This window comes from Muntiacus reevesi, chromosome 2 (genome assembly GCF_963930625.1).
Source record: "Muntiacus reevesi chromosome 2, mMunRee1.1, whole genome shotgun sequence".
Taxonomy (NCBI): domain Eukaryota; kingdom Metazoa; phylum Chordata; class Mammalia; order Artiodactyla; family Cervidae; genus Muntiacus; species Muntiacus reevesi.
The window spans coordinates 27,390,010-27,534,188 of NC_089250.1; the positions used below are offsets into that span (position 1 = coordinate 27,390,010).

The window sequence follows — 144,179 nt, forward strand, 5'->3', positions numbered from 1 at the left end:
CACTGGGGATAATCATGGGGTTTCAAGGGGCCTTTGTGTGTCCCCGGCAGCACAACCAGACAGCCGTTGTTCCGGTCAATATGCTCCATGGCTGTCCAGGCACAAACGATGCTATTGCTGGGCCTGAACGGGAAATAGTGCAGATCCTGGTGCAAGGGATGACGGGATGTCTTCTTGCCTGAAACAGAATCTGTTGTTAAAATAAACTCGAGTCCCAGAATTCTTCTCCTCTGCCTGTAAAGCCAGAACAATGAACTATCCTCGCAAAAGCCAAACAGAAGAGACAATGCTGAAGGAAATCAGCCTCTACAGATGAGCACCAAATTAGAAGACTACTGCTGCTGCTGCTGCTGCTAAGTCGCTTCAGTCGTGTCCAACTCTGTGCGACCCCATAGACGGCAGCCCACTAGGCTCCCCCGTCCCTGGGATTCTCCAGGCAAGAACACTGGAGTGGGTTGCCATTTCCTTCTCCAATGCATGAAAGTGAAAAGTGAAAGTGAAGTCGCTCAGTCCTGTCTGACTCTTAGCAACCCCACAGACTGCAGCCTACCAGGCTCCTCCGTCCATGAGATTTTCCAGGCAAGATTACTGGAGTGGGGTGCCATTGGCTTCTCCAAATTAGAAGACTGAATAAGCACAAAGCCTCTGGATCCTGTAATTCTTTCTGGGTTTCTCGTAACCAAGGAATACTTACACTATTTTCTAGAAATCTGTGCATATGTCATCGTCTCCATTTTGCTTTATTCCTCCCTAACTCTGGTTTGGGCACAGAGTTTAGCATGCTCCAAGTCAGTTCAGTCGCTCAGTTGAGTCTAACTCTTTGCGAACCCTTGGACTGCAGCTCACCAGGCTTCCCTGTCCATCACCAACTCCCAGAGCTTGGTCAAACTCATGCCATCGAGTCGGTGATGCCATCCAACCATCTCGTCCTCTGTTGTCCCCTTCTCTTCCTGCCTTCAATCTTTCCCAGCGTCAGGGTCTTTTCTAATGAGTCAGTTCTTCCCATCAGGTGGCCAACACATTGGAGGGTATTCCCGAAAAAGGTTGACTAGTTAAAGAGAGTGGTCAAATCTGAGGCTGTCTGATAAACTAAGTGGCTGATATTTTAAAAGTATTCATTAGTTAACTAAATACATAAATAGTAGGACTCTCAGAGGCTTCACCACCAAACTAGAGCCATTTGGTGTACAGTCACTGTGGAGAATCAGAGATACTCCGCCCACACTCACAGTCCCCCCTAGAATTGCCCTCTGCACGTGGCTCCCCCAGGCCAGGGGGTTTCTCCAGCCAGGACACCCAGGGAGGGAACGGCCTGCTGGTGTTAGGCTACAGGCTTAGCGCATAAACCTCCCTTGGCCAGCAGGACAGAGGCAAAGCAGAAACGGATCAAAGATCTCTACTGGCTGATTTCCTGCCACTGATACAGCTGAATTTCTCAGTGTGGCCCAAGAGCCATCTGCATTAGCATCTCCGAGTACGGTTATAAAATCCAGGTTTCTAGGTTCTATTTTCTGAATCAGTCTCTCTAGCAGGGAGGGCTTAGAAGCCTCATTTTACCAAGTACAGGGACTTTTAAGAATAATTATGGTATGTCATAAATCAGTTTTAAATTTGTTACTAATAATACTGTCTTCAGATCAGGAAGGCAAAGTGCACACTCTCATGCATCGGTGAGAGTGGGTAACAATGCTTAGAGATGTTGAATATCAGGAGTCTGTGGGGTAGAGAGACAGTTATGTTTTATTAAACTGCATCTTTCAGAAGCCACTTGTCTACAGTCCCAGCAATAACCCTATAGTTAACATCGACATCACTATTATACTTCAGTGTTGTTATGGTGTAAGCTACTTTGAGCCTTAAGTGAAAGTATATATATTCATTTATGTAAAAACTTAGCAGTTGTGCACTTTGCTATTTTACTTTCTTTCTTTTTTTCTTCTTTCTTTCTTTGCTTTTCTTTTCCTTTATCAATAAGAGCTCTTTACCAGAATCTGGAGGTTTGTTTATCAGCATTGTATGCATGGCCATAATATTGGGTCCGGTGAAGCACTCCACATATTTCAGAATCTAAGGAAAAAGGAGGGAAATCAGATGCACAAGCATGCAGCACAGAATACATCTATCTATACTAGAAGCCAGTTGGCATTGTTTAAATCAGTCAACCAATATTTCACAGACTTGCAAACAAACCACGCAAAAGTGAGTAACTGGAAATCATCGGAAACACTCTCAAACAGGCTTTTTGGAACCAGCTGAAAATCTAAGTGCTTCTTCTACAAGAGAGACATGAGTTTTTCTGAGACACCAGCTACGAACGGCAGGAATTAAACCTCCAATGAAAAAGATGCCCAAATTGGCAGGGCCAATTGAAAGAAAAAGACGATGATGTTGTTCAGTCACTAAGTCCTGTCTGACTCTTTGAGACCCCACAGACTGCAGCACACCAGGCTTCCCTATCCTTCACTGTCTCTCAGAGTTTGCTCAAATTCACATCCATATTCAATCTCTACTTCTGTCTGACTCCAAAAAATGAAGCACATTCTATGGCTTTCACTTATATGATCTCTTCTGCATAAGGGATGTAGGCAATTTGAGTATAAAACACTTGAAATGTTACAAAAATCCCAGGAGTCCGGCCTAATCTTGTTTTTTTTAATAAAAAGTTTGTTTTTGTCATTTTGGGAGTATTCAAAAAATGGAAAAAGGGTTTTGTTTACTTTTTTTTAAAATTTTGCATGGGGTATAGTTGAATTATAATGTTGTGTTAGTTTCAGGTGTATACTGAAATGAGACTGTTATACATATACATATATACACTGAGATTCTTTTCCCATACAGGCCATTACTGAGCATTGAGTAGAGTTCCCTGTGCTATACAGCAATCATTATTAGTCGTCTGTTTTATATACAGTGTGTGTACGTGACAATCCCAGTCTTCCAATTTATCTCTCCTAGGCTGTGATTTTCTCAATGGTCATCATTCAAGAGCCATCCTCAGATTTTCTGTTCTGCATTGAAGAACTTCCCAATATATTTAGCGGATATTCTCTGTATGTCTTATCTTAGTCTTATCCTGATTAATACTATTCTTGAAATCATGGGTTTGAGGTGCTGGTTCATTTTCCAATACATATTAAAATAAATACCTAGCTATCAGAAGAATAACTACCTCCTAAAAGATCATTGCATGAACCACCAGACACATGGTTTGCAAGTTACAGACATAGGAACATCCTGACAAGACATTCTATCGCATGTTGCCGATAATTTCCAGCTTTTATCAAGATCCACCTTCACGATTTTCATTTCCAAAACAGGACATGAGGTTGGGAAGAATGCATGGTTCTGAGGGGCCACATCCCTCCTCGTCCCCAGCTCAAGAGGCCAGACTTCCCAGGTGCCTCAGCTGTGCAGTCTTCATGAATCAGACTTTCTAACAGCACTTGGGATATAAGTTCTAATAAGTATTTTGTGCAAAGTGTCCTTTGAAACCATTCTAAATGAATGGTCAGAAACCATAGTACAGGACTTCCTTATGCTACAGTGGATAAGAACCCCGCTGCCAGTGCAGGGGAAATGGATTTGATCTCTGCTCCAGGACGATTCCACACGCAAGGAGCACCTAAGCCCATGCACCACAACTGCCCAGCGCCAGCTCTGCAGCCTGTGAGCCACAGCAAGAGAAGCCACTGAAATCAGAAGCCCATGCACCTCAACTAGAGAGTAGCCCATGCGCAGCAACGAAGACACAGCATGAGCAAAAATAAATAAATGAGAAAAAAATAATAAAAAAGAAACTGCCAAACATTCATGCAAGGGAATACTATGCAATAGTTTACAAAGCATAAAGTAGATCCATAGACGCCAGCGGAATGGAGTCTCACATGTACCACCAGTGGGAAAAACAAGGTGACAACCAGGATGCTTCCTGTTACCCAATAGGTGGGGTTATACAAACACATATCTGCTTGACTGTACCTGAAACGATTCTAGATGAAGACGTAAGCTGAACAGCGAGTGGTGCTGGAGGTGGGAGAATTTACTTTTCACTCATGTCATTCCACACTGGACATTTTTGTAACTATGAACTACTCTTAAAGAATAATTTTTAAGAAACCTACTTTAAATTTAAAAACAGACACCTCTGCTGACTAGATTCATAAAACAAATTGAAAAACGATCTGCAATAGGTAAGCCTCAGCACTTTATTCCTCGTGGACATGCCTGTAAGGAGTGTGAGAATGCTCTCTCCTTACCACAGAATTCCTGCTCTTCTCCAGCAAAAATAGCAAAATTATGAGGATTTCTCAGTCTGGGCACTACTGACATTTTGGGGTGCATCATTCTTTGTTTGCTGCAACAGGCTGTGCTGTGCATTATAGCATCCCTGGACCCAGTAGCAGCATCCGGATCTCTACCCATTAAAACCCACCACCCTCCTGCCTGACAAGCAAACATGTCTCCAGACATTGCCAAATGTCTGCCTCTGATTAAGAACCACTGCTATAGGGCCCCAGTAGAAAACGGCAAGACCTGATTCTTTGCAACTCCATGGACTGTAGCTTCCAGGCTCCTCTGTCCAGGAGCTTCTCCAGACAAGAATACTGGAGTGGGCTCCTATTTCCTTCTCCAGGGGATCTCCTCAAACCAGGGATCAAACCCATGTCTCTTAAGTCTCCTGCAGTAGAGGGGGGTTCTTTAACACTAGTGCCACCTGGGAAGCCCAGTAGAAAAGGGCAAGGTAAAATGAAAAAAAACAAAAAAAGTTACAAAGATTTCAGAGGCAGGCATGCAGATGGGCTATTAGCTTAAAGAGAAAGAAAGCACAGGAAGATCTTGAACCTCAGGGAGGGTGCAGTATCTGAAGAGTTCCTCATCTTCTTGGAAATCCTGGACCTTGGAAACCACTTTCTCACTTGGCACATATTCTGATTTTGGGATGCTGACATCTCTCATCACCGACAATCCGAATGGTTTCACCTCCTCTCTGCAGATTCTTTCAAACTCATTCCTAGAAAATTCATTGGTAAATGATGTCAGTACTGAAGGCGCTAAGCACCTGCCTGGCCTTCCCCTTGTTCTGTGGAAAGACTCGAAGACTTGGGAGTGGTTTCTCTGCACTAAGTGATCCTCAATCCTATGCCGAATAGTTCTGATGACAGGAAGGAGAAAATGGCCAACTCAGAAGTGCCTGCCTCCTAACTGTGGAGTTGAAATTCGCCACCAGAATTAGAATATTCCTTAGCTTAGTGGACCAGTGGGGAAATATTTGTGATTTGGTTTCATCAGAACAAAACAGCAAACACTTCCCTAGCATCACCATGCACCAGGCCCTGTTCAAAGAACTCTGTATCCACTTTACCTGTTTAGTCCTAAAACCACTCTAGCACATAAGTACTTTTATTTTCCCCATTCTGCAGATATAGAAACAGGCATGGAAAAGTTAAGGAAATTGCCCTACACCTACAACACTAACTGAAGAGGCTGAGATTAAAGCCACTCTGGCTCAAACCCAGGTTCTAACAAGCCACTTCCTAACAAACCTGATCCCTGAAAAATATCTGAACACTCACAAGGTAATCCTACCCATAGTCCCACTGCACACACTGAATACACATTCCTCTTATATATCAAAGAGTGTTACTGTACCTAAAGCGTTGAATATCAGCATCAGACACCAAATTTTTAATGACAAGAAATCCATTTTCTTCATAGAATTTTCTCTGTTCTAGGCTTAGAACATTATTCTCCCGAGTATACCTAAAGGGAAAAAAAATCTCAAATAAGGCCAGTTTAAAAATCATAACCTAACAATATTTATCAAGAACCTCAGAAATGTTTGTACTGTTCCACTCAGCAAGTTTATTTCTAGAACTTTAAACAAACAATCTGAAGAAATTTTAAGTTTTAAATCTGAAACATTAATTACTGTCACCAAGAAATGAGAGAATAATTAACAGATATTATATCCTTTCAATGGGATATGACTTGACATTAAAAATGAAGAACATATAATAGCAAGGACAGTGCTTATTAAATTAAAATGTGATGACAGTGATGTAAAACCAAGACTCTATTTGTTTAAAACAAGAAGACTATAAAGAAATAAAGCCAAAACAAAAATGTTTCACAGTGAAACATTTATTGCTTTTATGTAATGGCATTATGAATGATTTTTTAAATTTACCCTATTTCTGTGATTTTAAAATATATCTGTAACAAATATGTATGGTATTTCAGAAAGGAAACAAATAATATATTTTATGTTTTTAACTGTCTGGTTCATGCATTTATGGAGGAAATCAAGTATGAAAATCGAAATAAGTGTACAGCACACACACAAACTCAAATCCCCCTGTCCATTCCTCTAGTTTGGAACTGTGACTCTATGAGAATATTCCATGGAGATCAATGTCTTCCACTTCAAAGATGACTTTAAGATAAACCAAAGATGCTAGCTGAGATATCAGAGTGACCAAAAAACTGGCTATTTAAATGAGATATACCATGCCTTAATTTTGCAAAATAAACTTATGCACTTTCTGACATTTTCCCTTCTTTCTAAATTTTAAAATACATACAAAAACTGTCTTCAAAATTTTCCATAATTGATCTAATGAGAACCAGTCCTGGACTCAGATGATTTGTATAATAAATCTTATCAGCCAATATGTATTTTATAACTGATTTATCAGTGGAAAAAAAACACCTTTATATACATTGTATGGTTAAGAATTAAAATTATATCTACTTACTGGAATTGTTGAGGATGGAAACTGGCAAGAGAACCAACCCCCGAAGTGTGGTGAGCTATCTAGGATGTGATTTAAGGCAAATCAAGTGAAGTGTAGGCATCACCCTTCTAGAATCAACCCACCCTGGATTGGTTTTCACAAGGGAAGACCAGCCCTACACAGTCATCAGGCACACTGACTACACACAAACGCTCCGAAGCACTACTGCTTAGATCGTCTCATTTCACAACAGCCTAAGGAGGTGCCTGGAAGCCAAGAGAGCTTTATTATTCCAACTGCACAGAGCAGAAACCCTAGGCTGGGGTCAGGGTTCAGTAACTGAACCCTGGATTATTATTATATATATATATATAATATATATATATATATATTATATATATATATATATATTATATAATATTATTATTATTATATTATTATTATTCCCCCTGGATATTTCTTCCACCAAACTACTGAGTGAATAAAAATGGAAATTTTTTATTCTAAAGAAGTTTTTCTCTTAGTGGGAGTTAGTCCAAAATATTAGAAACAGTTTGGCCGATCATTTAAAAAAGAAAAAAAGAACATCTTTATAAAAAATGTTTGCCAACTCTGACTCAAGAATAAGCACTTGTTAGTTTCATGGAGTACCTCTCTGTAAAGCAGTGTGTCTCAGATGAAGTGAGTATGAAGGGTATCAGATTCACCCAGAGAACTTTTTCAAACCCCTACTAGAGTTCAAGCTACAAGATGCTGCCCTCAGTTAAAAAAACACTCTGGCTTTGGATGGACACGTTCATACTGCTATATTTAAAATGGATAACCAACAAAGTCCTACTGTATAGCACAGGGAACTCTGTTCAATGTTATGTGGCAGCCTGGATGGGAGGGAGTTTGGGGGAGAATGGATACATGTATATGTATTGCTGAGTCCCTCTGCTGGTCTACCTGAGACTATCAAAATTGCTAATCCACAGACTCCAATATAAAATAAAATGTTTTTAAAATCACTCTGATAGAACTGAGTTGCATCTTTCAGTTGTATTAAGGCTGGAAAATACTTGGAGAATGAGTGGAATAAAGAAACATTAGTTGCCTTTAAGATCTGCATGCAGTATACCGCCTTTCACACGGCTCTGACCAACCTGTGGTTTCTCAAAAGAAAAAAAAATTCATGAAATAAACAATGACTCCAAGAAAAATATGATCCACATAGTAGAGTATCATTCTTAAATATCTTAAAACATCTAAAAGTTCCTTCTAGTTTTCTCTCCAGTCATCACCAGATGATTGACTTAGGATCTCATTTGTTTTGGTCATTTTTTTCATTGTTTCTTTAGCTGAAAGAGCTACTTTCTGAATGACACTTCACATAAACATGTGATCCTTTTTGAATGATGTTTGTATATAAGTGGGGACAATATAACAGTCAAGAAGATGGGACTTCCCTGGCAGTCCAGTGGTTAGGACCTGGGCCTTTCACTGCCCAGGGCCTGGGTTCAGGCCTTGGTCAGGAAATTAAGATCCCACAAGCCCCCAATGAGGAAAACGAAAAAAAGTCAAGGAGAGAGGGGGGCCAGGAGTCAGAATTACTAGCTACTGTCTGTTTTCCCCGAAGGAGAGAGTTAACCTCTTTGTCAGATGTTCTCAACAAAATGTGGCTGCCAGGACAGTCCAGACATCAGCCTTCCAGTCCTTTTCTCCTCTTTCCCACTCCTGCATTATGGTTTTTATTTTAGTTATTGTTGTTCTTGGAGAATTTTCTTAGTATGTGGAAATGTTTACAAAGCTAATAATCATTTACTATGTTTACTATACAAAGCTAGTAATCCTGGGAAAAAATGGATTCAAAAATCTGTACAGGACAGCATGGTCCTGAACATGTAATTATGCAGTTATGTAAATACATAGGAAAAAAAAAGACCATAGTGTTTACAAATAATAATCTGTGAGATGTCAAATTATGGGTTATATAGATTTTCTTCTTTGTGTTTATGTACATTTAAACACTGCACTGATACTTCAAAAATTATTCCTTATTTCTTAAAGGAATCATTAAGGTTGGGAGGAAATTGCCACATAATTTCTAGTAATTTCTTTAAGCCTAAACCACACACATATTCACTGAAAATTTAGGCAGAGACGCTCACCACTTCTGGCTATGTAGATTGAAATGAATTAAAATGAAAACTTCAGTTCCTTAAGTTGACTGTCACATTTCAAGTGCTCATAGCCACATGTAGCTACCACATTGAACAGTGCCGGCAAAAAAACATTTTTCCTCCATCATAGGAGCTTGTATTGGACAGTGCTGTTCTAGGAAATAGAGGTGAAAAAAAAACAAGCTCTGACCTTGACACGATTATAACTAAGTCCAGTGAGATCAGAATATTAAATTTTAGGAAATTTCCTGTCCGTGCTTCCACTGCAGTGGGCACAGACGGGTTTGATCACGGGTCGGGGAACTAAAAGCCTAGGTGCTGTGAGCATGCTCGCCCTCCTCCCACAACCTCACCCCCCACCACCCCCGCAAAAAAAAAAAAAACAAAAAACACACAATTAAAACTTAAAAATAGTAACAGACTGGAACCGGGAAACCTTAGTCTACTTCTAGTTATATCTAGGCCCATATGTTGGCACTTCTCAAAACTGAACTATTAATAGTATCACACCAAGTGAAAGCAGGTTGCTCGTCCCGCCCCCAGGCATTTGATACCACAGGTCTAAGAGGAGCCTGACTACCTGGATTTGTAGCAACTACCTAGGTAGTCCTGCGGGGGCTGTTCTGGGGACGCGCTTTGACACCCACTGCTTCCGTTAAATGACCTTGCTCCGGAATGGTAATTTCTCCTAACCTCAAATGCTTTCTCACCTGTAAAGTGAGATTACATAGTCACTTGGGTTCCCTTTCCCAGTTTGTGGGGGAGATTTTAAATTTATAGCGATTCGAATACGTCAAGGCTTGGAACACAGTTGGGAGAGCAACAATGGAAGTAAAAGAAATAGTATAATCGTTTTAGGAGAAATTTCAGAATCTAAATATAGCAGGGCAGAGTTGAATCCAATCACTTAAGGGGGAAAAAAAGAAAGAAAGAAAGAAATCCCAGCCCGTGTTGGCGCCCTGAATGAGATCACTGAACACGCAAAAACAATTCTGTAAAGCACGTTGATTTCTGAGTCACGCCGTGACCTCTCTCTGGATCCAACGCCGGTGGCGCACAGATTGACTTGGGATTAATTTCAGAAGGCCTGATCAGGAGCGGACACAGGACACGCAGCGCTTCTCCAGCAAACTGTGTAAGCTTCGCCGGGCTCGCCTGGAGAAGGAAGAGCTGGGGGGCAGCTCCAGCCCGAGAGGACCCCTCTGCTCCTCCAGGTGGCTCTGCACCCCGGGTTTCGTCTCTGTCTCTGGGCAGCCCTGTGATCAGGTGCGGTCCCGTACAGAAAGTGACAGGGCAGCAGAGAGCAGGCCTGCTCGGACTTCGACCCTCCCCTCCCAAAGCCGGGGAACAGAGGGCCCGGAAGGCTGCAGCGACGTCACTCCAGGAGCTGGAGCCAGCAGCCCCAGACCCACCGGGCGGACAAGTCCCCTCTTGGGCCTTCGGGACGCACCTGACCTGGCCCCCCAGCGCCCGAAAGAGATGTGACCATCACGAGGACAGGTGCTGCGGAGCCAGGAAGAGCCAGCGGGGAGGCTGAACAATGTGCTCTGAAAGCCGCCACACTTCCGGCTCAAACCCCGCGAACCCAAAGGATACAACGGTCCCCGCCGAGCGGCAACCGAGGTGTCGCAGCAAGACGCGCAAGCGAGCGGAAGCTCGGTCTGGATCCATTGCCGGAGTGCAATAGCCGGCGCCAGGCCTGGAGACACTTCACTCTGGTAGGGGGCCCCGCCTCCGCTTAGAGGGAGGGGCTTGGGGCGGACGAGGCTCGACGAGGAGGCGGGCCGTGGTAGCACCGCCTCCCGAGTTGGCCTGGGCGTTGCACGCAGATTCTCCAGCCCGGCCTCTGGGTGAGGGTGTTTCCTGCCAGAGCTCTTTGCTTTTGCAAGAGTCCAGAGATCAGCTCTGTCACATCCAGAGGAAGACTAATCCACAGGGGCTAATCTCCCGCGCGGAAATAGAACCAGAACAAAACTCACATACTTAACTGCATCGTTCCACGTATTTTATTCTACAGAGCTGATCCTTCCAAACTCTGAATGCAGAGTTCCAAAGAATAGCAAGGAGAGATAAGAAAGCCTTCCTCAATGATCATTGCAAAGAAATAGAGGAAAAGAATGGAATGTGAAAGTCTAGAGAGCTCTTCAAAAAAATTTGAGATATCAAGGAAACATTTCATGCTAAGTTGTGCACAATAAAGGACAGAACTGGTATGGACCTAACAGAAACAGAAGATATTAAGAAGAGGTGGCAGGAATACACAGAAGAACTATACAAAAAAGATCTTCACGACCCGGATAATCACGATGGTGTGATCGCTCACCTAGAGCCAGACATCCTGGAATGCGAAGTCAGGTGGGCCTTAGAAGCCTCACTACAAACAAAGCTAGTGGAGAGATGGAATTCCAGTTGAGGTATTTCAAATCCTAAAAGATGATGCTGTGAAAGTGCTGCACTCAATATGCCAGCAAATTTGGAAAACTCAACAGTGGCCACAGGACTGCCAAAGGTCAGTTTTCATTCCAATCCCAAGAAAGGCTTTGCCAAAAATGTTCAAATTACTACACAGTTACACTCATCTCACATACTACTAAAGTCATGCTCAAAATTCCCAAGCCAGGCTTCAACAGTACGTGAACCGTGAACATCCAGATGTTCACGCTGGATTAGAAAAGGCAGAGAAACCAGAGAGCAAATTGCCAACTTCCGTTGGATCATCAGAAAAGCAAGAGACTTTCAAAAAAACATCAACTTCTGCTTTATTGACACTGCCAAAGCCTTTGACTGTGTGGATCACAGCAAACTGTGGACAATTCTAAAAGAGATAGGAATACCAGACCACCTTATCTGCCTTCTGAGAAATCTGTATTCAGGTCAGGAAGAAACAGTTAGAACTGGACATGGAACAACAGACTGGTTCCAAATCAGGAATGGAATGCATCAAGGCTGTATATTGTCACCCTGCTTATTTAATGTATATGCAGAGTACATCATGCAAAATATCCAGTCTGATGAAGCACATGCTGAAATCAAGATTTCCGGGAGAAATATCAATAACGTCAGATACGCAGATGACACGACCCTTATGGAGGAAAGCGAAGAACTAAAGAGCCTCTGGATGAAAATGAAAGAAGAGAGTGAAAAAGTTGGTTAAAGCTCAACATTCAGGAACCTCAGATCATGGCATCCAGTCCCATCACGTCATGGCAAATAGATGGGGAAACAATAGAAACAGTGGGAGACTTTTTTTTTGAGGGGTCTCCAATATCACTGCAGATGGTGACTGCAGCCATGAAATTAAAAGACGGTTGCTCCTTGGGAGAAAAGCTATGACCAACCTAGACAACATATTAAAAAGCAGAGACATTCCTTTGTTGACGAAGGTCCGTCTAGTCAAAGCTATGGTTTTTCCAGTAGTCATGTACAAATGTGAGAGTTGGACCATAAAGAAACTGAGCACCGAAGAATTGATGCTTTTGGGTTTTTTTGTTTGTTTGTTTTTAGAATTGATGCTTTTGAACTGTGGTGTTGGAGAAGACTCTTGAGAGTCCCTTGAACTGCAAGGAGATCAAACCAGCCAATCCTAAAGGAAATCAGTCCTGAATATTCATTGGAAGGACTGATGCTGAAGCTGAAACTGCACTACTTTGGCCACCTGATGGGAAGAGCTGACTTATTGGAAAAGACCCTAATATTGGGTAAGAATGAAAGTGGGAGGAGTAGCAGATGACAGAGGATGAGATGGTTGGATGGCATCACTGACTGTATGGATATGAGTTTGAGCAAGCTCTGGGAGTTGGTGATGGACAAGGAAGCTTGGTGTGCTGCAGTCCATGGGGTTTCAAAATGGAGGAAATGACCTAGGGACTGAATTGAACTGAACTGATCCTTCTACTCATCTGCTGCAGGAATGAAAATTCTTGATGTTCAGCACTGGAAGTAACATGTGCTTTCCAAAAGTCCCCTTTAATTTAGCAGGAATCCTGTCTGAAATATTAGAAACAGTTTGGTTAATGTTTTTAAGGTTGTTTAGGAAATTAAATGATTTCTATGAAATGTCTAAACCATGGTATGATGTAATTTTAAATTTGCTGAAGAACTGGATTCTTTTTCTTCAATTCAGTGAGTTTGGTGAAGAGTATGGGTCATGGTGTTGACCCTTTAAATTCTACATACAAGTAGTATCAAGTAGCATATGTCCTTCTATGACTACCTTAATTTCACTTAGCATAATGCTCTCAAGATTTATTCCATGTTGTCCCCTATGCCAGGGTTACTTCTTTACTGAGGCTGAATAACTTTCCATGTGTATACATAATCTGTCTTCTGCACCCATTCATCCACTGATGGACACTTAGGTTGTTTCTGTATCTTGGTTATTGTAATACTGTGGCAGTGAATATGGGGTGTAGGTATTTCTTCAAGATCCTGGATTTCAAGTCATTTAGATAAATACCTAGAACTGGGATTGCTGAATCATATGGTAGTTCTACTTTAATTTTTTGAGGTACCGTTTACGTAGTGATTACCATAGTGGCTGTAAGAACTAGAAATTCTTCTCATAAGATCTCTTTCCCATGTCATACCTACAGATAGCTGACTTACCATGTCACTGGGTTTTTTCCTCTCACTTTTTGTTTCTTTATCTGAAAGAGTTACTATCAGAGTGCCTCACATCATAAACCTGTTTTCATTTCTTAATGATGCCTTTATATAATGTGGTGAAACTGCCATAGTCAAGGAAAGAAGCAGGACTCAGTTACTAGTTGCTGCCTGTTTTCTCAGAGGCAGAAAGAAGACAGGGCTGTCCTTGGGCTTCCACCTGAGTCCTTTATTCTTTTCCCATGATTCTTCCTTACCAAAACTCCTCAATTCTTCTACTTAACAGAAGGACCATGGGCCTATCCTTATCAACTCTTCATCTGATTCCCCTCAAACTTCTCATCACACAGCTGGAGCCTGATCCTGTATTTGTCAACTGGATCATCAAGCGTTTTCAAGGGGTACACTTATGTTTATCATAGTTTGAAATGAAGTGTCTGGCTTTTGATAGGTACAGAAAAGAGAATCTGCATCTCTGAAACGTTCTGAGAAAAAGCTCTGCCGGATTCTGCTTAGCTGGTCAGTCGTGTCCGACTCTTTGCGACCCCATGGACTGTAGCCCGCCAGGCTCCTCTGTCCATGGGGACATTCTCCAGGCAGGAATGCTGGAGTGGATTGCTATGCCCACCTCCAGGGTATCTTCCCTGCAGGCATGGTAATGGTCAAATGGGTGTCTCATACTGCCCTCGCCTGGTGAAATGTGGGGACTGTGGGGAGGAGGGGAAAATAAATGGGTCAATTTGGTTTGTATCTACTCAACGTTTTTGTTTTTTGTTGTTTTTTTAATGAAGTATAGTTGTATTGTGTAAGTTTCAGATGTACAATAAAGTGATTCAGTTATACATGAACATTTATGTGTATATAGTCTTTCTCAGATTCTTTTCCTTATAGGTAATTAGAAGATACTGAGTATTTCAGTAATTCTCTGTGCTGTACATTGCTTATTTCTGCCTATTTATATACAGTAGTGTGATCGGTTAATCCCAGACTCCTAATTTATCCTCCCTCCCCCTTAGTAACCATAAGTTTGTTTTCTATATCGTCAAGTCTTTCTGTTTTGTAAATTCACTTGTATCATCTTTTAGATTCCACATGTAACTGATATCATAGATTTGTCTTTCTTTGTCTAATTTGTGAAAACCAAGTGGATTTCTCTAGAACCATCCATGTTGCTGGAAATGGCAATATTTCTTTCTTTCTTATGGCTAAGTAACAGTCCCTTGTGTATATACATATATATGTGTGTGTGCATGTCCTCATATATATGAGAATATCCCCATGGACAGAGGAGCCTGGCGGGCTACAGTCCATTGGGTCACAAAGAGTCGGACACGAGTGAGCGACTAAGCACACACACACATTCTGGCAGGACTTTTTCTCAGAAAGTTTCAGAGAGATGCAGATTCTCTTTTCTGTACCTATCAAGTGTAAGTGTCCACCAGTGGATGAATGGGTAGAGAAGATAGAGTATGTATATACAATGGAAAGTTATTCAGCCTTAGTAAAGAAGTAAACCTGGCATATGGGACAACATGGAATAAATCTTGAGAGCATTATGCTAAGTGTAATAAGCTAGTCACAGAGGATATAGGCTACTTGATACTACTTGCATATAGAATTTAAAGGGTCAACACCATCATCTATACTCTTTCCCAAACTCACTGAATTGAAAAAAAAAATTTTGGCGGGGGTAGTGAGTTTGGGAAAGAGTATAGGTAAAAGAATCTAGTTCTTCAGCAAATTTAAAATTATACCTACATCATGGCTTAGACATTTCTTAGAATCATTTAAACTCTAGTTCCCCCAGTAATCTCCTTGAGAATCATGACATTAAGTTCGCTCTGTAAACTGGTGATCCCCACACTTCTATCTCTGGCCTAGGCTCTCCAATAAATTCCAGACCCTACATACCCTACTTCACATCTTTGCTAGGATTTCTAACAGACGCCTCAGAACAGAATTTCTGATCTTCTCTCACAAAAGCCACCCCTCCAAAAGATATGCCCATGTCCTAGCACCTGAAAGGGTAAATGTGACCTTGTTTAGAAAAAGGGCCTTTGCGGATGTCGATTAAAAAAAAAAGGAAGAAAAAAAAATGCAAAAAAAAAGCACAATCCAAAAGTGGAGAATTAAGTTTTATTCAGTGGACTTGCTGAGGACTTGAGCCCTGGGAGGCAGCTCTAAGATAGCTCTGAGAAACTGTTCTGAAGACGTAGAGGAGAAGCCAGAATATATAGTTTTGGGGACAACAGATAAAACAAAACCCCCAGGTAGTGGAATATTAAAAGATTACCATTTATTAAGGAAAAGTGAGACATCTCAAGTTACTGAATTTAGCGCTTTTCTTTTGTTTAGGAAGATGCAAGAGTCTGGGCTCATTGAAATCATTCCTTTTGTTGCAGAGGGGGGGGGCCTTACCAGGGCCGGAAGCTAGGTGAATTGTCCGACGAGACCCATGTGCTGACAAAGCAAGAGACTTTATTGGAAAGGGGCACCCGGGTGTAGAGCAGAAGGGTCAGGGAACCCAGAAGAACAGCTCTGCCATGTGGCTCGAAGTCTTGGGTTTTATGGTGATGGGATTAGTTTCTGGGTTGTCTTTAGCCAATCATTCTGACTCAGAGTCCTTCCTGGTGGTACATGCTTTATTCAGTCAAGATGGATGCCAGAGAAAAGGATTCTGGGAGGTGGTTGGACCTGTGGTGTCTCCTTTTGACCTTTCCTGAACTCTTCCCGTTGGTGGTGGCTTATTAGTTCCGAGTTCCTTACCAGGCCTCCTGTCATAAAGTAACTCATGCAAATGGTTACAATGGTGACTGGCCAGGGTGGGGGGTTTCAGTCAGTGTGCTTCCCCTAACGTTTTGATATGCACCTAAACTATCTAGGGCCAGTATCCTGTTTTCTTCTCAACACTGAATCCCCTCAGCCTGCATGGTAAGGGGGCGACTGCTGGCTAGGTGCCTACAACACTTTGGTTACTGATATGGCAGGTGACATTCTTTGTCCACATAGATGTGATCTTGTTAAGGACCTAGAGATGAGCTCATCCTGGGTGAGCCATAAACCCAAGGAAAAGCCTCTCCAGGTAACTTTGACATATAACCACCCCCACTCTCATCCTGTTGAGAACTGCTGATCTCTGGCATTTTGTGATGAAGGTAGTAGTGTAGGGAGGAAGGTAACAAGAAAAAAGAAACCACACACTACTTATTTCCATCCCTTTAGCTCTGAATTACATTTTCTGCCTCTATCCCATGAAGAGCATGGTCTTCTCTTATGGAAATAATTTAAGGAAAACAGGATAAAGACCTTTCTAAGGGTGAAGGAAGAAACAGACAGGACAGGCTCCATCTTGAAAGTGGGACTCCTCTTGGGGCCAGACTGTGGACTTTGAGCTATATGCCCAGTAGTTATAGAAGCAACAAACTGGCAAACCAGGCCCCTGGAAGGAAGACCCTCGGGGCTCGGGTACCTAGACTCTCCATCACCTAAAAGAATACCTGAATTATCTGTGTAACTGAATAGAATCATACATTCTATTATGCTTATTGGGGTATGATCACAGGACTTTGATAATTGTCCACTGTTAACTACCTAGGCTTAAGGCATATGAATCACAGGTTACCTTTCATTGCATTTTTCTTTTCCTTTGTTCAGACTCGTTTCAGGGAATTTGGGGAGGTGGGTTTGGGCACATGTATTTTGGGTATATAAGGTTTTCACAAAAACTGGTTGGGGTCCTTGGCTGAGAGGAGACTCTGCCTTGGGCCCACCAGTGTAATAAACTGCACTCCCCTATCTGCATTGTCCTTCTGAGTGAATTTGTTTCCTGGAATGCGTGGCTATAACATTTGGGGCACTGGCTGGGAAACTCCTCACATTTAGGAGACAAGTCCCATTTGGGACTACTCCGAAGGCTTGCAGCTCGAATCTTCTAGACGGGGGAAGGTGCCTTGACCTTCTGGAAGGATTCTGCTTCTCAACGCCCAGACCTTCCACGTTAACAGGTAGTAGACGGTGGCAGGGGAACTGAGCGCTCAGGTGAGGAGGAACCCACCCAGCAGGGTGGAAGAGGGGGCCTGATCACCCCTCTGGGAAGGACTAGAAGGGGCACGGACCCGCAGGAGATTGGAATAGGAAGGTGGCATCGATTTCTTGGTACACACGTTGATGAGTGTGTTAGGGCTTAGGAAGGAAATTTATGAATGTCATTTAGGAGGTGGTGTCCATGCATCTTGGGGAAAATGATTACCAAGCAATCAGCAAGAGATTGTTAGGAGACGAAACTTGGTCTTTGTGTTCTTGTATTCTGCCCTCCCCAAGGAGGTGTCCCATCTGCTGTGAAATTCCTTACCCCCTCGGAATTGTCTAGAAGGAGGGAGATACATAACTGAGAACGAATTGGCTTTTCCAGACACATCCTGGGACGTGGGATATTTAACCCATCTCTGTTTTCATCCGCACCCAATCAAGCCCACCAAGGCAGAATGGAATTTAAAAGTTAAGGGAGAAACAGTCTTGGACCATATGGAATTCTGGTTTGGCCATGCCGACCGGCAAATGAAGACACGCCGATCCCCCTTCTCCCTCTGGGATCTGGCAGGTAAGGTTCTTCTCACCCCAATTAGGAAGGAGGTGGACTGGCAGGTTAAGTGTTTCATTGAGTGGAAATATCAGAAGTGCCTAGGGTACCAAGAACTTCATAGACAGAACCAAAGGAAAAGTAGAAGAGGGTCCAAGAAAGTAAGCAAGATGGGAGGAAATGAATCTAAAGCAACTGTATCAGAGTACATGATTGAAAATTTTAAAAAGGGATTTGGAGAAGACTACGGGGTGAAGATGATGCCTAACTGCTTCCACATACTCTGTGAGGTTGAATGGCCCCCTTTGGGAGTAGGATGGCCACCAGAGGACACCATGAACTTAAAAATAGTGGAAGCAGTCTATACAGTGGTCACAGGAGAGCCGGTACACCCAGATCAATATCCGTATATTGATTCATGGCTAGAATTAGCTCAATACCATCCTGCTTGGACGAGGTTCTATATCCAGAAGGGAAATGGAAAAATATTAATGGCACAAAAATGGACTGATGATAAAAAAGAAATTCTACAGGATTTGGATGGGGATGACCTGCTCCCTCACACATACTGGATGATGATGCGCCCTCCGCCCAGTGCTCCACCAGGACCAGAGGCCACTGTAATGCCCGACCCAGGGCCAGGTGAAGTTCCTGCAGCAGCCGCTGCTCCTCCGCCACTCTCCTGGAGAACGTAGAGAGAGGCACTGTTTTGTTTTTGATCCCAGCGATGGAGACCTCTGGTCAACATCCCCAGGATTCCACCTCAGCCGGATCTCCTAGATTGTATCCACCTCTCCCCCCCCACCCCGCCCCCGTGAGTACTGATGGAAAGGGGGAAGAAAACACACGAATTAGACAGAGGCTGTACTCTGCCAAGGAGGAAGGGGAAAGTGTTCTGTCCGTAGTCCGAGTCCCCGGTCGGGAAAGAAGACTCCTCGAAACAATGCAACTCGCAATAGGGAATTTATTACTGACTCGAGCCAGGGCCTCCCGCCCTCACCAGGTGTGTGAGGACGAAAGGCCTCGAGCCCCAGTTCTCTCGGGTATTTATTAGGTCAAAACAAGCAGCAGGGAGCTGGCACAATCGGATTGGTTACACAGTGGGTAGTTGGCGTAAGCGGATTGGTTACACAGTTGCAAGGTAATTTTTGTTGGCCCTACCTGGGGCTTTCAGCTTTCCCCTGATAGGTTCCCTTTCTTCTGGCTAGGCATATGTTGATTGACTGGCTCCAGGAGGCCTGATAATTATGTTACCCTGGGAAACCAGGCCTACTCCTACTCTAGGCTGCCTGCCATGGCGTTAGCCGTGACAGCCTCACAGAAAGAACCCCACTACAGATGCCCCTCAGAGAGCTACAACAGCCTTTGGTTCAGGACACATGTGGGCACTACCATCAGCCCCCTGTAGCCTAATATTACCAGCCATTTTCCTCTAGGGATATATTAAACGGGCAGAGACAAACTCCACTGTACTTGGGGGAGCCACAAGCTATGATTAGGCTATTGGAGACTATTTTTTGAGCCCACCGCCCTACATGGGATGACATAATCCAATTACTAGTCTCCCTTTTCAGCACTGAGGACAGACACAGGATCATAACTGAGGCCAGAAAATGGTTAAGAGAAACGGTGCCTGAGGGCACTGCAAACCCGCAGCGGGCAGAACCAGCCACCCCCGATGAGAGGGAGGCCCGATTGGGACTGTAACCGAGAGGAAGGGCGGGGCCACCTGGAGAGATATCAGGTAGCTGTTTTACAAGGCTTCATTTCAAGGGGGGCCCCAAAAACCTATGAACATGGCAAAACCCTGCAAGGTGATTCAAAGGGAAATTGAATCACCCTCTGAATTCTACAAAAGACTGTGTGAGGCCTATAGACTTTATACGCCAGTAGATCCCAAGGCCGCTGGGTCTCAGATGGTGATAAATGCAGCCTTTGTGTCTCAAGCCAAAATGTCAGATGGGGAGATACCAAGTGACTCATGAATTTTCATACACCCCTGAATGCCCAGTACCTTTGTTAGGAAGAGGCTTGCTCTCTAAATTGGGGGCACAAATGACCCCCCCCCATGAAAGATTCCGTCTTTGAGTGGGCTCAACCACCTATTTACTCTCCCTCTCAGTAACCCCTCAAGATGAATGGAGGTTGCATGAGCTCCCAGAAGAGAAACCGGATGGGCTAAACCGTTGAGAGAGAGTTAACTCAACAATTCCCTGAGATCTGAGTGGAAGACAACCTCCCGGGCTTACAGAACAAGTCCCAGTGGTAACAGAACTCAAACCTGGTACAATTATGTCAGCATTCGCCTTGGGCCTGCTAGACTTTGCTAAGCTGTTTACTCTTTATGTGACTGAAAAGGACTAGGTGGCTATGGGTGTGTTGTCCCAGACCATGGGGACATGGGACAGACCCATGGCTTATCTCTCAAAACGGCTGGACAGTGTTGCCACTGGGTGGCCGGGATGCTTATGGGCAGTTGCTGCAGTTGCCCTACTGGTCCGGGAGGCAACCAAGCTGACTTCAGGCCAAGATATGATCGTGAAAGTCGTGCATGAGGTTAACACTCTCCTGCGAGGCGGACTCCCATAAATGGCTGTCGACATCCCAGATTGCTCAATACCAGAGACTGTTATGGGAGAACCCCATGTTACTATTGAGCCTTGTCAGGCTCTGAACCTGGCCACTCTCCTTCCTGTGAGAGAAGGTGGGCCCCCACATGATTGCAAGGAAATCCTAGAAGAAATTTATGGCAGCAGACCTGACTTGAGAGACCAGCCAATCCTGGACCCAGATTTGGTCCTGTACACCAAAGGCACCAGCCTGGTGAAAGAAGGACAACGACTGTCGGGATATGCAGTAGTTATGGAAGAATCCATCCTTGAGGCTAGCTCTCTGCCATCTCACTGGTCTGCTCAACGGGCCGAACTATATGCTCTAATCCGGACCCTCTAGCTGTCAAAAGGTAAGAAGACAAACATTTACAGACTCCAGGTATGCTTTTGCTACTTGACATGTTCATGGGACTTTATATAAAGAGAGAGGTCTTCTGACAGTCAACGGAAAGGACGTTAAAAACAAAGAAGAGATCTTGACTGGATTAGATGCTGTATGGGAACCTGAAAGGGTAGCAGTGATGCATTGTCAGGGTCACCAAAAGGATGATACCCCACAAGCACCAGGAAACGGACTAGGAGATAAAGCGGCAAAACATGCAGCCGAGAAATTTGGGGCTGCTGGTGGAGGATCTATCAGAACCTTTGTACTCTCAAAAATGCCTGAGTTAACTTTGACTTCTCACAGTATAATCTGGCCCAAGACCAGCTGTGTGAAGCAGAAGGGCCACCAAAAATGAAAAAGGTTGGTGGGAACTGCCAGATGGCAGATTACTGGTACCCGAGGCGTTAGCCCCCACTCGAGTATCTCAGGTTCACCAGACAACTCACTTGGAACATGACAAAATGGAAGAATTAATTCGAAAATAGTTCTTAATTCCAGGACTTTCCTCCTTATGTAGAATGGAATCCTTGAACTGTTCTGCTTGCTCACAGGTCAATGCTTCCCCTGGATATAAACCAAAACCTCCAGGAATACAGGTAAAAGGCACTATACCCTTTGAACATTTAGAAGTGGACTTTACCGAGATGAAACCCTGCTGACACTATCGTTATTTACTGGTCAGTGTATGTACACTCTCAGGATGGGTGAAGGGCTTCCCCACCTGAACTGAAAAAGCAAATGGTGGCTCGCTGTCTGCTTTGAGAAATAATTCCCAGATTTGGGTTCACAACCAGTATAGAATCAGACAACAGCACTGCCTTTGTAGCTGATTTAATTCAACAGGTATGTAACGCTCTAAATATCAAGTGGAAATTACATATAGCATATAGGCCCCAGAGTTCTGGGATGGTGGAACGAACCAACCAGACACTTAAGAGACACTTTCCAAGTGGATCATAGAGAATGACTGCTCCTGCGTGGACTTGCTTCCGATGGCTCTGCTCAGACTCAGGATGACCCCACGGTCCCACGGCTATTCTCCATATGAAATTGTGTATGGGAGGCCCCACCCATAATAAAACAGGTTTCAACAAATTTGCCCCAGGTAACGGGGGATGAGATTTCACAGCAGATAGAACAATTGGGTAAGGTAATAAATCAGGTAGCTAAGTCTGTACAAAAAACGGTGCCGTTCCTGCCGGGGTCCAGCCTCAGCAGGATCCAGGGGATACCCTCAGGATGAACGGCGTCGGCGAGAAAAGGAGAGAGAAGATACTTGAAACCAGCCTTGATAGGGCCAAGTCTGCAAGGGAGAGAGAGATAGAGAGAGAGAGAGAGTGAGAGAGAGAGAGAGAGAGAGAGAGAGAGAGAATGACCAGACGGGGGTGTTTGCAGGGTCTGGCAGAGTCTGGCAATGCTTTATTTTTTACCGTGGTTTTTATACCCTAAATTAGTACATTTCTAAGGGGAAGATAGTTTAACATTACATCAGCTTGTTCTTCATGAAACCAGGGTGCTTTCTGCATACTTCTTTGTTTATGAGGGTCTTGTACATTATCTTCTGGCCTTGGGGCCTATTGACATTTTATGACCTAGGTGAATGTAAAGCTGTTTTCCGTAATCTATTCTTTAATGAACACAAAGGTCAGTCCTTTTGCAGAAGTTATCAGTTAAATTTATCTAAAAGGTTTACCACACAAAGACTCTGCAGCTCCAGTGAGGCAGCCCCTGTTTAGCATTCCTGGTTAAAATTAACAGGTTTAAACTCTTATTTTTCTAAATCTTTAACCACTTTCAGAATAATACTTTTATGTTCTCTAATAGGGCTTCCTCACCCCCGAAGGGCTCTGTGTCTATTAGGGCCTTTATGTGATCGGGTTCTTTATGCTGTTTTATGATTAGGGCATTATAAGCAGTCATGCATATTAATACCAAGGGCATAAACACATTTGCCAAACAAACTAATACCAGCAAAGTAGTTTAAATTAAAACACTTCTTTCACCCTGGATAATCTCATAAAATACCACCACCTGGGAAACTTATTGATTAAAGTTCTAAATTGATTCTTATTAGGAAAGAGATCAGGGAAGGCCTTCTGCCTGTATTACAGAAATTAGGGAGTAGTCTATTGAAGCAAGCATCAGAAAGACAGATATCATCTTTAAGGTGAGCTCCAAGGGCAGCTTTTTGGACTCCCTGAAAACCTGATCCGCCTTGCCCGTCAGGTTTTCTCCCTCATGACCTTGTCATGGGTGGGATCTCGTGTGCCAGCTCCCGGCACGTTCCCCCTTGGGGAACAGATTCATGAATTTGTGCCTGGTGATCAGGTGTGGGTCAAGGACTGGAAACACGACTCCTTGACCCCAGATTGGAAGGGTCCGTATACTTATCTGTTGTTCTCACCACCCCTATGGCTGCCAAGTTGCCGGTGTCACTCCCTGGATGCACCACACAAGGGTGAAGAGAGCATACCATGCAAACCTGGAGGATGCTGAGTGGACTACACAAAAGGACCCCACTGATCCCTGTGAAACCAAGATCATCTGAAAGAAGAGGAAGAGATGAACCTCTACAATCAACTGCTGCTACAAGGACTTGCCGGGATCATCTTGAGACTAACCATAGATTCAGCACAAAGAGGGACCTGCAGTATAATTAAAGTTGAATGTTGTGTATATATTCCTGATTTATCTGGCAATATATCAGCTACCCTCGATGACATGAAAGGTCAGGTAAAAGCTATGTCTGATGATAATCTGCCTTTTTGGACTTCTCTTCTATCATGGGTAAAGGGTGATTGGTGAAAAACTATATTATCCATTGTTATAGTTGTTCTGTTGATTCTGTCAAGTGGACCTTGTATTCTCTAATGTGTTGGTGTGTTATCAACTTTGTATCACAGAGGCTAACTTCATTTACCCATATATATACCAGGAAACCTAAAATGCAGTACACCCCAATGAGTGATGCTCACACTGGAAGTATGAGAGCATCAAGAAGGGGGAATGAGGGAGGAAAGGAACAGGCTGAGCTGACTCCATCTTGAAAAAGAAGGAAACAACATCTTGCACTTTCAGTGAGCTTTGGACCATGTGCCTGGTAGTCATGGGGATAACATATCTATAGTCGAACTGGCCTCCCAGACTGATAAACACCAGACTCCATACCAAGATATCCCTTCACCAAAAAGAAGGTGATAATCGCCTATGTAGTCGGTCACCTTTGTAATCTTTACGGCCCCCCCGGTGTAGGCTAGTGTATAACCAGCTGACCTTCTGATGATGAATCATGGCTGTAACCTGACTGTATCTCCCTTTAACACTTTCCAGGCTAGGTTTAAGGACTCTGGGAATGTGGGCTTGAGCAGTATGCTTCAGGTATATAAGGTTTCCACAAAAGTCAATCAGGCTCCTTGGCTAAGAGGAGACTCTGCCTTGGGCCCACCAGTGTAATAAACTGCATGCACTCCACTATCTGCACTGTCCTTCTGCGTGAGTCTGTGTCCCAGAATGCGTGGCTATAACAGGACCGTCGACCTTCCATCTGGGAATGTGCCAGTGTCTGCTGGATGAACTTCTGACACCACAGGGCTGAACCCCACCCCACTCGGTCCCCGCTGTGCTTAGTTGCTCTGTTGTGTCCCACTCTTTGCAACCCCATGGACTAATACTGGAATGGGTTGCCATGCCCTCCTCCAGGGGATCTTCCCAACCCAGGATCGAACCCGGTCTCTCCCACATTGCAGGCCATTTCTTTATCACCTGAGCCATCAGGGAGCCCAAGAATACCAGAGTGGGTAGCCTATCCCTTTGAGAGGGTAACAGGTAGGAAGGCCAGGGGTTTCCAAACGGAGGAAATAGGCTGCAAGTGTCAGACTTTTTTTTTTTTCCTCTCTCCCTTAAGTGGCAGGAGGAAACAAACTAGTGTTATATTTTTTCCCCTTCTCTATACAAATTTAAAAAGAGGTTTCTCTTAAAATTCTGTGTTGCCATAATGACACCTAGTTCCACCTGAACTTTTCTCAAACATTGAGCTAACCAATGCATTTTCCTTATGGAAACATTTGTCTTAAGCTATGTTAATGTACTATGCATTTACCCTAGACTCTGTCTTCAAGTCCATTTTGACTTAAGGCTCAGAACTGACTTAACAAGCCAGTATGTTATACTCATATATTGTTCTCCTAATCTATGTTCAGTTCAGTTGAGTCGTGTCCAGCTATTTGCAACCTCATGAACTGCAGCAAGCCAGGCCTCCTTGTCCATCACTAACTCTCAGAGTTTACTCAAACTCATGTCCATTGAGTGAGTGATGCCATCCAACCATCTCACCCTCTGTCGTCCCCTTCTCGTCTTCAATCTTTCCCAGCATCAGGGTCTTTTCAAATGAATCAGCTCTTCGCATTAGGTGGTCAAAGTATTGGAGTTTCAGCTTCAACATCAACCCTTCCAATGAATATTCAGGGCTGATTTCCTTTAGGATTGACTGGTTTGATCTCTTTCCAGTCCAAGGGACTCTCAAGTCTTCTCCAACACCATAGTTCAAAAGCATCAATTCTTTGGTTCTCAGCTTTCTTTATAATCCAACTCTCACATCCATACATGACTACTGGAAAAACCATAGCCTTGACTAGACAGAGCTTTGTTGGCAAAGTAACGTCTCTGCTTTTTAATATGCTATTTATGTTAATGAAACTATATATTTGTATGGAAATCTGTGTTTCTTCAAGATTCATGTCAATCATTTTATGACTCACCTCTGAGATGACTCAACTCATTCTCTGAGTTTTGAGACATTTCCTTTCTTTAATTAGCAAACTGCTAGTAGTTGTGCAACATCCAGTTAAAGACTAGCAGGGAGGTACTCTTTCTGCCCCCTTCTGATATCTATGTCAGAAGCTTTCTCTATCTCTTTCATACTTTAATAAAACTTTATTACACAAAAACTATGAGCAATCAAGCCTCGTCTGTGGCCCTGGATTGAATTCTTTTCCTCCGGAGGCCAAGAATCCCAGAGTCTCTCACGGTTCAGCAACAACCTTCCACCTCCTCCACGGAAACTTCCTGACCCAGCAAAGTAACGGAAGCCTCTTTCATTGTAGGTGGATTCTTTACTAGCTGAGCTACCTTGGGAAGTCCCAGTCTCTGCCAAGCACCTCTACTTCTGAGCTTTCAGAGGCCTGAGGCTTACTCACACCTGCGCACAATAATCAAGACGATACCTAACTGCACTCTCCCGGTCCCCTTTCCCCTGTGCTTCCATGCGCTTCCACATGGAGCGCTCCCCTACTCCTTGGAGGAGGCACACCTGAGACTGTTCTGTCTCTTCTCTTGGCTGCAAATCTCTGGTCAGAGCATTTCCTCTTGAAAAACATTTCTAGAAACTAGTGCAAAAAGAACCTCATTCAGTAACAGATGCTTGGGTATTTGTTAGATGAACTAGTTGAAACAAGGGACACAAAAGAGGGGAAATGTTTCCTGACTGACTAGCTGCAGTTCACTCAAAATTGCACCAAGAAGATGACACATTCTGCTGTCTGATTTTCCTCTTGAAGCTTTCAAATGTATTTTAAACTTACTTTGAACAGTTTCTTGCAAACAGTGCCCCATACATGCTGTTTATGCTGACTTTCCACATACACATTTATTTCCAGTTATTCCATAGTCCTGAGAGCATTGCAGGGATTCTCATGTTTCCCAAGCTTCCACCTGAACCTGAGCTTAAACTGGGTGTCCTTACAGAGAAAGTGACAGAAACAGTGAATCGACACTTAGGAAAACACGTTTTACTTAAAGAAAGGGACTCTTCCTTATTATGTTTTTCTTATTAAAGCTTCAACTAGAATTTTTAAAAATAAGAATTATGACTCCTTGCTGCCCTCAGCTGATGGAGAAATACAATGTTCTATTTAAATAATTTTCTGTAGCTCATGTCACTTGATATCCAAACCAAAGCTATTTTAAATGCTTTCCGGAACCTTGAAAGAGGTTAGGTTTCATTTATAAATGCTGAATGTTTTCAGCTGCCATGCCAAATACAAATTCACAGAGAAAGTTAACCCTGGTCTTCTTTCTTTAGAGAAAAAGACTTGGAAAGATTCAGTCTGTGTTTTTAAGGAGAGTGGTGGCCTAGAGAGGCCATGGAAGGAATCCTGTGTTAGAACGTGAGTTTCCACCCTTATTTTACAACCTGATACCCTTCTTAGGCCCTTCACTAACTGCACCTCTAATATTCATTGTTCCATATTTGAAAAGAAATCTCACACAACACAAAATTGGGAGGTGGTGGGTTCTCTGTTTCAGAGCATTAAACCTTGCTTGTGTAAAGAGTTAACTGAAAGAAAGAAACTAATTTAACACACTTCTTTATGCATCACCTTTGTTAGTTGCAACCCCAAGTTTTCCTTAAAACAGTAATGTTTCACTTTTACTATCTTATATCCATTAAAGGCATCCCACCATACTGCATTGTTACCCATATGCAATTAAGAACTGCATCCGTGCACTTGGATTTTGTTAACATGGATAGAAACGATTACATCATCTCATTGAGAAAAGATTTTCCTCTGACATCATGTTGCACCTTGGTTTTCTTGACAAGAGTTTGAGCGAAGAGCTATTTCAAAGGTTGATTCTTTCTCCTTTCACGACACGCCCTCGAAATCTCCAAACATCCTGCAAATAATACCAAACACAGTGAGTTTCTGGGAACTTGGATTTACCTATTCACCATAAGACAAAGATTTCTTTCATCTAGTCATTGTTAAATAGGGGGGGAAAAGGCAGCCCTCCATAATAGTCATGAGTTAGTAAATAAAAACCACATTCTGAGACTCCAATTAATTTACTTGCCAATATCTAAAATCATGTTTCATAAGCCAAGACAGTGAGTCCTCACACTGCCATCATGCTTTACTTGGCACTTGTGTTGATTACAGGTGTTCGGACAGGCTGTTGTTATGTTTGCTCACAAAGCAGTTTAATACCTAAGCTCCTGCTGTCCTTGGTGATGTTTGCCTGCCCCGTTCTGAGTGATCTGCTCCTGCAAATGATGTCCTAGGCTACTGGATTGGTTTTTCCTTCTTAGTTCCTAATAAGACAATTCAAACTTTTTTGCTTATTTTTCTGCAAACAGCAAAGTATGCTAGAAGAATGATTTTGGAATTGGACCTCCTCTGAAATCTCGGTCACTTAAGTAACTGAGGCCAGTCTCTTGAACTCTTCATGTTCTCATTAACAGCCTGGAGCTATCTCGACTGCTCCATTGAGTTTTGGTGAAGAAAAGGGACAGGGACTCGCTTTTGTGCCCGCAAAGAACTCTATAGCAGAATTAGTGTTGTTGTTCTAAGTAAAGTCGATAAACTATAGCTGAGACAGTCATGAAAAGAAATAGAGGAACTGATTGATTATTAGAAACCTGACCAACCTCAAACAGAATATATATGTTTTTTTCTGCCGTAAATATCAAGGTGTTGGATGGAAGACCCAACTGGAAAAATAGGTTGCCTTTCTAGGACATTTAATACTGGACAAAGGAAGGACAAACCATCCAGGAGGTGGGAATGTGAGGCCAGAGCATCTTCAGATATGGGGATTCATTCAGAGATTCTAGACAGAAAGTGGCTCAAGGGTGGAGGAAGATTCCTGAGGTGGGAAGTTGTTTCAGAAAGCTGCTGGTGGCATGCGAGGCTCTTCAAAGTACTGGGAGGCCCTGCGTAGTCATTACATTCAGTCTACTTGGGGGTCATGTCACCCTGAGAATAGATGATGCATTTACAATTATCTAACAAGTTCAGCTTCTTGCTTCAGAGCCCCAAAAATAATCATCTACAATACAGACTAAGTTTATTTAGTTGCCTTGACTGATAATTTGCTATTGATCACCAACAGCATGGAATGTTCACCAGTAAAAAACAAACAATCTAAGTATAACAACATTGTTAATTGGTTATATAACCCAATGCAAAGCAAAACTTAAAAAAAAAATAATCTACGGTGAGGTGGATTAATTAGGTAGGCATATGAAATACTGTCTTCAGACCACTCTGAAAAGCATCAGTTGTCTCCCATCTCTAGTATATGCCGGCTCTCCTTAAAATCCCAGTGCAAACTACCCTAATAAATACTTGATTGAGAATGCTTTCTTTATAAATAAAAGAGGCCTGTGATTGACAGCCGAAACCTTTTACAGCTATGAGTTCAGAAAGTTGCTTTGTCTTCCATTTCCTCATCTCTGAATCTGCTATTTCCTCTCCTACCTGTCCATTCTGGAACACGATGGCCTGCCCAAAGACTTACAGAATATAGGACCCCCACATTCGGTAATCAAGCAGTTCAAATAAAACCGACTGTCATTCTTAGAGGGTCTCAGCAAGGTTTCCAAAAGGAGCTGTAAACATAAGCACTTTATACCTTCAAAATGAATCAGGTATGACACTATTAAGCATCTGAAGAAAACAACCGAGAGCTTTACCTTGTCATTTCATACAAACACACCTTCAGAGTGATGTCTTTAAATCCATGCTTTTTCCTGAGCATGTTGATAAGTTCCTTTTCAAGGTTTTCTTGACTGGCGCCCTCCACATCTATGTAGTGACAGTTGGCATCCGCGAAATGGCAGGAAATTGCCTGTGGAAATTATTATGATCCAAAAGTGTATACGGGGAAGGGAACAGAATTATGTAAGGAAGAAGTCTTTAACTTTTTAGCATTTGATTTTTCGAATGAGTGGATATTGCCAAGTCCTACTAACGAATGTGTTGCAGGGTTTCTCATCACCTTCTCAGTTACAGAAGTTACTGGAGGTTGTAATGAGTTGGTATTTCAATGGCCACAGGTGATAGCGGAAGAAAAACTGAAAAGACCTTGCAAGGGAAAATAATACACAGACACTCCTCTCCAATCCAAAGCACAGTTCCAGTCTGATAGCATTCACATAAAATACTCATCTTGTTTCCTTTTGAAGCTAAGATGGAAGTTACTTGATTCTCCCCAGTCTCAAAGGACTTATAAACAGATCTAACTTGCAAGGCAATAGTTGAAACTCACCTTCCTTGGAACAACTTATCTTAGGATGAATGCACCCATCAGAAGATCTTCCTACTTCTTACAGATTTCTAGGCAGTTGAGTCACAAACTTTATTTCCCCTGGAAACCCTAGTACTATTCTACACCACATTGGAGCCTAAGGCAAAAGAGAAGACATGTACACTCCTACCTGTATGCTGTTATGCATTTTTCAAGGGTTAATATTTTCCCAACTTTAAAGCAGTCAAAAATATTGAAAAACCACCACATTAGTATACTAAAACACACTATTTCCAGTGAACTGCCTATATCCCCCTTTGTCACAGTTATGGGTGTCATGGTTTCAGGAGGTCTGATTTTTCTCTTTTAATTTTGGCATTGTGGTCACCCATGGACTTTTTGGCATTAATTTTTATTTCCTTTAACCAAGGCATTAAGATTTTATTTAACTGGATACTGAGTTTTTTTGAGCCTCTGAGGGAACTGCCTTCTTGCCTCGCGCTCATGTCAGTCCTGTTGAGCCTGGTGGATATCTGAATGAATGGAGGATGAAATCTGACAACTAACCCTCAGCCACAGGGAGACAAGAGGGCTGTTGCGATAAACTGGAAAGCTTCACTCAGCCGCAAAGAAGACACTAATATTTAGTATCAACAGCCATGTCATCCTAGGGAAATGTGAGCCCAGCGCATCATCAAGCTGATGAATTTTAGAGAAGCAAGAAATCTGGGAATTTATGAGAAATTCTGTCAGTTTTTAATGTAAGCACTGATCTCATAAAGCTGAAAACACTCTGAGGCTAAGGACTGAAAAATATGGCCATATCTGATTTCCTGGTGGCCAATTCACACCTTCCTTTCCAATCAATAATATCTTAACCAATAGCAATAATATTACGGACGTTCCCCTTCTATGAGCTGTATATTTTCCAAATGTTATTATTTGGTATGTATGTCTGCCTTTGTCTTTTCCTCTGAAAACATGCTGTCAGTTGCCAAGTTACTAAGCTCTCTGTCTGGAGCAGTTCCAAGAATGTCCACTAGTGATGGCATCCTAAGGTCATCTGGCTTCTTACTGCTGTAAGCAACAAAGGACGAGGGAGACAAAAATATTTCCTGGAAAATGCACCAGACTAAAGGGCAGCTGAGTTAAAAGTTACAAATCCTGTAACTTTTCATGTATTGGGATGCTTTTCTTCCTCATGCATTCATCTTCAAACAGTGCTATGATGTGAACGTGTACCTTCCGGAATCCTTGACTTTTGTTCCGACCGGATCCATGGATGAGCAAAGGGTGAAAGAAAACGGTGTCTCCCTTCTCCATCACCAAGTGCACCCGGGCGTTGTTTTTGTCATAGTCCTGGATCCCGTGGAATATGAAGTTGACTCCTCCCTAAAAACATGAGAGAAGCTAAGGCTAAAAGTGAAGAAGCCAATAATTAAAATTCTTATCAATGATTCATCACGGAAAACAAAGCTTCTCTAAGTTCTTTCAAGAGGAAGAGATAAATAAATTAGATTTTAAAAAACTTCCATATACCAAACCTTCTCAGTTGACCGCTTTTAGAAAGCCATGTGTTGACGTTAAAATCATGAATTTTTTAGACCTGATGAAAAAGTTGGAATTTCCACCTACTGCTCATTACTGAATGATAACTGAAGACCCAGATCAGGTTTGCATTTGTGGGAATGCAGGAGACCACCTTTCCTGGTGAACCCATGCTCATTCTTTCCCAGCATGCTCTTCTCCTCACCTGGAACTTGCAGCAATTACTCCTCTATTACTTAGGAGTATCCCTGAGAAGCTAACGAATCTCCCAACGCGCAGAGAGAAAATGCTCGGTCTTTCTTAGCCCAGAAACCACATAGGTAACATCCAGAGTAAAGAAAGAATAGTAAATTAAAACATTAACTTTTAAAATATTTTCCACTCCCTGTTTTTCCAGGTCAGTCAATGCACAAAGAGAAAAAAACAAAAAGCATTGTTTGCTTTCAAACTATTTTCTCACTATTTTAAAAATATTTTCAAAGTTAGTTATTGCATTAATAGTTATATCTTTATGAAACAAACTGAAATGAGGAGTAACAATGTTTGCAATCTTTTATGGGTCTTTGGAGGACAGCATTCCATTTCCATTCCTAAGACTATTCCAACTTCAAATTCCTTTTGGGAATGACTACTTCCCTATTGCACTGTGTTGAGTCTTTGCCTCCTGCCCAATGTGCATGTGTGAGCAAGATAAGCTCGTCTGACCTCCCATTGCTTCTACTTTGAATCTGAGCAGATGACTGAAGCGACTGGACATAGTCAAGGTTCACCTGACCATTCCAGTTGCTGCAGCCCAACTCTTCCCACTGAAGAAGGGCTTCCTCTTTCCTCCTCACCCTCCAGAGCTGGCAGCTTGCCCACGGATGCTGCATGTTCCTGTGGCCCTCCCTTCAGCTTGAATCATTGAGAGCCCACTTCTGTTGCTTGCAACAACCTTTCCTAAACCACAACTTAACTGAAGAATTTCAGAGTTTATAGCAGAATCTAGTCTCAACGTATTTTCACCTAGCACTAATCCTCAGTTCAAGAATTCTAACTACTTGACACAGAAGTCCTGAAAGCCATATTCTTTACGTTTCACAGAAACATGTGTACTCTTTCTGCCTTAAAAAAATGTGCTCTTCCGACCTTGTTCATCATTACACGATTCTGAGAGCTTATTGCCTTACATCTAAAACGCTATGGGTGTCCTCTCTGGTTTCTCTGTCTCTGGACTCCTACTCCTGCAACACATTCTGTGCCAGGTTCTTGAAGAAATGATTTGATCTCCTCACTCATGGGCCCCAAAGCATTGACCAGTTCTCCAGCATCACCAACTGAATTCATAAACCATGGAACAGCCTCATAATGGAATACTGCTCAGTCCTCCCCAGAGCCTCTCTCTGCTGGTCTCTCCAGGTGGAAGCAGATGATCCTCTTCTTCACTGAGAGAACTGCCAGTCAGTGTGTATGACTCACTTGGCTCACACATCTGCTGTTACGGTGTTTGTGTCTGACCTCTGCATTTAGGCTTTGTAATCTCAGATCTTTTATAGCATCACCAAAGTCCACCTCTTTGGTTGGCCTTCAAGTACTTGTTGAAAGAATAAGGGTGATCATTTGATCAGACATCCTGGAATTTTCCCTGCTCCTCATTCTAAATCCTAGAACAATGTTTTGCTAAGAAAGGAAATGTCATCTTACTGGCAAAGCTCTTTATGTATACTGATGTGAAATCAAAACAACAAAAGGTGCTGATCAAGACTCAGCCATCTAGCAGACTTACCTCCCACTGGGGATAATCATGGGGTTTCAAGGGGCCTTTGTGTGTCCCCGGCAGCACAGCCAGACAGCCGTTGTTCCGGTCAATGTGCTCCATGGCTGTCCAGGCACAAACGATGCTATTGCTGGGCCTGAACGGGAAATAGTGCAGATCCTGGTGCAAGGGATGACGGGATGTCTTCTTGCCTGAAACAGAATCTGTTGTTAAAATAAACTCGAGTCCCAGAATTCTTCTCCTCTGCCTGTAAAGCCAGAACAATGAACTATCCCTGCAAAAGCCAAACAGAAGAGACAATGCTGAATGAAATCAGCCTCTACAGATGAGCACCAAATTACAAGACTACTGCTGCTGCTGCTGCTGCTAAGTCGCTTCAGTCGTGTCCAACTCTGTGCGACCCCATAGACGGCAGCCCACTAGGCTCCCCCGTCCCTGGGATTCTCCAGGCAAGAACACTGGAGTGGGTTGCCATTTCCTTCTCCAATGCATGAAAGTGAAAAGTGAAAGTGAAGTCGCTCAGTCCTGTCTGACTCTTAGCAACCCCACAGACTGCAGCCTACCAGGCTCCTCCGTCCATGAGATTTTCCAGGCAAGATTACTGGAGTGGGGTGCTATTGCCTTCTCCAAATTAGAAGACTGAATAAGCACAAAGCCTCTGGATCCTGTAATTCTTTCTGAGCTTCTGGTAACCGAGGAATACTTACACTATTTTTTAGAAATCTGTGCATATGTCATCATCTCCATTGTGCTTTATTCCTCCATAACTCTGGTTTGGGCACAGAGTTTAGCATGTTCCAAGTCAGTTCAGTCGCTCAGTTGAGTCTAACTCTTTGCGACCCCATGGACTGCAGCTCGCCAGGCTTCCCTGTCCATCACCAACTCCCAGAGCTTGGTCAAACTCATGCCATCGAGTCGGTGATGCCATCCAACCATCTCGTCCTCTGTTGTCCCCTTCTCTTCCTGCCTTCAATCTTTCCCAGCATCAGGGAAAGATTTTCTGACTCTTTCTAACTGACTCCTTTCTAATGAGTCAGTTCTTCCCATCAGGTGGCCAACACATTGGAGGGTATTCCCGAAAAAGGTTGACTAGTTAAAGAGAGTAGTCAAATCTGAGACTGTCTGATAAACTAAGTGGCTGATATTTTAAAAGTATTCATTAGTTAACTAAATACATAAATAGTAGGACTCTCAGAGGCTTCACCACCAAACTAGAGCCATTTGGTGTACAGTCACTGTGGAGAATCAGAGATACTCCGCCCACACTCACAGTCCCCCCTAGAATTGCCCTCTGCACGTGGCTCCCCCAGGCCAGGGGGTTTCTCCAGCCAGGACACCCAGGAAGGGAACGGCCTGATATTAGGCTACAGGCTTAGCGCATAAACCTCTCTTGGCCAGCAGGACAGAGGCAAAGCAGAAACGGATCAAAGATCTCTACTGGCTGATTTCCTGCCACTGATACAGCTGAATTTCTCAGTGTGGCCCAAGAGCCATCTGCATTAGCATCTCCAAGTACGGTTATAAAATCCAGGTTTCTAGGTTCTATTTTCTGAATCAGTCTCTCTAGCAGGGAGGGCTTAGAAGCTACATTTTACCAAGTACAGGGACTTTTAAGAATAATTATGGTATGTCATAAATCAGTTTTAAATTTGTTACTAATAATACTGTCTTCAGATCAGGAAGGCAAAGTGCACACTCTCATGCATCGGTGAGAGTGGGTAACAATGCTTAGAGATGTTGAATATCAGGAGTCTGTGGGGTAGAGAGACAGTTATGTTTTATTAAACTGCATCTTTCAGAAGCCACTTGTCTACAGTCCCAGCAATAACCCTATAGTTAACATCGACATCACTATTATATTTCAGTGTTGTTATGATGTAAGCTACTTTGAGCCTTAAGTGAAAGTATATATATTCATTTATGTAAAAACTTAGCAGTTGTGCACTTTGCTATTTTACTTTCTTTCTTTTTTTCTTCTTTCTTTCTTTGCTTTTCTTTTCCTTTATCAATAAGAGCTCTTTACCAGAATCTGGAGGTTTGTTTATCAGCATTGTATGCATGGCCATAATATTGGGTCCGGTGAAGCACTCCACATATTTCAGAATCTAAGGAAAAAGGAGGGAAATCAGATGCACAAGCATGCAGCACAGAATACATCTATCTATACTAGAAGCCAGTTGGCATCGTTTAAATCAGTCAACCAATATTTCACAGACCTGCAAACAAACCACGCAAAAGTGAGTAACTGGAAATCATCGGAAACACTCTCAAACAGGCTTTTTGGAACCAGCTGAAAATCTAAGTGCTTCTTCTACAAGAGAGACATGAGTTTTTCTGAGACACCAGCTACGAACGGCAGGAATTAAACCTCCAATGAAAAAGATGCCCAAACTGGCACGGCCAATTGAAAGAAAAAGACGATGATGTTGTTCAGTCACTAAGTCCTGTCTGACTCTTTGAGACCCCACAGACTGCAACACACCAGGCTTCCCTATCCTTCACTGTCTCTCAGAGTTTGCTCAAATTCACATCCATATTCAATCTCTACTTCTGTCTGACTCCAAAAAATGAAGCACATTCTATGGCTTTCACTTATATGATCTCTTCTGCATAAGGGATGTAGGCAATTTGAGTATAAAACACTTGAAATGTTACAAAAATCCCAGGAGTCCAGCCTAATGCTTGTTTTTTTTAATAAAAATATTGTTTTTGTCATTTTGGGGTTATTCAAACAATGGTAAAAAGGTTGTTCTTTACTTTTTTTAAAAATTTTGAGTGGGGTATAGTAGAATTATAATGTTGTGTTAGTTTCAGGTGTATACTGAAATGAGACTGTTATACATATACATATATACACTGAGCTTCTTTTCCCATACAGGCCATTACTGAGCATTGAGTAGAGTTCCCTGTGCTATACAGCAATCATTATTAGTCCTTTGTTTTATATACAGTGTGTGTACGTGACAATCCCAGTCTTCCAATTTATCTCTCCTAGGCTGTGATTTTCTCAATGGTCATCATTCAAGAGCCATCCTCAGATTTTCTGTTCTGCGTTGAAGAACTTCCCAATATATTTAGCGGATATTCTCTGTATGTCTTATCTTAGTCTTATCCTGATTAATACTATTCTTGAAATCATGGGTTTGAGGTGCTGGTTCATTTTCCAATACATATTAAAATAAATACCTAGCTATCAGAATAACTACCTCCTAAAAGATCATTGCATGAACCACCAGACACATGGTTTGCAAGTTACAGACATAGGAACATCCTGACAAGACATTCTATCGCATGTTGCCGATAATTTCCAGCTTTTATCAAGATCCACCTTCACGATTTTCATTTCCAAAACAGGACATGAGGTTGGGAAGAATGCATGGTTCTGAGGGGCCACATCCCTCCTTGTCCCCAGCTCAAGAGGCCAGACTTCCCAGGTGCCTCAGCTGTGCAGTCTTCATGAATCAGACTTTCTAACAGCACTTGGGATATAAGTTCTAATAAGTATTTTGTGCAAAGTGTCCTTTGAAACCATTCTAAATGAGTGGTCAGAAACCATAGTACAGGACTTCCTTATGCTACAGTGGATAAGAACCCCGCTGCCAGTGCAGGGGAAATGGATTTGATCTCTGCTCCAGGACGATTCCACACGCAAGGAGCACCTAAGCCCACGCACCACAACTGCCCAGCGCCAGCTCTGCAGCCTGTGAACTGCAGCAAGAGAAGCCACTGAAATCAGAAGCCCATGCACCTCAACTAGAGAGTAGCCCATGCGCAGCAACGAAGACACAGCATGAGCAAAAATAAATAAATGAGAAAAAAATAATAAAAAAGAAACTGCCAAACATTCATGCAAGGGAATACTATGCAATAGTTTACAAAGCATAAAGTAGATCCATAGACGCCAGCGGAATGGAGTCTCACATGTACCACCAGTGGGAAAAACAAGGTGACAACCAGGATGCTTCCTGTTACCCAATAGGTGGGGTTATACAAACACATATCTGCTTGACTGTACCTGAAACGATTCTAGATGAAGACGTAAGCTGAACAGCGAGTGGTGCTGGAGGTGGGAGAATTTACTTTTCACTCATGTCATTCCACACTGGATATTTTTGTAACTATGAACTACTCTTAAAGAATAATTTTTAAGAAACCTACTTTAAATTTAAAAACAGACACGTCTGCTGACCAGATTCATAAAACAAATTGAAAAATGATCTGCAATAGGCAAGCCTCAGCACTTTATTGCCCGTGGACATGCCTGTAGGGAGTGTGAGAATGTGCTCTCCTTACACAGAATTCCTGCTCTTCTCCAGCAAAAATAGCAAAATTATGAGGATTTCTCAGTCTGGGCACTACTGACATTTTGGGGTGCATCATTCTTTGTTTGCTGCAACAGGCTATGCTGTGCATTATAGCATCCCTGGACCCAGTAGCAGCATCCGGATCTCTACCCATTAAAACCCACCACCCTCCTGCCTGACAAGCAAACATGTCTCCAGACATTGCCAAATGTCTGCCTCTGATTAAGAACCACTGCTATAGGGCCCCAGTAGAAAACGGCAAGACCTGATTCTTTGCAACTCCATGGACTGTAGCTTCCAGGCTCCTCTGTCCAGGAGCTTCTCCAGACAAGAATACTGGAGTGGGCTCCTATTTCCTTCTCCAGGGGATCTCCTCAAACCAGGGATCAAACCCATGTCTCTTAAGTCTCCTGCAGTAGAGGGGGGTTCTTTAACACTAGCGCCACCTGGGAAGCCCAGTAGAAAAGGGCAAGGTAAAATGAAAAAAACAAAAAAAGTTACAAAGATTTCAGAGGCAGGCATGCAGATGGGCTATTAGCTTAAAGAGAAAGAAAGCACAGGAAGATCTTGAACCTCAGGGAGGGTGCAGTATCTGAAGAGTTCCTCATCTCCTTGGAAATCCTGGACCTTGGAAATCATTTTCTCACTTGGCACATATTCTGATTTTGGGATGCTGACATCTCTCATCACCAGCAATCCGAATGGTTTCACCTCCTCTCTGCAGATTCTTTCAAACTCATTCCTAGAAAATTCATTGGTAAATGATGTCAGTACCGAAGGTGCTAAGCATCTGCCTGGCCTTCCCCTTGTTCTGTGGAAAGACTCGAAGACTTGGGAGTGGTTTCTCTGCACTAAGTGATCCTCAATCCTATGTCAAATAGTTCTGATGACAGGAAGGAGAAAATGGCCAACTCAGAAGTGCCTGCCTCCTAACTGTGGAGTTGAAAATCGCCACCAGAATTAGAATATTCCTTAGCTTAGTGGACCAGTGGGGAAATATTTGTGATTTGGTTTCATCAGAACAAAACAGCAAACACTTCCCTAGCATCACCATGCACCAGGCCCTGTTCAAAGAACTCTGTATCCACTTTACCTGTTGAGTCCTAAAACCACTCTATACTGTTATTTTCCCCATTCTGCAGATATAGAAACAGGCATGGAAAAGTTAAGGAAATTGCCCTACACCTACAACATTAACTGAAGAGGCTGAGATTAAAGCCACTCTGGCTCAAACCCAGGTTCTAACAAGCTGCTTCCTAACAAACCTGATCCCTGAAAAATATCTGAAGACTCACAAGGTAATCCTACCCATAGTCCCACTGCACACACTGAATACACATTCCTCTTATATATCAAAGAGTGTTACTGTACCTAAAGCGTTGAATATCAGCATCAGACACCAAATTTTTAATGACAAGAAATCCATTTCCTTCATAGAATTTTCTCTGTTCTAGGCTTAGAACATTATTCTCCCGAGTATACCTAAAGGGAAAAAAAATCTCAAATAAGGCCAGCTTGAAAATCATAACCTAACAATATTTATCAACAACCTCAGAAATGTTTGTACTCTTCCACTCAGCACTTTTATTTCTAGAACTTTAAAGAAATAATCTGAACAAATTTTAAGTTTTAAATCTGAAACATTAATTACTGTCACCAAGAAATGAAAGAATAATTAACAGATTATATTATATCCTTACAATGGTATATGACTCGACATTAAAAATGAAGAACATATCATAGCAAGGACAGTGCTTATTAAATTAAAATGTGATGACAGTGATGTAAAACCAAGACTCTATTCATTTAAAACAAGAAGACTATAAAGAAATAAAGCCAAAACAAAAATGTTTCATGGTGATTGACTTTATATAATGGCATTTTGAATTATTTTTTTATTCACCCTATTTCTGTGATTTTAAAATATATTCTGTAATGAATATGTATGGTTTTTCAGACAGGAAATAAACAATATATTTTATGTTTTTAACTGTCTGGTTCATGCATTTACGGAGGAAATCAAGTATGAAAATCGAAATAAGTGTACAGCACACACACAAACTCAAATCCCCCTGTCCATTCCTCTAGTTTGGAACTGTGACTCTATGAGAATATTCCATGGAGATCAATGTCTTCCACTTCAACGCTGACTTTAAGATAAACCAAAGATGCTAGCTGAGATATCAGAGTGACCAAAAAACTAGCCAATTTAAATGAGATATACAATGCCTGAATTTTACAAAATAAACTTATGCACTTTGTGACATTTTCTCTTCTTTCTAAATCTTAAAATACATATAGAAGGTGTCTTCAAAACTTTCCATAATTGTTCTAATGAGAACAAGACCTGGATTCAGAGGATTTGTATAATGAATTCTTATCAGACAATAAGTACTTTATATCTGAGTTATCACTGGAAAAAAACCCTTTATATACATTGTATGGTTAAGAATTAAAATTATATCTACTTACTGGAATTGTTGAGGATGGAAACTGGCAAGAGAACCAACCCCCGAAGTGTGACGAGCTATCTAGGATGTGATTTAAGGCAAATCAAGTGAAGTGTAGGCATCACCCTTCTAGAATCAACCCACCCTGGATTGGTTTTCACAAGGGAAGACCAGCCCTACACAGTCATCAGGCACACTGACTACACACAAATGCTCCGAAGCACTACTGCTTAGATCGTCTCATTTCACAATAAGGAGGTGCCTGGAAGCCAAGAGCTGTATTATTCCAACTGCACAGAGCAGAAACCCTAGGCTGGGGTCAGGGTTCAGTAACTGGTCCAAGGTCACCCAGCAGAAAACAGCTGAGCTGAGACTTGACCAACAGTGTATTCATACTTTCCATCTATTTTATTCCCCCTGGATATTCCTTCCACCAAACTACTGAGTGAATAAAAATGGAAATTTTTTATTCTATTCTATCCTATAAATAAGGAGAATCATGTTCTATTCAAAAGAAGTTTTTCTGTTAGTGGGAGTTAGTCCAAAATATTAGAAACAGTTTGGCTGGTCATTTAAAAAAGAAAAAAAGAACATTTTTATAAAAAATGTTTGCCAACTCTGATTCAAGAAGCACTTGTTAGTTTTGTGGAGTATCTCTCTGTAAAGCAGTGTTTCTCAGATGAAGTGGGTGTGATGCATATCAGATTCACCCATAGAACTTTTTCAAATTCGTACTAGAGTTCAAGCTCCAAGATGCTGTCTCCAGTTAAAAAATCACTCTGTACAGTACATCTGTACAGGACAGCATGGTCCTGAACATGTAATTATGCAGTTATGTAAATACATAGGAAAAAAAGCAGACCAAAGTGTTTACAAATAATAATCTGTGAGATGTCAAATTATGGGTCATATAGATTTTCTTCTTTGTGTTTATGTACATTTAAACACTGCACTGATACTTCAAAAATTATTCCTTATTTCTTAAAGGAATCATTAAGGTTGGGAGGAAATTGCCACATAATTTCTAGTAGTTTCTTTAAGCCTAAACCACACACATATTCACTGAAAAATTAGGCAGAGACGCTCACCATTTCTGGCTATGTAAATTGAATGAATTAAAATGAAAACTTCAGTTCCTTAAGTGCACTGTCGCATTTCAAGTGCTCATAGCCACATGTAGCTACCACATTGAACAGTGCCGGCAAAAGACATTTTTCCACCATCACAGGAGCTTGTATTGGAGAGTGCTGTTCTAGGAAATAGAGATGAAAAAAAAACAAAATCTGACCTCGACATTATTATAACTAAGTCCAGTGAGATCAGAATATTAAATTTTAGGGAATTTCCTGTCCGTGCTTCCACTGCAGCGGGCACAGACGGGTTTGATCACGGGTCGGGGAACTAAAAGCCTAGGTGCTGTGAGCATGCCCGCCCTCCTCCCACAACCTCACCCCCCACCATCCCCCAAGAACAAACAAACAAACAAAAAACCAAAATTAAAATTTAAAAGTAGTAACAGACTGAACCCGGAAACCTTAGTCTACTTCTAGTTATATCTAGGCCCATATGTTGGCACTTCTCAAAACTGAACTATTAATAGTATCACACCAAGTGAAAGCAGGTTGCTCGTCCCGCCCCCAGGCATTTGATACCACAGGTCTAAGAGGAGCCTGACTACCTGGATTTGTAGCAACTACCTAGGTAGTCCTGCGGGGGCTGTTCTGGGGACGCGCTTTGACACCCACTGCTTCCGTTAAATGACCTTGCTCCGGAATGGTAATTTCTCCTAACCTCAAATGCTTTCTCACCTGTAAAGTGAGATTACATAGTCACTTGGGTTCCCTTTCCCAGTTTGTGGGGGAGATTTTAAATTTATAACGATTCGAATACGTCAAGGCTTAGAACACAGTTGGGAGAGCAACAATGGAAGTAAAAGAAATACTATAATAGTTTTGGGAGAAATTTCAGAATCTAAATATAGCAGAGCAGAGTCGAATGCAGTCACTTAAGGGGGAAAAAAAAAAAAAAAAATAGAAAGAAATCCCAGCCCGTGTTGGCGCCCTGAATGAGATCACTGAACACGCAAAAACAATTCTGTAAAGCACGTTGATTTCTGAGTCACGCCGTGACCTCTCTCTGGATCCACCGCCGGTGGCGCATAGATCGACTTGGGATTAATTTCAGAAGGCCTGACCAGGAGCGGACACAGGACTCGCAGCGCTTCTCCAGGAAACTGTGTAAGCTTCGCCGGGCTCGCCTGGAGAAGGAAGAGCTGGGGGGCAGCTCCAGCCCGAGAGGACCCCTCTGCTCCTCCAGGTGGCTCTGCACCCCGGGTTTCGTCTCTGTCTCTGGGCAGCCCTGTGATCAGGTGCGGTCCCGTACAGAAAGTGACAGGGCAGCAGAGAGCAGGCCTGCTCGGACTTCGACCCTCCCCTCCCAAAGCCGGGGAACAGAGGGCCCGGAAGGCTGCAGCGACGTCACTCCAGGAGCTGGAGCCAGCAGCCCCAGACCCACCGGGCGGACAAGTCCCCTCTTGGGCCTTCGGGACGCACCTGACCTGGCCCCCCAGCGCCCGAAAGAGATGTGACCATCACGAGGACAGGTGCTGCGGAGCCAGGAAGAGCCAGCGGGGAGGCTGAACAACGTGCCCTGAAAGCCGCCACACTTCCGGCTCAAACCCCGCGAACCCAAAGGATACAACGGTCCCCGCCGAGCGGCAACCGAGGTGTCGCAGCAAAACGCGCAAGGCAGCGGAAGCTCGATATGGGTCCATGGCCGAAGGGCAATACCCGGCGCCAAGCCTGGAAGCACTTCACTCTGGTAGGGGGCCCCGCCTCCGCTTAGAGGGAGGGGCTTGGGGCGGACGAGGCTCGACGAGGAGGCGGGCCGGGGTAGCACCGCCTCCCGAGTTGGCCTGGGCGTTGCACGCAGATTCTCCAGCCCGGCCTCTGGGTGAGGGTGTTTCCTGCCAGAGCTCTTTGCTTTTGCAAGAGTCCAGAGATCAGCTCTGTCACATCCAGAGGAAGACTAATCCACAGGGGCTAATCTCCCGCGCGGAAATAGAACCAGAACAAAACTCACATACTTAACTGCATCGTTCCACGTATTTTATTCTACAGAGCTGATCCTTCCAAACTCTGAATGCAGAGTTCCAAAGAATAGCAAGGAGAGATAAGAAAGCCTTCCTCAATGATCATTGCAAAGAAATAGAGGAAAAGAATGGAATGTGAAAGTCTAGAGAGCTCTTCAAAAACAATTCGACATATCAAGGAAACGTTTCATGCTAAGTTGTGCACAATAAAGGACAGAACTGGTATGGACCTAACAGAAGCAGAAGATATTAAGAAGAGGTGGCAAGTATACACAGAAGAGCTATACAAAAAAGATCTTCACGACCCAGATAATCACGATGGTGTGCTCACTCACCTAGAGCCAGACATCCTGGAATGCGAAGTCAGGTGGGCCTTAGAAGCCTCACTACAAACAAAGCTAATGGAGAGATGGAATTCCAGTTGAGGTATTTCAAATCCTAAAAGATGATGCTGTGAAAGTGCTGCACTCAATATGCCAGCAAATTTGGAAAACTCAACAGTGGCCACAGGACTGCCAAAGGTCAGTTTTCATTCCAAGCCAAAGAAAGGCTTTGCCAAAAGATGTTCAAATTACTACACAGTTACACTCATCTCACATGCTACTAAAGTCATGCTCAAAATTCCCAAGCCAGGCTTCAACAGTACATGAACCGTGAACATCCAGATGTTCACGCTGGATTTAGAAAAGGCAGAGAAACCAGAGATCAAATTGCCAACATCCGTTGGATCATCGGAAAAGCAAGAGACTTCCAGAAAAACATCAACTTCTGCTTTATTGACTATGCCAAAGCCTTTAACTGTGTGGATCACAACAAACTGTGGAAAATTCTAAAAGAGATAGGAATACCAGACCACCTTATCTGCCTCTTGAGAAATCTGTATGCAGGTCAGGAAGAAACAGAACTGGACATGGAACAACAGACTGGTTCCAAATCAGGAATGGAATGCATCAAGGCTATATATTGTCACCCTGCTTATTTAACTTGTATGCAGAGTACATCATGCAAAATGCCCAGCTGGATGAAGCACAAGCTGAAATCAAGATTTCTGGGAGAAATATCAATAATGTCAGATATGCAGATGACACCACCTTTATGGCAGAAAGTGAAGAAGAACTGAAGAGCCTCTTGATTAAAATGACAGAAGAGAGTGAAAAAGTTGGCTTAAAGCACAACGTTCAGAAACCTAGGATCATGACATCTGGTCCCATCACTTCATGGCAAACAGATGGGGACACAATGGAAACAGTGGGAGACTATTTTGGGGGGCTCCAAAATCACTGTAGATGGTGACTGCAGCCATGAAATTAAAAGATGCTTGCTGCTTGCCAAAAAAGCTATGACCAACCTAGACAGCATAGTAAGAAGCGGAGACATTACTTTGCTGATGAACGTCCGTCTTGTCAAAGCTATGGTTTTTCCAGTAGTCATGTACGAATGTGAGAGTTGGACCATAAAGAAAGCTGAGTGCCGAAGAATTGATGCTTTTGAACTGTGGTGTTGGAGAAGACTCTTGAGAGTCCCTTGAACTGCAAGATCAAACCAGTCAATCCTAAAGGAAAAACAACCCTGAATATTCATTGAAAGGACTGATGCTGAAGCTGAAACTCCAATACTTTGGCCACCTGATGGGAAGAGCTGACTCATTGGAAAAGACCCTAATATTGGGCAAAAATTAAAGTGGGAGGAGTAGCAGATGACAGAGGATGAGATGGTTGGATGGCATCACCGACTCGATGGATATGAGTTTGAGCAAGCTCTGGGAGTTGATGATGGACAGGGAACCCTGGTGTGCTGCAGTCCATGGGGTCACAAAGTGGCAGACATGATCTAGTGACTGAACTGAACTGAACTGATTCTTCCACTCATCTACTCAAGGAATGAAAATTCAGATATTCAGTGCTGGAAGTAACATGTGCTTTCCAAGAGTCCCCTTTAATTTAGCAGGAATCCAGTCTGAAACATTAGAGGCAGTTTGGTTAATGTTTTTAAAGTTGTTTAGGAAATAGATGATTCTATGAAATGTCTAAACCATGGTATGATGTAATTTTAAATTTGCTGAAGAACTGGATTCTTTTTTTCAATTCAGTGAGTTTGGTGAAGAGTATGGGTCATGGTGTTGACCCTTTAAATTCTACATACAAGTAGTCAAGTGCATATGTCCTTCTGTGACTAGCTTATTTCACTTAACATAATGCTCTCAAGATTTATTCCATGTTGTCCCCTATACCAGGGTTACTTCTTTACTAAGGCTAAATAACTTTCCATGTGTATACATAATCTGTCTTCTCCACCCATTCATCCACTGATGGACACTTAGGTTGTTTCTGTATCTTAGCTATTGTAATACTGCGGCAGTGAACATGGGGGTGTAGGTATTTCTTCAAGATCCTGGATTTCAAGTCATTTAGATAAATACCTAGAACTGGGATTGCTAAATCATATGGTAGTTCTACTTTAATTTTTTGAGGTACCATTTACATAGTGGTTACCATAGTGGCTGTAAGAACTAGAAATTCTTCTCATAAGATCTCTTTCCCATGTCATATCTACAGGTAGCTGACTTACCATGTCACTGGGTTTTTCCCTCTCACTTTTTGTTTCTTTATCTGAAAGAGTTACTATCAGAGTGCCTCACATCATAAACCTGTTTTCATTTCTTAATGATTCTTTTATATAATGTGGTGAAACTGCCATAGTCAAGGAAAGAAGCAGGACTCAGTTACTAGTTGCTGCCTGTTTTCTCAGAGGCAGAAAGAAGACAGGGCTGTCCTTGGGCTTCCACCTGAGACCTTTATTCTTTTCCCATGATTCCTCCTTACCAAAACTCCTTGATTCTTTTACTTAACAGAAGCACCGTGGGCCTATCCTTATCAGCTCTTCATCTGATTCCCCTCAAACTTCTCATCACACAGCTGGAGCCTGATCCTGTATTTGTCAACCTGATCATCAAGCGTTTTCAAGGGGTACACTTATGTTTATCATAGTTTGAAATGAAGTGTCTGGCTTTTGATAGGTACAGAAAAGAGAATCTGCATCTCTGAAACGTTCTGAGAAAAAGCTCTGCCGGATTCTGCATGTGTGCTTAGCTGGTCAGTCGTGTCCGACTCTTTGCGACCCCATGGACTGTAGCCCGCCAGGCTCCTCTGTCCATGGGGACATTCTCCAGGCAGGAATGCTGGAGTGGATTGCTATGCCCACCTCCAGGGTATCTTCCCTGCAGGCATGGTAATGGTCAAATGGGTGTCTCATACTGCCCTCGCCTGGTGAAATGTGGGGACTGTGGGGAGGAGGGGAAAATAAATGGGTCAATTTGGTTTGTATCTACCCAATGTTTTTCTTTTTTGTTGTTTTTTTATTGAAGTATAGTTGTGTAAGTTTCAGATGTACAATAAAGTGATTCAGTTATACATGAACATTTATGTGTATATAGTCTTTCTCAGATTCTTTTCCTTATAGGTAATTAGAAGATACTGAGTATTTCAGTAATTCTCTGTGCTGTACATTACTTATTTCTGCCTATTTATATACAGTAGTGTGATCGGTTATTCCCAGACTCCTAATTTATCCTCCCTCCCCCTTAGTAACCATAAGTTTGTTTTCTATATCGTCAAGTCTTTCTGTTTTGTAAGTTCATTTGTATCATCTTTTAGAGTCCACATGTAAGTGACATACATTTGTCTTTCTTTGTCTGACTTGTGAAAACCAAGTGGATTTCTCTAGAAACATCCACATTGCTGCAAACGGCAATATTTCCTTCATTCTTATGGCTTAGTAGCAGTCCCTTGTGTGCACATATATATATATGTGCATGTCCTCATATATATATATAAGCTTATCCCCATGGACAGAGGAGCCTGGAGGGCTGCAGTCCATTGGGTCATAAAGAGTCAGACACGACTGAATGACTAAGCACACACACACATTCTGGCAGGACTTTTTCTCAGAAAGTTTCAGAGAGATGCAGATCCTCTTTTCTGTACCTATCAAATGTAAGTGTCCACCAGTGGATGAATGGATAGAGATGAAGTATGTGTATACAATGGAAAGTTCAGCTCATTTCAGTCACTCAGTCGTGTCCGACTCTTTGTGACCCCGTGAACCACAGCACACTAGGCATCCCTGTCCATCACCAACTCCCAGAGCCTATCCAAACTCATGTCAATTGAGTCAGTGAGGCCAACCAACCATCTCATCCTCAGTCGTCCCCTTTTCCTCCTGCCTCAAATGTTTCTCAATATCAGAGTCTTTTCAAATGAGTCAGCTCTTCGCATCAGGTGGCCAAAGTATTGGAGTTTCAATTTTAACATCAGTCCTTCCAGTGAACACTGGACTGATCTCCTTTACGATGGACGGGTTGGATCTCCTTGCAGTCCAAGGGACTCTCAAGTGTCTTCTCCAACACTACAGCTCAAAAGCATCAATTCTCCAGTGCTCAGCTTTCTTTATAATCCAACTCTCACATCCATATATGACCACTGGAAAAATCATAGCCTTGACTAGATGGACCTTTGTTGGCAAAGTAATGTCTCTGCTTTTTAATATGCTGTCTAGGTTGGTCATAACTTTCCTTCCAAGGAGTAAGCGTCTTTTAATTTCATGGCTGAAATCACCATCTGCAATGATTTTGGAGCCCCCAAAAATAAAGTCAGCCACCGTTTGCACTGTTTCCCCATCTATTTGCCATGAAGTGATGGGACCGGATGCCATGATCTTAGTTTTCTGAATGTTGAGCTTTAAGCCAACTTTTTCACTCTCCTCTTTCACTTTCATCAAGAGGCTGTTTAGTTCTTCACTTTCTGCCATAAGGGTGGTGTCATCTGCATATCCGAGGTTATTGATATTTCTCCCGGCAATCTTGATTCCAGCTTGTGCTTCATCCAGCCCAGCGTTTCTCAATGATGTACTCCGCATATAAGTTAAATGAACAGGGTGACAACATACAGCCTTGACGTACTCCTTTCCTTATTTGGAACCAGTCTGTTGTTCCATGTCCAGTTCTAACTGTTGCTTCCTGACTTGCATACAGGTTTCTCAAGTTATTTAGCCTCAATAAAGAAGAACACCTTGCCATAGGGGACAACATGGAATAAATCTGGAGAGTATTATGCTAAGTGAAATAATCTAGTCACAGAAGGACATATGCTACGTGATACTACTTGTATGTAATATAAAGGGTCAACACCATCACCTATACTCTTTCCCAAACTCACTGAATTGAAAAATAAAGAATCTAGTTCTTCAGCAAATTTAAAATTATACCTACACCATTGCTTAGATATTTCTTAGAATCATTTAAACTCTAGTTCCCCCAGTAATCTCCTTGAGCATCATGACATTAAGTTCCCTCTGTAAACTGGTGATCCCCACACTTCTATCTCTGGCCTAGGTTCTCCAGTAAATTTCAGACCCTACATATCCTACTTCACATTGCTAGAATTTCTAACAGACACCTCAGAACAGAATTTCTGATCTTCCCTCACAAAAGCCATCCCTCCAAATGATATGTCCATGTCCTAACACCTGAAAGGATAAACGTGACCTCAATGGAGAATGGGCCTTTGTGGATGTCAACTGAAAGAAAATAATGCACAACCTAAAAGTGGAAAATTAAGTTTTATTCAGTGGACTTGTTGAGGACTTGAGCCCGGGGATGCAGCTCTAAGAGCTATGAGAAACTGTTCTGAAGAGGTAGAGGAGAAGCCAGGATATATAGTTTTTGAGACAACAGACAAAATAAAACCTCCAGGTAGTGAAATATCAAAATAGTACCATTTATTAAGGAAAAATGAGACACCTCAAGTTACTGAATTTAGCACTTTTCTTCTGTTTAGGAAGATGCAAGAGTCTTTTTTTTTAAGAGTCTTGGCTCATTGAAATTATTCCCTTGATATGCACCTTAACTATCTCGGGCCAGTATCTTGTTTTCTCCTCAACCCTGAATCCCCTCAGCCTGCACAGTCAGGGGGCAGCTGCTGACTAGGTGGCCGCAACACCCTTTGTTTACTGATATGGCAGGTGACATTCTTTGTCCACACAGATGTGATCATTTTAAGGACCTAGAGATGAGCTCATCCTGGGTGAGCCATAAACCCAAGGAAAAACCTCTCCAGGTAACTTTGACATATAACACTCTCATCCTGTTGAGAACCGCTGATCTCTGGCATTTTGTGGTGAAGGTAGTAGGGTAGGGAGGAAGGAAACAAGAAAAAAATAATCACACACTACTTATTTCCATTCCTTTAGCCCTGGATTACATTTTCTGCCTCTATCCCATGAAGAGCATGGTCTTCTCTTATGGGAATAATTTAAGGAAAACAGGATAAAGGTATTTCTAAGGGCACACTATGCCCTTCATGAACAGTATGAAAAGACAAAAAGACTGGACCCTTAAAGATGAACTCCCCCGGTCGGTAGGTGCCCAGTATGCTACTGGAGATCAGTGGAGAAATAACTCCAGAAAGAATGAAGAGTTGGAGCCCAAGCAAAAACAACACCCAGTTGTGGATGTGACTGGTGATAGAAGCAAGGTTTGATGCTGTAAAAAGCTCTATTGCATAGGAACCTGGAATGTTATGTCTATGAATCAAGGCAAACTGGAAGTGGTCAAACAGGAGATGGCAAGAGTGAACGTCGACATTCTAGGAATCAGCAAACTAAAATTGACTGGAATGGGTGAATTTAACTCAGATGACCATTATATCTACTACTGTTGGCAGGAATCCCTTAGAAGAAATGGAGTAGCCATTTCATATGATGACTACCCCATCATAGTCAACAAAAGAGTCCTAAATGCAGTACTTGGATGCAAGCTCAAAAATGACAGAATGGTCTCTGTTCATTTCCAAGGCAAACCATTCAATATCATGGTAATCCAAGTCTATGCCCCAACCAGTAATGCTGAAGAAGCTGAAGTTGAATGGTTCTATGAAGACCTACAAGACCTTTTAGAACTAATACCCAAAAAACATGTCCTTTTCATTATAGGGGACTGGAATGCAAAAGTAGGAAGTCAAGAAACACCTGGAGTAACAAGCAAATTTTGCTTTGGAGTACGGAATGAAACAGGGCAACGGCTAATAGAGTTTTGCCAAGAGAACACACTGGTCATAGCAAACACCCTCTTCCAACAACACAAGAGAAGACTCTACACATGTACATCACCAGATGGCCAACACCAAAATCAGATTGATTATATTCTTTGCAGCCAAAGATGGAGAAGCTCTATAAGTCAGCAAAAACAAGACCGAGAGCAGACTGTGGCTCAGATCATGAACTCCTTATTGCCAAATTCAGACTTAAATTGAAGAAAGTGGGCAAAACCACTAAACCATTCAGGTATGACCTAAATCAAATTCCTTATGATTATACAGTGGAAGTGAGAAATAAACTTAAGGGACTACATCTAAATGACAGAGTGCCTGATGAACTATGGACAGAGGTTCATGACAGCATACAGGAGACAGGGATCAAGACCATCCCCAAGAAAAAGAAATGCAGAAAGCAAAATGGCTGTCTGAGGAGGCCTTACAAATAGCTGTGAAAAGAAGAGAAGCGAAAACAAAGGAGAAAAGGAAAGATACACCCATTTGAATGCAGAGTTCCAAAGAATAGCAAGGAGAGATAAGAAAGCCTTCCTCAGCGATCAATGCAAAGAAATAGAGGAAAACAATAGAATGGGAAAGACTAGAGATCTCTTCAAGAAAATTAGATATTCTAAGGGAACATTTCATGCAAAGATGGGCTCAATAAAGGACAGAAATGTTTAGGGACCTAACAGAAGCAGAAGATATTAGGAGGAAGCAAGAATACACAGAACTGTACAAAAAAGATCTTCACGACCCAGTTAATTGCGATGATATGATCACTCACCTGAGAGCCAGACATCCTGGAATGTGAAGTCAAGTGGGCATCACTATGAACAAGGCTAGTGGAGGTGATGGAATCCCAGTTGAGCTATTTCAAATCCTAGAAGATGATGCTGTGAAAGTGCTGCACTCAATATATCAGCAAATTTGGAAAACTCAGCAGTGGCCACAGGACTGGAAAAGGTCAGTTTTCATTTCAATCCCAAAGAAAAGAAATGCCACAGAATGCTCAAACTACCACACAATTGCATTCATCTCACATGCTAGTAAAATAATGCTCAAAATTCTCCAAGCCAGGCTTCAGCAATACGTGAACCGTGAACTTCCAGATGTTCAAGCTGGTTTTAGAAAAGGCAGAGGAAACAGAGATCAAATTGCCAACATCCGATGGATCATCGAAAAAGCAAGAGAGTTCCAGAAAAACATCTATTTCTGCTTTATTGACTATGCCAAAGTCTTTGACTGTGTGGATCAAAATAAACCGTGGAAATTTCTGAAAGAGATGGGAATACCAGATCACCTCATCTGCCTCTTGAGAAATCTGTATGCAGGTCAGGAAGCAACAGTTAGAACTGGACGTGGAACAACAGACTGGTTCCAAATAGGGAAAGGAGTACGTCAAGGCTGTATGTTGTCACCCTGCTCATTTAACTTATATGCGGAGTACATCATTGAGAAACGCTGGGCTGGATGAAGCACAAGCTGGAATCAAGATTGCCGGGAGAAATATCAATAACCTCGGATATGCAGATGACACCACCCTTATGGCAGAAAGTGAAGAACTAAACAGCCTCTTGATGAAAGTGAAAGAGGAGAGTGAAAAAGTTGGCTTAAAGCTCAACATTCAGAAAACTAAGATCATGGCATCCGGTCCCATCACTTCATGGCAAATAGATGGGGAAACAGTGCAAACGGTGGCTGACTTTATTTTTGGGGGCTCCAAAATCATTGCAGATGGTGATTTCAGCCATGAAATTAAAAGATGCTTACTCCTTGGAAGGAAAGTTATGACCAACCTAGACAGCATATTAAAAAGCAGAGACATTACTTTGCCAACAAAGGTCCATCTAGTCAAGGCTATGATTTTTCCAGTGGTCATGTATGGATGTGAGAGTTGGACTGTGAAGAAAGCTGAGCACTGAAGAATTGATGCTTTTGAACTGTGGTGTTGGAGGACTCTTGAGAGTCCCTTGGACTGCAAGGAGATCCAACCCGTCCATCATAAAGGAGATCAGTCCAGTGTTCACTGGAAGGACTGATGTTAAAATTGAAACTCCAATACTTTGGCCACCTGATGCGAAGAGCTGACTCATTTGAAAAGACTCTGATGTTGAGAAACATTTAAGACAGGAGGAAAAGGGGACGACAGAGGATGAGATGGTTGGTTGGCCTCACTGACTCAATGGACATGAGTTTGGATAGGCTCTGGGAGTTGGTGATGGACAGGGAGGCCTGGCGTGCTGCGGTTCATGGGGTCGCACAGTCAGACACGACTGAGCGACTGAACTGAAACTGAAAGGGCAACAAATATAATTAAGTTGTGTGTTACCGTTATAAGACAAACTTCTATAAATCCATTCCAGACAAAGAGATCTGGGCTTTATTTTCTGTAAGCCCATTTCTGAAGTCAGCCATAATTAAAACAAGTTGAAGAATTGAGAGAATGTGTGGTGCAGAGGTTTTTAATCTTTCAGTAGGAACTAGAAACTAAAAGATATAATATATACATGTATGTACAAACTCAGCGGGAGATGAATGGATAAAATTATCACTTATGGAGTTGTTTGGATTGAAAAATGTCAAGAGGACTAGGGTAATTATCAGCCTCGAAATGAAGATAAATGAACCAACGCAACTTCAGATACTTCTTGGGTACCGAATTTGCCCAGGGCTGTCTCCATCTACAGGGAAAGAGAGAGAGGGATGCAGGCAACCATTCATATTAACAGAGGGTTCAAAGTCTAGTTAAAGAGAAAGATAGTGAGGACCTGTCATGGGCTTAAGGATCTGCATGAGGCATTACTTCTGAGGCATTACTCTGTTAGAAGTATTTGCAGGCAGAGGGGACGGGGGATGGGGAGAGATGTTGGTGGGTCAGAAGGAAACACTATAAACCAGAGGAGGGGAAGATCCTTAGAAGATATGGCAAATTCAGAATTTTTCTTTTTTAACAATTCAAGGACTTGGGGATTGGCGTGCATGCGTGCTCAGTCGTGTCCAATCTTTGTCCATGGGATTCTCCAGGCAAGAATCCTGGAGTGGGTTGCCATATCCTACTCCAGAGGGTCTTCCCAACCCAGGGATCAAACCTGCATCTCCTGCATTGACGGGAGATTCTTCACCACTGAGCCATCTGAGAAGCCACTTGGGGGCTGGATATTTCTAAAATATTTTTTTCCAAAAATGTTGCTCACAATCTGCTAGCTTATCCTCACCCTGCAGAAAGGCAGATGATGCCACACTGCACTTGGAGGCTCAGACTCACTGGGTGCCCAGGGCTCAGCAGCAACTGGTGGAGCAATCATCCTACTGGCCGCCCCACTTGGCAGGGCCACATGAGCAATTTCTTGTTAATTTATTTAAAAAGCACTGTGTTTGAGCTAACACTTGACTGCAACAGGAGTGAACTCTAGCAGACTGCCCTGGAGGGCTATGTAAATAGCTACAGTACTTGAAAAATCCCCAAATCAGATTAGCTTGGGCATGGAAGGACAACAGAGGTTTTTCAACATTTTAAGGATAGTGTTTCAGGGAACTGAAGTGAGTGAACTGGACAATAAGAAATAACTTCAATATTTCTATTTCAAGGTCTGAGTATCCTGCAGCCATACAATGGGATACAACATCAGGGTTAACATGAGTGGGGATATTTCTATCGTTAAATATGACAGGAAATTAGGTCCAGGGTATATAAAGTGAAAAGAAACAAGCTGCACAGTAATACATCTAATATATGTCACATTTTAAAGAGCTCCATTGCCTGTTTGGTGTTTCTGTTAGTTTTATTCATCTCCATTATTTCATACTCTGGAAGTTCTTTTTTGTTTCTTCCCACAAAGATTTAACAGGCTTATTATATGCAGTTCTCCCAAGCACTGACTCCCTCTAAAAGCAACAGGACTAGAAAAACCATCAGAACCCACTGAAAAGATCAACTGCATATTCAGAATTGGACATCAAATATTTAAGGACCATGAAACACGTAACTCTACTTACCCAGTGTTTGCTGACTAACCCACAGCAGGTGGCAGACTTGGATTCAATCAATTCTTGAATGTCTCTGGAACCTGTGAACTCCCCATCTTACGATTTCACTGCAGGCCTGAAAATAAACCCACTCCCATTCTTTCCACACAGACTTAACCAGAGACAAAATGCTATTTCCATATTCCTTTAAGATCCAGGGCTTTGTGGGTTTTACTGGTGGACCCTGGCATGTTTAATAATTGCATGGTTCACTGTGGATCTTTAATGAGAAAAGGTACAGATTACCATTGAAAGTAAATTATATTGTCTATGTAGCTTCTCTAATCTAGAGGAAAAGGATGATGAGCTGTGGAAATTCAGGGAGTACACACATACACTTAAACACACACACGATAGTTAAGTATCTGAAGCATCAATATCTATGCTTGCTTTATTACTTCTAAAAATAAAGAGTATTGGAGCTATTTTTATCTCTACAGAATAGCACTGTAAAACTTAGAATTCTGATGTAACTCCTTTAAGGGCAATGCTAAGTTCAGACGGGAAATTGGGTTTCATATCTATGATCAAAATGACTTAAACCAGTTGCATTTATTCATCATTAAACACGCAGAACTTAGAAACTATGCTAAATTATTTTAAAATACCAAGCCTAAAAGGAATGGTACACATCTCTTCCACCATATTTCAGTTTCTTTTTCTGGACTAAATCACAATAAATGCTTCAACAGGCTGCAGTCAGCAAGCCCAGCTTTAATATTCATTGTCAAGGAACTCCTGTTTCCTGAAGGAATTAATGAGCTTCCCAGGGCCCAGGCTCTCAAGGCTACCCTCACCAGTGCTATGCCTTCTAACAAACTGTTCTTTGGATGCAAATATATCATAAGGCTTAAAGACAATAGATCTCTATACAAAGATGAACATACCTCAGTGTGAAGTATTAAAGTGCTATCAAGAAGTTAAATAATTGCCTATTTATTTACTATTCACCAAATCTTAACATACTTTATGTAGGTTTTACCAAGAACTCAAATAGTCCATGACAGTCACCTGATTCTTTAAGGAAGGGTCAGGATACTTGGTTTTTTCTTTTGTTGGACCCAGATGTCAATAAAAGGTCAAGGCTTAAAAGAAAGACTCCTGGTAACAAATACTGTAAAAGGAAGATCGCTCTCCCCATCTTGGTTGCCCACCCCATCCCAGACCCCCACAACACTCCTTTAGACATTTACTTCTAACTTTCGTGTGCCCGGCCACACACGGTGCTCATTTGATTCCCTTAGTCCCACACCCCCAAAATTCTGATTCTGTTGGCCTGGTTTGGGGCCCAATAATTTGACTCTGACAAGCATCCCCAGGTGATTCTAATACAGGTATGTTTTGGACCCACTCTAAGAAACACTCCTGTAAAGCCCAGTTATTTCTCCTCAGTTACATGGACCTCTAAATACCCAGCATTTCCTCTTTATAAAACATGAATCTCCACAATCATTTCCTCAGAGCATCATTCGATTAGCTCACTTTATCGGTAGACCAGCCACCAAGGAAACTATCAGCATTCAAGACATGATCAACACTGAAAGTAGTTCAGATTTAGCCATCACACCAAACCTTAAAGGGGGAAAAAAAAAGAAAAGCTCAACAGTATGTTCATCTCACTCAGAGGTTTCCAACACATTTTATTTTGCAGACCATCAGTTTGTAGCTTCTGAGAACCGACATGGTCATCAGTCCCTACCCAATGTCCAGTTAATTTCAGTTCCGCTGCAGCCCCTTGGTTCTACACACTGAAGTTAATGGCTTGAGTTCCAGTAACATGTGCGAAGAGGCTGCGCTTTGGCTCCTGAAGGAGGATGTGTCCATGGTAGAGCCTCTTCCAGGGCTTTGCTCCCGCGTGGTGGTTTCCTTTGGCAAAAAGTTGAGCCATTCTCGACTTTGGTGCCTATAGGCAGGAAGCGCTCAGAAGCGGGCGGTGGGACATGCGGGGACAGTGTGACACGTGAGGAGAGGAGCCTCTCCTACTGGTTCAGTAGGTGAAAATAAAAGGAAGCCTCTGTTTTTAACGAACACGGATAAACACCTTTTTAGATCACCTATTTGTTCTAGAACTACAAAATTTAATTCAAGAAAATATAGGTCCCGTGAAAGACTTAAAAGTTTTATAAAACTAAAATCTAGTTTTCCCCCAATAAATTGTATTTTAGCCAAAACCCTCTTGATGCTTCTAAAATAATACTAAATGGGGCATCTGATTATACAAGAGCAATAAAAAAAAATTAAATATTTATTTGAATAACAAGTTGAAGTTCAAGCTGCATGGTTGGCCAATGCAGGTTTCCACACAGATCACAGGAAGCGTGCACGGAAAAGTACTGGCGCAAAGGACAAAATAATGCTAAGAATCAGGCTAAACAGCTGGATTTTAAGGAAACAAAAGGTCTGAAATCACTATACAAAATATAAAATGTATTAAACACGACTATCCACAGAACAGTCTTTATTATTGATTATATTTAAAAATTATTTATGTAGTTAATTATATGCTGACTTGTAAATGAGTATTATACATGAACCCCCTTTCAGAGGCAATTCCTTGCTGTGCTATTGAATATCTAATTACATTGCAAAAAGTGTCCTTTTTTGCTATCAATAAAGAAAACAGTTAATGATACTACTGCAAGTATTAGGAAGGCTACAAAAAAAAGAAAGAAAGAACATTTCTTTTTTGTCTTCAAAGTGCTTTCCATGCAGAGTTAAGCACTTGCCTGGTTTAGCTGAATGCACTCTTGGGTCAAAGAGATGCTCTTGAATTAGAAGACTAGAAGGACTCATGCAACCCTCTTGCTACTGGGACACTGCTGTGTCACTCCCTCACCAAGCCTGTCTTTCCAGAATACCACCAGAATACCATTCCAGACACTTCAAAAAGGATCAGGCTGATAATGATAAATATACATAAAATGAAAAGACACAAACTGCTATGACACTACGACAGGTAATGTCTGTGCTACATGAAAGCACCTTTAAAAAGAGCCTACTCGGCAAGAGATAAGTGTCTAAAGATTCAAAATGAATCAACAGTATTGGATAACAATATAATTCTCAACTCAGAAGCTGCCTCAAGATTAGGTGCATCTTCAGTTAATGTAACGGGAAAAAAAGGCAATGGATTTTATTTGATTAATTGCATCCATTCACAAATCGACCTAAGGTCACCAGATGTGTAGACACAATGAGATTTTTCGTTGTTGTTTATAGTCTTTAATTGAAATGATGATAAAGGAAATAGAGCTATTTAAAAACAAAACCACACAGCTGCCTTGGCCTAGATTACGAGGTGGCACCGGGCGTGGGGTTCACATTCTGGGTGGCCACCTGCGGTGCGACCTCAATGATCCGGGGCTTGTCTATGATCCTGGCTGTGCGGTTACCCTTCTCCACGATCCCAATAATCCATGCTTGGTGGCCTTCACCATACTTGGGGGACTTGATCTCTGCGCAGAATCGAGCTGCTTGCTCACGTGGTAGACAGATCAGGAGGCCGCCTGGCAAAAGGGAAAGAAGAAAAAAGAACACCGTTAGCAGTGATGCCGCTGTCTCCCCAGAAGAGGTCTGCAGTGCCTGCGTTTATTCCACCGACTGCACTGTGGAGTCGCTAAGTGATTCCTTGCTCAACTCCTACTATATTTCAAAACACACACAACAACAAACTTTAAGTCATGAAAACACCCTCCTTGTGAATCATCTGATGCTGTGTAGGAGTGAAGTGTCTGAGGCGCAGTAAGGTATGTGGTGCCAATCTTTCCCAGGCAACACTATAAGTATTAACAAGAGAGATCTTTTCATTTTCAATCTGATTCTCTACATGGAGCCCTCAGTTTACCAAAAAAAGGCTTTTCATGTTGTTTTTTTTTTAATTTAAAAACTAAGGCCATAAAAGTGTGTGTGCCTCAAAGTATCTAGGTTCTGTCACTGGCTCTGTCATTAACTTCAAAATAGAAAAATACAAAATATGTGAAAATAAATCCCGATTAGCTAAGCCAGAATAATTTCATGTATTTGTAAGTAGAAGAAACACAATTGGGAAAAAAATATATATGACCTTTTACAAAAAATGAGAAACTTCCCATTTTTTAATAGAGACAGACTGTATTAGGAATATTCATTAGTTTATTCACACTGATTCCACACCTGCCAGGCAGCAGGTGCTGTTCTACCAATAGCCCAGCTCCCTCTTGGAGCATACTTTGAGGGAGTGGATTTCCTAATTTTGAGGTCAGCAAGTGGCAGGGTCCTCTCTATGGCTGAGAGGCCCATCTGAGATGATCCCCCCATCCCCGCCCCCAGGGCTGGTGCTGGGTGGGGCTTCGTGGTCTTAGCCTCCAGGGGTCAGAATTTCTCATGACCAGGCCCACCTCAGATTGACAACCTAGGGCTTCAGTCTAGGCACGGGAACTTTACTTAATTCCCAGATGTTTCAACTTTTTTACCAGGACAGGGAAACAGTTACTGAGTTATAGAGGAAGAATAACAGAAGTAAGAGAAACTAGGGGGAGGGAAGGTACGGGTGGGGGATGGAACTGAAAGGATGAAACAGAGTCCAGGTAAAGGAAAAAAAAAAGGGACAAAAAGAAAAATGGTAATTTGGAGATATCATGTACTATTTCATTCTTAAAACAGCAATTTAAGACTTCTGCAAGGAAAAAAATACAGTCTTGTCAATGTAACCTATGGATACACTGGCTATTTCTTCAGTTTCCAATGGAAACTGAGTGATGACCTATTTTCCCCGTATCCTCCCTTCTTCCCATCCCATCACCAAACACACAAACAGTGGACTGAAAACAGCGCTGCATATCACAGGAAGGATGGCCGGAGACACCGTGGCAGAGGGCAGCAGGCTGAAGATCCTCCCAGCCAAGACCTCACACCTTGGGGCCCTGCTCCCAGACCTGGCTTCCCCCTCCTTGGGAAGGTCCCACTGGCCTCACTAGCATTAACCCCTGATCCGGGCCAGGGCCCTGGTACCTGATGTCTCTGGGCAGGTCCCATGCATGAGCCCAAACATGTTTCCGCAGGCCTTGCTCACAGCTGCCATCTTGGCCAGGACAGGAAGGTTGTGAATCACAAAGGATACCTCATTCCTCTGCTGTTTGGCCAGGTTCTGTGCGTGGCCCAGAATCCCGAAGCCCGTAATGTCAGTAGCCGCATGGGCGTTAAACGTGTGCATGAGTCCTGCCGCTGCCAGAGAACAGAGAAGCCTTTGACATATGGTTATTGTGAACAGACTCCTACAAAACACCCCTCCTCAATTCAAAATCTTAGAGACGCTTTGGTCTCAAAACTGCTAAATCGTCAGGAAGACAGCATACAGGAATGATGAAAGCTGGATTTTAAACATCGGTAAAATCTGGAGTGAAATTCTGAAAGTTGGTTTTGTAGTTCATTTTGAATCACTCAGAACAGCAGCTTCAACCAACAGTAAAGCCCTAGTAAACTATCTGTAGAGAGGAAATGCTACCTCCATGGAAGATAAACCTGTCATACTCTCCTAAAATCAAAGAACAAGACCTTTTAAGACTGTCTGATCTAAATTCAAGGTACATTCCTGGTATCTGAAAGGTTAATCTTTTATTTTTTAATTTAAAAAATTAACATTTTATTTTTTAGAATAGTCTGAGGTTTACAGAAAATTTAGCAGAAAGTTGCTGTACGGTCCCTGCCCCTGCCCGTCCCTCCTACAGGGATAGCCAGCACCAGTGTGCTGCCAGGACAGGTCAGCACCCACATGTTACTGTTAACCCCAGTTCACAGTTTACACTGGGCTTCACCCTTGACGTCTACGCGTGCAGCAGCTGTATGAATTGTGTATCCAGTCATTAGAGTATCACACAGAGTATTTTCACTTCCCTGGAAATCCCAAGGTCCACCTTCTCACCCATTCCTTCAACCCCTGATCTTTCAACTTTCTCCATCGTTTTGCCTTTTCTACAAGGTCAGAGTTGGAATTATACAGTATTTGATCTTTTTGGATTGATATCTTTCACTTAGTCATGTGTCCTTAAGGCTCCTCCATGTCTTGATAGCTCACTTCTCTTCAGTACTGAGTGATACTACACTACTTAGATGGACCAGTTTATTTATATATTTACTGAAGGACTTTAATATTTATATTAATTTATATAAATGTAAATTTATATATTTACCAACTACTTCCAAGTTTTGGCAATTTTGAATAAACCTACGACAAACATTGACGTGCATGAGACAAGTGCTCAGGGCTGGTGCACTGGGAAGACCCAGAGGGATGGGATGGAGAGGGAGGCGGGAGCGGGGATCGGGGTGGGGAACACATGTAAATCCATGGCTGACTCATGTCAATTTATGGCAAAAACCACTACAATATTGTAAAGTAATTAGCCTCCAACTAATAAAAATAAATGGAAAAAAAAATAAATAAATAAAGCTAAGAAAAAAAAAAAGCAGCTGTACCATTCTGCATTCCTATCAGCAATGGGGTGCTCCACACCCTCCCCAACATTTGGTATTGACTTTAGCTGTTCCAGCAGATGTGCAATTCCCTAATGACATATGATGTGGCGCATCTTCTCACGTAATTATTTGCCATCAGTATATCTTCTTTGGTGAGGTATCTATTCAGATCTCTCCCCCCCCCCCCCGTTTTTTAATTGGATTTTCTTATTGTTGGGTTTTAAGAGTTCTTTGAAAATTCTGGATACCAGTCCTCTGTCACATGTGTTCTGTAAAGATTTTCTTCCAATCTGTGGCTTGTCTTTTTATCCTCAGTCTCTTCTATAGAAGTTTTTTATATTAATTAAGTCCAACTTGTCCATTTTTTCTTTTATGGATTGTGCTTCTGGTGTTATCTCAGTAGCTATCATCAAACCCAAGATCACCCAAGTTTTTTCCTATGCCATCTTCTAGGAGTTTAGCAGGTTTGCACTTTACATTTAGGTCTACAATCCATTTTGAGTTTATTTTTATGATGGTTTTAAGACCTGTGTCCAGATTCATTTTTTACCTATGGATGTCTAACTTTTTAAGAACCATGTTTAAAAGATTTGTCCTTCTCCTTTGAATTACCTTTGCTCCTTTGTTAAAAATCAGTTCAACTATACTTATGTGGGCCCATTTCTCAGCTTTCTATTCTATTCCATTGATCTCTCTTTTTAAACCAACAACACACTGTCTTGATGTCTGTTTTTTTTTTTTAATTTTACAATTATTCTCCAATTAGATTTGGTTTATTACTTTTATTTTACAATTATTCTCCAATTAGATTTGGTTTATTTTTTATTATTTTTTTTACATTGTAGTGGTTTTTGCCATACATTGACATGAATCAGCCATGGATTTACATGTATTCCCCATCCCGATCCCCCCTCCTACCTCCCTCTCCATCCCATGCAGTTTTATATGAAGTCTTGAAGTCAGGAGGTGTCAGTCTTCCAACCTCAACACTGTGTTGGCTGTTCTGGGTTCATTGCTTTTCCATATAAACTTCAGAATCAGTTTGCTGATACTCACAAAATAACTTGCTAGAACTGCAACTGGTATTGCATTATACCCATAGTTGGGAAGAACTGACATCTTGATAATACTGAGTTCTATCCATGTGCATGGAATACCTCCATTTATTTACATCTTTAATTTGTTTCATCAGTTTTATAGTTTTCCTCATACAGAGCTTGGACATGTTTTCAGAGTCACACCTATGTATTTCATTTGGGGGGGAGTAACTGAATTGCTAATTTTTAAAAACTAAATGTCTTTCTCATGAAATGAAATATGCCCTATGTTTACAGAAGTGCTCTGGGTAAATGCTTTCTCTTTTTTTTGGCTGCACTAGGTCTTCGTTGCTGCCTCAGGCTTCTCACTGCAGTGGCTTCTTTTGTTGCAGAGCACTGACTCTAGGGCGTGTGGGCTTCTGTAGTTGTGGCATGCAGGCTTAGTTGCTCCATGGCATGAGGAATTTTCCAAGACTGGGGACTAAACCTGTGTCCCCTGCATCGGCTCGGTGAATTCTTATCCACTACACCACTAGGAAAAGACCTTCTTTTTGATATACATTTTCTCCCTTTGGGCTTCCGTGGTGGCTTAGAAAGTAAAGAATCTACCTGCAATGCAGGAGACCTGGGTTCGATCGCTGGGTCAGGAAGATCCCCTGGAGAAGGGAATGGCTACCCACTCCAGTATTCTTCGCTGGGAAATCCCAGACAGAGGAGCGTGGCAGACTGCAGTCCATGGGGTCCCAAAGAGTTGGACACAACTGAGCGACTAAGCACAAGTACATAAAACCTCTCTTATCTTTCCTTAGACCTGAATCTTTTACTTAGGTATATCCTCAACAACACATGCTGAGTGAAGAGCTGACCCTAGTCTGGTTCATAGTGCTAGCTAAGCACCACTGAGAACAGGCCATCCTATTAACACACCCACCTACACCTGGCACAGTGGGGCAGCCAAGGACACTCAACAAAGCTGGGACCTACACTGCAGCTCTTCCCAGGGCCATCCTAGACAAGATCTGAGGACCAGAGGAGACAAGCGGACACACCGAATCCTACAGTCAGGAAGTGTGTGTCAGGCACTCAGTCACGTCTGACTCTCTGTGACCCCGTGGACTGTAGCCCGCCAGGCTCCTCTGTCCATGGAATTCTCCAGGCAAGAATACTGCAGTGGGTAGCCATTCCCTTCTCCAGGGGATCTTCCTGACCCAGGGATCGAACCAGGTCTCTGGCACTGCAGGCAGATTCTTTACTGCCTGAGCCACTAAGGAAAAGGGATTCTACTTTTAAGGTATTGGTCACCACTTCTTCTCTTATAGGGACTGTTGCTAATTTTTATTACAAAAATTTCAATGAAACACAGAAGCAGAGAGAGGAGCACACCACAGTGAACTTCCACATACCTAACAATACCCAGCCTCAAGCATTACCATTGATCTGCTGGGGTCTCATCTTTTCCTGCCAACTTGCTGGGGGATGTGAGAGGTGCAATAGGAAACTTTAAAGTCAACCCCAGTCATATCCCTTCAGCTATCAGCATTTCTGTGTGTGCCTCTAAAAGATAAAAAACTTGTAACACAGCCACAATATCATTATCATACCAACAAAACACACACTACATTTGATTGCTCTCTCTGAAACTTCATAACAGTTCCCTCTCAGTGTCATTTATTTGTAGAAACTGAGCCACTTTTTCCTGAAGCATCTCCTCCATTCTGGATTTGGGGGTCTTCTCCTATGCGGGCATATTCTACCATCTTCCCTATTTCCCGTACTGGTGTTTAGGACCAAGGCTCGAAGAGACTCAGGTTCATTTTTTTTTCTGGCAAGAATCCTTCATGGGGGATGGGGGGGTAATATCATCAACACGAACCTTTCACCAAAAGCTTTCAGCAGCCACTGATGTTTGGTGGTTGAGGTTCATTTAACCAAGGGGACAGCAAAAATGGCAACTTTTGCAATTCAACCAGTCTTCCTGTATTTCTTAGATGTGACTTCGATAAAGAACTATTTTAGAAAATATGGTTTCCCTGAAATTCACCCCATACAAGACAGGTAAAATAAGAGGATGACCACTTTTATTTCAGAACAAGTTGGTGACCCAGGTGACCAAAAAGTTTTAATTACCATTTGTTTAGATACTTGATATGGTAACTCTGGTCTTTGATATTCAAACTGTACCCTCCACCCCCATGACAACCGGGAGCTCCTTGACATTGTGGGGATGTGACACCACCACCCCTTCCAGGCACAGGAAATCAAGCTTATCTTCCATACTTCCTGTCCCAGAGCTGGAACCTGTCATTTCCACAGGGAGTCCTGGTACTTTTTAATGGAAAACAGTAACTTTCCGACTTGGGGCACTAAGACTTCACCCTTGCTGGTTATCACTGCTTCTCGGCCTTTTCAACAGGTTCAGAAATCAACATTTTCAGAGAAAAAAAATAATCCTGAGCTCACACTGATAATTCAAAATTAAAGATGACAGTTTTTAATTAACTTAGCTTCTTTGATTTTCTTACTTCTCTCTGAAGTCTTTGTTCCTAACTACATTCACTTATTTATCTTAATATACAACATTCTCACAAACACAAACCCACTGACAGTGAAATATTTTTGTGGGTTTTTGTCTTAGGGATGTACCCAGAAAATACCAGGCTCAAAGAGATTTGAAATAATTGTTCTTCATGTCATTTTGCCACTAGCTTAGACATATGTTGGACAACCTTAAAAAATTTGGTTTGGATCCATAAAATATCTCTTTTAAGTACAGAAAAATACACAAAACATTTATTTCCAAGTTGAACTTATGAAACAAAGCATGTTCAGAGGGTCTGCTTCCTCCCTGTTCTCTTGTATATGTAATAATTTTTGTTAATGATTTATTTTTTCACTGTTAAAACAAGTATTATTGCCTCATATTTATTTATGAACACACAAAAGGTAGCATACTACATATATGCTGTCCTTTGCTTTTTTCACTGGTCATATCCTACATATAGCTTCCTGGTAATAAAGCTCTCTCATTCCTTTTTATAGGGTATAGTATTCCACGCTGCATGGAGACTAGATAATCCCAGTCAGTCACCTAGCGATGGACCTTTAGATTGCACCCTTCTTTTGCAATTATAAATAGTGCTTCAACGAAGAGTGTTGTACAAATGTTATTTCATATTTTGGCCACTGTAGCTTTGGGACAGACTCACGGAAGTGGGAATTCTGGGTCAAAATACACATACACTTAATTTTGCTACATACGACCAAACACGCCTCCATAAGTTTTCTGCTATATTCCTATCAAGAATGTCTAAAACTTAAGGATAGGGGAATCTTAAATGCACAAATATAAGTAAAAATAAATCCATTACAAACCACCTTCGAACTGTTAAACTACTTAATTTGAAAGACAAAAAAAAGACTTCTTAAACACGGCACAGGAAAAGTAGGAATGAAAAGCCTTGGTTTTAAGTGATGAGAATATCAGAAAACAAAGAATTAAATAATTACAATTCAACTTAATTTGGAATAGAGCCAAAGAAATACTCTTGGAATGTAGGAATAAAGGTATAGAAAAATTTGATTTCAAAATAAATTGTTCAAAAGTAGGCAAAAGGCAAATTTGTTACAGCATATTGCTCTGATAGAACATCCAGCATTAAAAATCATGTGTATTAGAATTATATAATATGGAAAATAGAATTTAGTAATAATAAAAGCAAATTCCGGGGTCTTCCCCGGTAGTTCAGTGGGTAATACTATGCAATTCCACTACAGGGGGCATGGGTTTGATCCTTCCTTGGTTGGGGAACTAAGATCTGGCATCCCGCTCCATGACCTGCCCCTGCCAAATTCCAAACACAAGTAAAATGTATGCTAACCATTAGTTTACAACATCAACGATAAGATAAAAGTAAACTACCAACCAACCAAACATCGATAAAAATCTTAGAAAAACACATAAAAGTATTAACAGAAGTTATTTTGGGGTGGTGGGACTATGAACAATGTTTTTCCTTTCCTTTTTATATTTTCTAAAAACTTTTCTATAATAAGCATGATTTTTTTTCCTCTAAGGCAAATCACATTTACCCTGCGCTTACGTCAAGAACATGCAACGTGTTTGGATTCCCACCAGGGCTCTAGGCACCAACAGAAGGGGTTGTGTAGTCACTGGCCAAATCTGGCTGATTGCCAGTTCCTCCAGCTAAGTTTTTTTTTTTAAAACAATGATAAAAGAGTCATGAGGAGAGAAAAAAAAAGTGCAACTGAGACTGTGGCCCACAAAGTCTGAAATAGCTCCCATCCTGCGTCTCAGAAAGCTTGCTGACCCGAGCCCGGTCGTACCTGTCCTGTTGAGCCTAGCCATGTTCATCATAGCCTCCTGGTACGCCAGCTCCACATCCTCCTGGGTGACCACTAGCTTGATTTTATTCCACTTCTCAGGCTGATGACAGGAACACAGATGAGGGAGAAAAGAGAAAAACTGTGATCAATCTTTGTTTCTAACCACTGAAAAAGCCTATTTTTTTCCTTAGTCATCTTGAGGAGTTTTACTTATCTAATTCTGCACACAAAAGTTTTCTAACTCCCCACTGCCCCATCCCCTGTGATTATCATTTTAGGTGTCCACTAGATGTATCATCATGGCATCTTCTCTGCTCTCAGCCGCACCTCTGTGGTCAACACTGCAGTTTACTGGAGATGTGAACCAGCAGGACAGCTGTGAATGTCCTTAGGCTCTCCTCTTCATCCCCCCTTGTAAGCTGATGGCTCACATTTTTCATGTTTTTCGTGTAACTGCGTTAATATTCTTACTGACTCTCCCTGAATTCTGGGATCAAGTCCTCTAGTGGGACAAATGAATGGGAAAGAACTTCAAATTAGCATTGGCTCCGATGACATTGAGAGTGACCACATAGCACATCCTCTGAAATATCACTGTTTTCCCTCTTCTTCCCCAGTCTGATAGTCAAAGAGCCTAGCATCACAATGCTGGGTTCATGACATAGAGTTGTGGCCCATTAATAGCCAGCGTTCATGAATTCACTCATTTTTAGCAAACTCAATAATCTACCACCCAACGGAAGTCTATCTCTGTGTACCTCCTTTATTCCCTGCCCCCCAGCTCACCCCGAGAGGTAATGATGATTCTGAATTTTATACTTGTCATTTCCCTGCCTTTTGAAAAGCAGTATCTTCATACATACAGATGCCCAAACAATACTCTTTGGTTGCTTCCAACCTTTATGAAAGGGTATCACACTGTTACTTAGTCTTTGAAACTTGCTTTTTTTCAATTCTAAGCATCTTTAAGAAATTGGTAAAAATCAAAGTCCTGTGGTCTGATTCACAAGTGGTCATACTAGATGGGAAATGTCCCCATCATTGCTGAATGAGAAGGGAAAAATATCTAAAGAATATGGCCTCCTTAGAGATTTTCTCTGTTGTTTGTCAAGCTAAGATCTATCTGGTTGATGAGTAACATAAAATTACTCTTTTTCAATTGTTTCTCAGGACTAGTGATTTCAGATGTCAATTGTAGACATTGAAAGCACTGAGATATGTGAGAATATACCACAATCATTTTTGAGTTGCTACAGCAGTGAAGAAAGTCTTAAAGGAAGAATGATTGATCACAATGCAGTAGAAAAGTGACTCAGGATAAATATCTTTATATTCTAGATGCTTTCTCCATGAGATGATTATTTATCAAAATGTTCTGATTTACTAATTAGCTTAAAAAGATAAAACAAGCAACCAGAAATGACCAAAAAACTCATGAGTAAAATAATTTAAATTGTCAATAAGCCTGGCCTTATTTATACCTCAAATATCAAACTTTGCACACATTCTCTTATGTATTAATTTTCAGTGATAAGATATAGCCAGCTCAGCAACTAATGAATAGATAAACTCAACTGTTTCCCAAATTCTCTTTATGGAGTACTTCTGAACCTTGAGCAGGGGCTTACCTACTTCAAGCACTTGATACATGAAACTTGGATTTAATAAAAGAATAGGGACAACTCCCAGGATTTCTGTAAGGTCTAGATTGACACTATACTCTCTGGTACTACAATTAGAAGAGTGCATTAAAAGAAGAAAAAAAAAATTTTTTTTTTTTAATGTCTATGTATTTATTTGCCTGGCCAGGTCTTAGTGGCACATGAGATCTTTAGTTGCAGCATGCAGCATCTCTAGTTGGGGCATGTGGGATCTAGTTTCCTCACCAGGGATTGAGCCCAGGGCCCCTTACACTGGGAGCATGGAGTCTTAGCCACGGGACCACCAGCGAAGTCCCCAAGAGCTCATTTTAGAAGACACACTGCTGCCACCAGAAGGTGAAGGTCACTTACAATATCCAGCCACTGGTGCACGGCCACGGCCACTTGCGTCCCCAAAGGTTTTGTCAGTACAAGCACATCACCCGGCACTGCGTTATCTGGCCTGAAGAAGAGAACACTGGCAGTTTCTCATCAAGTTAACCAAGGAGATAAGTTCATCATCGGTTAAACAAAAGAAAGAAAAGGTCTGTGGTAAGACCACATGTGTGTTTGCAGTCACTCATATTTAAGCCAACTACTGCCATGTATTGATGGCAGAGCTTTACCATTTACTACTGGGACGACTGATGAACAAAACAAAACATTAAATGAAAAGTGAAGAGGCCACGACTTCAATACTCAGGACAATGACTTCCTAGTTTTCCAAAAAGGCAAATTGCTTAGACTTCAAAGACATCATCAGGCCCTAATTCAGTCAAGCCCTGTACTTTTCAATACAGACCTACCAGGGTTCTGAGGCAACAAGACTTCTGAAACAAACACTGTTCCTTCTTTTTTACAAACACATATATAGCAGAGATGCAGGTGGGATTTCTCAGGCTGTTCGATTATGGGTCTAATGTTTTGGTGATTTTAGCATCAGTGTGTCAAATCAGAGTTATGACCAGTAAGTTTCCTTGGTACACAGGATCCCTGGTTGGGCCCTGTCTTAAAGACAGAAGGCAAATACCAAAAAAAACAAAAGAAGAGGCACCCCTAAAAACAGAAAGACTGCCCCCCTGAACAAAACTTCTGTCTCACTAAGTACCCTCACGACTAGCACTCATGTCTTTCTTGTCCTGGTTCAAGGAACTGTCCACACAGTTGTCTGGTTCCCCGACACTAGACAACAACCATCCAAGTGCGTTAAAAACCCACAGACACACCCTTTCACACTTCTGGAATTGTGAAACAAATGGACCCGGCAACCGCTCACAAAACCCACTCCACAAATAGAGCTTCTGATTCCTTCAGAGAACAGGGCAAGGTGTTTTCTTAATAAGATGTCAAACACGAAAAGTGACAACTTGTGTTAAGAGAGAAACTTCTCCAAAGACCTGGCAATGGCCCGAAGGCACATGAAAAGATGCTCTTAGCATTAGCCGTCAGGGAGATGCAAATCAAAACCCACTGAGCTATCATCCCACACCCACTAAGACAGCGATTATCAAAAGAGACAGTGAACAAGTGAGTGAACGTTCACGTGCAAGTTTTTTGTGTGGACATACACTCCAGTTCCCATGGGCAGATACCTAAGAATTACTGGGTCATGTGGTGACTACTGAACCTGAGGAACAAAAGCAGCTGCACCATTTTACATTCCCCACAGCCATGGACAAGGTCTGCGATGTCACCACATCCTCACCAAGACTTGTTTACTGTCTTTTTTGATATCTATGTCCACACAGAAAACTTGCACATGAACGTTCATAGCAGCATCACTCACAACAGGTGGAAATAACCCAGAGGCCTGTGACCTAGGAATGGATGAACACACTGTGGTCTGTCCATACAATGGAGTGTCTGTTATTCAGCCATAAAGTACCAACACACGTGCAACATGATGAACCCTGAAAACATGCTAAGTGAAAGAAGTCTGACATAAAACATCACTTGTTGCATGGTTCCATTTATATGAAATGTCCAAAACAGGCAAATCCACGAGACAGGAAATAGATTTGTGGATTTCAGGGAGTGGGGGAGGAGGGAGTTAGGAGTGGCTGCTATGAATATAAGGTTTTCTTTTGAGGAGATGAAAATGTTCTGGAATTGGACAATGGTGATGGTTGTATAAGTCTGTGAATACTAAAAACCAGTAAACTGTATACTTTAAAAAACTGAATTTTATGTCATGTGAAATTTTGGGGAGTGAACCAGGCCAGGTGACAAGAAACGAAAAATGACTTACATGATAAACTCGTTGGGCTGGCACACAGTCGTAGCCACACCTCCTAAAACAATCCAGGGGTTGAGCACTGTTTGGCCGCCCGTTACAGACGTTCCTGCCTCCTCTGCTGCATCTTTAAAACCCTGTATAATTAGGGGCATCACTTTATCCCTTTCCTAGGGTTTAAAAGGAAAATTAAAAGTCACATCATTCAGCTGAAAACCCAGAAAAGAGAATCAATACACTTAAAGTTATGAAAAGATCATAAACTAGAAAAGATCATAAAACCAGAGTTTCCAGAAGGGGCAGGGAGTAACAGAAAGAGGTAGGAACAGCTCACTCTGTAGCTCTTTTATCACAAGTTGGAAGAGGTTGCAGGTTACACTGTGAATGGAGCTTGGATGAGAGAAGTGAACTCTGGAAATGTGCTGGGTGTTCAGGGCTGCCTGCATCTGAATGGGCTCTCTCCACGGCCCTCAACCACCCAAGACCAGCTCACATGCACCCCCACGTCTGCCCCAGAGAGCTGTGCCCAAGCAGAGGCCCAGGAGCACATTGTGGGGGCAGACAAGGGCCTACTGAACGCTCAATTCTACGAGCAGGGCGAACTATGGCAGGGGGTGGGGATGAAACCAATTACCTGTCAAAAATAATCTAAACAGGAATTCACCTCTCGGTCAAAGAACAGGTCAGGCAGCGAGGCCACAGATGCCGCCAGGTGAGCATGTGAACAGTGGGACACCCCAACCCCACCACTGTTGGTGTCACCATCCAGTGACCAGAGAGAAGGGTGACGGCCTCGGTGCCACACCCTGGGCTGGAAGGCTCCTACTCACCCTGTCGGTCATTTTATTACTGACTCCAAGGAGCATCAGCATGTTGTCGCACTCCGTGACCCCCATGGCATAGAGGTCACTGAGGACGTTGGCGCAGGCTATCCTGCCCTGGAAGAGAAGGGAGACGTGAGCGGGGACCCCAGGGGACTTTCCAGGGCGGACACGGAGAGCTGGGCTGCCCAGAGGCACCCGGGAGGGGACTTTCCAGGACGTGGGCCTCAGCAGCTGAGCCTCACACACTTGCTGCCTTTCCTCCACCACAGAACCAAGCTCAGACGTTCCTGCCACCACCTCTCCTTCGCACAGCACAGAGCATTTCTGTGTTCTTTGCCATTCTAAAACATCAGGAGAAACCTGCCATTTATTTAGGTGCAGAACCCAGAGCAGGGAGATGGTGGAGAGAAGTGGGTGTGGTGCAGATGGTTGCAGAGGAGCCAGAGTGGAAATGCTGGGAAACAACCATCTTAAAGATTAAAGACAATGTGGGAACAGTCACTTATCCTGAACAGATTCTTAAAAAGGGCCAACTTTTATTGGTTACAGAGAAGATAGGTTTTATTTACTCGGAGAAATTTTTGGGTTCCTTTCCAAAGCTGTATGAGATAAACAGGAAAATCATCTTGGTTTAAAAAAAAAAAAAGGAAGAAATGAACAATACCTAGCCCTGAAACCAGACTGTTTTCTAAAGAAAAAGGGAGGCATTTCCCAGTAAACTATATGGTTTTATTGAAGAACTCTGAACCAGTACTCAATAGAAACGTGGTAATAAAAGATTTTCTGCTGCCGACAGAGGTTGAAAAAATTTTTTAAAGTTGTCTTTCTCTAAACAAGAAAGGAGAAAATGACAAACTTTACTTCTGACATAAGGGTAATCAAACCGCAAGCTTCTATCACTTCCAGTGGCCACTTCATTGCTCGTTTACCGTTATGTTGTCTTACAACTCCTGGGCAGGCTGGCAAGGGGCTGGATCACCTTCTGGGACTCACTCACGAGGAACAGGGGCAGTCTGGTCAGCATGCTGGGAGGTGCCGACCACAGCCCAGGCTGCAGAGGTGTGCTGCCCCTTCTCTGCTGGGCTCTCAGGTCCTTCAGCGAGATGCGGGCAGAGGATGCATTCTGGTTCCAGCCACCTGGGCCCCCAGACAGGTAGGACACCAGGGGCATGGCGTGCATGGGAGCACTGCTTTCCAGGACAGACAGCTGGGTGTGGGCATGAAACAGGCTTCTGGGAGCCCGTGTGCCTCTCTTGGAACCTGATGGTGAACACTCCCTCCTCACCTTGTTCCCGGTGCCCTTGGCACCAGGAGGGCCCTTTGGCACTTCCTATGCATAGGATGTTCCCAATCTCTTCATCGGCTCCTCCAGGAGCTGCCAGGGTGCAAGAAAGGGTCCAGCTGGGTAGATGGGAGGGGCTGCTAGCAGCAACCCCACAATGAGAAGGCAGGGGTATCTAAGTGGAGCATGATCAGCAGGGAGACCCACCGGCTACCCTATGGAATAAGACACGGCGAGAGGAGTGACCAGAGTCAGGGTCAATGGTCAAGTTCATTGCGATGAGATGCTAAGCTCTCTATTTCTGGACAGAGACGTGCAGGATCTGTCCTATTACAGAGGATAGTGAAACATAGGAAAGTAGAGTTTACAAATGTCAAAGAAAAACATGGACAAGGAAACAAAAGGAGAAAACTAGTAACACATCATTCCACAGACACACTGAGTAGGTGCTCTGGCAGAGATGTGCGCAGATACGAGAGCAGCAGGGGACGCCCCGCATCTGCCCCGCCTGCCTCGCACACGGTGCCAAGCGTGAGCAAGGGAGCAATCAAGTCAGGCCCACAGTGGCACAGTCACGGTGGGAGGAGGAACAACAGTTCGTACAGAACAAAAACTAAACCCCCCCCCCCACACATACAAAACCCGGCCACCACTCCAAAGCCAACGAGTAAGCAGTTGTAGATATAAAAGTATGTCTGGTCAAACTCACCATCATGTAAGGGTCGTCGACGATGGGATAAATGTAATCTGTGGTTTGAACCAAGGAAAGGCCGCCGTGCCTCAGAGGAATAACACAGGTGTCCATGCCGATGCCTGCAAAGAGGGGAGTCACAGTCAGCCAGAAGTCAACAGGGAGAGTGGCGTCATCCTGTACCTTCAGTGTTCTGACAGGAGGGGTTCTGCACAGGCCTCTTACGGAGCACCGCTCACTGCCAACAAAGCAGTATGCTTCCTATCAAGAAGTGTAACTGAAATAAATGTGAAACAAAGCCAGCTTCAGATAGCAGACGAGAAGACAATTCGTTAGTCATGAAGACTCAACTTCAACATGGTACAATTTTGAGACTCTAAAGATGCCTTGCAGAGAAATTTTCCTTTCTTTTACTGTTATCAGGTGATTGGCACCATAGAGAATTTCCGTCAAGATGAGAACAGCACAGATGGAACTTGGGTTGTCTTCTCCATAGTTAGCCAAGAGTACATATTTGGGCATCATTCTGTTTTTCCAACAGAAAGTCTGTAAAATATTTTACACATATAAAATGCTATTCTACATTTTAGTAAAAAATGACCAAAAAAGGAAAAAGGACAAAGCTGGAACAAGTATTCATCGACTCCAATCAAGCATGCACACATGCACTGTGGTACCCACAGGATCTTACAACTGATGGACTATTTAGAAATAATTCCCTTTTCCTGAAATTGGTTTAGAAACAGTCAGGACTAGTTACTGTAGGTTGTATTTCTTAAAAAAAAAAAAAAAAAAAAAATCACTTGCAATGCAAACACTACAAGTTTAGACTGGCCCCCTGCCTGAATGGAGGGCTTTCCCAACACTTTTCTCAAGGGGATGCCCCCTGGCCCTTAGGAAGCATTTCAATTTTGCAACACAATGGGCAAAGGACAAATCAGGACAAAGTACAAAAGGAAGTAGGTAGATTCACCCAGAATCCCAAATGAAACAAGAATAAATCACACCCATATCCTACAGACAGGACTATGTGTGAGCTTTCACAATTGCCCCTGCAGACAGGCCGGGTCCCAGGGGTAGTCTGTCAAGGTCTGATCCAGTATTACTAACACAGAAATAAAATCAAGTTTAGTAAAACATCACTCTGTGATGGCAGGCTGATTTTTTTTATTACCACACTAGATGGCAAAGCAGAAACGCTTGGTGGAAGATCCAGTTAGGGAATGGAGGATTTTGTTTCAGAATGGCAAGCCTCACAAATTTGTGACCATGGAACACTCATTACCAGTGATCAGAAAGTGTGCGACAGTACATCTCATTTGGTGCATGTGCAAGGAAATGCCCACGAATGCTACTCTGCAGCAGTCAAGTGGGAACGGCAAGAACCACAATTAAACTCATATGATTCTCCTGAAATTGATCATGCCAACAACTGGGTATCCCAAACACGTTACTATTCACTTTGGAAAAGAGGGAGTTTCCTTTTAGGTTTTCATATAAACTATAGGACTATCGAAAGAGACACTAAAAAAGGAGTTGCTGAAAGTTAGCTTTAAATATTTCCCAACATGGGAATCTTAAACTTGAATTCAATCTTCTTGATTTGTAGACCAGTTAATTTCTCTCTCTATCCAGCATCAGAGAGTGGGAACCATGACTCCTGAGCACACTCCTGGGGCTGACAAGAAGCTCCCATCACCCACGTGTCCTCTCTCCACGAGGACACCACTGCATGCTTACTTAGGAGAGTATAGCGCTGTCCACATGAGAACTGCCAGCCACACACAGTAAGATATGGCAATTCCAGAGTAACATGCGCTGCAAGTGTAAAACACACTCAGTTTTAAACACTTGGACCTGAGAAAAATCTCAGCTAGCATCTCGTTGCTTGCTTGCTTGCTAAGTCACTTCAGTCGTGTCTGACCCTGTGTGACCCCATAGACGGCAGCCCACCAGGCTCCCCCGTCCCTGGGATTCTCAAGGCAAGAATACTGGAGTGGCTTGCCATTTCCTTCTCCAATGTGTGAAAGTGAAAAGTGAAATGAAAGTGAAGTCGCTCAGTCATGTCTGACTCGTAGCAACCCGATGGACTGCAGCTTACCAGGCTCCTCTGTCCATGGGTTTTTCCAGGCAAGAGTACTGGAGTGGGGTGTCATTGCCTTCTCTGAGCATCTCGTTAGCAGTGTTTTATATTAATTATGCATTGAAAAGACATTTTTATATATTAAGTTAAAATACAATAGAATCAAATTCACCTGATATATTTTTAAAAACTATTTATTTACTTATATGGCTGTGCCGGGTCTTAACTTTAGCATCAGTCGCAGAATGTGAATGCTTAGTTGTGGCATGTGGGATCTAATTCGTCAGGGGTTGAACCCAGGCCGCCTACATTAGGAGCAAGAAGTTTTAGCTACTAGACCACCAGGGAAGTCCCTGATTCTTCTTTTTTAATGGGAACTACCTGTACTAGGAAAATTTAAATGACACAGGGGGCTCATCTCAGTCTGTAGTGACTGCTTTACAAATCCCCTATCAAATTTCAAGAAAGGAAGAGAGAGGGTGAGCCTAGGATGGGCCATGGGCTTTGAAAATGAGTATATCAAGTAGAGAGAGCAGGACAGAGGCACAGTGTGGGTGGGAACAAAGGAAGATGCTAGAGGAGAGGAAGCCTCAAATACAGAGCAGGGTGTTCCAAATGATCAGTGGCTGAAGGGGAATTCTAGAAAGCTTCAGCAAGACTGAAACCATCCAGCAAAAAAATTAAAAATAAATAAATAAAAAACAACCTAAATCATCATACTACCTCCATAGCCAGCAGCCGTCAACATGTGACAAAGCTTAAGCATCAGCAACAGATGTACCAAGTTTTTTTTTTTAAAGAATTTTTTAAAAATTTATTTGGCTGAGCTGGGTCTTAGTTGCTGTACATGGGATCTAGTTCCCTGAGCAGGGATCAAACCTGGGCAGAGTCTTAGCCACTGGACCACCATGGAAGTCCCACATATACCAACTTCCAAGACATACTTACCATAACAGTTCGTCACAATACAAGAACCATGTATCTTTTACAACTGTTATGGCTTATCCTTAGACAGCAGAAAATATGAATGACAGTTTTAGAAAAAATTTTAAAACATGCCAACAGACTTATGTGTAAACATACATACATTATACATAAAACATGTATATATTATGTGTGTGGGTACAGATATGGTACACATATATACACAGATAATTTCTGGTACTCAAAACAGTTGCAAACCACAGGTATTATTAGCCCATATTACAGATGGGGAAACTGAGGCTCAAGAGGGTTAAGAAGAGTGTACAGTGTAACACTTATTATATCTCTTTCTTCTGGCTAGTTCCCGTGATGTCACTGCTGAGTTACAACTGCTGCAGCTCCTTTCCCCACAAACATGTCTGGACTGAAAAATCAGATGACAAGCAGTATGGTGAGCAGAGGAATGGAAAAATGTGGATTTCAAGTTCTGACCCCCACCAAGTGACAGGAAACAGGCTACCCAGCTTTCCTAAGCACCACAGGACTGCTGGAAGGACCAACTGCCTGAGTGCTCAGTAAGTCTAAGAGGGCGATCACAGAGGGGAATTACTGCTTTATCCATGAAGTTGTTTTTTTTTTTTTTTTTTTAATTTAATTACTTATTTGGCTGTGTTGGGTCTTAACTGCGGCACTCAGAATCTTCACTGCATCATCAGGATCTTTCGGAGCAGTGCACGGACTCTCCAGCTGCGGCGCATGGACTCCAGGGCTCATGGGCTTCAGTACTTGTGGCACACGGGCTCGAGAGTGCTCAGTAATTGTAGGCTGCAGGCTTAGCTGATCCGAGGCATGTGGGATCTTAGTTCCCCCACCAGGGACTGACCTTTTGTCCCCGGCATTGCAATGGGGATTCTTAACCACTGGACCATCAGGGAAGTCCCATCCATGAGGTTTTTACGCATTTGTTGTTGCCCATTCGGTAGCTTATTTTTTCCAGACAGAGTTATCTAACGATTTTCTCAGTATATTCTCATTCCTTGCCAAGTAAGCTGACATCCACTCCACCTCATTCACATGGTATTTTTCCACACTGAGACATTAGACAGATGAGGACAGTTTTCTTTTTCTATAATTTATTTGGTTACACCGGGTCTTAGTTGTGGCATATGGGATCTAGTTCCCCGGCCAGGGACTGAACACGGGCTCCTTGAATTGGAAGCTCGAAGTCTTAGCCAAGGATCACCAGGGAATTCCCAAGGGCAGTTTTCTAACTGAGCTCCTAGGAGTCCTTACAGGCCCTGAGAGTGCAGGAAGTGAGTTTTCCTCTCCCCCACCCAAAGCAACTTTGCTCTACACAATCAGGAAAGAAAGGAGTATCCTGGGTTCAAAACCAATGTTATGAGACAGTGTGATCATATACAAGCAAAAAGAAATGCATTTAAAACCTTATGCAGGAAAGCTGATCAAGTCACACACTGTAACTACAAAACATCCACAAGCTCCTAGAATATACAACTAACACTCAAAAGGCAAAGTGATCACAAGTCTTGCATCACATCCTGAACAAAGCACACACAGAAGCTAACAGACATCCCAGTAGCTGAGACTTTCTTTCTGAGCTCAATGTTTGAGGAAGGGTAAACCACTAAGGACACCAGGAACCGGGTGGTCAAGGAAACACAGCTCGCAAGTCCAGATGTCAAGCTGGGGTCAAGTATAGACCCAGTCCAGTGTTTCCACCTTCTGTGTCTGGAGCACTTTTCTCCTCCCTTCTCCCTAGAACTTTTCTAGTGATGCTTGTTGCAGAGGAGCCCTGAGTTCCCCCCAACCCAGTCACTGCTCTCCCAGTCCTGTACAAGAATGCGGAACCACTAACTACCCTAATCTGATTTAATAAAAAATACCTTTACTGTTAACAGTTGTCTCTATCATATAGAGCTTTAAAATGGTTAAAGCACATTTCTTGATGCATTTCAAATAGTTCCTCCAAATAAGTTAAAAGGTAAGTTACCATTGCTTTGCTCTGAATCCTTCTTGCAGAAAAATTTTTTTTTTAAAGGCCAACATGGGAAAAGAGAACTCCAGCTTTTGACTCACTGTCAACAATGCATCCAAGATGCTCTACTCGGGAAATATGAAAGAAAACAGTGGTTCACATACCAAGTCTTGGCATAACCGCTCCAAGAAACTGCTCATCTTCTTGGAAGTGGTTCTCCTGTAAGGACTCCAGCAATTTCTGCAGGACATCTTGGGGCACTTTGCAGCCAGTGCCCTTCAGTTCAGTGAATCTGGTTAACCGGAAACTCTTGTCCAATTCATAACTTTCCGGGTTAAAGGACTCCCGTGCAGACATGGTTCTTGGGCCCACACACCTCACGGCCGGGCTCCTCCCCTCCCTCTCCTACGCAGCTGGTTTCTTTATAGATCCACCTGGGTAGCACCAAAACACAAAGACACCATTGAGTTCTCACCAGTACCTGCCAAGAATCAAGTGAATATATGACAGTGAAAAGTAAACATGAAATGGGCTGAAATCACCAATATCATAGGAAAACGCTATCTGGGGCCAGAATGGTTTGACACAGTGACGTATTAGCCAGTAAGTCTTAAAAAGTCACTGTACCATTAGAGACACGTTCTGTATCTATGTTGTTATAATTGTGGCTGCAAGGGGCAGCCAAGAAAACAGAACTAGGAGCCAGCTGGCTTATAGGACACAGTGCCATCTTGAGTAAAAAGTCCCAAACGTTCTTCTAGCTGGTGGCATTACAGGAAAACGAGTCACTTCACCTATCAACCAGGAAGTACTATGGTTGAGAAATGAGATGCCCTGACTAAAGTGACTTTTCAGGAAGACCTTTTGCTATCTAAAAGAAAAATAAAATACCTAACAGGCATTTCTGATGAAATGGAAGTTGATGGATATGCATTTGATGAAATTCTTTATGATGCTAAATTTGGTTTTAGAAAAATGGATTTTGATTCTGAGTCAGAAGTACACAAAACAATCCAAAACTAATAGGAAGCCTGTCTAAAGAACACAATTTGAAACCTGGAATGGCTGCTCTAACACAGCAAGGTTCATTTTCTACAACAGAGCAGTGGAAAGTTAGTTCTCTGATGTTTTAATTCAGTGCTATTTCCTAGAAAGCAAATGCTGCCCAACTAACTAGTAAACAAAATCACTGACAAAATATACTACTCCTCCTCACTGTTTCATTGCAGATCTAAAGTGATAAAATGTACTAAATCACTAGCATTTATAGTTTGGGGTACCGCTGGAAGTTTCTGGAACAAATCTTTGTAAGTTTGAAGCCTTGGGGCTAGATGAAAACCTTTCCTGCGCTCCCGGGGTTTATAAACTTCCAGACTGATGCTTTATTGGGTACAGAAAAACAGACACCCTAAGTTTTAAGGTCAGTTTCCCCTATAAAATTCATGATTAAGAACATAATTCCCATTTATAGAGTTTTCGATCCCTTGGGAAGCACATCACTCATTTAAAATAAATCTCACAAAGCCTGAGTTCAGGCAGTCATCCAAACTGTCTTTACAAGACCATGTTTGGGGTGAGCAATGATTTTGGTTTGAAACCTACAATTGTGAAGAAGTGAACCTTCCGACAGTACAGGAAAACACCTGTGCAAAAGGAGGGTACAAGGCTAATCAAGTTACAGACATGGGAATTCTGAAGCCATTTTACAGCTGGGAAAGTCCAGCAACACTTTGACTTGGAAGGGTTTGGAACAAAAACAACAGTCCTTTCCTCACCAAATGCCTCGCACTTAACACCGCCTCACTCCTACCGGGGGCAGAAAAAAAATCCAACTCACGAGGCATCCAGTTATTTTCCTACCTCCAATCCCTATCCAAAAATAAAAGCGGGGAGGGGAATCTGGAATTCAGGAGGCTAGCTTCGTTTTAAATCTTCCAAGATTTTTAACGGCAAAAAGTTTAAAACACCTTAAGCCCGGAAGGCACTCAGGAGTTTCCAAATTCCAAATAGAATAAGGGACCTAAATTACACACATCTGAATTCAAAAAAAAAAATTCGTGCTTTTTTGGAGACTGGCGCGGGGGGGGGGGGGGAACCTGCAGAAAGGTGTAATTAATGGCGGGGGGGGTTGCATAATATGCAGTCCACTAGAACCCCAAAGTCGCCTGTTTACACCTTTAAAACAATGACATGAATATTTAAAGCAACGGTTAACCCTTTCTTTCCCAGTCACGTTTTAGTTTTTACAAACGAGGGCGCCAAGCGGGCCGCAGAGCCGGGGGAGCGCGGTGAGTGGGGGCGGGAAAGAGCGCAGCCCCGGCCCGGTACCTACCTCCCCCAAGCTCCCCAAGCCCAGGAAACAAACAACAGGGAGGACGCGGCGACGTGGGCGCAAGGGGCGCGTGCCCAGCGGGAACCACACGTCGGGGTGGCGGAGGGCAGCGCTCGGGGACACCTTAAATCCCTGGCTGCCGCCTTGAAAGGCCACCCGGGCCCGGGTTCTTTGTGCGGCGCGGCCAGGAGGCGGAGCGGGGCGGCCGACGGGGCCATGCCCGCCCGCCCGCTCTCTGTCCCGGCGGCAGCGGGAACCGCGCGGCCCAGGCCGCGGGGAGGGCGCGAGGCCCGCACGGCCCCACTAGCCGCGACGGGTCTTCGGGCTCGCGGGCCGGGGCGCCCGGCGTCAGGAGGCGCCCGCGGGGCCGGAGAGAGGGCGCGCGCGGACTGGGGGGGGGGGAGGCGGGGAGGGCCCGAAGGCGCCGCGCCCCGGAGACCGGGCTGGGCTCTCTCGCGGCGCGCGCGGGCCGCCGCCGCACAAAAAATGTCGGCGGGCGAAAAAATTAACCCCTGCGTCGCCGCCGCCGCCCTCCCCCTCCACTCCTCCCCCGCCCTCTCCTCCCTCCCTCCTTCCCCGGCCCCGCGCGGCGGCCGCGGCGGCGGCGGCGGCGGCGCGGGCGGTGCTTCTTTTTTAAAGCGGCCCCACCAAGCCCTGGCTCGGCCCCTCTACAGGCAGCGCTGCAGAGCGCCGGCCGTGCACGGCTCCCGGCGCGCCCGGGCGGCCCGCGGGGGGATCCGCACGGCCGCCCTGGGCCTGCGGACGAATATTCCCCTTTAAGCCTGGTGTCTCGCCCCCCCTCCCCGAGCCAGGCGCTTACCGGTTCGCTTTGCGCCCTCCGCCTCCTCCCGCGAACGGGACTCCGCCGCTCCCACAATGCACTGGGTGCGGCCGGGCTCCCTTAAGCGTCGCCTGAATAAAAAGGCCTCTCCCGGCGGCGGCGCGGAGGGCGGGAGGGCCCCGGGCCGCGCCTGGGCGCCGCGGGGGCTCGGCCTGGCTCGGCGGGCCCCTGCCGGGAACCAGGGCCGCCGCGCTCCGCCGTACGCCGCGCGCGAGGGGCCTTTAAGGGTCGGCTCCCTCCCTTTAAGAGGCGGCGGGCCGCGGCCGGAGCGGCTCGGTGGCTGCGTGCGGCCCGGGAAAGGGGGCGGGGGCGATGTGCAGGCCCGAGCGCGGCAATGATTGGTCTCGGGGGAGGGGTGGGGGGTTGCAAGCCCGAGGAGCGGTGGCATCCGTTGCATGATGCAAAAAGGATTGATTTCAAAAGTTGCGAGTTGCATTGGCAGCAGCCTTTGGCGCCCGGGCCACCTCCTTTTCCTTGACCCTCTGGAAGGGCCGGGAATGTTTCCCAAAACCTGGCGGGATTCAACCGTGCTGCGTTCTGCGGGACGCTGTACCTGCTTCCCGAGCGCTGCCGGCGTTCCTACCGGCAGACAATGAGCACGGAGACAATTTGAAAATCGGGTGGGAGCAGAGGGAATGCCCCCTCTGCCGCGACGAAGGATTTAGAAACACAGACGGCGCGTTTGATTAATAACGATTCTCCCTTCTATTGTTCAGCCTGGCTCGGGAGCTCACACGAGCCTTGGTGAACACGCATACGTCCTGCGAAGTTTCTTGAACGTTTCATGCGTTTGGTAGGAAGTCAGAGCTTAAGGTTCCTCAGTTACATTGTTTGCTCTCCACAGGTCCAAGTCAACATGGCAGCCTAGTATTGCGTGTGTTTGAATGAACACCCAAGGGAGCGATTCAGCTTCTGAGATTACTTTTTTCAGGTTTTCAACTTTCTAACACATTGTTGAAGACAGTGAAGTAAAATGCTTTCTTACGACGCCTTTTCGTGCTTCCCTTTAAACCGAGAAGTTGGAAACTCTGACCAATCTTTTCTAGAATGGTTCAGCATTTTCCAAATATATTTCGGGGCAGGAGTATTTTTCTGTTTTGTGTTTTTAACCAAAAGGTGCTGTAGGTTCTGTTGTCAGGTTTGTAGGCTACGCAGATGCCTATTTCATTCTTAGAATTTCTTCTTGGCAGTTCCCCAGGGTTTTGATCTAGGTGCAATCTAGGAGACTGGGCTATTGCAGGCTCCTCGCGGTCTTTTCTCCGTAGCCTTTCGGGAAGTTAGGAAAGAACACAGTAGCCTAGATTCTTTAATGTGATGTGTTGGACTTTTGTCATAGTGGCATAACCTACTGGTTGACAAACCTAGATTTGCCTCTGAATCGCCTGGGGTAACCCACGTGATGCACTCCCCAGGCAGCACTCCAGACGTCCAGAATCTGGGAAAGGGGATGAAGATCGCTTAATTCTTCTCATCTCCGTCCTTTTAAAATCGATTTTGTGAGTTATCCGAGGCATTTTGGTATTGTGTGTTTACTTTTTAGCAAAAAAAAAAAAAAAAAACAACTGAAAAAAAGATCTTGGGAGATTAGGGGGAAGGTGGCTCGCTCAAGAGAGGTGAGTAGGACCCTCTCTGAAGATCTACGTCTCATGCTGAGTTTGGTGTTTCTGCCATAGTCAGCAGAGTTTGGCAGAGTTGGTTTTTACAAGCTTAGCTTGTAAAAGAAGGCTGTACCACATTTGGGAGGACACCCTTTCTCTGGCAGAAGGGAAAACAGGGTCACATCTCCAGTGAGGAGGGAATTGTGCAAGTCAGTCGTAGACTCGAGGGCATCTGACCCTAAGCTGCAGGAATTCGGACCTAGGAAAGAAACTTCAGATGATTTAGTGTGTGATCAGAAAAAGAAGTGTAAGAAGACCCCCAGATTTCTGGTTTGGGGGAAACAGGGTGAATAGTGAGGTTACTAGTTGAAACAGGAACTATTAGCAGGCAAACAAGTTTGAGGTGAGTCCAGCTTTGGAAATGTTAAATTTCAGATGCTCACCCGATATGCTAGGCAGAAGGTAATTGGTAAAAGGAGGTCTGCCACTTGGGGTGGTTTGAGATGCAAATGTGGGGACCATCAGCATGTAAATGGGGTTTGAAGCCCCCGGAAAGGGTTGAGATTAACCTGGAATGAGAGTAGAGGGGTAAAAAATGAAAGAGACCTTGGACAGAGCCCTGCGGAGCTTCAAACCTGAATGGCTGGGCGAGCCTGAGGCTGATCCCTGCTTTGTGTGGGAGGCGAGCGTTCTCAGAAACCGCTCCTTCCTCCCCAGCCCCTGGGGTTGGAGCCCTTTGGCAGCTCCAGAACACCTTGAGTCAAATTCTGCCAATTGGAATTTGTGGACTCTTACATAAGCTATGATACCTTCATGTCTCAGGGTCAGATAATCCACCAGATCGCTCATTCTTCCCTTCCTTTACCCTAACATAAGCCTCTCTCTGTGCTTCCCCCCATCAGCTTTCTATGAGTCTTCCCCAGGGGGGCTCATCAGAGTCACATCCTGTTGGGAACCGTCCCCCTGCGGTCCTGGGTCCTACCAGCTCCAACTGAACAGATGGTTCTCCTGGGTCACGTTACCTGCTGGAGGCTTGTTACAACTATGAATTTGCCAGCCCCACCCCAAAGATGATATCTACCAAGTGTAATGGGTGGAATTGTGACAAAGATTCTTTGCTTGGCTGAACCTGTAGCGGGTCTCCTGAACTTCCTCCTAGACCCATTCATGCACTTCCTTGTAAAATCCAGTCTTAGCAAATCTAATCACCCTCAATGCCTGAACAGGGTCCTTGTCCTCCACCATTGCCCAGGCGCTTGATCATCCTGGTCTGCCTTCAGCAAGTGCTTCTAGAGCCGTGCTGTCCAATAAATACGGTAACTACTCTTCACCGTCCCTTTTGAGAGCTTGGAATGTCCCACATGTGGTGTGCTCTCTGTGAAAAGTGCACTGGATTTTGAAGACTACAAACAAACAAACAAAAAATGTAAAATAGCTTAATGATTTTTATACTGATTCATCTTGAAATAGAATACTTCTGAAGCCAAATGGAGTCCAGAAATAAACCCACCCATAAATGGACAACTGATTTTTCTTTTAATTAATTTAATGAATTGATTTTGACTGTGTTGGATCTTAGTTGAGGCGCTATCTAGTTGTGACTCTCAGGCTTAGTTGCTCCACCTGCTGCAATGTGGCATCCCAGTTCCCTGACGAGGGCTCACACCCAAGTCCCCTCCATTGGAAGGTGCACTTTAAACCACCGGACCACCAGGGAAGTCCCTGAAATAGAATATTATGGATATGTTTGGTTATATAAAATATATTATTCATTTCATTTTTTTTTTTAATGTGGTCATCTGACTATTTAAAGTGACACATGGCTCACAGCTTGTTTCTCCTAGACAGCTCAGCTCTGGGTGATGCCCCAGTCCAGAGCCCCAGACACAGGTGTTCCCATACTTACATGAGTGTTCCACAAACACTTCGAATTGAGCATGTTCCAGACCAAAGCAATTATTTCTCTTCCAACCCTGCCCACTCCTCCCCACCCCACCATCTCCTCCTCTATTTGGCATCTTGGCGGACAGATGATAATCTGCTCAACTGCTCGTGCCAGAACCCTGGCAGTCATCCCCAGTTTGCACGTGCTGTTATCCATCAGCTCTACCACCTTCATATTGCTCCGCTCCCCTCCCACAGTCCCTGTCTCTCTGTTTATTTCTCATCTCTCCCCTCAGCTGTTGTAGAAGTCTCATGTATGGTATTTTTGCTGTGATTTTCACTGATTTCCATTCAGTTCAAAGTAATTAATGCTGTGGGAATGATATTGATCCAAGGCAAACCTGATCGTGTTCCTTCCCTGCTCCAAACCTTTGGGTGGTTTATGTGCCTCTGGCTCCATTTCTCAGGGTGTCGAGTTCATTCATGGGTGTGTGTGGATGATTTTGAGGGTACGGGGAGGAACATCTTATATATACATCTTGTACACTGAAAAGATATGACTAACAGGTAAAACCTGTGATTTCATGAGCATTATTCTTTAGGATAAAAAGTGTGTCAGAGAAAGTTTTTTTGATTTACTTATTTATTTTTGGCTGCGCTGGGTCTTCGTTGCTGCACATGGAATTTAGTTGTGGCAAGCAGGAGCTACTCTCTAGTTTTGCTAGAGGCTTCTCATTGGGGTGGCTTCTCTTCTTGTGGAGCATGGGCTCTAGGGCAAGTGGGCTTCAGTGGTTGCAACCTGAGGGCGCTAGAACCTGGGCTCAGTAGTTGAGGCACATGGGCTTGGCTGCCTTGCAGCTTGTGGAATCTCCCCAGGCCAGGGATTGAACCTGGGTCCCCTGAATCGGCAGGTGGATTCCTAACCATTGGGCCACCGGGGAAGTTCCTAACGTTTTAAAGAAACTGTAGCACAGTCGAAAGTAATGGTATTGGTCAAGTAAATGCATTTCCGATAAATTTCAGACTCAATATGGTTAAAAAAAATCTTCACGACCCAGCTTCTAATGTCCTCTCTAATATAATCTCCAGAAGGTATCCCCTTACTATTCTTCAGCCATACAACCGTGCCAGGTACTTGCAGGTCTCCAGGCCCAGTTTCTCCTTCTTCACATAGCATCTCATCAGGTGCTAGTTCTTTGTTGTACCACCACATCCCCCTCTTCTGGCAAATAAGAAATAAACCTGTAAGACTCTTCTCGGAGAGTCTTCGCTCTCTGAAGAGTTCTCTGGCAATGCATGGGGGAACCCTACCTATGGTAGGCAGCATAATGGTCCCCAGAGTTATCATCCACATGTGCATATGGTATCTTGGCCGGCAAAAGGGATTTTGCAGAGGTGATTAAAGATTTTTGGGGGTGGGTGAGATTTTCCTGGATTATTTGGATGGACCAGTGTAACACCAGGATCCTGTCAACTTAAAAAATATTCACAACCTAAAAGTTGGGAGTTATGTTTTCTTGGGTAGGAATTTTTAGGACTTCAAGCCCTGGAGGCAGCAACTCAAATAACCCTGAGATAATTGCTCCAAGAGGTGAGGCTGGGGGTTGGAGCAGCAGGTTATATAGAAACTTTGCAACAAAGGGCATGTAGTCTGAATGTCAAAAGATTATTGTTGATTAAAGGAAAACCAGACATCCCATGTTAAGAAGTTTAGCGCTTTTCCAAAAAAAAAAAAAAAAAAAAGGAGTTTAGTGCTTTTCTATGTACGGGAAGATACAAGAGTCTGGACTTAATCATTCCTTCCACATGCACCTCAGCTGTCTAGGGCCAGTATCCTGTTTTTTCACATCCTGAGTTTCCTCAGGGCTCACTGTAGGGAGTGGCTGCAGACTAATGGCTAAACTAGATGGCAGGTGTTCTTTCTTTCCAGAATTTCTTCAGGGCTCACCAGCTCACACCGGAGGGCTGCAGTTGCTGATGACTGTCACATCCTTTGTTTATTGATATGGAAGGAAATGTTCCATTTCTCAGTACTGTTATCATCCCTATGTTATACTTGAGGAAACTGAGACACAGAGAAGGTAAGCAACTTGTCCAGAGCTACAATGGCGAAAAGTGGAGGACTTGGATTAGAACCTGGGCTGTCTGTCTCCCAAGTCCACACTCAAAGATGCAGGCATTCACTGAGTGAGTGGCTGAGAAAGAGCCCACTTCTGTGCTCCCCCTGAAATAGCAGGATGGATTTACTCTCCTGCAGCTGTCCCCTCCCCCAGGTTGGGCATTGTACATCTGAGTTATCCACACATACAGAGACCTGACTGAAAGGGTGGCAATTGGCTGGACCATGGTTGAGGCCACAGAGATGCCTGACATATTATCCCTTACCCTCCACTCTTGACAGGACCTAGGTACACTCAGGTATTTAGGAAAGACACCTCATTCTCCCCTCTTCCTCCCTCTCAATCCAGGTCAGGACTTAAGATTCACTAGGCCAGGGGTCCCCAACCTCCGGGATCTAATGCTTAATGATTTGAGGTGCAGTTGATGTAATAGTAATAGAGTACACAATAAATGTAATGCATTTGGGTCATCCTGAAACCATCTCCCTTCCCCCACCTACAATCCGTGGAAAAACTGTCATTAACAAAACCATTCCCTGGTGCCAAAAATGTTGGGGACTGCTGCACTCAACCATCACCTGCTTCCCCAGCAGATGACAGGAGATTTCCTTCCAGGTCCTTCACTGCCTGCAGACCTGTCTTTGCAGTCCTAGACTTCTCTGCGAGCAGGGCTCAGGGCCCAGGGGCAAGTATGGCAGTCTGCTATGGGGGGTGAGGGGGGCAGAAGTTCAGATCCAGAAGCAAGAGTGTCAGAAGTAATAGGTTCAGAGCCTAGAAAGGATAGATAGAGCCTTGGCAGCCCAGGTGGGAAAGCGACTTAGGAGTCTGTGCCTGGATCCACTCATTGTTGGCCCCCTCACACCCAGCATCCTAGGGGAGTGGTTCTAGAAAGGAGCATGATTCCAAAGGCAGATTTTAGGCTGCATCCTGATATTTTGGGGGCCCTCCCTGTTTCCCCTGGGGCTTTCCTGGTGGCTCAGTGGTAAGTAATCCACCTGTCAAGACTCGGGTTCAGTCCCTGGATTGTGAAGATACCCTGGAGAAGGAAAGGCCAACCCATTCCAGTATTCTTGCCTGGGAAATTCCATAGACAGAGGAGCCTGGTGGGCTAGAGTCTACACCGTTGCAAAGAGTCAGACGCAATTTAGCCACTAAACAACAACAACTCTGGTCCCCTTAGGCCCCTCTCTAAGCTTACTCCTATTGTCCTGTACAGATATGAGAGTTGGACCATATAGAAGCCTGAGTACCGAAGAATTGATGCTTTCGAATTGTGATGCTGATAAGACTCTTGAGAGTCCCTTGGACAGCAAGGAGATCAAACTAGTCAATCCTAAAGGAAATCAATCCTGACTATTCATTGGAAGGACTGATGTTAAAGCTGAAGTTCCAATACTTTGGCCACCTGATGCGAAGAGGAGACTCATCAGAAAAGACTCTAATGCTGGGAAAGATTGAGGGCAGGAGGAGAAGGGGGCAGAAAGGAGAAGATGGTTAGATCGCATCACTGGCTCAACGGACATGAGTTTGAACAAGCTCCAGGAGATAGTGAAGGACAGGGAAGCCTGACGCGCTACAGTCCACAGGGTGGAAAAGCATTGGACATAACGTAGCAACTGAACAACAACTTGAAACTACAGAGCAAGGCTCCAGATTCCTGTCTATATAAGAGAAACTGGCTCTTTTTTTTACACTGTGAACGTTTCCAGTGATCCAAATCCCCCCAAAACAGGGAAACAGCTTAAAGGCCAATCTTTTTTTTTCTTGCATGACATAAACATACTTTCTTCTTATTTTTAAATATCACTTCTCTCATTTCACCATTCTTGTCTAAAACGTCAGGTCAACAACAAGCCTTACTTTTGAGCAGCTGCTAGTTTGCAGGCCCTGTGCTCAGTATAGAACACTGTGAACAGGTCAAGATCCCAGTCAGTGACAGAGAAATGCTGTAATGCCAAGCGCAAAGTCAAGGTCTCAGGGATTTTTTTTTTTTTTTTTTTTTTTTTTTGAGGAGCAGGGAATCTATGAACCTTCTGAAATTATGTGGAAAATTCTGTCTACTCTTGCCTTTCTGGAGAGAGAGTTCCTAGCTTCTGTCGGCTTCCCAGCTATGATAATAGCTTTTATCATATTCCCAAACTGGGTAATATGGTGACAAGTGCTGTGGGAGAACAGAATTTGAAGGAAAAAGTGGAACTATAGGGAGTGTATTATTATTCCATTAGTTTATTAATGCTACTGTCCTTACAAATAATCATCAATTATTTTCTTCAGGGGTCTTTTACAATCTTCAGTAAAAGATTTTGTTGTTAGTCTTTTGGGCAAGAAAAAAAATCACACGAAATTTAAGTCACGGTGTTTGACTTCAGAAGGAGTGATTTTTTTTTTTTTTTTTAATTGGAGTACAGTTGCTTTACAATGTTGTGTTCCTGTCTGCTGTCCGGCAAAGTGAATCAATGGTATGTTTATATAGACCTGCTCTTTTTTGAATTTGCTTCCCACTTAGGTCACTGAATTGGTTATTTCTAAAGGAAAGGAGCTCCTTGGAGTGGACCATAGTTAGCAAGTCCCCTGCAAGCTCCCTTCCTGAATCAAGCCTGGGACTCCCCCCTGAGACCTGCTTTCTGCAGCATCCCCAGCATCCCCGTGCATGACTCTGAGTGGTGGGTCCAGCAGGGTACTCTCCACTGAACTACAACTAACACTATTTTGCTTTCTGAAATTCTGGCTTTGCACCTCTCCAAATGTACCCACACTCCCCAAAATCCCACTGTGCTGTGCAGTTATCCCTGGCGAATCCCCCTTTTCCTCAGCACAAAAGTGATGAATCTGGTGCTATATAAAAATGAAGATTTTATCGTTTGCACTCAGAGAGTAGCAAAAGTTACAAAATTAGTTAGGTTTTCCCTTTGTCTCTTTGATACAGGAGTGATAACTAGGGGTGACAGGGGAGAAAGCCAGTTTATTTTCCTCAATTATATTTTAACATCTCTGTCTCTTCCTGCCTTCACTCACTAAAATGAGTGAGGTTTTGCACACAATTTCCAAAAATGCATAGACTACTCCACACCTCCTTCAAATCCTGAGACCCAGAGAGTCAGCCCCTCCAGATTCATTGTCAGCTCCTCCCTCGACCCTTCCATTCCCACTTCTGTTAAGGAAAACTGCTCTTGCCTTTTAGCCAGAGATCCTAAGCCAACCATTTCTAGCTTCCTGTCCTTCAGGGGTTGGTTCTGCAGCATAATAAAGGGGTGCATTTCTTCCCATTTTTTCTGAATGATATATAATTGGTTCTCTCCCCACCCCCACCACAGCCCCCGCGGCTAAGACCCTCTCCTCTGCGAGGGATTGTATTGTAATGAACAATAAGTGTGAGATGCCTGATCCCCCCATAGTATTTGGTGGGGAAGGAGGAAAGAGGGAAAGGTGAGGAGGGGAAGAAGCAGAGAAGACAGGTAGTGAGGTTGTGTCTGTGAGGACAGAAGTTTCAGGCTTACTGTCTATTTCCTGCTGTCAGAACTGTTTAAATAAAAATTGGCTCCATGGTGGTGCAGTGGCTAAGACTCTGTGCTCCCACTGCAGGGGGCTTGGGTTCAATCCCTGGTCGGGGAACTAGGTCCCACATGCCGCAATGAAGAGTTCGCATACCACAACTAAGACCCAGTGCAGCCAAAAAAAAAAAAAAAAAAAAGGGCTCCAGAATCAAGCCCTCCGTGAACTGAAGTTCACTGTTCTACCAGCAAAGGAGCAGCTATTTATTCACATTCTTTGTTCTCCACATTTAATTCCTGGCCACCTTTGCCCTTCGCCCCCAAACACACCATCTTCCTTAATTTTCTCCTCTGGTCAGAGGCCGCTTGGGAAAAGATTGAGTTCTTCCCACCTGAGGGTTCCTGTCCATGTCCAGCACTTGCTCTGTGCTGAAGCATGCAAGGCCCAGGCCCAGTCTCAGGAGTGGACCTGGACTCGGAACCTCTAGAGGCAGAACTAGACAGACAGGATACAAGGGAGGAGTAATAAATAATGCCGGAGACAAATTCGGTTTGAGTTTGAGTCTCTCAGGGTACCCCCATCTGGAATGCAGGGGCCGTGTCCGATTTGGGATGAAGTTCGGGTTTGGCTCTCCTTGGCCTCTGGCTGCGATGGTACTGTTCCTTTCAAGGGGAGTGAGCGGCATGTTTCCTTTTCCCGGCTTAGCAGGCAGTCCAAGCAACATGTGGGGGGTTGGACTGGATGAACCTTAAGATCTTTTTCCACCTGGAAGTTCAGTGATTCCTTTAAGGTGAATGAATTGTCAGCACCCCTGGCGATTTGTTGTTGATAGTGATTATTTATTTATTTATTTTTTGATGGTGATTATTTCCTTTGCTGGGTGTGCATTGTCAGGCGGATTCTGTCCCCCCTTGCCACTAGGTATATATGATAAATACATAAAGACAAGGATGAGAAATAGTCACGCCAAATGACCCATGGGAGGGAGAGGAGGAAAGTCTGAGGAGGTGGCTACAGTAGAATTCTACCTGTGGTATTTTATTTGAAGAAAGATCTAGGGGATTTCCTGGTTGTCTGGTGGTTAGAATTGCCAGTTTTCACTGCTGTATCGAGAGTTCAATCCCTGGTGGAGGAACTAAGATCCTGCAAGTCACATGGTGCAGCCAAATTAAAAAAAAAAAAAAACTAAGAAAACTCAATAAAGGTTAAAACAAAATAGGTGTTACACCCATCTCAATATTCTTCCGTCTGGTTAGGGGAGGAAGGAGAGGGTGAGATGTACGGAGAAAGTAACATGGAAACTTACATTGCCCTGTGTAAAATAGATAGCCAATGGGAATTTGCTGTGTGTCTCGGGGAACTCAAACTGGAGCTCTGTGACAACCTAGCGGGGTGCGACAGGTAGGTAGGAGGGAGGTTCAAGAGGGAGGGGACATATGTATACCTATGGCTGATTATGCTAATATTTGGGAGAAAACAGCAAAATTCTGCAAAGCAATTATCCTTCAATCAAAAAATAAAATCAAAAAATAAAATCAAAAAATAAATTAAAAAAAAATTTTTTTTTATTTTTCAGTGGGTTTTGTCATACATTGATATGAATCAGCCATAGAGTTACACATATTCCCCATCCCGGTCCCCCATCCCACCTCCCTCTCCACCCGATTCCTCTGGGTCTTCCCAGCCCACCAGGCCCGAGCACTTGACTCATGCCTCCCACCTGGGCTGGTGGTCTGTTTCACCACAGATAATATACATGCTGTTCTTTCGAAACATCCCACCCTCACCTTCTCCCACAGAGTTCAAAAGTCTGTTCTGTACTTCTGCATCTCTTCTTCTGCCCTGCATATAGGGCCATCGTTACCATCTTTCTAAATTCCGTATATATGCATTAGTATACTGTATTGGTCTTTACCTTTCTGGCTTACTTCACTCTGTATAATGGGCTCCAGTTTCATCCATCTCATTAGAACTGATTCAAATGAATTCTTTTTAACGGCTCAGTAATATTCCATGGTGTATATGTACCACAGCTTCCTTATCCATTCATCTGCTGATGGGCATCTAGGTTGCTTCCATGTCCTGGCTATTATAAACACTGCTGCGATGCACATTGGGGTGCACGTGTCTCTTTCAGATCTGGATTCCTCAGTGTGTGTGCCCAGAAGTGGGATTGCTGGGTCATATGGTAGTTCTATTTCCAGTTTTTTAAGAAATTTCTCCAAAGAAGACATACAGATGGCTAACAAACACATGAAAAGATGCTCAACATCACTCATCATCAGAGAAATGCAAATCAAAACCACAATGAGGTACCATTACACGCCAGTCGGGATGGCTGCTATCCAGAAGTCTACAAGCAATAAATGCTGGAGAGGGTGTGGAGAAAAGGGAACCCTCTTACACTGTTGGTGGGAATGCAAACTAGTACAGCCACTAAAAAATAAATTTTAAAAATTCTTCCGTCTGAAGACCAGGGCAGTCTCTCCCTCTGTGATTGGGCTATATGGGTCATGCGCTCTCTGGCCTTGCGTTTATTTAGGGCCAAGCCTCACCATGTCCTCTTACGTCTCAGGCATGTTCCTAGGTGATAGGAACTCCGTGATGAACAGGACAGACGTGGCTCCTACTCTCAGATAGCGCTTTCCTCCCAGGGATGCTCTTGCATGACGGTTTTCACTGGGCCAGCAGCATCAGCCTCATCTCAGAACTTACTGGAAATGCAGATCTGGGGTCCCTACCCAGACCTGTAAACTCAGGATGCTATGGGGGTGGGCCCCCGTAAGGGTCACTTTCACAAGCCCTCCAGGCGATTCTGGTGCACCCTCAAATGTGGGAACCACTGCTCTTGTATGAAAAAGAGAATGCCCCCTCCTTTATACACCCAATTTAGGAGGGGGGGAGGGGGTGTCCCTCCACAAGTTGCCTGCGTCCCAAAGTGTTCCAGAGGTGAAGAGAACACTGTTGGATCCTGCGTGCGGCCCTTTCAGCACACTTGCATACGCCACCCCAGTTCTGCTGTCACCCTGTTCTGGGGCCCACTGCTCTGGGGCGCTTGGAGCCCATCCCCGCATCCCTCCCTCAGGCTGGGCCTCAGGACTGTGCCTGGTTCATCAGATCAGACTCTTTCCAAGTCAGACTCATCCTCCACGGAGCCTCCCTCCAAGCTGCTCGCCCCAGGTCCGATGTCTGTGTGTGTCCAAGCTCCTGGGGCAGATTGAGTTCAAGTCATTTTCCCAAAAGTACTACAACTCCCATGGGAAAGTGGGGCACAGTTGTATACCTGGGTATGGGGGAGGGGGGGCTGTGGTTCACCAGCCCCATGACACTCTACCCCAGCTTCCACCTGGTCAAGATATCCTCCTTAGTTTGGCGCTTAAGACCCTCAGTGAATTGACCCTATCTACATTTCTCTCTCTCCCTTCTGAAAGGTGACTGTGGAAGAAACGTACTTGTCCTTGCTCATAGAAGATATTCACACTTTCTGTCTCAGAAGTTTGTATTTTATTTTATTTATATTTCTTCTGTCTGAAGTAGTTTCTATATATGACAACGCCACTGTTCCCACCTCAGCCCCATCCATGCTTATCATTTCAGATCAGTCTCAAATGCCATTTCCTCCCTCTCTAGCTGGAGGCAGTTGCTTCTTCCTTTGTGTTTGCCTTGTCCAAGGCTTTATCGGCTTCCGTAACCTGTCATTTATCTCTTGCATTTCATCCTGTATTCCAGTGTTTTATATGTCTGTCGTATTAAGTCATGAATCTCTTATTAGACATCTTAGTCGAGATAATTACTTAATGATGCTGAGCATACTTCCAAGCTCAAGTGATATCAGTAAAGGTGTTGTTCCAAAGTGTCTGAGAGGTGGTTTTCTGTCCTCAAATTACTGTAAGTCTAGAGGGGAAGATGGATATTTTGTTTATGCAAGGCGACTGAGCTCAGGACAGGGTGATGTGTTTGCCTGGAGGAGAGAAAGGCGAATTCTGCTTGCGAAGACCTCGGAGGTGGGAAGGGTTTACGGAGAAGGTAGTACTGGAAGCTGTTGGAGGGAGGAGTTCTCATTACAAGAAAGTGTAAGAGAGACATCCCTGGTGGTCCAGTGGGTAAGGCTCTGGGCTCCAAATGCAGGGGGCCCGGGCTCAATCCCTGGTCAGAGAACTAGATCCCACATGCTGCACGCAACTAAAGAGCCTTCCTGCCACAAATAAGACTCCCTGTGCAGCCAAACAAGTAAATAAATACTTTAAAAATATGTATTTAAAAAAAGGACTTTCTGGCAGTCCAGTGGTTAAGGCTGTACTTCCAGTGCAGGCATGGGTTTGATTCCTGGACGGGAAACCAAGATCCTGCATGCCAAGTGGTGCAGCCAAGAAATAAAAATAAATTTAAGAAGTTTTTTAAACAAGAAAGTGTAAGAGGATGACAGACTGAGATGGGGCAAAGACACCCTCTCCTGTTTTCTGAGAGAAAAAGACAAAAAGGTGTAGACAGTAAAGAAAAGTAGGTACAGTTTCACAGAAGCCAAGGGACGAGTTTGTTCTATAGGAATAGAGTCAGAATCAGCACCAGAAGTGAAGTAGAGAGATGCCCTTGATATAAGGTCATCGTTACTGCCAACCTTATTCAGGAACCGCAAGAGGTACATAATCCTGAGAGCAAACCACCACGCAGGAGCTCTCATGGAAAACTGAAGGCACCTCTTTGAATTTCAGGCTTGGTTACTATTTGAACTTCCTCATTTGGATGATTTAGGATGGTGTTTTCAGTCCGGGGACTGTGTTGTTGTTCAGTCTCTCAGCCGCGTCCGACTCTTTGCGACCCCATGGACTGCAGCACACCAGGCTACTCTGTCCTTCACCATCTCCCGAGTTTGCTCAAACTCATGTCCGTTGAGTCGGTGATGCCATCCAACCATCTCATCCTCTGTCATCCCCTTCTTCTGCTGCCTCCAATCTTCCCCAGTATGAAGGTCTTTTCCAATGACTTGGCTCTTTGCATCAGGTGGCCAAAGTATTGACGCTTCAGCGTCAGCATCAGTCCTTCCAATGAATATTCAGGGTTGATTTCCTTTAAGATTGACTGGTTTGATCTCCTTGAAGTCCAAGGGACTTTCAAGAGTCTTCTCCAGCACCAGGCTCTGCCTCTGCCTTCTTTATGGTCAAGCTCTCACATCTGTACATGGCTCCTGGAAAGACCATAGCCTTTACTGTATGGAATTTTGTTGGCAAAGTGATGTCTTTGCTCTTCAACACACTGTGCTGTGCTGTGCTAAAACGCTTTAGTCGTGTCCGACTCTTTGCGACCCTAAGGACTGTAGCCCACCAGGCTCCTCTGTCCATGGGGATTCTCCAGGCAAGAATATTGGAATGGGTTGCCGTGCCCTTCTCCAGGGGATCTTCCTGACTCAGGGATCGAACCTGTGGCCCTTATGTCTCCTGCACTGGCAGGCAGTTTCTCTACCACTAGCGCCAACTGGGAAGCCCTTTTAACACACTCAGTTCAGTTCAGCTGCTCAGTCGTGTCCGACTCTTTGCAACCCCATGGACTGCAAGATGCCAGGCTTCCCTGTCCATCACCAACTCCTAGAGCTTGCTCAAACTCATGTCCGAGTCAGTGATGCCATCCAACCATCTCATCCTCTGTCGTCCCCTTCTCCTCCTGCCTTCCATCTTTCCCAGCAACAGGGTCTTTTCCAATGAATCAGTTCTTTGCATCAGGTGGCCAAAGTATTGCAGTTTCAGCTTCAGCCTCAGTCCTTCCAATGAATATTCAGGGTTGATTTCTTTTAGGATTAACTGGTTTGATCTCCTTGCAGTTCAAGGGACTCTCAAGAGTCTTCTCCAACACCACAGTTCAAAAGCGTCAATTCTTCAGCATTCAGCTTTCTTTATAGTCCAACTCTCACATGACTACTGGAAAAGCCATAGCTTTGACTAGATGGACCTTTGTTGGCAAAGTAATGTCTCTACCTTTTAATATGATATCTAGGTTGGCATTAGCTTTTCTTCCAAGGAGCAAGCGTCTTTCAATTTCATGGCTACAGTCACCATCTGCAGTGATTTTGGAGCCCCCAAAATGAAGTCTGTCACCATTTTTACTGTTTCCCCATCTATTTTCCATGAAGTGATGGGACTGGATGCCATGATCTTAGTTTTCTGACACCAGAAAAACTAAATCTTAGCTTTCTGACATCTAGTTTTTTAACACACTGCTGCTGCTGCTGCTGCTAAGTCGCTTCAGTCGTATCCGACTCTGTGTGACCCCATAGACGGAGGCCCACCAGGCTCCCCTGTCCCTGGGATTCTCCAGGCAAGAACACTGGAGTGGGTTGCCATTTCCTTCTCCAATGCATGAAAGTGAAAAGTGAAAGTGAAGTCGCTCAGTCGTGTCCTACTCTTAGCGACCCCATGGATTGCAGCCCACCAGGCTCCTTCTTCCATGGGATTTTCCAGGCAAGAGTAACACACTAGATATATTTAAAAGATTTTTTCTCCCTTTAGAAAGAGTCTATAGCAATTAAGTTGAGAAGTGTTGAATGACCATTTCCTCCTGCTGTGTTTCATGCAGAATCTCCCTCTGGCCAGTAGGAGGCAGCATAACCTAATGCTCTGAGTCAGGATCGTTGCTCCAGTGGGCTCTGGCCCAGGGAAGGAGGCTGTACATGGTTCTGTACTTTCATTTCCTTCTCTGCATCCTGAGAAAGGTAGGAATTAATAATAATTAATTAACAGCCAAGCATCTTCAAAATGTTAAATGATGTGGGCATGCAGGTCATCATTGCAGGAATCAAGGCTGAATAGAACACCAGTCTTGCCAATGTGGCCCTGAAATCTGAAAAGCTCAAAGATTTTTACAAGGGAGTCTTGTTCCTATTTCTGCAAATGGAAACTCTACTATGTAAATTCACAAAAGACATGGATGCCCAGTATGTAGCTATAACTAAACTAAAATATGTATTACAGCCAACTTCTACCTGTAGGTGTGAAAAAATGGAAAAGCAAGGGTTTTCTGGCCATATGCTCTAAAATTGTTTAAAATGATTATATTACTTTTGATTGTATTAAAGCAGTCATTTGTCTATTGCAAACACTGTATATTACTCCCTGCAAGAGCTGAAATATTAGGTCTGATGTATTTGCAAGTCTTTCCACTTCCCAGAGGCAGCAAAGCATAGTGGAGATGCATACCAGCCTTTCCCTCCAGTTGTGTGACCTCAGGGAGTTGGTCCAACCTCTCTGCTCTTCCCAGCACCTATGAAACTGTACTGTCATGATAGTAACCAACTGGCTAAGCGTATTGGTGAGCATGAAATAAGAGCCTGGCACATAGTGGACACTCAGTAAAATATTCAACATGTTATTAGTGCCTGGATGTTTGGTCCCTAATCTAGACTATGATGTGGGGCATTGAGTTAAATACCTTCCGATGTCAAGTTCTATGATTCCATGGGATATGGTGAAATGATAAAATGGACTTTTGTTTCAGTTTTGCTAAAACCATTCTCACATTGAACACGAACAGGAAAGTTACTCTGCTGATCTTGACCCTGTTAAGGTTGTCAGGATCACGAGCTACATTCTCAAAATGCCTCAACTGCTTTCCCCACCTCCCACAGGTTAGTATCTTGGAGGCAGGCCTCTGAGCTGAACACTGCAGCTACTGCCGTTCACTCAGCAGGACTCTAAGTAAGTATCTTGAGGGAATTAATGGACATGATCATGTTTGGGGGGACCCGTGAAGGAGGATCAAGATGCCATGTGAAAAATGGCTATATGGTCGTGTGTGCTTGGAAACCCTGCTTACCACAGTCTCCTAGAGATTTCCCCACTGTAGTGTGGAAACTCTGTCCATCAGAAATGGAATGCGAGCCACAGGGGTAGTTTAAAATTTTCTAGCAGCCACGTTAAAAAGGTGAAAAAGGAATAGAGGAAATTGATCTTGTTTACCCCTTTCTTTTTCCTTTTCAGCCGCATGCAGTGGCTTGCCAGATCTTAGTTCCCCAACCAGGGATTGAACACAGGCCCCCGGCCTTGGCAGCACCACGTCCTCACTGCCGGACTGCCAGGGAAGTCCCTGAAATAGATTTTAATGATATATTTTATGGAACCCAATATACCCAAACTATAACCAATATTTTAAAATTATCTCCCTAAATCTTTGATAGCTGGCGTGTATTTTACAGCTAGCGCACGTCTCAGTTTGGATTAGTCATGTCTCAAGTGCTCCGGGCCTCCTGAAGCCAGCAGCTACGCTATGGGATGGCTCAGGCTCCAAGAATCTATGCTTGGAGGGAATCCCAATATAACCTGAAAAGGCCCCATGGAGTGACAGGGGAAATAATGGAAAAGAATAGAAGGTGCATTTACGTTAACTTAAAAGCAAAGATCTTGGGAAACAGTCTGTCCTGAAAAGGCCTAAATAACATAAGTTAGGGTTTAAAATTTCTCATTGTATGTTAATGACCGATATCAGCATTTCCCCTAAAACCCCTGGCAGAGACTAACAGAGACACTTGTGGTCCAGGCAGAGATGCGCAGAAGCACCTGTAGTCCAGTCCAGGAGATGATATGGTCTTGTGTTTATTGACTGTTTGAATTCTTATTTAATCTTGCGTTTCTCTGCTCCCGGGTGTCTACAGGTTGAGGTTGTGTGGTGTTGGACAATTTTTTAAAAATCTGCAAACCATGTACGTTAGCAGCAACCACTTCTCAAACTCTTTGGCAAGAGACAACTTTTGCTCTGTGTCTCATCCCACTTTTCTGGTCCCAACCTTTCCACTGTGTCTGTGCGCTGGCGTTCTCTTCACTCCCCAGCCTGACTCCCCCACCTTCGTCTCATCTTCCGGCCAGCTTTCTTCCCCCACATGGAAGAAGCCACAAATTGAAATATTTGGTCCCCTCCTGACCTGCTGTGAAATACTTCCTCTCACATACTTCTGTTAAAAACGTTTTAAGATCCCACATATTAATCAATGTGATTCTTTATCAGCATCACATAATTGTGCCATGAACCGCAGCCATAAGTCAAAAGACCTTCTCTAAACTTTCAGTGATTGCTCTGGACAGTTTTGTAGGAGGGAACACGGGAGACATTTAATCAGACTGGAGTCTTTCAGGAGAGCATCCAACCTACCTCAGGACTCATCCAAAGGCCGTTTGCTTTTCTGTCCCAAGCATTTCGCTAGATCCAAGGTCTGTTAACAATTTGAAAGTCAAACCCCTGTCTCGGGTTACGGAATGGGTATCTCCTTTTGTTGTGTGGGATCAGACACCTGATCCCAGCTGGTAGATCCCCCAAGGATGCTCCTTCCGCACGAAGCTCCAAAATTACCTTCTCAAGTGGGCAGTGCCACGTAACCACACTGGCCATCCGATCGCCCCTCCTGGAAGGCAGCAGACATCTGCCAGGATCCCTGGACCGTGTTTTATATAAACAAGCCCAGCTCACTCTATCATTTGGAGATGTGTGTGCGGAGACAGGCAATTGCCTTAGGACCAGCTGCTTTTGATAATCTTTTGGCAAGTGAGCACTTCCCCAAGCCAGGATTTGTCATCTTTTCTCTTTCTTAGCGGTGAGAGAATAGATACATGCTTTGTTGGTTCCACTTTTTTGAAAGTCACTGGTCTGTTTTTTGCTGCCTGACTTTCAAGGCTAAGAATGTCAATTTTGGTTACTTTCCATCCCTCAGTGGAGGTTACTTCCCTTCTTCAGTTGGAGAGGAAAGATGTGCAGGAAAGATGACTTAAAATGACCAAGATGGAAAGAAATTTAGGGCAAAGTGCCCATTTTCCTGTCTGGGTCTATCTACTCCACCAGCCTGGGATGCTTGCCACTTCCTGCTGCTTCACCCTTACCCCCAGCTAAGGTGTGTGCTCAGAAGCTGATAAAGGTGATTTATAACCTATATCATGAAATTCATACATTTTAAGTAGTTACTGTATTCCAAAATTGTGCAACCATTACCACTAATTCCAGAACGTTTTCATCACCCCGTAAAAGAAACGTGATGTCCTTTAGCCATCATTCCCTTCACCCCCATCACTAATCTACGTTCTGTCTCTAGAGATATGCCTCTTCTGGACATTTCCTATAAAAGGAATCCTACAGTAGGTGAGTTTCGTGTCTGACTTTTTTCACATGAAACAGTGGTCCCCAATCTTCTTGGCACCAGGGACTGGTTTCATGGAAGACAATTTTTGCACAGATGAGGCGGGTGGTGGTGGGGGGGATGATTTTGGAATGGTTCAAGCACATTACATTTATCGTACCCTTTATTGTTATTACACTGTGATATATAATGAAAGAACCATGCAGCTCATCATGGTTGTGCAGAATCAGATCATCAGGCATTAGATTCTCATAAGGATCTTGCAAGTTAGATCCTTCACATGCTCAATTCACAGTAGGGTTCACACTCCTTTGAGAATCTAATACCTCTGATGACCTGACAGGAGGCAGAGCTCAGGTGGTAATGTGAGTGATGGGGAGTGACTGTAAGTACAGATGAAGTTTCACTCGCTTGCCCTCTGCTCACCTCCTTCCAGTTCTTAAGAGGTCATAGATCGGTACTGGTCTGTGGCCCAGGAGTTGGGGACCCCTGACTTAGAAGAATGTTTTCAAGGTTCATCCATATGTGTAACATGAATCAGCACTTCATTCCTTCTTATGACTGAAGAGTATTCCGTGCTCCTCACTTGGTTTATCCATTCATCAGTCGATGTACATTTGTTGTTTCCACCTTTTGGCTAGTATTAATAATACTGTGGTGAACATTCCTGTACAGGTTTTTATAATATAAATGTTTTCATTTCTCTTGGTTATATACTTTGCAGTGGAATTGCTGGGTCACATGGGAACTCTATGGTTAACTTTCTGAGAAACTGCCAAACTGTTCTCCAAAGTGGCTGCACCATTTCACATTCCCACCAACAACACCCAAGGATGCCATCTCTCCACATCCACTTCCTGGTTATCTACTGCCTTTTTGGTCATGGCTATCTGTGTGGATGTGAAGTTCTAGCTCATTGTGGTTTTCATTTGCATTTCCCTAATAACTAATGATGTTGAACATCTTCTCAGGTGTTTATTGACCATTTGTACATTTTCCAAGAAATGTCTTTTCAAATCCTTGGCTCATTTTCCAAACAGTTGGGTTATTTGTCTTTTCATTGTTCAGCTCTAAGAGTTTTTGGTTTTTCTTAGATTTTTTTTTTTATTTAGATCATTTTTGAAGTCTTTGTTGAATTTGTTATAACACTGCTTCTGTTTTATGTTTTGGTTTTTTAGTTGAGAGGCATGAGGGATCTTAGCTCCCCAACCAGGCAGTTCAATCCCTGGAAGGGACTGGAAGGCAAAATCCTAACCACTGGACCACCAGGAAAGTCCCTAAGAGTTCTTAATGTATTTTGGATACTAGACCCTTAACTGATAGAAGATTCACAAATTTTTTTCCCCATTTTGCAGATCACTTTTTCACTTTCTGGATAGCTTTCTTTGAGGCAAAATTTTTTTTTTAATTGGATGAAACCTGATGTATCTATTTTTTTTTAATCTGGTGCCTGTGTATAAGATACTTTTTAGGCTATGTCACCTCTTTCAGTGTACTTATGTTTTAAAATTTAGCTTTAGTTATAGACTGTCATTCTCTGCCTTTTGGTAAAATAACAGAAGCCCAAGAATCAAGTAGGCAAGGATTCTGAGGGCCAGGAGGTCACTCAGATTACTTGCATGTTAGAAAGCACTTGGTCATAGCTTAATACTGAGACAGGTATCTCAGTGTGTGTCTGCGCGTGCAAACTGGCATTGCTTGAGGGCCTGATAGATACAACATAGGATTAAAGAGAGTCGACTCACAGACTAGGGTTGAAAATTGAGGGTGAGAACACCACCTCTCACACATGTGTGGTTTACCCCAATGCTGATTCTTCCCAATCCAAGGTGGAGATGACTTCTCTAAACAGATGACTCCTCTAAACAGGGCCTCCACACTTATCATGTTGTCCTTCTGCCTCTAATACTCATGTTACCACCTTCATCCAGCTTCACCCCTTTCAAAAGCAGAGGGGCACTGAAGCCTAGACCCTCGGTCAGACTGTTTACACTTTTTATTTGCTCATTTATCATACTCTGTTTTGTACACTCCTATGCGCACACCCTCCTTGAGAATCTCAAGTTGGAGGTGGGGAGGCTGGAGTGTTCTTTGCCTCCCCATTGTGTTGGGACTGGGTCTTGAACATTGGGTTCTCAGTTAACACTTGTGGCCTTGACCTGAACGTCTGCTGACCAATTCTCAGAGCCACTTTATCTAACATACACTTTTGTCAATTATGCCTTTCATCTTCATAGCCTTCTAGTTATTTTTTGGCTGTGCCATATCATGCAGAATCTTAGTTCCCCAACCAGGGATCAAATCCATGCCCCGTAGTAGAAGTGCAGAGTCCTAACCTCTGGACTGCCAGGGAATTCCCTCTTCTAGTTATTTTAGAAGCACACACATAAAACCCTTTTAAGGTGTATGGCAAGAATTTCAGATCATATGTTACTTGGGTTCATTAAAGAATTAATACAAAAATTAAAGATCAACATCAGGTGAGCTGTTACTCCCTCTGTCTTTCTCTATATATACATATTTAAATTGAAGTAAAATTCATATAATGTAAAGTTAACCACTTTAAAATGAACAATTCTGTCATTTAATATATTATCAATGTTGTGCAAATACCACTTCTAATTCCAAAACATTTCCATCACTCCTCAAAGAAATCCCACTCTCAGTCACTTTCCATTCTCTCCTCTCCCAGCCCCTGGCAACCACCCATGTGTGTGCTCTTTCTGTGAATTCCCCAATTCTGGATATTTCCTATAAATAGAATCATGTCATCAGTGGCCTCTGGTGTCTGGCTTGTATGATTTATTAATAACTTACTATTTTGAAGTTCATTTATGTTGCAGGATGCCTCAGTACTTCATTCCTTTTCATAGCTGAATAATATTCCATTGCTTTGCCCTCCTAATTTTTAAAAATAAAGTTCAAGTTAATTACCTCTATCCATTAACAAATAACCCAACTGTCTCTCCCAGACCGCCATAGTGTTATGTAACCACAACCTGACAGGCAGAATGTTACACTAACAGGATTGGACCTCTTCATCACTGTAGTCAAAGCTGAGTCTAATTAATCAGGTAATGTAAACTGTTCCAATTTAATTCCACTCAAATAACATCATGAAATTTGGGCACTAGGAAGGATTAGTGGCAGAAGAAAATAAATATGAACAGAGCTTCTGAACAGATTTGATTCCTGTTGGAGGCAGGTCCTGCCCCCATGGTCTACCAACCTGTCCCCATCATCAGTAAAACTCACCCAGCTGGCACTCTCTTTCAGTGGGGAACATACTCCCGCCCAAGGCTATTCCAACTCTAAAAAACTGTGATTCTGTAGGGCCTTAGTTTGTTTCTACCCCAAATGGCTCACATATTTAGAGAGAATCTTAATTAGGGAGACTCAACTGGACCATCAGCTCAGGAGCATCCACCTGGAGGCAACGAGGGTAGGTTTTGGATTCTGTGGCACACTGGAGACTAAAGCAGAAGATGGTCACAAGCGCAAGATTGTGGATGAACCACGGGGTACACAGAGATCTGGGGCACAGGTTGTGGGTTCTAATTATGGCTGCAAGAGTTGAGCTTCCTTTGGGTCTCTCCTTGATTCAGTGTCTTTCATTCTTCTGCTCAGGGAGATTGGGAGGAATCAGAGAGAAGAAGCCAAGGGGTCCCCACTATGAAGGTTAAGGAGTAGAATAGATCTTTTAAAATAATTTCGGTGGCAGCTACATGGATAATATGGAAAGGGGAGAAGAGTGAGATTATAGAACTGCACAAGTTCTGAATGGAATCATTTGGAGATCAGATTAGACAAGAGGATTAGCCTCTCAAACCCACAGTTTACTTGACAGAAAAAAAGGACTGCTAATCAGAAAGCAGTGCTCTCTGTAAGGCGCCAGTAGAAAATGTCGGCACCATTGCACTTATTGATGGAACCATTGAAGGGGACCAGGAGGTGCCCCCTGCCCAATATGCTGCTTTAGCATAAAGATTATTTTGAGCTGAAGGCAACTGAGAATCAACAGGTACAGGAAGAGTTCTCTTGCTCGCTAAGTCACTTCAGTCGTGTTCGACTCTTAGCTACCCCGTGAACTGAAGCCCGCCAGGCTCCTCTGCCCATGGAATTCTCCAGGTAAGTATAGTGGAGTGGGTTGCCATTCCCTTCTCCAGGGGATCTTCCCAACCCAGGGATCGAACCCGGGTCTCCTGCATTGCAGGCAGATTCTTTATCATCTGCACTTCCAGGGAAGCCCTAAGAGTTCTCTGGCTTCCCCTTAGCCACCTAAGAGCCGAGCATAAATTTCCCTCGGTGACCAAAGTCCCTTTCTCCTGTACCAGGAAGAGGAGAATGACTCATATCACCAGAGACAGAGAATTGGCACCGAGAAGAGTCTGCATAAACAGACTTTACTGAAATAACCCTTATTTTCCATTAGCTCTTCTGTCCATGGGATTCTCCAGGCAAGAACACTGGAACGGGTAACCATTCCCTTCTCCAGGGGATCTTCCCAACCTAGGAATTGAACCTGGGTCTCCTGCATTGCAGGCAGATTCTTTACTGTCTCAGCCGCCAAGGAAGCCCCATATCCTAGCCACTTCCCACAATTTATTGTGCCTTGAAGCCCAAAACCCCCTTCCTTTCTTAAAATGATGTATAAGCCCCCAAATCTGATAACCTCTTTAAGTTTTATTCTTTTCTATAAATCCCCATGCATGTAAAATGTTAGTAAAAATTGCGTGTCTTTTCTCCTGTTATTTTGTCTTTTGTTAGTTTAATTTACAGGTCCATAGGGACAGAGTTTAAGAGGAGAGAGGAAAGGTTTTTCCTTCCTGGCACTATGCATTCTACACGATGTGTGGATGGGGTAGATCCAGAGGGGTGCTGGGCATTTTGTGATTACAAGTGAGGGAGATTCCTCCCAACTTGATTCAGTGCCATGGCATTGTGGGATTTTGCCAAGGCAATTTTTGTGATGACTGTCCACGAGAATATCTTGGTAAATACCTGGTGACCGAACGGCTGATGGCATACTAACAGCAATTCACAGAGAATAGCTTTCTCCTGATGAGTTTTAGCTATAGACCTAGAACAGAAAAGGGATAGAAGAAGTCAGGTGTCAAGGTGGGACTTGGGAGAAGATGGAAAATTGTGCTTAATAAAAGTCAGAGAGAGGTAAAAGGTGATATTGCGTTTCTTGTTTTTCATAAGGAGAAAGGACTTAATGGAAGTTGTTGACTGATTTGAGAGGAACTGATCACCCAGTCATTCAGAAAGGGCATTTTGTCATCTGAAAAACATTCCAAGGCAGGGATTTTGTTTAGAGAATTTAGAGTACAAAGTCTTCCACTATAATCCCAGAAGACACATTGGTGAAATTTAGTTTCCCTAGGATAAGTGGTACTGAGCCTTCAAAGGAAGACAATACATGACACATCTGAAAAAATATTTGGGGATTGAAATGGGTGCCTGTGACTTAATTTTCCAGTGGCATTACACCAAGCAGGATGAGAAACAAACGTTTTTATGCCTAAGATGAGAAATAATGTGGTTATGAAAGAAGCTAGTCTGGTATGGCTAATAAGCCACGAGCCATGAAATAAGCCAGGGCAATGAAATTAAATACATGATAATGAAATACCAAGTGAAATACTGGGCCAGACTGGGGAGTGGACAGAGGAATATTGCACATGGCAGAGAGATGGCAGAATGATCCTTCCACCTTTGAGAACAGAGTGGGGGTGTATGATTATGAAAAACCGGGGCACTTAACCTGTAAAGACGGGTTGAAGGAGCTGGACTCCTGAAATGGACCGATTCCTGAAGTTGACCGGCTCGGGTGTGCAGACGGCTGGGGGAAGAGGGGAACCACCTTCCACGACGTGGTACCTGTGGGATGGAAGGACGACTGGTTTGCGGATTCAGTCAAAAAGGTGGGAGGGGGGAGCGCCTACCACGGAGACCAGATAACAGAGAAAAAGGAAAAAAGACCACCGAACGCTGAGTGCGGACACGGAAGGAAAAGTTAGGTCAGCTAACAGGGAAGACAGAACAGGAGCAAAGAAAAATGCAGCGTGGCCCGGCCTTATGCTTAAAGGCGACAAACGACGGAGGCTCGCTGGAAACCGGTCCTCCTTCTTCTCTCTGAGCAGAAAGTTCCCGCCGGCCGCGGGCAGATAAAGGAATCCGAGGCTGACTGCCAAAGACCGGAGGTAAGAGACGCAAGAAGAGTTCAGAAGTTCAGGAAAATAAAAGAGGATTATCATTCAAGGGTTCTGTGGACCAGAGAAAAGGTGAAATGACAGGAAGCTCTGAGAGCGGTGGGGGCAGGGGGGTGGGGGGGAGGGGGAGGGGAGGGGGGAGGGGAGAGGGGTGGGGGGGCGGTCACTAGGGTGAACTCCGCCCGGTGAGGACGGGAAGCCAGCTAAGTAAACAGACAGAGGTGCGCCCGCGTTCTTGTCCCGGAGCACCTAATCAACCAAATAAGCTCCTCACAAAAGACCAGACAGTGGAGGACTGGTTCCGAGCAGGCTCCATTTTTATAGTCTTGGGGAGAAAACCTTTCTGCCTTGGAGTTTCAATTAAAAAAAAAAGTTTAAGTGTTGTGTATATATATATGAATGTGTATGTATACGTACATACACACACACACACACACACATATATATATATATTTCTATTTTAAATAAAGCCACAGCAGATTTGAAACAGCTTTCAGAGGGTTACATGTAACAAAGGAAGACAGAGGGTTGGGAGATACCAGCTGGGATGCCCGGGAGCCCCCCCCTTTCCATGAAATAGAGGGTGACAGAAGATAATGAAAAAGATGTAGAGGAAATCAGAAGTGCAGTGAAGGCAGGGCAAATTAGAGAAATAAATTACTGCCCCAAACAGGAGACAAATCTAGGAAAACATTGACAGCAAGGAAGGAAGTGAGAAATCTCTGTAAATGATGGGGATGAAAGAACAAATGAAGACGTATGTTAATAAAATCCAGAGGGGAAAAGCAAGACATGTTCTGATGAATGCCTGAAGCATGAAGGATCATAGGAAAAAAGGAGTCAAAATGTTGGTTAAAATTAGGATAAATAAAACCAATGAGCAGAATTTTTAAAAGTTATAATTTTTAAAAATTTATATTGAAGTATAGATGATTTACAATGTTATGTTAATTTCTGCTCTACAGCAAAGTGATTCAGTTATGCATATATATATTCTTTTTCATATTCTTTTCCATTGTGGTTTATCATAGAATATTAAGTATAGTGCCCTGGGCTATACAGTAGGATCTTGTTGTTTATCCGTCCTGTATACACTAGTTTGCATCTACTAATCTCGAACTCCCAATCCATCCCTCCCTTACCCCTCTCCCACTTGGCAACCACAGGTGTGTCCTCTATGTCTGTGAGTCTATTCTGTAGATAAATTCATTTGTGTTATATTTTAGAGTCCATGTATAAGTGGATATCATATGGTGTTAGTCTTTCTGTTTCTGTTTTACTTCATTTAGTATGATAGTCTCTAGGTCCATCAATGTGCTGCAGATGGTATTATTTCATTCTTTTTTATGGCAGAATAGTACTCCACTGATATATATATATGTGTGTGTGTGTGTGTGTGTGTGTGTGTGTGTATCATACATATATATATATATATATCTTTATTCATTCATCTGACAATGACATTTAGGTTGTTTTCATGTCTTCGCTTTTGTGAATGGTGCTGCTAAGAACATTAGAATGTATGTATCTTTTCAGATTATGATTTTCTTTGGATGTATGCCCAGGAGTGGATTGCTGGATCATATGGTAGCTCTATTTTTAGTTTCTTGGGGAACCTCTATACTGTTCTCCATAGTGACTGCACCAATTTACATTCCCATCAGCAGTATAGGAGAGCCTCCTTGGAAATTTATAATTTCTAGTGTACTCAGAAGTTTTGAAACTGTTAAGACAGAATATTTAGATTTTTAAAGGCCAGAATTAGAGAATTAGAGCAAAAAGAATCTGTTTCTCCTTTGGATAGACTTACAGTTGGTTTAAAAAATGGTATTCGTTATATTTGGTCATAGGGTTCTGATGCACTCTTGAAAATTTGAAATGACTGAAAATAAGGAATTCAAAGATGATTTGGTAAAAATGGTATATTTTCTCTGTTTCTTCCTTTCAATCTCTTCCTGTACACACACACATACACAAACTTTAAACATTCTTTTTCCTAAACATTTGCAGACATCATGATACTTCAGTATGCATTTCCTATTAGTTAGAACATTCTCCTACCTGCTCACAAAACCACTATCACACCTAAGAACACAAATAATAATTCCATAATATCTAATAGGCAGGCAGTCATGTTTAAATATCAGCAATGGCAGGAACTGGAGAAGGAAATGGCAACCCACTCCAGTATTCTTGCCTTAAAAATCTCATGAACATATGAACCTGGCGGGCTATAGTCCATGGGGTCACCAAAGAGTTGGACAGGACTGAGCATGCACACACGCACACATCATTTCTGACATGCGAAAAATACTGTTGAGACAAGGTGATTTGCCTAAGGCTGATGCATTTGCTCCATTTCACTTAAGTAGAATTTCATAGTAAGATGGCTTTGCATTTTTAAATAATTTTAAAATGATAAGTATCAAAGTTGTCATCATCGTGCAGGAATTATCACTCCTCCCTTAGCTACACTGAGCCCTCAGGACCAGTCAACTGTTGTCACAGGCATTTGCATTCATTAGCTTAGTTGAAAAGTGAAAGTTGATCAGTCATGTCCGACTCTTTGCGACCCTATGGACTGTAGCCCATGAGGCTTCTCTGTCCATAGAATTCTCCAGGCCAGAATACTGGAGTGGGTAGCCATTCCCTTCTCCAGGGGATCTTCCCAACCCAGGGATCAAACCCAGGTCTCCCACATTGCAGGCAAATTCTTTACAGTCTGAGCCACCAGGGAAGCCCTGTAAACTTAATTAACATATCACAAACCCCCACAATGATGACTCAGAGACCCTCTCCTGTCACATAGCAGAAGCTCAGAGCTGTTGCCAGACTGCACTGTGTCTGGAAGCTGGCAGGATACCCAGATGGACCCCACTGAGCTCTTATACCACTTTCCTGCTCTGACACCCTAGGGTACCAACACACACTGCCTCCGAGTATATTTCAAGACTGCAGTTGTCCCTCTGTACTCATAGGTTCTGCACCCTCGGTGTGTGAAAATACTCAGACAAAAAGAGAAACTTGAATTTGCTATGCCCTTGCAACTCTTAACGTAGAATTTATATTGTATTAAGTAGTATAAGGGATGTCCCAGATGGTGCTAGTGGTAAAGAACCCACCTGCCAATGCAGGAGACTTAAGAGACAAGGGGTTCGATCCCTGGGTCGGGAAGACCCCTGGAGGAGAAAATGGCTACCCACTCCAGTATTCTTGCCTGGGAAACCCCATGGACAGAGGAGCCTGGCAGGCTACAGCCCATGGTGTCACAGAGAGTCAGACACGACTGAAGCAACTTAGCACACATGCACTCAAGTAGTATAAGTAATCTAGGGATGATTTAAAGTGTACAAAGGATTATGTGGTAGTTTAAATGCAAATAGTGTCCTATTTTATTTATTTTTAAAATATTTATTTTTATTTATTTGACTGCTCCAGGTCTTAGTTGTGGCACACAGGATCTTGAGTCCCCTGACCAAGGATCGAACTTGGGTCCCCTGCATTGGGAGCTTGGATTCTTAGCCACTGGACCACAGGTAAGTCCAAATAGTGTGCTATTTTATATGAGGGACTTGAGCATCCTCGGATTTGGGTATCTGTGGGGATTCTGGAAGCAATCTCTCGCTGGTACCAGGGGATGACTATATATTTGTAAACTGTATGTAGAAACCTGTATGTAGGTCAAGAAGCAACAGTTAGAAACGGACATGGAACAACAGACTGGTTCCAAATTGGGAATGGAGTACATCAAGGCTATATATTGTTGCCCTGCTTATTTAGATTATGTGCAGAGTACATCATGCGAAATGTCGGGCTGGATGAAGCACAAGCTGGAATCAAGATTGTCAGGAGAAATACCAATAACCTCAGATATGCAGATGATACCACTCTTATGGCAGAAAGCAAAGAGGTACTAAAGAGCCTCTTGATGAAGGTGAAAGAGGAGAGTGAAAAAGCTGGCTTAACATTCAAAAAACGAAGATCCTGGCATCTGGTTCCATCACTTCATGGCAAATTAGCTGGGGAAATAATGAAAACAGTGGCAGACTTTCTTTTCTTAGGCTCCAAAATCACTGCAGATGGTGACTGCAACCTTGAAATTAAAAGACACTTTCTCCTTGGAAGAAAAACTATGATCAACCTAGACAGCATATTAAAAAGCAGAGACATTACTTTGCTGACAAAGGCCTGTCTAGTCAAAGCTGTGATTTTTCCAGTAGTCACGTATGGGTGTGAGAGTTGGACCCTAAAGAAGGCTGAGTGCCGAAGAATTGATGCTTTTGAACTGTGGTGTTGGAGAAGACTCTAGAGAGTTCCATGGACTGCAAGGAGATCAAATCAGTCAGTCCTAAAGGAGATCAATCCTGAATATTCATTGTAAGGACTGATGCTGAAGCTGAAACTCCAATACTTTGGTCACCTGATGCGAAGAACCATCTCATTGGAAAAGACCTTGTTGCTGGGAAAGATTAAAGGCAGGAAGAGATTGAAGGGGATGACAGAGTATGGGAAGGCTGGATGACATCATGGACTTGATGGACATGAGTTTGAGCAAGCTCTAGGAGATGGTGAAGGATAAGAAAGCCTGGTGTGCTCCTGTCCATGGGGTTGCAAAGAATCAGATGACTGAGCAACTGAACAACAACAATGTAGCTTTTCAAACGAAGTCATAAAAATAGGTGGTGCCCTCTTGCAACTGATTGCTTGCCAGTGTTCTCAATAGTTGGTGTTTGAGGGGGTCATTAGGTTGCCACTTTGAAGAAAGTAAAAATGGCAAAGAAGGCAAGGGAATATCTTCAGCCTTTCATGCTTTGGGCCAATGCAAACCCATGGGATTCCTAGGACAAATTTTGGCAATAAAGGGAGACTGTAGAACACAGTAACAATAAGAGAAAGAAAAGATCCTGCAAATGAGAAATACTGCTACTTAATGAACCTAGATTAAAAGTAGAATTAATGAAAGTGGATCTTTCTCTTGCTTTTTGTTATATGAAGATTCCAGGAAGGTTAGGGTAGATAACTTAGTCCATTTGCCTTTGTATTCCACAGATTTCACGCATAGTTCGGAGTATACGTTGATCTCCAGATAGTATTTATGTTAACTCAGCAAACATTTCCTGAATGCGTTCTGTGTGCCTGGTGCTGACCCTGCCCCCCCAAATAAGAGACAGACAATGTCCATCCTTCTTGGTAAGCATGATGGACAGTGGGGCAAATGCCTAGTGTTGCAGGCTTGGGAGGGACAGGAAAGGCTTCCAGGAAGAGGTATCATTTAATTCAAGACTAGAGGTGGATTAGTGATTCAAGCTGGCTGAACTGAATGGGTGAATTACCTTTGAAGTTAACTTGAAGACAGAGGGAGCAGTAAACTATATACACAAATCTTTATTGTTTGAATTAGCAAACCAACTGGTGAGAGTGGTGGCCTGTGTGTAGAAAACAAGGGACTATGACATGGACTTATACCCTTTTATACCTTAAAAAAATGTATTTATTTGTTTGGCTGCACTGGGTCTTAGTTGTGGCATTTAGGAGCCTACCGCACGCGGGCTCCGTAGTCGCCACATGAAGGCTCCTCAGCTGTGGTTTACAGGCTTAGTTGCCCTGAACCATGTGGGATCTTTGTTCCCAACCAGGGACCGAATCTGAGTTCCCTGCAGTGCAAGGTGACTTCCCAACCACTGGGTCACCAGGCAAGTCCCTCCTCTTAAATTGTTTTCTAATTTGTTTGAGTAATTAAAATGATTTTTTTGTTAATCCCTTGGCATCCCTTTGAGAAAAATTTTTTAAAAGAAAATGATAAATTTACGTTCTGGGTGGAAGATCACTACAAGGGAACAGGAAGGGTGTAAACACACCCCTCTTCAATTGAGCAAAATTTGAGGATGCTATAAACTTGACAGGGGTCTAAGGGAAGGGGCTATGCTTTCCAATCTGTGCGTGTCTTGTGGGCTTATCCAGGGACCAAAGAGAGGAGACCAGGATGGTGAACCTGTTCAGAGGGAGGGAATGAAAGTGAAAGGGAGAGCTTCTCTGGTGATCCAGTGGCTAAGAATCCGCTGCCAACGCAGGGGCCATGGGTTCTACCACTGGTCCAGGGATATCCTGTAAACCTCAGGGCAACTAAGCCCACATGCCACAGCTACTGACGACTGCATGCTCTACAGTCTGTGCTCCACAACAAGAGGAGCCACCGCCATGAGAAGCCCAGCTCGGAAACAAAGAGTAGCCCCTGCTCACTGCAGCTAGAGAACGCCCGCAGCCAATGAAGACCCAGTGCAGCCAATGAATAAATAAATAATATTTTTTTCCATTTTTTTTTTATTAGTTGGAGGCTAATTACTTTACAATATTGTAGTGGGTTTTGCCATACATTGACATGAATCAGCCATGGATTTACATGTGTTCCCCATCCCGATCCCCCCTCCCACCTCCCTCTCCATCCCATCCCTCTGGGTCTTCCCAGTGCACCAGCCCTGAGCACTTGTCTCATGCATCCAACCTGGGCTGGTGATCTGTTTCACCCTTGATAGTATACTTGTTTCAATGCTATTCTCTTAGAACATCCCCCCCTCGCCTTCTCCCACAGAGTCGAAAAGTTTGTTCTGTATATCTGTGTCTCTTTTTCTGTTTTGCATATAGAGTTATCATTACCATCTTTCTAAATTCCATATATATGCGTTAGTATACTATATTGGTCTTTATCTTTCTGGCTTACTTCACTCTGTATAATGGGCTCCAGTTTCATCCATCTCATTAGAACTGATTCAAATGAATTCTTTTTAATGGCTGAGTAATATTCCATGGTGTATATGTACCACAGTTTCCTTATCCATTCGTCTGCTGATGGGCATCTAGGTTGCTTCCATGTCCTGGCTATTATAAACAGTGCTGCGATGAACACTGGGGTACACGTGTCTCTTTCAGATCCGGTTTCCTCGGTGTGTATGCCCAGGAGTGGGATTGCTGGATCATGTGGCAGTTCTATTTCCAGTTTTTTAAGGAATCTCCACACTGTTTTCCATAGTGGCTGTACTAGTTTGCATTCCCACCAACAGTATAAGAGGGTTCCCTTTTCTCCACACCTTCTCCAGCATTGAATAAATAAATAATGGTTTTTTTTTAAAAAAGTGAACGGGTTCATTAAAACCTTGCTAATTTTTTAAAAAAGGAAACCTCCAGAAACAGAAATGGGGGGACAATCTGGGAAAAGAAGAAGAGAAAAGAAGATGACATGGCAAATGCATCCCTGAAGCAATTGACCCTTGTTTTTGGGTGATCCTTCCTTTTACATAGTTGTTGCGTTTTACATTGTGAAACAGACAAAGGGTAGTGTTGATGAGAAATGTTTGTACAGGTGACGCAGCAAATATGTTTACAAAAGGGTTAGTATTACTGGGCAAGAGTATTCAGGTGTGAATTTATTTTCTTTTACTTTCTTATTGAGGTATAATTGATTTACAATGTTGTGTTTGTTTCAGGTAGGCAGCAAAGTGAAAGTCGGATAGTCACGTCCGACTCTGCGATTCCATGGATTGTAGCCTGCCCGACTCCTCTGTCCTTGGAATTCCCCAGGCAAGAGTACTGTAGTGGGTTGTCTTTTCCTTCTCCAGGGGATCTTCCCGACCCAAGGATCAAACCCAGATCTCCTGCATTGCAGGCAGGTTCTTTACCAACTGAGTCACTGTGGAAGCCCCCTTGTATATATACACACATATATTCTTTTTTAGATTTTTTTCTGATGTTGGTTATTACAAAATATTAGGTACAGTTCCCTGTGCTATACACACTTGTTGGTTATCTGTTTTATATATAGTGGTGTGTATATGTTAATCCCAGACTCTTAATTTATCCCTCTCCTCCATTTCCCCTTTGGTAACCAAAAATTTGTTTTTTATGTCTGTGGGTCTATTTAAGTTTTATATATAATTTCATTTGCATCTTTTTTTTTTTTTTTTTGGATTCCACATATAAGTGATATCATACGATATTTTTCTTTCCCTGTCTGGGTTACTTTGCTTAGTATGATAATCTCAAGGTCCCTCCACATTGCTGCAAATGGGAGATGTGACCTTTTTTTAATTAATTAATTTTTTTATTGAAGGATAATTTCTTTACAGAATTTTGTTGTTTTCTGTCAAACCTCAACATGAATCGGTCATAGGTACACACATATGCCCTCCCTTCTGAACTTCCCTCCCATCTTCCTCCCCACCCCACCCCTCCAGGTTGATACAGAACCCCTGTTTGAGTTTCCTGAGCCATACAGCAAATTGCCAGTGGGCTGTCTATTTTACATATGGTAATGTAAGCTTCCATGTTACTCTTTCCATACATCTCACCCTCTCCTCCCCTCTCCTCATGTCCACAAGTCTGTTCTCTAGGTCTGTTTCTCCACAGCTGCCCTGTAAGTAAATTCTTCAGTACCATTTTTCTGGATTCTGTATGTATGCGTTGCTGCTACTGCTGCTGCTAAGTCACATCAGTCACGTCTGACTCTGTGCAACCCCATAGACGGCAGCCCACCAGGCTCCTCTGTCCCTGGGATTCTCCAGGCAAGAATACTGGAGTGGGCTTGCCGTTTCCTTCTCCAGTGCATGAAAGTGAAAAGTGAAAGTGAAGTCTCTCAGTCGTGTTCCACTCTTTGAGACCCCATGGACTGTAGTCTACCAGGCTCCTTCTTCCATGGGATTTTCCAGGCAAGAGTACTAGAGTGGGTTGCCATTGCCTTCTCCATATATGCGTTAGATTACGATATTTATCTTTCTCTTTCTGACTTACTTCACTCTGTATAATAGACTCTAGGTTCATCCACCCCATTAGAACTGACTCAAAAGCGTTCCTTTTTATGGCTGAGTAATGTTCCATTGTGTATATGTATCACACTTCTTTATCCATTCATCTGCTGATGGACATCTAGGTTGCTTCCATGTTCTTGCTATTGTAAATAGTGCTGCAGTGAACAATGGGATACATGTGTCTTTTTCAATTTTGGTTTCCTCAGGGTATTTGTCTAGGAGTAGGATTGCTGGGTCATATGGTGGTTTTATTCCTAGTTTTTTAAGGAATCTCCATACCATCTTCCATAGTGGCTGTATCAATTTACATTCCCACCAACAGTGCAAGAGCTGTTTTCTCCACACCCTCTCCAGCATTTGTTGTTTGTAGACTTTTTGATAATGGCCTTTCTGACCAGTGTGAAGTGATATCTCATTGTAGTTTTGATTAGCATTTCTCTAATAATGAGCGATGTTAAGCATCTTTTCATGTACTTGTTAGCCATCTGTATGTCTTCTGTGGAGAAATGTCAGTTTCAGTCTTTTTCCCGCTTTTTAATTGGGTTGTTTGTTTTTCTGGTATTGAGTTGTATGAGCTGTTTGTTTATTTTGGAAATTAATCCTTTTTCAGTTGTTTCATTTGCTATTATTTTCTCCCATTCTGACGGTTGTCTTTTCACCTTGCTTATAGTTTCCTTTGCTGTGCAAAAGCTTTTAAATTTAATCGGGTCCCACTTGTTTACTTTTGTTTTTATTTCCGTTACTCTAGGAGGTGGGTCATAGAGGATCTTGCTTTGATTTATGTCATCGAGTGTTCTGCCTATGTTTTCCTCTAAGAGTTTTATAGTTTCTGGTCTCACATTTAGGTCTTTAATCCATTTTTAGTTTCTGTATGGTATTAGGAAGTGAACACTTCCAAACTCATTCTATTAGGCCACTATCACCCTGATACCAAAACCAGACTAAGACAACACAAAAAAAGAAAACTACAGACCAATATCACTGATGAACATAGATGCAAAAATCCTCAACAAAATTTTAGCAAACAGAATTCAGCAACACATAGAAAAGCTCATACACCATGATCAAGTTGGGTTTATCCCAGGGATGCAAGGATTCTTCAACATACACAAATCAATCAGTGTGATACACCACATTAACAAATTGAAAGATAGAAACCATATGATCATCTCAATAGATGCAGAAAAAGCCTTTGACAAAATTCAGCACCCATTTATAATTAAAACTCTTACAAAAAATGGCCATAGAAGGAACCCACCTCAACATAGTGAAGGCCATATATGATAGTCCAGTTCAGTTCAGTTGCTCAGTCGTGTCTGACTCTTTGCGACCCCATGAATCTCAGCACACCAGGCCTCCCTGTCCATCACCAACTCCTGGAATCTACTCAAACCCATGCCCATCAAGTCGGTGATGCCATCCAGCCATCTCATCCTCTGTCGTCCCCTTCTCCTCCTGCCCCCAATCCCTCCCAGCATCAGGGTATTTTCCAATGAGTCAATTCTTCACATGAGGTAGCCAAAGTATTGGAGTTTCAGCTTCAGCATCAGTCTTTACAATGAACACCCAGGACTGATCTCCTTTAGGATGGACTGGATGGATCTCCTTGCAGTCCAAGGGACTCTCAAGGGTCTTCTCCAACACCATCGTTCAAAAGCATCAATTCTTTGGCGCTCAACTTTCCTCACATTCCAACTCACATCCATACATGACCACTGGAAAAACCATAGCCTTAACCAGATGGACCTTTGTTGGCAAAGTAATATCTCTGCTTTTTAATATGCTATCTAGGTTGGTCACAACTTTTCTTCCAAGGAGTAAGCATATTGTAATTTCATGGCTGCAATCATGATCTGCAGTGATTTTGGAGCCCCCAAAAATAAAGTCTGACACTGTTTCCACTGTCTCCCCATCTATTTCCCATGAAGTGATGGGACCAGATGCCATGATCTTAGTTTTCTGAATGTTAAGCTTTAAGCCAACTTTTTCACTTTCCTCTTTCACTTTCATCCAAAGGCTTTTTAGTTCCTCTTCACTTTCTGCCGTAAGGATGGTGTCATCTGCATATCTGAGCTTATTGATATTTCTCCTGGCAATCTTGATTTCAGCTTGTGCTTTATCCAGCCCAGCATTTCTCATGATGTACTCTGCATATAAGTTAAATAAGCAGGATGACAATATACAGCCTGGACGTACTCCTTTTCCTATTTGGAACCAGTCTGTTGTTCCATGTCCAGTTCTAACTGTTGCTTCCTGACCTGCATACAGGTTTCTCAAGAGGCAGGTTAGGTGGTCTTGTATTCCCATCTCTTTCAGAATTTTCCACAGTTTATTGTGATCCACACAGTCAAAGGCTTTGGTATAGTCAATAAAGAAGAAATCGATGTTTTTCTGGAAGTCTCTTGCTTTTTTGATGATCCGATGGATGTTGGCAATTTGATCTCTGGTTCCTCTGCCTTTTCTAAAACCAGCTTGAGCATCTGGAAGTTCACGGTTCACGTATTGCTGAAGCCTGGCTTGGAGAATTTTGGGCATTACTTTACTAGTGTGTGAGATGAGTGCAATTGTGTGGTAGTTTGAGCATTCTTTGGGATTGGAATGAAAACTGACCTTTTCCAGTCCTGTGGCCACTGCTGAGTTTTCCAAATTTGCTGGCATATGGAGTGCACTTTCACAGCATCATCATCCATATATGATAAGCTTACAGCAAACATTATTTTCAGTGGTGAAAAACTGAAAGCATTCCCCCACTAAGATCAGGAACAAGACAAGGGTGTCCACTTTCACCACTATTATTCAGCATAATTCTGGAAGTCCATGCTACAGCAATCAGAGAAGAAAAAGAAATAAAAGGAATCCAGATCATAAAACAAGAAGTAAAGCTCTCACTGGTTGCAGATGACATGATACTGTACATAGAAAACCCTAAAGATAGTATCAGAAAATTACTAGAGCTAAACTAGAGCTAAACTGCAAAGTTGCAGGATACAAAAATAATACACCGAAATCACTTGCATTTCTATATACTAACAATGGAAAATCAGAAAGAGAAATTAAGGAATCAATCCCATTCACCATTGCAACAAAAAGAATTAAATATCTAGGGATAAACCTACCTAAGCAGATAGAAGAACTGTACACAGAAAATTATAAGACACTAATGAAATCAAAGATGACATAAACAGATGGAGAGATATTCCATGTTCCTGGGTAGGAAGAATCAATATTGTGAAAATGACTATACTACCAAATGCAACCTACAGATTCAATGTGATCCCTATCAAATTACCAATGACAGTTTTTACAGAACTGGAACAAAAATTTCCCAATTCATATAGAAACACAGAAGACCCTGAATAGGCAAAGCAGTCTTGAGAAAGAAGACTGGAACTGGAGGTATCAACCTTCCTGACTTCAGATTATACTACAAAGTTACAGTCATCAAGACAGTATGGTGCTAACACAAAAACAGAAATATATACTGGCACAAAAACAGAAATATAGACCAATGAAACAAGATAGAAAGTCCAGAAGCAAACCCATGTTTATGGGTACCTTATTTTTAACAAAGGAGGCAAGAATATACAATGGGGCAAAGATAGCCTCTTCAATAAGTGGTGCTGGAAAAACTGGATGGCTACAGGTAAGAGATGTGACTTTTTTAATGGAGTAGTTTGTTTTTACTTTTTGGAATTTTTGCCAGGGCAGCACATTAAAGAAATGTAAGTCTTCTAAGCCTAGTGCAATACATCAAAACATGAAGTCTGGGGGTAAGGTATACCTGTGGGGTCAGTAAGGCTAGAGTTTGATTCCTGGCTCTGTCACTCACTGGCTCTGGGACATCAGGGCTCTTCAGTTTCCCCACATTGCATCTCTATCAGTGGCAGAGGGGTAGTAACCCATGTGGGAGTGTTGTTTTGAGTGTTGACAATGAAGTGGCAGCTCATAACACCATCTTCATGTTATTTGCATTTGGTGGGATGGCCCGAATTCCAGGAGAGCGCCCAGCTCCTGAGGGTGGGGAAGAAGGTGGCTACCGCTCCCCTCTCCATGGTTCTGGAAAAGAGATATAAAAAGTGCAGGCAACCCACTGGTTAGTGAGGAATTCCTGATTGTTTGCTGGGTAGGTTCACTTTCTCTGCAGTCTCCCACAGGAAGAGAGAGGAGCCAGATGGGAGCCAAGTACAACCCAACCCCAAACCCAAGTACATGACAGACTTGGAGCAATGGAACCACTAAGGGGGAGGGAAAAGGGAAAACTGTCAAGAGAAAAGCAGACTTATCAAGAGGCTCTTATGGATTCGAGGGAGAGGGAAATTGGCCACATTTTCGTGTCCATGGAGGAGGGGAAAAGTGTATTCTAGGTCAAGGTGAATTGAAAGTTGCTCAGTTGTGTCCAACTCTTTGTGACCCCATGGACTAATACAGTCCATGAAATTCTCCAGGCCAGAATACTGGAATGGGTAGCCTTTCCCTTTTTCCAGCGAATCTTCCCAACCCAGGGATCAAACCAAGGTCTCCCGCACTGCAGGTGGGTTCTTTATCAGCTGAGCCACCAGGGAAGCCTGGATGGTCTAGGTGGGAGATGATAAAAAGCAGAGGAAACACAAACCCATCAAATGTCAAAAATAATGTTTTCAGAGCAACTATAAAGACAGGAAAATGAGAGGTCAAACAAAAAGAGAAAATTGTACAATCACATTTTTAAAAAATACATTCAAGACTATTAGAATCACTTAGAGAAGGCACTTTCCTGTCCAGAATCTGTAGGCACTCCTCTTGTTTTGATGTTCAAGGCCTTCTGTAATCTGGACCCAAACATATTTGTCCAGTTCTGATGCCAAATATAGTAAATAAGTAAGTCATTTATCAAACCCTTTTGACTTGTTCTCGGGGTCTAGGTACCAAAGGGAGGAAGCCCTGACTGCCCTGTCATCTCATGGAAATGCCCATGAGATGGAGGCATTCCAGAAATTGCTCCCCTGGTGAAGGACCTGGGATTGTTCCTCTTTCCTTGGAAGGTTCCTCAAGCTCCTTCTTTTCTGCCTACATCCCACCTTCCTTCTTGGGCCATTCTACACACATGTCCAATATCCCTCCCCTCAAGGAGTTTGTGAACTGGTAGAAGAGATCAAACAAGTACTTATTAACTATGACAATGGGCAGCACGTGGTGGAAGGAGTGCAGAGAGATGGTAGGAGAGGAGGAAAAAAAGATATTGGAATGGCTTTGCAGAAGAGGTAGCATCGGAGATGGAAAGATACGGGTAGAATCGTAGAGGGTTGGTTAAGTTGAAAAAGGGTTGGTTGAGTAAAGTACCTGACATGACTGATTTGGATACATTTTGGGTATTAGTATTCAGGTAATAAATAGAGACAGTAATGTGGGCCATCCCATGAAATGTCTTTGTTGCTAGGCTGAGAAATGTATACCTAATACAGTAGCCAATAGGGATCCATTGGAGAGCTTTGAGCAGAAGAGCAACACACAACCATGTGGTCTCCAAGCTCAAAGGGACTTAAAGGCCTTTGGTTCCATCCAAAGCTTGATGTCTCTGTCTGCCAAATCCAGACTTGGCCACTAAGTTCTCCTTGTTATGAAGAGTAAATGAGATGACACTTGTAAATTGCTTAGCTCAGGGTTTGCCAGAGAGCAAAGCTCAATAAATCTTGACTGATGTTGTCAACATCACCATTCATTGGATTATTATTTAGGAAGGTTTTCTTTAAGGCTTCATTCACATTTATAATGTAAGGATTTGAAGACAGCTATCCCGTTCCTTTAAATTTTATTTTTTTACTTTTATTTTTTGGTCATTTGGCATGTGATCCCTGATTGAACCCATGTCCCCTATATTAGAAGCACAGACTCTTAACCTCTGGACTGCCAGGGAAGTCCCAGCTATCCCATTCCTGTTTGAGATTTATCTTCTCTAGACCAGATATTCTTGGTTTCCTCCACCAGCCCACATTGCTTTATCTTCCTGACTGTCTCTAGTCCTTGTAAAATGTGGTAACTGGAACCCAGTTGTCTGATCACAGCTGACCAGAGCGGGCCCTTTCCTTCTCTTATTATACAGAAGATGCCTGAAGTGGAAAGAAAAACTTAAGAATTTTTTGGCAGTCATGCTCTGAGTATAATACAGGCACTCATCACACTGAATATAATTCTGATTTAAACTCCTAAACCATTCCTGCATGCACTGCTGCTAAGCTACAGGCTTTTCTATTCTCCACTTGTTCTTGGACTTGCACAAGACCTCAGATTGCTTTGTGATTATTGTTTCCTCTTATTGTCAGGAAAAAATTGTGAAAGGCTTTGAAATGGGCAAAAAGATGACTGTTTCCATTCAGTGAAATTGCTGGGTGTCATCTAGCAGATTCTTCTTGGGTTGTCTGATTTTACAGGGGTCTGTGTCTTTCACTGTTTTTGATTAAACTAATTTGCAACTATAAATTGTAGAAAACACATGGTGCTAATGCGAAGAATTCTCATCCATAAAGAGGCAAATGAATTTTGTCTGGTGGACATGCAATTGATTTTCACCCTGTGAGAGAAGCTGCTAGTCTTCCATCTATTAGCAAATTTATTTCAGTATCTCTGATTGCTTTTGTATGTGTCCCTTCTCTGGGTTTCCCTTGGAGCCAGTTGTAATGTTTTACTGCCTCATTGTTATTTAATAAGTTAGTTAATGGACACATGTTCATTTTATATTTGTACAAGAACCCTGATTCTTACTTAAAGTAATCCTTCAGCACTGATTTTCTTATCCCTTCACAAATTGGAAAGGCATGAACAGGGCAGAGATGAAGATTTAGCAAGCATTAGAGACCTCACTTTAAACTGGCATGGATTACAGTTGCCAGGATATGGAAGCAACCTAAGTGTATCTATAGATGAATGGATAAAGATGTGGTATATATACACAGTGGAGTACTGCTCAACCGTAAAAAAGAAATTCTGCCATTTGTTATAGTGTGGATGGTCATAGAGAATGTTATGCTTAGTGAAGTCAGAGAAAGACAAGTACTATATATTATTACTTATATGTAGAATCTAAAAAATAAAGCAAACTAGTGAATATAACAAGACAGGTACAGATAGAAAACTAGTGATTGCTTCTGGGGAGAGGGAAGAGGGTGGGGCATGATGGTGGTAGGGGATTTAGAAATACAAACTACTATATATAAAATAAGTAAGCTACTACAAGGATATATTGCACAGCACAGGGAATATAGCCAATATTTTTCAATAACTATAAGTGGAGTATAAGCTATAACATTTCTGAATCTGTCTTGTACACTGGAAACTAACATCATATTATAAACCAACTATACCTCAATTTTTAAAAATTTTACGTTTTAACAAAAGGAAATATTGACATTGGGTCTACCAGCCCATATCTTGTGGTAAAGTTGCTCAACCAGTTATCACTTCATGTAACTGTACCAGTGTGCCTATACTTACAAACAAGTCATTCATAAGTCCATTTGTGTATAAATTCTATGTGATTAAGAGGGAACAAAACTTGCTCTTCCCATGTGCATTCTCACCAATGATGAATGCAGGTCTGACTGATAATTTTGAAATCAGTCATAGATTTCTTCTTCCTTGCTTATTTATGTTCATATGGATACCCTTTGCCAAAAATGACCAGTTTCCCTGCACCAAAAATCCTTAATGATCCTGGAACTTCCCTGGTGGTCCAGTGGCTAAGACTCTGAGCTCTCAATGCAGAGGGCCCAGGTTCAACCCCTGGTCAAACTAGTCCCACATGCTGCAATTAAGAGTTCCTACATCACAACTAAAGTTCCTGCATGTGACAACTAACACCTGGCTCAGCCAAATTAATTAATTAATTAATTAAAAAAAATCCTTAATGATCTTGTTGGAGAGTACTGAGCAGGAGAACTGAGTTGCTGTGGAGAAGAGGAGTTTGGGGGTTGGTTAGTGGAAACAGAACACATTAAGTGAGTGAAGTTAAGGTCTGTTACCAGCCTGCAGGACGTAGGTGCAGAAACAGCAAGGAGAATGAGGAGGTGGCTGCCATGATGGCATTTTTGGCTGGAAGACTGTGAGACAGGTGAAGGGAATGGGCCCTTCCTCATGCTAATGGTATTATAATGATAAGTAAACATCAATCTGGTCCTTAAAAAGCCTGTGTCTAGTGGCTGCACCTGGGAAGAAGGACAGGCGGGCTTTGAGAGGATGCTCTTGAGCACACAGAAGATGAGATCCTGGACAGAAAAGGACTGAGAAGAATGAGAGCTGGGTGCTGGAGACCTTCTTAGGTATTACACACTGGTGTTACAGCAGTGCCCACAGGGCTGGAAAAGGTCAGTTTTCATTCCAGTCCCAAAGAAATGCAATGCCAAAGAATGTTCAAACTACTGCACAGTTGCACTCATCACACATGCTAACAAAGTAATGCTCAAAATTCTCCAACTGAAGCTTCAAAAGTATGTGAACTGAGAAATTCCAGATGTTCAAGCTGGATTTAGAAAAGGCAGAGGAACCAGAGATCAAATTACCAATATCCATTGGATCATCAAAAAAGTAAGAGAGTTCCAGAAAAACATCTACTTCTACTTGATTGACTATGCCAAAGCCTTTGACTGTGTGGATCGCAACAAACTGTGGAAAATTCTTGAAGAGATGGGAATGCCAGACCACCTGACCTGCCATCTGAGAAACCTGTATTCAGGTCAAGAAGCAACAGTTAGAACTGGACATGGAACAACAGACTGGTTCCAAATTGGGACAGGAATATGTCAAGGCTGTATATTGTCACCCTGCTTACTTAACTTATATGCAGAGTACATCATGAGAAATGATGGACTGGATGAAGCACAAGCTGGAATCAAGATTGCTGGGAGAAATCAATAACCTCAGATATGCAGATGATAACCACCCTTATGGCAGAAAGCAAAGAAGAACTAAAGAGCTTCTTGATAAGAGTGAAAAAGGAGAGTGAAAAAGCTGGCTTAACATTAAAAAAACTAAGATCATGGCATCCAGTCCCATCACTTCATGGAAAATAGATGGGGAAACAATGGAAACAGTGACAGACTTTCTTTTCTTGGGCTTCAAAATCACTGCAGGTGGTGACTGCAGCCTTGAAATTAAAAGATGCTTGCTCCTTGGAGGAAAAGCTATAACCAACCTAGACAGCATATTAAAAAACAGAGACATTGCTTTGCCAACAAAGGTCCGTCTAGTCAAAGCTATGGTTTTTCCAGTAGTCGTGTATGGATGTGAGAGTTGGACGGACTATAAAGAAAGCTGAGCATGGAAGAATTGATGCTTCTGAACTGTGGTGTTGGAGAAGATTCTTGAGAGTCCCTTGGACTGCAAGGAGATCCAATCAGTCCATCCTAAAGGAAATCAGTCCTGAATATTCATTGGAAGGACCGATGCTGAAGCTGAAACTCCAATACTTTGGCCACCTGATGTGAAGAACTGAGTCATTTGAAAAGACCCTGATGCTGGGAAAGATGGAAGGCAGGAGGAGAAGGAGATGACAGAGGATGAGATGGTTAGATGGCATCACCAACTCGATGGACATGAGTTTGAGCAAGCTCCAGGAGTAGGTGATGGACAGGGAAGCCTGGAATGCTGTGGTCCATGGGGTTGCAAAGAGTCGGACATGACTGAGCAACTGAACTGAACTGAACTGAACTGATCCTGGTTCAGGTCTGAGTACATGATCAGTCAGGACTATGGCTTCACAGTGCCTCTCCTTGGCCGTCGCTGCACTAAAGGTAAATTGAGAAAGAACAGGATGGGTGAGGCAACAAAATGCAGTGACCTTGCAGGACATTCGTTGGCACTTACTGTATTTGAATTCATCAAACACTTTTGACAGTGGAAGTGGTTATGCCCAGTGCACCACCGTTGATGGCTCATAGAGTCCCATCATTGAGTTTTCAACTCCACAACAGCTTCCTTTGCGTCGATGAAAGGTCTTCTGCTAAAAAGCTTCTGCGTTATGTTTAAATCCACATCTCTCAACCTTTTCTCCAAGGATGAGAGGCTTATTAAATGACTTGCTGAAGTCCTGACCCAGTATGTTTAATTTTTTTTTCTAATCACTGGTTTAGCCCTAGAAAGAAATTAATCTTACAGAACACAGTTGTAGCTTAGGATCTGAGGTTGAGGAACGGAGGGTGCTGCAGAGTCCAGTCATCACCCATTCACATGCTTTAATTTTGCACTTGTTCTTTGGTGCCCTTATGCCCTTGACCTTCTATAGGGTCCATCCACTCAATCCTACCTCCCAGGCAACCTACTCACATGTTCAAGTGTATCCGTGCAAACGCTGGCAGCTGCGTGACTCTCAGGGGAAAGCACGTAAGCCAGGTGCACCATTAGAGGCTGAAACAATGACATCATTTGTTCTCCAAGGCCTGTCCCCAAAGCTGCTGCTTTAAAATTCATCCCAAGAAGAATAAATGTGCAGTTGAGTTCATCTGGGCACAGCTTTTCAGACCATGAGCATTTCAGATATTCTCTTTGGGGCTCTTAATGATAGAAAGGTACTTTCTTTTACTTTATTAAACTTCTCTATTTATTTTTTAAGAAGTTTTGACTATGCCATTTGGTATGTGAGGTCTTAGCTCCCCGACCAGGGATGGAACCTGTGCTCTCTGCAGTGGAAGCGCGGAGTATGTTAACCACTAGAGCCCCAGGGTAGTTCCTAGAATGATTTTTAAAGTAACAAAAATAATGCTGTATAAACATAATTTGTATACATATATGTTTTTTAGAAAAGTGATTAAAAGCTGATATGCCAAAGTACTTTTTATTTTAATTAATTTTTATTAAAGTATAGTTGATTTACGATGTTGTATTAGTTTCTGATGTACAGCAAAGTGAGTCAGTTATGCATATACATATGTCCACTCTTTTTTAGATTCTGTGCTGTACAGTAGGCCCTTACTGTTTATTTTATGTGTAGTAGGATGTATATGTCAGTCCCAGTCTCCCAATTTATCCCTCCCTGCTTTGACCTTTGGTAACCACAGATTTGCTTTCTGCATCTGTGGCTCTATTTCTGTTTTGTAAGTTCATTTGTACTATTTTTTTAAGATTCCACATATAAGTGATATCATATGGTGTTTGCCTTTCTCCATTTGACTTACTTCACTCAGTATGACAAGCTTTAGGTCCATCCATGTTATAATGCCAAATGGCATTCTTTCTTCTTTATGGATTATGTTCCATTGTATATATGTACCACTTCTTCTCTATCCATTAATTTGTTGATGTACATTTAGGTTGCTTCCATGTCTTGGCAATTGTAAATATTAATAGTCCTGCTATTGGGGTGCATGTGTCTTTTTGAATATTTTTCATTTAACAAACATTTATTGAGCACCATTCTTGGTTCTCAGGGAGGAAAATTCCCTGCTTTCATGGACTTCGTGTTCTACTGAGGTGGTCAGACAATAAGTAAAAACCACCACAACAATAATAGTAATCTAACAAAACTATGAACCTAAATAAGGCAGAGTTAGAGTATAGAGGGTGTTAGAGAAGGGACAGTGAAATCTCAAGATGGTAAGATTACAAGGAATCCCCTGGCGGTCCAGTGTTGTTAGGACGCCACATTTTCACTGCTGGGGGCCTGAGTTTAATACTTAGCCTCGGAACTGAGATCCCGTAAGTCATGTGGTGTTGCAAAAAAAAAAAAAAAAGATGGTAAAATTATAGATAATTTGCATTTTTTTCCTGTGTGTTTTTCTCTACTTTCCAAATTGTTTACAGTAAACATGCCTTCCTTCTGTAATTAAAAAATAAGTGATTTGGAGAAACATTCTCTTAAGGGGCAGTAGCAGATTGTCAGACTTCTGTTCACTTTCTCCCTGGCTCTTTTTTGACAAGATCTTTGGTTGGTTGTTTACCAATCCACTGTGTGGGACTTTCATGGGGAGAACAGGAAGAAAGAAAGGGCAGGTGGATTTACCACTTTTCCTTTATTTACTTAGACCTTAAGCAAAATGCAGGAAACCAAACACTGCTCAGGTCACTCCTGGGAAGAAGTGAGTTGGCTGAGTGCTAATGACTGCCCCGGGCACCTGCCTTCCAACCTGTTTACCCCTCCTCCTTGGTCTGTGTCAATCACCACAGTTTTAAGAAAAGGGGGCGGGGCACCACTGCGATTGTCAGAAAACCCCCTGCCTCCACCATGGACCACAGCTCCATGGGGATGATGGTTGAGTCCATATCTCTGGCTGTAACCCCCACCCGCAAGCAGCAGAGCCTTTGTATCCGCCCAGTGCCACAATGTGGAGAGCATCCATAGCTCGTGGCTTGGAGCTCAGGTGACGGAGCCACAGCTGCACCTGGCTGCACCTGGCTGAAATTTGATTAGCATTGATCAGATTCATGGAGCAAAGTCATGTAGGGTGATCAGTGGATAAGAAGTAGGTTTGTTGAATTCAGCACAGAGAATCTTAGGGATTGAATCCAATTGAACCCAAGATTGTGGTTTGGTGATTTTAGAGAAATACCACTGAGATATACCTAGGAATCAAGATCTTGGTGTTAGGAGAGAGGGTTGAGAGATACCTGGCTGGATATGAAGGCTCTGTGGGTTCTGTGAAGTTAATCATATTATAGCTGTTATGCTGCTGTGCTCAGTCATGTCTGACTCTGTGCAACTCCATGGGCTGTAGCCTGCCAGGCTCCTCTGTCCATGAAATTTTCCAGGCAACAACACTGGAGTGGGTTGCTGTTTCCTTCTCCAGGGGATCTTCCTGACCCAGGGATTGAATCTGCATCTCACATCTCCTGAATTAGTAGGTGAATTCTTTACCACTGTGCCACCTGGGAAGCCTGTAATAAGATTTTATGTCTGGGTATTAGTTTCCTCATATCCCTGTAGAGGACAGAAGAGCCTGGCAGGCTGCAGTCCATGAGGTCGCAAAGATTCAGACACACCTTAGTGACTAAACAACAGCAACAGCATTGGTTTCCTAAGGCTGCTGTAACAAATTACCACAAACTTAGTGGCTTAAAGCAACATGATTTATTATTTTACTGTTCTGGAGGTTAGAAGCCCCATAGGGGTTTTAGAAGGCTGAAATCAAAATGTTGGAAGCTCCGGAGAGAATCTGTCTTCTTACCTATTGCTGGAGGCTGCCTGCATTCTTCAGCTCATGGCTCCACTCCTCAAAGTGCATCACTCCAGTCTCTGCTCACATCTTCGCATCTCTTTTTTCTGACCTTTACCCTCTTGACTCCCTCTTTACTTTGATTGTTGTAAAATATAAAATATATGTACCATAAGATTTGGCACCTAAACATTTTTTGAAGTGTACAATTCAGTGGCATTAATTACATACGCAATGTAGCATAACCCTCACCACTGTTTCCAAAACCCTTCCTGGCCCAGGCAGAAACTCTGCCCATTAAGCAATAACTCCCCATTCCCTGCTCCTCCCAGCTGTTGGTAACCTTGAGTCTGTTTGCTGTTTCTGTGACTCTGCCTATTGCATGTATGTTATGTAACTGAAATCAGGCTGCGTTTATCCTTTTGTGTTTGTTTTTTTACCTAACATAGTATTTTCAGTGTTCATCTGTGTTGTAGCATATCCTAGAACTTCCATTCCTTTTTAAAAACATCTTTCTCTGTGCTCGGTCTTAGCTGTGGCATGCAGGACCTTTAGTTGAGGCATGTGGGATCTAGTTCCTTGACCAGGGATCAAACCTGGACCCCCTGCATTGGGAGCTCGGAGTCTTAGCCACTGGACCACCAGGGAAGTCCCCATAACTTCATTCCTTTGGTGGCTGAATGATATTCCACTGAACGTGTATGCCACATTTTGTTTATCTGCTCATTGATTGATGAACACTTGACTTATTTCCATTACTTTCGATATTATGAACAATGCTGCAGTGAACATTGGAGTACAAGTATCTGCTTAAGTTCCTGTTTTCATTTCTTTCTTTGATTTTACTTCGAACCCAAGAGCATGGAATTGTGGGATTATAGGAAAATGCAACATTTGGTTTTTTCAGGAGCTGCCAAACTGATTTTCCACGGTAGCTGGACTATTTTACATTCCCACCAGCAGTGTGTGTGGGTTCCAATTTCTCCACATCCTCACCAACATTTGTTACTGTCTGTCTTTATGATTATAGTCATCCCAGTGCATCTGCGGTAGTTTCTTGTTGTGGATTTGATTTCTTTAATGAATAATGATATAGAACATCTTTCATGTGCTTATTGGCCATTTGTTTATCTTCTTTGGAGAAATGTCTATTTAAGTCCGTTTTTTAATTGGGTTGTTTGTCTTTTTGTTGTTGAGGTGTAGGAGTTCTTTACACATTCTGGGTATTAATCCCTTATCAGACATACAATTCGCTGATATATTCTTCCATTCTTGGTTTGTGTTTTCATTCGTAATAGTGTCCTTTTTGTTTTCATTGGAGCATAGTCACTTTACAATGCTGTGTTAGTTCCTACAGTACAGAAAAGTGAACCAGTCATTCTTAAACATATATCCCCTCTTTTTTGGATTTCCTTCACATTTAGGTCACCACAGAGCACCGAGTAGAATTGCCTGTGCCTGTGCTATTCTTTATTCTTTATATGAAGTAAAGTGAAGTGAAAGTTGCTTAGTTGTGTCTGATTCTTTGAGACTCCATGGACTGTAGCCCACCAGGCCCCGCTGTCCATGGAATTCTCCAGCAGGAATACTGGAGTGGATAGCCATTCCCTTCTCCAGGGAACCTTCCCGGCCCAGGGATCAAGCCCGGGTCTCCAGTATTGCAGGCATATTCTTTACTGTCTGAGCTACCAGGGAAGCCCATTCCTTATATAGTAGTGTATATATGTCAATCCAATAGTGTCCTTTGATGCATAAAAGTTTTGCCTCCCTCTTATAAGGATGCTTGTGATTACACCCATTATCCAGAATTTGTTCAGTCACTCAGTCATATCCAACTCTGCAACCCCATGGACTATAGCACTCCAGGCTTCCCTGTCCTTCACCATCTCCTGGAGCTTGCTCAAATTCATGTCCATTGAGTCAGTGATGCCATCCAAATAATCTTTCTTTCTCAAGATCCTTAATTTAATCACATCTGATTTTGACATGTAATATATTCACAGGTTCTGTGGCTAGGAGGTGGACATCTTTGGCTAAGCCAATATTCCATCTAGCACAATTCATTTCAGGATATCTACAAAGTCAGAAATTGTGACTGTATTCATGCAAAAAGGTAGAAGCAAGCAACTTTCAAGAAAGCAACCTGTCTCGTGTACAACTGTCATGTAGGGTTTCTGCCCTCAGTCCCCCTTTCACTCTGTGCTGGGTTACTTAGCTTCTCTGTTCATTCATTCTTTCCTTCTTTTTTAATGTAAATGTATTTATTTGTTAATTTTGGCTACAGTCTTCATTGTTGTGAGTGGGCTACTCTTTGGTCGTGATGCACTGACTTCTTGCTGTAGCTTCTCTCGTTGGGGAGCACAGTCTCTAGAGCTCAGGCTCAGGAGTTGTGGTGCACAGGCTTAGCTGCCCCTAGGCACGTGGGATCTTTCTGGACCAGGGATGGAACCTGTGTTCCCTGCACTGGCGGGTGGATTCTTCGCCAGTGAACCACCAGGGAAGTCCGTTGTTTTTTCTTAAAATGAGAACCAGTTGTTCTTCCTGTTTTCCTCCTCTGGGCCTTAAGGGTGAGCTATGGGGCTTTTTTGTCATCCGCGTGAACCAGAAGTCCCAAATATAAAAGCTACTTTAGGAACATCACGAAAGCTGGCACACAGTGAGTGGATAAATACAAGTTAACAAATAAGGTTTATGTTTGGACCTGTATCAGAAGGAAAAATAACAGACCTGTGGAGATTAATGAGACCATGTCTCAGAAAACCTTTGAGCTCTTTGGAGGAAAAGCGCTTCGTAAATGCAAGCATTTCTACGCCCTTCCTCACCTTTTTCCCCCAGTAGCAGCTGTGGTGCCTTTTAATTCCTCATACCTATCATAGAAGCCTGTAATTATCAGAGGTAGTAATTGTGCTTGTGTGGAAAGGTGGCGGAGGGCGAAGATACCTTGGTAAGAACATAGGGCTAAATGCTGGATTAGTATTGGGAGAGGGCCTGACCCACGAAGTCACAGAATCTGAAAAAACAGCTCTTTTCCTGTGTTCCCAAAGCCTTCAGAACTAGTATACATACATTAGACAGTCATCTCACTAATAGAATCTCCCCAAAAGAAATGCTCGGAAACGCAGACTAGGATATAAACCAGAGATGTCTGTCAGCATCATTTGTAATCGTGAAAGACTGGAAACGACCTCAATGTTGCTTCCAACAATTGGAAATGGTTAGATACATGACCGCATGAAACACCTTGTAATATTATGCCGCTGTTCAACACCTCGATTAATAATTTTTAACGATGTTGAGAAATGAGTCTGATTAAGTGTAAAAGAAAAAACAAGACTGCTTTCAATGTGGACTGTGTTCTCAGCAACATAATGTACTGATAGGGAGGAAAAGAAGGGTTAGGAAAACACCAAAGGATGCACCAAATGTTACCACTTGTTTCTTCTGCTTGGTGGAATTCTGGATGTGAATTCAGTAACCTAGGGAGGCTGTGTTCTCTTGCTTATTGGGTTGTCATTTCCTAGGGATGATGTTAACATGTTGGTTTGTTCTTTTGGTATTTGCCTTGCTTTAAGGAAGGATCAGAGAACTGAAGTATTAAAATCTAGGAGAAAACCATAGCTGGTGAAGGACTTCCCTGGTGGCCCAGTGGTTAAGACTCTGCCTTCCAATGCAGGGCACGCAGGTTTGATCCAGATCCCACATGCCGTGGAGCAACAAAACCCGGGAGCCGTAGCTAGAGAAAGCCCGAGCACCACAGTGAAGACCCAGCGCAGCTGAAATTTTCAAAATTAAATTAAAAAAAAAAAAACATAGCTAATGAGCGCTGAGATTACTATTATAGGTGTTGTTTTCCAAATTTCTTTGAAAAGTGGTAAGAATGGAAGTGAAGATGACGGAACAGTCTAGTTTCTCTGCTTCCCTTCATATAAATTTAGCTATTTCCGATAAGTTAGACAAAACATTTTCTCTGGGCTATGCTAATGCTGTATTCAGCAGAACCTCCTTGGTCTTGAGGGCTGGTCTTGCCCACCCAGAATGTCTGACACAGCTCCTGTAGTGGAGGTCAGGGTCCTTCCCACCACACGAATGGGCCTGAGAGGTAAGGATACTCAAAGGCAGTGGCTATGGGTCACCTTAAATTCCACCTGAGGGGGACTGCCTACTCACTGCTCTGGAACCTGAGCCTCCCCGTGTCTGAAAGAGCTATTTGGATATGGAGATTCTGACCTTGAGATCAATCTAAGGCTGCTCACCCTTTTCCAATAGCCTAAGACTTGAGCCAAGAGAACATTTTGCATCCTTTCACCTGGCCCTTTCCTGCATTCTATCCACTTCAGTGACTCAGGCTCGCCCAGAGCTGACACTGGCCATGAGTTCCTAACAGTCTGGGATGCATTTCTTTCTTTCTTTTTAAGTATTTATTTATTTATTGGCTGTGTGGGGTCTTAGTTGCGGCAGGCGAACTCTTAGTTTTGGCGTGTGGGATCCAGTTCCCTCACCGGGGATGGAACCCGCGCCCCTTGCGTTGGGAGTGCAGAGTCTTAGCCACTGGATCACCAGGGAGGTCCCTGGGATGTGTTTCTGAGCAAGGGAATTCTGATCTTTAGAGTGAATCTACATGGGTGGTTTTTACCTACCCTCTGCCAGCCAGTTCCAACTTTGCTTCATAAATGAGAACTTTTGCATATCATGGTCCAGCCACCATATTTTTCCTAGCTGCAGGCCTGGAGTTTCTGTGGCCTTGGTGTTGCTTCTGCTTGAGAGGTTTAACTGATAACATAGCAGAGCAACTTAAAAATAGCCCAGTAACTGCCTCTCTCTGACGTCAAAGATCTGCACCTCTCTCCCCCAGGCCTACCTGTCCTGGGACTGGGGTCCTGCCCTCCTGGCCTCCTGCCCCGCTGCTGGCTGAGTCCAGGCTGAATCCTCCTAAGGACCAGGAAAGGGACTGGGGGATCCTGGCCTCTTTGCACTCAGAGGAAACCCTCTGGTATGTATTTCCTAAAAGTGTCTCTGGTCATAGAGTGGTTTTCTCAGACATGGTACAGTGATCACCTCTGGATGATTTCTCATTGCATCTGCAATGCCAGGCTCTGTGCTGGGAAGTGATGTTGGAATATGATGAAAAGCCAGGACCTAGCTGCTTGTGCGCTGTAAATTCAGCCTTTAACTTTAAAAATTAGTGTTTTATTGTGAAATGTGTATTCTTATAGCATATGACATAATCTCAGTTGGCACGTAGTACAGTGTGTTAAAAAAAAGAAAAAGCCTGGGCTCTGGAACCAGACCACCTGAGTTAAATTCTACCCTAGCCAGTTGGAAGCTGGGTGCGCTTAGGTCTGTTCCTTAACATCTCTGGTCACTAGTTTCCTTGTTTGTAAAATGGCTTGATAACATCAGACCTACCTTAGAGATGGTGATGAGGGGTTATATGAGGGGTTTTTTAATATTTAAATTATTTATTTATTTATGTTTGGCTGCACTGAGTCTTCTTTGTGGCATGCAGATTTTCTCTAGCTATGAAGAACGGGGGCTACTCTCTAGTAGCAGTGCACAGGCTTATTGCAGTGGCTTCTCTTGTTATGGAGCATGGGTTCTAGGCTCACAGGCTTCAGTAGTTGTGACTCAACGGCTCTAGAGCATGGGCTTCATTAGCTGTGGCACTCAGGTTTAGTTGCTTCGAGGCATGAGGGATCTTTCCTGATTAGGGCTTGAACCCGTGTCCCCCGGGTTATATGAGTTTTAAACATGGAAAGCATTTAGAACAGTGCTGAGGATAGAGGAAGCATTGACTAATAATGAATAAGTTCATTTTTAAATTGTAAAATATGGATAACACAAAATTTACCATTTTAGTCATTTCTAGGTGCTCAGTTCAGTGGCGCTAATTGCATTCACATTTTGTGGCCATCACCACCATCCACCTCCAGAAAGTCTTCATCTTGCAGAACTGGGACTCTACACTCATTAAGTGATAACTCCCCATCCCGCTCTGCTCCCAGCCCCTGGTAACCACCATTTTATGAATTTGACTCTTCCAGGTTCCTCACATAAGTGGAATCCTGCAGTATTGTCTTTTTGTGATTGACTTCTTTCACTGAGCCGAATGGCCTAAAAGTTCATTCATACTGTAGCACATGTCAGAATTTCCTTCTCTTTTAAAACTGAGTAATATCACATTGTGGGGCTTCCCTGGTGGCTCAGCGGTAAAGAATCCACCTACAGTACAGGAGATGCGGGAGACATGGGTTCAGTCCCTGGATTGGGAAGATCCCCTGGAGGAGGAAATGGTAGCCCACTCCAGTATTCTTGCTGGGAGAATCCCATTGACAGAGGAGCCTGGTGGGCTACAGTCCGTGGGATCACAAAGAGTTGGGCACGACTGAGCACACACTCATGCAATATCACATTGTCTACACGACATTCTGTTTATTCCTTCATCTGTAAATGGGCATTTGAACATTTGAGTTGTTTCCATATTTCAGCTACAGTGAATAATGTTGCTGTGAACACGGGTGTACAAATATGGGCCCAAGTCCCTGCTTTCTCTTCTTTTGCCCAGAAGTGAAATTGCTGGATTCTCTGGTAATTCTGTGTTTAATGGTGTTAGGAACCATTGTACTGTTTTTCATAACAGCTGCGCCATCATTCTCATGGCTTTAAACACTATCTACCAGCAGATGAATTCTATACAACTTCATACCTTTCCTGAGCTGTAGGTGAAGTGAAAGTGAAAGTTACTCAGTTGTGTCTGGTTCTTTGCGACCTCATGGACTATACAGTCCCTGGAGTTCTCCAGGCCAGAATACTGGAGGGGTAGTCGTTCCCTTCTTCAGGGGATCTTCCCAGCCCAGGGACTGAACCCAGGTCTCCTGCATTGCAGGTGGATTTTTACCAGCTGAGCCACCAGAAGCCCAGCATGGAGGGAGGTAGGGAGCTGTAGGTAGATGTACACAATTGCCTACTTGGTCTTGTCAGTGTGATGTCTCACAGGCATCTCGAAGTTAAATATGTCCCAAACTGCACCTCTTACCCCACCCTGCTCTTTTCTGTTTTGGTAAATGACACTAACTGAGCGTCGGGTTGCCCCAAATAGCTTTTAAGCAGGATAAGCTATAGAATTTGCCAGACCTGGTGCTACATGAAGATGGGCAGGAATAAGGTGGTAAATTCCTCCTCCTTTCAGGGTTGTGCCCCCATCCCCAGTGTACTGGCCATCCTGGGGGCATTGAAGCCTCTGTGCTGGGACCTGCCCAGTACCTGGATCCAGGGTGGCCCTGAACCTCCACTAAGGTCCCCACCAGCCTGGGGTGGGGACATCTCTTGGCATTGATCACACCCCCATGAAGCTGGCCGCGAATCCTTCAGTGAATCTTGGATTCCTTTTTTCCTCACCTTCTAAGTTCACTTTATCATCAAGACCTATGAATATGACCTCTGAAATCCATCTCAGCTCTTCTCTGTCTCTCCTGCCATGATGAACATCCAAGCTGCCATCACTTCTGTCTACTATTAGAAGCCACCCACCTGGTTTCTTTCACTCACACTTGCCCCTCCCCCTACATTCCACACACAAACTGGTGTGATTGTCTCCAAAAATAAATTAGTCCATGTTTACTGCCCGGTTTTAAAACATTTGTGGGCTCCTTGCCACGTATAGAATGAGATGTCAGCTTCTCACCAAGGTGTACAAAGCGGGTGATTTCCCGGGTGTGCCGGGAGCCGTTGTGGGAGGTCCCGCCCGTGACGAGGTCATGAAGAAAATACCGGGCAGGCAAGGCCATACAGGACCCCATCCATGACGAGGTCATGAGGAAAAAACCTGACAGGCAAGGCCGTCTAGGATAAAGGACCCTCCAGGTTGGCCTCGGCCTCTACCCCACTGTATATCCTCCCCCCTTTTCTGCTGTTGTTCTTATTTGCCCTGCTGCAGATTCTTGTGTTGCCTGCCGAGAGCTCTCCTGCTCCTCTTTCACTGAATAAAGACCAACTTAAAAGCTAATTAATAAATCTCCTGGATGCTGGTACCCTATGAAGGGGCCAGGGATGAAGGAAATGCTTCAATTCAAACCCTTTTGCTGGCATTCTGGCTTGTGTGATAAATATGTGCTCTCATTGCAAAAAATGCTCTTGATTGTTCTAAACATCCTAAGCACAGTACGCTAACAAAAGAAACTATTAAGCATAGGCCCCTTCACGGGGTGAGAAAAGCTCCACAAATATGATAGCCACAAATGTGCCTAAAGAAAATAGTTTAGATAGAGATTAGCTGGCGACTTCTTGCAGGTAGTTAACTTTTAGACTAAGAGCCTGTTTTGTGCCATATCTGCTGTTTCTGCAGTCCTTCGCATTTCTGTTCTGTAAAAATGTAATCCTATCTAGTTCTCATAGAGATGACGCTTATTAGAAAGAAAATAGATTAATTATAAGAAAAACAGGGTCGACTACTGAAGTTGCTTAAGTCACACCAGGTGCAAGCCATAAAATGTTAGCAGGCCTGAAGGCCAAATGATAAGAAAGACTCTTGTGAACGAAAAAGTATGTGGGTGACATCCAGTTTCTGTTGAAGGTCAAGTTGCTGTAATGTTTTGAGATGCCCTGTGTGTGAGCAATATGCACTTCCCCCAAAGATGTTGTTAAGGGTATAAAGGGGCCGTGCAAAGATAAACTTCAGACTCAGTCCCGAGCTTTGTCTCACTCTCTCTCTCATTCGCCGACGCCGTTCATCCTGAGGGTTCCCCTGGATCCTGCTGGGGCTGGACCCCGGCAGCCCTGTGTGCTCCTCTTTTCTTTTCCAGGTGTGGTTTCCTGTTTTCTACACCTTGAAGATGCCAAGGCTGGAATGGTCTCAGGGCAGTTTTTCCACCTGGAACCACTGACATTTTGGATGACCCTTTGCCTGTGGGTTTGTCCCTTGCATGGTAGGTCAGCAGTATCCCTGACTTTTAACCCTTAGATGCCAGTGTCACCACCCCCTGCAACCACCTTGTGAGGACAGAATGTCCCTGGACATTACCAAAAGTCCCCCCAAGGCCACCCGCTTCCTGTGCTTCAGAACCTTCCTTGGAGCCCTAGAGCCGTGGTTCCTCCCTCAGACTGGATCATTGCCCCCACACGCCCTCTACCACCTTCACTCTGGTTGCATCTTCTTGTCCTTCGAAGAGCAAAGAAATCTGCCTGCCATGTGGGAGACGTGGGTTCGATCCCTGGGTTGGGAAGATTCCCTGGAGAAGGGAATGGCTACCCACTCCAGTATTTGGTCTGGAGAATTCCGTGGACTGTAGAGTCCATGGCATTCATTGCAAAGTGTTGGACACAACTGAGTGACTTTCACTTTCACTTTCCCTGATCAACCAATATAAAGTTGTCTCTCAGTCACACTGTATTTGAGATTGCTATCTAAATACTCACCAGACTCTGGTTTCCCTCTTGTTTAGTTATTTGTTTGCTTACTTTCTGTCCCTCCCCTCCATCCCCCACCAGGATGCAAGCTCTTTAGAGTGGTCATGTCTGTCATTTTGGTTGAGTGCCGTATTCCTGACACCTGGAGTGGAACCTGGCATATGGTAAGTGCTTAGTGTATCTTTAGGCTTCCCAGGTAGAGAACCCACCTGCCAATCCAGGAGACATAAGAGACTCGGGTTCAATCACTGGGTTGGAAAGATCCCCTGGAGACGGACATGGCAACCCTCTCCAGTATTCTTGCCTGGAGAATCCCAGGGACAGAGAAGTTTGGCAGGTTATAGTCCATGGGGTTGCAGAGAGTCAGAGATGACCGAAAAGATTTAAAACACATGCAGTGCATCTTTGTTGAATGAATGAATTCACAACACTTTGATTCTTATTTACTTATTTTTAAATGGAAGCATAGTTGATTTACAACATTGTGTTCATTTCAGGTGTATAGCGAAGTGATTCAGTTCTATATCTGTGTATACTTTTTCAAATCCTTTTCCATTATGGTTTATTACAGGATGTTGAATATAGTTCCCTGTGCTATACAGTAGGGCCTTGTTGTTTATTTTATACACAGTAGTGCATATTTGATCATCCTAGACTCCTAATTTATCCCTCCTACCTTTCCCCTTTGGTAACCATAAATTTATTTTCTATGTCTGTGAGTCTGTTTCTGTTTTGCAAATAAGTTTATTTATATAATATTTTAGATCCAACATATAAGTGATATCATATGATATTTGTCTTTCTGTCTGACTTAGTATAATAATCTGTAGGTCCATCCATGGTGCTGCAAATGGCATTATGGCTGAGTAATATTCCATTGTATAAATGTACCACATCTTTTTTATCCATTCGTCTGTTGATGGACATTTGGGATGTTTCCATGTCTTGGCTATTGTAAACAGGGCTGCTATGAACATTAGGATGCATATATTTTTTCGAATTATAGTTTCCTTTGGATATTTGGCCAGGAGTGGGATTGCTTGATCATAAGGCAACTCTATTTTTAGTTTTTAAAAGAACTTCTACACTATCTTTCCTGGTGACTCAGATGGTAAAGAATCTGCCTGCAATGAGGGAGACCTGGGTTTAATCTCTGGGTTGGGAAGATCCACTGGAGAAGGGAATGGCTACCCACTCCAGTATTCTTGCCTGGAGAATTGCATGAACAGAGGAGCCTGGCGAGCTACAGTCCATGGGGTCTCAGAGAGTCGACACAGCTGGGCAACTAACACTTTCACTTCACCTGCTATAGCAGTGTAGGACAGTTCCATTTTCTCCACATCCTCTCCAGCATTTATTATTTTTAATGATGGTCATTCTGACTGGTATGAGGTAGTATCTCGCTGTAGTTTTAATTTGCATTTCTCTAGTGATTAGCAAGGAGAAGGAAATGGCAACCCATTCCAGTATTCTTGCCTGGAGAATCCCAGGGACAGAGGAGCCTTGTGGGCTGCCGTCTATGGGGTCGCACAGAGTTGAACACGACTGACATGACTTAGCAGCAGCAGCAGCAGCAGTGATTAGCGATGATGAGCATATTTTCCATATGCCTATTGGCCATTCTTCTTTGGAGAAATGATTAGGTCTTCTACCCATCATTTGATTGGATTTTCTGTTTTTTTTTGTTATTGAGTTGTATGAGCTGTTTGCATATTTTGGAATTTCAGCTCTTATAAATTCATAACACTTTGAAACTCATGCTTGTTTCTGTGTACTCATCAGGCCATTTTCATTTCTTTCAGTTCTTCCTCTTCTTTCCTTTTTATAGCCTCTACATTCCCTTTCTGATCACCATTTCTGCTCTATTGTCTCTTTTCCTTCTCTTGATAGTTCCCACATTTATTTGATCCAACATCTTTCATGACAGAAACACAAGCTAGTCAAACATGTCACAGATAAAGTGTTGGTGAAATTGAATCAAGCAACAGGATCTCATGGTCAAGTTCATTGAACTTTGCATGGCAGCCAGGACACAGAAGATCCCAGTTGCCTGGGAACCAGACAGGATATCCCTGGGGGGCATCCCGGTGGCCTCTTGCTCTGCCTCTTTCCCCTCCTTCACTCTGAGTGTTGGCTTCTTTCTTCTCTCATTACAGCCAAGACCCACATGCCTCTTTGTTTATCTGGTGAGAAACATTATTTCCATCAATATTTCCATAGACTTTCATTGAAGAAACGTGGCAGATTGAGCTAAAATGTGTTTATCCCAAATTCAAACAAACCATTGGGGAAAGAATTCCTTGGCTCAACTTGGGGAGGAGTCTTTGTTGACTGTCTCCATGTGCCAGGCACCTCTAGGTGATGGGGATACAGAGGACTACAGGACAGACACAATTCTGTTGTCATGGAACTTACATTCTCTGACACTGTACTTGCTCTATGTTTATTACTAAATGCGTATCAAGAACTAGGTCCTTACCTTGTGCCAAAGATATAGCGAACAAATCACACAAGCATAATTGTATATGGTGATGGGGTTAATTTTTTAAAATATTTATTGTTTATTTGGTTGTGCTGGGTTGAGGCATGCAAACTCTTAGTTGCCACATGTGAGACCAGGGTTCGAACCCCGACCCCCTGTTTGGAGGGGGGAGTCTTAGGCACTGGAAGTCGGAAGTCCTGGCTGATAGAGTTTTCATCAGGTTTCTCCAGTGTGACTCTTTCCCTCCCCATTTCCATGCCTTAAAGCTGCTGCATTTGAGGGGAGGGTTGGTGGGCTTCACTTCCTGGACAGTGTGTTTCCGTTCTTCATAGCTCTATTGAGGTACAATTTACATACGGCAGAATTCACCCATTTTAAGTGAACAGTTCATGCATTTTAGTAAAAATTGATATAGTGTACCTGAGGAAATTGGTCTTGGCCGCTAGCAGCCTAAGGATGCAGAGGATTTAAACAGGCAAAGGCAGGGGAAGGTTGTTCTGAGCAAAGCATGTGCCAGCCCCTCCTGGGAGCGTGGCGTGTTCAGGGAACTTGGGTGAGTCTGTGTCACCATCCTTCATTCAATATGCTCATAAATATTTTCCTCAGAACATTTAAAAGTCAACAGCATTTTATTGCCCAAATGTGTAAATCCCAGTTCTGTGAAGCACATGTCTCTCTAAAACAACTCCGTCCCTGTTGGTTTATCCAAGGTTTTACTGTAGCAGTGAGTAAATATTAGGATAGTAAAATTCAGAATGGTCCCTGAGGGGAGGATAAAAGTGTTAATAAGATTTCCCCCCCATTTTTAGGCCTTGTTTAAATGAGAATGTAAAGTACATGTACTATTTCCTCTCTGATTTATTCCCCTTTGGAACAAACCCACCACAACAAAATGAGAATGGGAAGGTGATTCAGAGGCAGAAGAAGGGAAAGGAACTATACTCAGAAAGATATCCTTTTACAAACTTAGAACCTGAAAAAAAATCCAGTTAGCAAAAATACTGAAAGGCCATTTCCACGTGGAAGTATCTATGCAGAAAGAAGATAATAAAATGGATTTGATGTACATATAGTATTGTCTTTGCCACAAGCTAACTTTTCTTATTTGATGCTTTCCACATTAATGCATGTTTATTGTAGCAAGTGAAGTAAGTGTATGAAGGCGAGACCAGTCATCTCCTTACTACTTCCAGCCTCTCCTCACGTTCCCTTCCCTGCCACACCTCTGTCCTTGTTCCTATAACTATACTTCATGTTCCTGTGCAATTCAGGAGAAATGAACTCTGAAAGACTCTTCTGAACTGGAGGTTGTCATGATAATGCTTCTAGAGTTGCTGGGAAACACCTGAAGGGAATGTTCACCCAAGAGGTACCTTGTGTTGACAGAGTAGGGATAGAATGGAAAATCCAGTGCTTTGTTTATTTTTTCTAGGCTCACTGCAGGTGGCTGGCATCTCTGCCCATGGCTAGGCTTTCTGAACTCCCTTGTCACGATTAGAAGCTTAGCTTCTGAATGATAGACCCAGCTGGAGCTGTGGCAGCAGAAAGACCTGGGTTCAGATCCTGGCTTTGCCTCTTATGGTCTCTGTGATGTTAATAAATTTTGTAATGAACCCTTCCTAGGTCATGGAAGCATCACGACTTCAAATTTGAAACAGAGACCTAGTACCTATCTCTGGGGTGTTTGCAGTACCTACTCTGTTTAAATAAACATTTATTTATTTGGCTGTGCCAGGTCTTAGTTGTGTCACATGGGATCTTTGATTTTCGTGAGATCTAGTACCTTGCCCAGGGATCCAACCTGAGCCACCTGCATTGGGAGCATAAAGTCTTAACCACTGGACCACCAGGGAAGTCTACTGCAGTACCTCCTCTTCAATCTCCCAGGTTATTGGATATCTCTGACGTCTTAGGATCCACAGCCAGAGACCAAGGCAAGTCGTATTTAAAGTGTTACAGGGAACTAAGAAGTTGGGCCTAACGTCTGTCTGTGAAACCAAGTGTCATAAGGTTGGGAGGAAAGGAAGAGAAAGTATAGACTTGAGAATGTTAGTGGGGGCTTCCCTGGTGGTCCAGTGGTGAACACTCCATGCTTCTGCTGCAGGGAGCACGGGTTGGATCCCTGATCAGGGAAGTGGGATCCTGCATGCCACATGGCCAAAAAGAAAATGCATAAATAAATGGAAAGGTATTTTTAAAAACCTTAAAAAATTTTAGTGGGCTGAAGTGGATTTGGAGTACTCATTTTGGAAGGTATCCCGGAAAGTGAAGTTTGGGAGATGTAGAGATTGTTAGAAAGATGTTGAGACTGATCAGGCAGTTGGGCTTCCAGTTTTCCTCTTCATTAGTTATGCATTGCTCCCATCAACAGAGGCAGGGTCCTGCTGTGGCAGACCTTTCTTGTTAATGACCCAGTAGAGTAAAAGTTTCCGTGGAGCCCTGAGTGTCCCCAGAGGAAGGGATTGGGTCTGCCCAGTGCTTTAAGTTTGTTCTGCAGTTTAATATACATGTGTATATATAATATACATGTGTGTTTGTGTGTGTGTGCCTGTCCAGTCGCTCAGTCATGTCTGATTCTTTGCGACCCCATGGACTGTAGCCAACCAGGCTCCTTTGTCCATGGGATTTCCCAGGCAAGAATACTTGAGTGGGTGGCCATTTCCTTCTGCAGAGGATCTTCTCGACCCAGGAACTGATGACCTGTCTCCTACAGTACAGGTGGATTCTTGAACACTGTGTCACCAAGGAAGCCCTGAGTTTAATGTAACAGAAGTCTAAAAGCAGAGAAGCCCAATTAAGGACAAGTGGCAAACTTTGCCAATGTTGAGAGGGCAGTGAGGATAAACGTTGACAACTGAAAAAATTAAAAACCAAAAGATCTCGTCAAAGAATTCATCCACATGAGGACAAAGGGCAGCACCCAAACATGAAAACTTGCACATTTACAGGTATACTTTGGAGATACTGAAAATTTGGTTCCAAATTACTGCAATAAAGTGAATATTGTAATAAATTGAGTTGCACACTGTTTTTGGTTTCCCAGGGCTTGTAAAAGTTATGTTTACACCACACTATAGTCAATTAAGTGTGCAAAACATTGTCTAAAAACATATATATGAACTTTAATGAAAAAATGTTTTCTTGCCAAAAATTGTTAACTGGCATCTCAGCCTTCTACAAGTTGTAGTAGTAACATGAGAGATCATGGATCACCAACAAATATAATAATAATGAGAAAACTTTGAAATGTTGTTAGAATTACCAAAATGTGACTCAGAGACACAAGAGGAGCAAATGCTATTGGGAAAATGGCACTAATAAACTTCCTCGATACAGAGTTGCCACAGATCTTCAATTTGTAAAAAAAAAAATGAAGTGTCTGTGAAGCACAATAAAATGAGGTCTGCCTGTACACAAATGTCCAAAAGGGGGGGGGGGGCGGGAATTGAAGAAAGATTCATCAGTTTATTCATTAGAACTGTAAATCACTTTAGGTATTTCAAACAGAGAGGGATTTAATACGTGGAATTCAGTCATAAAGCTGGTGGAAGAGCTGGGAGAGCTAAAAGGTAGAAGGTGGTGTTACCCAGGGACCAGAAATTCAAGGAGCTGGGGACATGTTCCAAGCAGTTAGGGTCTGTATGTTGAAAGCTATTTGTTACCTAGTGTTCTAAGAACAGCTCTGTAGCTTTTCTGGTCTTTGTGCTTCCCTAATCTGTGGAAAAGGTCAGTTTAAATTCCAATCCCAAAGAAAGGCAATCCCAAAGAATGCTCGAACTACTGCACAATTGTACTCATCTCAAGCGCTAGTAAAGTAATGCCCAAAATTCTCCAAGCCAGGCTTCAACAATACATGAACCGTGAACTTCCAGATGTTCAAGCTGATTTTAGAAAAGGCAGAGGAACCAGAGATCAAATTGC

At 43.1% G+C, this 144,179-nt stretch overlaps 3 protein-coding genes and 2 long non-coding RNA genes across 10 annotated transcripts in view; 2 read left to right on the forward strand and 3 right to left on the reverse strand.

Annotated features, from left to right (window-relative positions):
* Positions 1-11,015, reverse strand: part of LOC136159192 (phytanoyl-CoA dioxygenase, peroxisomal) — a 20,898-nt gene extending 9,883 nt beyond the window's left edge. Inside the window, exons 1-7 of one of the 2 annotated variants that reach the window (XM_065921120.1) lie at positions 10,493-11,015; positions 6,756-6,814; positions 5,650-5,760; positions 4,843-5,011; positions 3,979-4,023; positions 1,986-2,067; positions 1-178 (exon numbers count right to left, since the gene is read on the reverse strand). The exon at positions 1-178 is cut by the window's left edge and continues 4 nt beyond it. In XM_065921120.1, the coding sequence (XP_065777192.1) occupies positions 1-178; positions 1,986-2,067; positions 3,979-4,023; positions 4,843-5,011; positions 5,650-5,760; positions 6,756-6,814; positions 10,493-10,567 (719 nt within the window). In that variant the 5' untranslated portion in view covers positions 10,568-11,015. The remainder of the gene's footprint in view (positions 179-1,985; positions 2,068-3,978; positions 4,024-4,842; positions 5,012-5,649; positions 5,761-6,755; positions 6,815-10,492) is intronic. The other variant, XM_065921121.1, reaches the window with a different exon arrangement.
* Positions 11,016-21,889: 10,874 nt separating this feature from the next.
* On the reverse strand, positions 21,890-42,998 carry LOC136159193 (phytanoyl-CoA dioxygenase, peroxisomal-like). 4 transcript variants are annotated; one of them, XR_010661426.1, is made up of 10 exons: positions 42,858-42,998; positions 40,182-40,240; positions 39,081-39,191; positions 38,283-38,451; positions 35,429-35,510; positions 33,415-33,596; positions 31,344-31,493; positions 29,548-29,702; positions 27,658-27,749; positions 21,890-22,377 (listed from the first exon to the last, which is right to left on the reverse strand). XR_010661426.1 is itself a non-coding variant. In XM_065921123.1 (10 exons), exons 1-9 carry the CDS (start codon positions 42,930-42,932, stop codon positions 27,696-27,698), a joined length of 1,014 nt encoding a protein of 337 aa, XP_065777195.1. In that variant the 5' UTR covers positions 42,933-42,998; the 3' UTR covers positions 21,890-22,377; positions 27,658-27,695. The 4 variants fall into 4 exon arrangements, 3 of the variants coding, with proteins under 3 accessions (XP_065777195.1, XP_065777194.1, XP_065777196.1); XM_065921123.1 differs by having other exon boundaries at positions 29,571-29,702; XM_065921122.1 differs by lacking the exon at positions 21,890-22,377 and having other exon boundaries at positions 22,463-27,749; positions 29,571-29,702.
* A 13,772-nt stretch (positions 42,999-56,770) lies between these two features.
* Positions 56,771-81,344, reverse strand: SEPHS1 (selenophosphate synthetase 1). Of its 2 annotated transcripts, none has more exons than XM_065921125.1 (9): positions 81,024-81,344; positions 78,036-78,305; positions 72,887-72,990; positions 70,902-71,009; positions 70,087-70,241; positions 68,211-68,301; positions 66,199-66,298; positions 59,354-59,566; positions 56,771-57,870 (listed from the first exon to the last, which is right to left on the reverse strand). In XM_065921125.1, exons 2-9 carry the CDS (start codon positions 78,226-78,228, stop codon positions 57,656-57,658), a joined length of 1,179 nt encoding a protein of 392 aa, XP_065777197.1. In that variant the 5' UTR covers positions 78,229-78,305; positions 81,024-81,344; the 3' UTR covers positions 56,771-57,655. The 2 variants fall into 2 exon arrangements, with proteins under 2 accessions (XP_065777197.1, XP_065777198.1); XM_065921126.1 differs by lacking the exon at positions 81,024-81,344 and adding an exon at positions 80,204-80,461.
* Positions 81,345-93,577: 12,233 nt separating this feature from the next.
* Positions 93,578-109,997, forward strand: LOC136159195 (uncharacterized). The gene is made up of 3 exons (XR_010661427.1): positions 93,578-93,633; positions 96,706-96,841; positions 109,900-109,997. It is a non-coding gene; the product is annotated as an uncharacterized lncRNA (long non-coding RNA).
* Positions 109,998-137,847: 27,850 nt separating this feature from the next.
* Positions 137,848-144,179, forward strand: part of LOC136157808 (uncharacterized) — a 31,613-nt gene continuing 25,281 nt past the window's right edge. Inside the window, exon 1 of the long non-coding RNA XR_010661280.1 lies at positions 137,848-137,940. This is a non-coding gene — a long non-coding RNA (uncharacterized lncRNA). The remainder of the gene's footprint in view (positions 137,941-144,179) is intronic.

Bases quoted from the DNA above. Each gene is read 5' to 3' on its own strand.
- LOC136159193 (XM_065921123.1), bottom strand. From the start codon at position 42,932: ATGGACCCATATCGAGCTTCCGCTGCCTTGCGCGTTTTGCTGCGACAC. The intron at 31,494-33,414 runs GTAAGTCTGCTA...TCATGTTTTTAG, and splicing joins ATGATTATCCCCAGTGGGAG to GGAGGAGTCAACTTCATATT. The intron at 29,703-31,343 runs GTACACGTTCAC...TAATTTCCACAG, and splicing joins AAAGTCAAGGATTCCGGAAG to GCAATTTCCTGCCATTTCGC.
- SEPHS1 (XM_065921125.1), bottom strand. From the start codon at position 78,228: ATGTCTGCACGGGAGTCCTTTAACCCGGAAAGTTATGAATTGGACAAG. The intron at 70,242-70,901 runs GTGAGTAGGAGC...TTTAAACCCTAG, and splicing joins GTAATAAAATGACCGACAGG to GAAAGGGATAAAGTGATGCC. The intron at 68,302-70,086 runs GTAAGTCATTTT...TCTCTTCTTCAG, and splicing joins CAGCCCAACGAGTTTATCAT to GCCAGATAACGCAGTGCCGG.